The sequence below is a fragment of the Phacochoerus africanus genome, chromosome 13 (genome assembly GCF_016906955.1).
Source record: "Phacochoerus africanus isolate WHEZ1 chromosome 13, ROS_Pafr_v1, whole genome shotgun sequence".
Lineage (NCBI taxonomy): Eukaryota > Metazoa > Chordata > Mammalia > Artiodactyla > Suidae > Phacochoerus > Phacochoerus africanus.
In genome coordinates this window covers 21648005-21791536 of record NC_062556.1, presented here as the reverse complement: position 1 = coordinate 21791536, position 143532 = coordinate 21648005, and the positions used below count along the sequence as shown (strand labels likewise).

Sequence of the window (143532 nt, the reverse complement as noted above, 5' to 3'; positions counted from 1 at the left end):
TCAAGTCAGAGACACCTTCTCAGGTAACTTCCAGTTATAGGCCTAATTGTGAGGCTACACAGAAGGCAAAGGAGCCGTGGGGTTGTCTTAGGCTGTATGGTCAGGCCAGGTGGGACGGTCCTGGATGCAGTCATCGCCCCATTATTCTGAGAACAGCTCCAATGACACCATCACAGCAACGCCGGGTGGGCTATTCTCCAGAATCGGGCACCGTGGATCCCAGCTTTGGGCTCCACCATCGTGGAAACTCAGATATTTTGCCTCCGAACGTACCGTTCCTACCCTTTCTAGCACGTTCTCCTGTGTCTTATATCAAATATACCAAGAGAGCATTGGCCGGCCAGCCCCCTCCATCCACTGGAGGCGGCCCTATGGGGCAGGTGCTCACACAAGGCCACCTCAGGCTTCTGCCCGGACTGGCAATGGGTCCTGTGGTCTATCAGTGTGACCAGTGTGGAGGATCAAGTTCTAGGTCACCTCAGAAGGGGACTTGGATGATGTAAGCTCCCCAAACTTTATAGACGAGGTAATGAAACAGTGGCTGATCCTGGATCCCTAGTTCTAGGCTATTGGCTGAGCTGTGTCAAGCTGACCTTTCTTTTTCTTTCTCTTTCCTTCTTTTTTTTTTTTTGGTGTGTGTGTGTGTGTGTGTGTGTGTGCTTCTTCTTTTTGTCTTTTTAGAGCCACGCCTGAGGCACATGAAGGTTCTCAGGCTAGGGGTCTAATCGGAGCTGTAGCCGGCTTATGCCAGAACCACAGCAACGCCAGATCCGAGCCACATCTGCGACCTACACCACAACTCATGGCAATGCCAGATCCTTAACCCACTGAGCGAGGCCAGGGATCAAACCTGCAACCTCATGGATCCTAGTCGGATTTGTTTCCACTGTGCCATGACAGGAACTCCTCTTTTTTTTTTTTTTTTGATTGCAGCTGTTTTACTAGTTACAAAGTGTTATCTGCCTTTCTATGTTCATTTATTCAAAGTTAAAGCCCTAAAAATTTTCTGGTTTAACTATCCAGTGTATCAGAAATATAGAATAAATACATAAAACAGCAACAGAAAACCCCTCTACACTTTCATTGCTCTGATGGTATGTATTCCTATTTTGTTTTTTATTTGAAAAAAAAAGAGGCGAAATTTACATAAGATAGATTTAACCAGGGAGTTTCCTGGTGGCCTAGTGATTTGGTCTTGTCACTTTTACCCCTGTGGCCAATGTTCAATCCCTGGTATGGGAACTGAGATCCTGCATTTCTGTGGCTGTGGTGTTGGCTGGCAGCTGTAGCTCCCATTCAACCCCTAGCCTGGGAACTTCCATATGCCACAGATGCAGCCCTAAAAAGAAGAAAAAAAATTCCAGTGAGAAGCTGTTTGAGGATTTATTGTTTAACTGCTTTATGGTGACTTAGCGGCTAAATTCACACACAGAAAAACAAATGATGACCTAACTGAGTCAGGGACAAGGTGCACGCAGTGTGACATGAAATTAGAATCTCTTTGATTCGCTCATCAGGAGAGGAGTTTTCCAGGTCAAGACCACGTGAATTATCGGAAGGCCAGGTCACTATTCACTCTTAACTTTATTTGCAGATCCCTTTTCCTCTGTTGGCCCTGTGACAGGGTCAGCTCGTTGGATCCTCACAGCAGTCGAGGGAGGAGGCAGGGCAGGTGTTGCCGTCTTACAAGAAGAGGCGCCTGGGAGTTCCCGTGGTGGCTCAGCAGAAACGAATCTAAGATCCATGAGAATGCAGATTCAATCCCCGGACTCTCTCAGTGGGTTAAGGATCCAGTGTTGAGCTGGGTAGGTCACAGACGTGGCTCAGATCTGGCGTGGCTGTGGCTGCGGTGTAGGCCGGGGACTACCGCTCCGATTAGACCCCTACCCTGGGAACATCCATATGCTGAGGGTGGGACTGTGAAAAAAAAAAAAAGAGGAGCCTGTGTTCTGAGAGCATTGCCCACAGTCAGGAGGGGCTGCCTGTCTTCCAGCCACTCACGTCCTCTAGCTGTAGACACAGAAAAGGAGGGTCGTGGACACCCCCCTAATTACAGAATAAATCAGAAAGGGTATGATTTCTTGTCTATGCCCATAGCATGTGGAAGTTCCTGAGTCAGGGACGGAACCCGTGCCTCAGCTGTAACCAGGATCACCGAAGTGACAACTCTGGATCCTTAACCTGCTGAGCCACAAAGGAACTCCAGAAAGAGTATGTTGTTGTTTTTTTTTCCTTTTAGGGCCGCACCCACGGCATATGTAAATTCCCAGGCGAGAGGTCCAACTGGAGCTGTAGCTGCCAGCCTACACCACAGCCACAGCAACACCAGATCCGAGCCGCATCTGCCACCTACACCACAGCTCATGGCAACGCCAGATCCCTAAACCCCTGATCGGGACCAGGGTGGAAACCGAACCCTCATGGATACTAGTTGGGTTCATAACCCCCTGAGCCACCACAGGAACTCTCTGGAAAGAGTATGAGTTGATTTGACTTTTATAACCAGTACTTTTCAAACTGGGCACTTTCCACCTAGCGAGCTATGAACCGTGTGAACAACAACAACAAAAATGAAAGGAAACAGAAAAATAAATATCAGAGTGCTTCGAGGTCATAGTGAGTATTCTTTCCTTAAATGTTTGCTTCGGTCATGGTGTGCGTGTGCGTGTGCGTGTGTATGTGTGTGTGTGTACTGGGTCATGATGTAAATCCTGTTTCCTAAGGCAGGTTACGGTTTAACGAGTTTGAGAGCCGGGGACAGAATCAGCCGTGGTCCCCAGGACGATGTCCTGCGTGTGCTCAGGGTCCCGCGCTCTTGATCGGAGGCAAAAGTGGAGTGTGACCATCTGCCCGGAAAGCAAGTTCCAAGAAGGAGAACATGACTCTCGCTGGTTGTACAACTTTGCACCTTGCCGGTGATAAAATCAGTGTCGGTCCTGGCTCGGCTGTCCGTTATTCTGTGAACGTCCTTGAACATTCTAGGGCATCTCCATAGCTGCTGGCCCGCACACGGACCCACCTCCCACCCCGAGGGGCACGCTGCGGGGAGCTCTGGCTAAAATTACACGGCGGAGTCCATCTGTTACCTGCTTTTATACTCTCAGCGTCATGTGTCCCTACAGTTCCCAGACTTTTTTTTTTCCCATGGAAAAAGCCATTTATTCCATCTGTTGGAGATTGTAATTGACCCTTTTATTTTGCCTCTTTTTATTTTTTTTTTTTGGTCTTTTTGTCTTTTTAGGGCTGCACCTGTGGCATATGGACGTTCCCAGGCTAGGGGTCAAATTGGAGCTGTAGCCACCGGCCTACACCACAGCCACAGCAACGCCAGATCTGAGCCGCGTCTGGACCTACACCACAGCTCACAGCAATGCTGGATCCTTAACCCACTGAGCAAGGCCAGGGATCGAACCCGCATCCTTGTGGTTCCTAGTCGGATTTGTTAACCACTGTGCCACCACGGGAACTCCGTTATTTTGCTTCTGATAAACTTAAGTCTGATAGCTTTCTTAGCGTCTACATAAGGTGCCCAGAAAGTTAGAGAATAAAATATTTAGTCAAATGATTGACTTTAAAAATGCAGACAAGGAGTTCCCATCGTAGCTCAGTGGTTAACGAATCTGACTAGGAACCGTGAGGTTGCAGGTTCGATCCCAGGCCTTGCTCAGTGGGTTAAGGATCCAGCGTTGCCGTGAGCTGTGGTGTAGTTCGCAGATGTGGCTCGGATCCTGTGTTGCTGTAGCTCTGGTGTAGGCTGGCGGCAACAGCTCTGATTCGATCCCAAGCCTGGGAACCTCCATATGCCGTGGGAGCAGCCCAAGAAATGGCAAAAAAAAAAGAAAAAAATGCAGACAATTCTAGAGTTCCCCCTGTGGCACAATGGGACATACGGGGTCTTGGGAACACTGGTACACAGGTTCAATCCCTAGCCTGGCATAGTGGGTTAGGATCCGGCATTGCTATAGCTGTGGCTTTGGTTTCAACTGCAGCTCTGATCTGATCACTCGTCTGGGAACTCCATATGCCACGGGGTAGCCAAAAAGAAAAAAACAAAAATTAAAAAATAAAAAATGCAGACAGTTCCAATTAAAGCCTAGATTGATTTTTTTTTTTTGGCATATTGAATTGGCTGGTGTAAAATTAAAAAAAATTTTTTGTTATAGTATCACTGATTTGCAATGTAGGGCCAATTTCTGCTGTATAGGAAAGTGACCTAGTCATACATATAGATACATTCCCTTTCTTTCTTCCATTGTGGTCTATCCCAAGAGACTGGGTGAACTGGCTAGTGTGCGTGCGTGTGTGTGTGTGTGTGTGTGTGTGTGTGTGTATTTTGGCTGCACCCTCGGTACTCAGGAGTTCCAGGGCCAGAGATTGAACCTGAGTCGCAGCAGTGACAAGGCTGGATTCTTAACCAGCTGTGCCACCAGGGAACTCCTGAAAGACTTTAATTTTAGACTCTTAACTAGTTAGCAATATTGGTGTTACCTAAATGTAGTGGGCCTTTTTGTTGTTGTTGTTATTGCTGTTGTCTTTTTTTTTTAGGGTCGCACTGGCAGTATATGGAGGATCCCAGGCTAGGGGTTGAATCGGAGCTGCAGCTGCCGGCCGACACCACAACCACAGCAACGGGGGATCTGAGTCTTGTCTGTGACCTACACCACAGCTCATGGCAATGCTGAATCCTTAACCCACTGAACTGGGCCAGGGATTGAACCCACGTCCTCATGGATACGAGTCAGGTTCTTTAGCCACCAAACCACGACGGGGACTCCAGCCTTTTGTGTATAACGTGATAGAGTCATTTGGAATAATGACAGTCACAATGATGATGATGATAATGGCAGTGGCGATGTTGATTATATGCAGGGCTCTGTGCTCATGATTCATTTTTTAAAATTCTTACAAAAACTCTTTGAACAAAGAATCACACTTTTAGCTCTAAGAGAACTGGGAATTATAAAGAAGATAAAAAATGTTTGAAAATTCTCCCTAGTGGGATGCCAAGTCCTCAAGCTGCATCTTCGTGGCAGGAGAGGAATGAGCCAGGCATGCAGAACCATTTTCACGGAGGGTCTATGCTTTAGTTCTCCCTTCTGCCTGACTGTCCTGCCTGTCACCTCACCGGGTGCGAATAACTGGGGTTTATGGGGAGACTGGGAGAAGCAAAGTTCCATTCCCCAGAGCCCAGGTGTGAACCTGCCTGAGATCCAGGCCTGCAAGGGGGACACAGAGGGCTGGTTGGGAAGGGGGATCGGAGGCAGACCCAGGTAACGTGGCAGAGCGATGTGGCTGGCCGGGCGTCAGCCAGCGCGAATTAGTATCCAATTGCTGCTATAACAAATCACCACCATCGTGGTGCCATAAAACACCAAACATTTATTACCTTTAGTTCTAGAGGTCAGATGTCTGAAATGGAACTCATTAGACAAAAATTAAGGTGTTGGCTGTAGTCCTTCTGGTGGTTCCAGGGGAGGATCCATTTCTTTGACTTTCCCAGCTTCTAGAGGCTGCCCACATTTCTTGGTTTGTGGCTCTTTTCCACCTTCAAAGCCAATAATGGCAGGTCGAGTTCTTCTCACATCAAATCAGTCCGACCTGTGTCCTTGGTCGTATTGTATCTCTGGCTTCTCTGCCTCCCTCTTTCACCCGTGAGGACCCGTGTGATTACGCTGGACCCACTCATCCTCTTGGATAATCCAAGATAACCTCTCCACCTAAAGGTCAGCTGATTAGCGGCCTTAATTCTATCTACAATCTTAATTATCCTTTGCCATGTAACCTAACAGAGTCACAGATTCCAGGAATCAAGACATAGAATTCTTTGGGGCTGTTATTCTGGCTACTTGGATGAAGTAAAATTTGACCCAAGACAGAAAAAAAAAAAAAAAAGAGTGAATATCAGGTTGTGAAAAGAGAGAACAGGACACGTAGTATTTTAAGCAGAGGTGACAATCTTTAGGATGAAGAAGAGCTTGGCATATCTGAGGAACTCATACCAAGCTTGCCTCCAAGGCCGGGGTGAGGATGTGGGGGCTTGTGTTAAGTGCAATGGAAAGATTTTGAAGGCATTTAGGCAGTAGGAGGACTTGATCCAGATGCTCTGCTCTGTGGAGATGGGTGAAGGAGGCAAGAGTGGACCTGAGAGGCTAGTTATTGTCATGTACCTGCCCTTCTGGAAATACATTCCATCAAAGCTGGACAGGGACTTGTTGGGCAGTCACTCAAATCCATTTCCTTTCCCTAGATATACAGTTAAGGCACATTCCCAGCATGGTGGCATCTTAGTGGGACTTTGGGACTAGTTCTTGCTGATGGATTGTGACCGGAGGCAGTAAAGAGCAGGTGGGCTCCCTCCATGCTCTCTCTCTTCCTTCTCTACCAAGATCTTGGCCATGTATGGAGATGGCTGCTTTACGAGCAGGAAGGATCCTGGGTTCCTGAATGACACTGTGGAGCAGAGCCCTTTGGTTATTCTGACTGGAGTGTGTGTGAGAGGAAGCAATATACTTTACTCTGTTAAAGCACTGAGATTTTTTGTTGTTGTCTTTTTAGAGCCATACCCAAGGCATATGGAAGTACTCAGGGTAGAAGTTGAATCAGAGCTATAGCTGCCAGCAATGCCAGTTCCAATGCTTCAATCCAAGCATTGAAGTGAAGTGGCACTTGATCTGAGGCTTGATCAGCATCTCTGAGAAGAGGGAGGCCGTGATGGTAGGAGGAGGGTGGCCATCGTGGCTGGAACTAGAAGCATGATCAGAAACACCCATGGGGAAAGAGTCGTGAAAAGGCTCCAGCCTTGGTGCCCCTCCTACAAGGGCCAAAGTTCTGGAAGGATGTCTCTTCCAGACAATGTGCTTACAGGAAATAGTGCTGTTTGCCACTGGCTGGGGCATAAGTAAGGTTGACAAGAGTAGAAGCAGGGAGGAGTTCCCACTGTGGTGCATGGGAAACAAATCTGATGAGTATCCATGAGGATGAGGGTTCAATCCCTGGCCTCCCTCAGTGGTTTAAAGGATCCAGTGTTGCTGTGAGCTGTGGTGTAGGTTGCAGACATGGCTGGGATCCTGAGTTGCTGTGGCTGTGGGTAGGCCAGCAGCCCCAGATCCAATTCAACACCTAGCCTGGGAACCTCCATATGCCTCAGGCATGGCCCTAAAAAGACAAAGAGTAATAATAATAAGCTGGTTGCTATTAACCTGAGATTTATTTTCACTGTCATCTTGGGAGTCCTTTCTCCACCCTCCTGTGTTGGATCGTCTCTTTCCTGGACCCCATGTTTTCCTTTTTTTTTTTTTGCCTTGGGTTTTTGATACAGGGCAGAGGAAAGGGACATGCTCTCCAGGCTTGACGGCCTCGATTGGATCCAGTCTGTCTCTCACTGGCTGTGTAATCCGGAACAAGTAACTTATTTTCTCTATATTTTCAGTGTCTTTTTTTTTTTTTTTCTTTGCCTTTTCTGGGGCTGCACCTGGGGCATATGGAGGTTCCCAGGCTAGGGGTCTAATCGGAGCTGTAGCTGCCAGCCTACACCACAGCCACAGCAACGCAGGATCTGAGCCACATCTACGACCTACACCACAGCTCACGGCAATGCCGGATCCTCAACCCGCTGAGAAAGGCCAGGGATTGAACCCACAACCTCATGGTTCCTAGTCGGATTCGTTAGTCACTGAGCCATGACGGGAACTCCACCTTATTTTTTCTGTCTTTCGTCTTTTTAGGGCTACACCTGTGGCATATGGAGGTTCCCAGGCTAGGAGTCTAATCAGAGCTGTTGCTGCTGGCCTGCACCACAGCCACAGCAACACCAGCTATGAGCCGCATCTGTGACCCACGCCACAGCTCACGGCACCGCCAGATCCTTAACCATCTGAGCAAGGCCAGGGATTGAACCCACAACCTTATGATTCCTTGTGGGATTTGGGTTTCGGCTATTCCACAACGGGAACTCCTGCTTTACTTTTTAAAAAGCTTATTCCTGGAGTTCCCACTGTGGCACAGTGGGTTAAGAATCTGGCATTGCCACAGCTGCTGCTCAGATTCTATTACTGGTTTGGGAATTTCCAGATGCTGTGAGTGGGGCCGAAAAAAAAAAGTTTATTCCTTAGTGTTGAGGAAACAAATCCTATATTAGATCTTCTGAGAACATATGTATGAGACGCTAGTTCTTTTTTTTTTTTTTTTTTGCCATGTGGAAGTTCCCAGGCCACGTGGAAGTTCGCAAACCCGTGCCCCAGCAGTGACTGTGCCAGATCCTTAATCCACTCAGCCACCAGGGAACTCTATGAGAGGCTAATTTTTTGAGACCTTGCATATATGTAGCTTTTTAATTTTTTGGTTAGATATGATGTTACAGTTTGGCAATGATTTTCTCTTAAGTTTAAGGCATTGCTCCATGGTTTTCTAGATTCTTGTGTTGCGGCTGAGAAGTTTGAAATTATTATTATTTTCAATGCTTTAAATGTAATCCGCTTCTCTCTCTCTTTCTCTAGCTAAATTAGATTCTAAAAGTTAAAACAGAAGAATTCCCGTCATGGCTCAGTGGAAATGAATCTGACTAGCATCCATGAGGACGCAGGTTCGATCCCTGGCCTCTTTTAGTGGGTTAAGGATCCAGTGTGGCTGTGAGCTGTGGTGTAGGTCACAGATGAGGCTTGGATCTGGTGTTGCCGTGGCCATGGTGTAGGCTGGCAGCTGTAGCTCTGATTGGACCCCAAGCCTGGGAACCTCCATATGCCACAGGTGCAGCACTAAAAAGAAAAAAAGAAAAAAGAAAAAATATATGTTAAAACAGGATACAAGCAAATTGGGTTTGTTGGGGGAAAATGACTAGGGATGAAGGTAGAGAAACGAAAATCCAGATGAAAGCCTTAGATTTGAGGTCCCCGTTACATGTCAGGCACAGCTTCTCTGTGAAAAAGGGACATGGGAGTTCCCATTGTGGTGCAGTGGAAATGAATCTGACTAGGAGCCATGAGGTTGTGGGTTCCATCCCTGGCCTTGCTCAGTGGGTTAAGGATCTGGCATTGCCGTGAGTTGTGGTGTAGGTTGCAGAAGCAGCTCGGATCTGCGTTGCTGTGGCTGTGGTGCAGGCTGGTGGCTGCAGCTCGATTTGACCCCTAGCCTGGAAACCTCCATATGCTGTGGATGTGGCCCTAAAAAGCCATATAAATAAGTTAAATAAATAAATAAATGACACATAACAAGTGTAGCTCCCAGGTCCTGGGTCCCAGTCTCATATCACTTCGGGATAATCTCATCGATATCCTGATTTTTTTTTTTTTTTCATTATCCCATTTCTCAGCTGACCTGAGCTAGTGAATCTGTTGTTAGTTGGGTTCATTATTATGAATTTTATTTTTTATTTTTTTGGCTGGGATCAAACCCACACCACAGTAGCAACCTGAGCTGCTGCAGAGAATGCCGGATCCTTAACCCCCTATGCCAGAAAGCTTCTCATTATCATGATTATATAACTCTGAGAAGGTTTAGAATTAAATATAGCAATGGTGAGCTAAATCAAACCCATAGTACTAATATTTTTAGTGCTAACCTTAAAGTGTAAGACAATCTGCGTGTGTCTGTTATTTATGTGCAGTGTCTGTAATAAAAATAGTAACTATACTCTCTAGAGAATCTGACAGATTACCCTGTGATTTCAATTTGAAATATGAAATTGATTTTATACTTATGATTTTAAATCTTTTTTTTTTTTTTTTTTTAATGGCTGTACCTGCGGCATATGGAGGTTCCCAGGCTAGGGGTCGAATCGGAGCTGCAGCAGCCGGCCTACACCACAGCCACAGCAACGTGGGATCTGAGCTGTGTCTGCGACCTACACCACAGCTCACAGTAACGCTGGATCCTTCACCTACAGATCGAGGCCAGGGATCAAACCTGCATCTTCATGGAGACTAAGTCGGGTTCTTAACCTGCTGAACCACAATGGGAATTCCATATAATTATGATTTTAAAGTGAAGGCACAAGATAATTTGGTTGCGTGTAAACTACATTAATTATATTAAGAGAATCATGGTACAAGTCGGTTGCCAGGGGTCTTTGTGAGGGTCTCCTAAGAGTTGCTTCTGCTACCATCAGCCGTGGAGGCTGTGCTCTCCCTCTTGACCAAGTGAGCCCCAGCAGGCTGAGGGTGCAACAGCCAAGGCACAGCTGAGACCAGAATGGAACATTTAAATGCAGTTGCACTCAAGGCTAGAGCAGCGGTCAGCAAACCTCTGCAAATATTTTACTCTTTGCAGCCCAGAAGGCAAAATCAAGGATATTCTGTAGGTACTTACACAACTATTAAAATGTCACCACTAGGAGTTCCCGTTGTGGCTCAGAGGTTAACAAACCCGCCCAGTATCCATGAGGATTCGGGTTCGATCACTGGCCTCGCTCAGTGAGTTAAGGATCTGGCATTGCTGTGAGTTTTGGTGAAGTCACAGATGTGGCTCAGATCCTGGTTGCTGTGGCTGTGGTATAGCCTGGCAGCTGTAGCTTCAATTCGAACCCTAGCCTGGGAACTTCTATATGCGGCAGGTGGAGCCCTAAAAAGAGAAAAAAAAAGTAATAAAAAAAATTTAACTGTAGCAACATTTATTAGCTCTAGGGCTGTACAAACACAGGCAACCGTCGGGATTTGACCCATAGACTATAGCTGGCCATCTCCTAGGTTTAAAAATTAAAAGGATATTAAAAGAATAATAAAAAGAAATAAATGCAGAGAGTAGCATCAAGTTAAACGAGGGAGGTTTCCAAGTAAAACTCACTAGAATCCATGTGGGATGCACTGGGCTCTTATTCCATTTTTCCTACTGGAACATCACTAAGGAGGCTTTGCTTAAATCACAGAACCGATGTTAAGGTGAAGAAGGTGGGTGGACCATTTGGAAAAGTCATTTATCTCTCTGCGGCATCCCCAACGATATAGACTCTTCAAATGTATGTGTATTAATTGACTGCCTAGCAGGTCAGGTGCTGTGCTGGGCATCAGGAATAGGGTGGGGAGCAAGCCTGGGTCCCTGCAACTGAGGAGCTCACTGTCTGTTTGGGAGTCTGACAGGAATCAAGTTAATTCCACTGAACTGCCCTTGACTGTTCTGATAGCAGGATGGTTGTGCCTGGGGGCACCTACTGTGCCTTGTTCTTAGGGATCAGGAGGGACTTCCTGGGGGAAGGAAGTTCAAACTGAGGTCTGAACGATGAGGAATTGGCGAGAGAAAGATCTAGCAGGTGCAACTAAGCGTGTGCCAGTTTCCAGAGGTGAGAAGGGGCGATGGCCCATTCAGGGAGCTCCAGCTCTTGGCTACAACCAAGCATAAAAGGTATGTTCTCAATGGTGCCCCTATAACCAAGAAAAACGCTCCAGGAGCAACATTCCTACAAAACCGGTTTTCGCAAACCTCGGTGCTATTGCCGGTTTGATAATTCTTTGTTGTGGGAGGTCTTTTCTGGGCATTGGAGGATGTTTAGCAGCCTTCCTGGCCACTACCCAATAGAAGCTAGTAGCTGTCACCAGTTGCGACAACCCCAAATGTCTCCAGACATTGCCAAACATCCCCAGGGGAGACAAATCTCCTGGTTGATAGCCTCTGCCATAAGATAGAAGGATGAGCCTTCCCTGGCTCATTCCAAACATACCAGCTGGGAACACCGCCCATCCAGCTGTTCTTGGGAGGCGTGTCCAGGGCTCATTGCTGCTCTGCTTTGCCCAGGGGAGGGGAAGGTGACCAGATGTCTCAGATACCACCTCCTCCCCCAGTCACTGAAGGCCACCCTAAAAAGTGGTCTGATTCAGGCCTTTCATGCTGCCTGGCACCAAGCATCCAGAAAAAGCCCAAGGAACTCCCTCCTGACAAGACGTAGGGCCATATTGCAATGCAGCAACATTGCTCCTGTAGTTTAACGTAGTTGCACACACATTTATTAAATTCTGGCTGATTCCAAAGCGTTTGTTCTCCATCATTACTACACAGTGCAAAGGTAACAACTGCTAAGACGATGAAACGGAAACGAATCTGACTAGTATCTATGAGGATGCAAGTTTGATCCCTGGCCTTGCTCAGTGGGTTGGGGATCTGGCGTTGCTGTGGTATAGGCTAGTGGCTGCAGCTCCGATTCAGTCCCTAGCCTGGGAACTTCCATATGCCATGGGTATGGCTCTAAAAAGACCAAAAAAAAAAAAAAAGAAAGAAAAAAAAGAGAGAGAGAGAAAGAAAACCCAGATGTGGGTGAGGAATGGTTATTCTGCCCGGTTCTTTGAGAGGATAGGCATAGCCCAGCTTACAGATTGTGCGGCTGCTTTGTAACTTGAGGACCTTACTGTTCTAAACAGTGGCATGCTAAAAACGGGCATAAAGGGAATTGTGGCCAAGAGTCCAGCTACTTGTGGAGTTCCCTGGTGGCTCAGTGGGTTAAGGACCTGGTGTTGTCATTGCTGTGCCTTGGGTTGCAGATGTGGCACCAATTTGATCCTCGGCCCTGGAACTTTTGCATGGTGAGTGAGGCCAAAAATAAAGAGTCCAGCTACCTGAGATGGCCAGGCTTTAGAAGGCATGTTGAGAGTCCAATGAACAGATGAGGAAGATGGGGAACTGGATTCCTGTGCCTGGAAGCTCTAAGGACCACCCGGGGAAGGGCTTCCTTGCCAGGGAAAAGGCTTATCCTTGATCTCGAAGACACTGGGGAAGCCAAGGAAGAATTTTAAGCTGAATTTAGAAGGTATTTCTCCAGCATCTTACAACGTGTGTGTTTTGCATACATCGCCTCATTTAACATTCCGTAAGGGAGGTATTGTTTGCAGTTTGCCACTGAGGACTTAGGGATATTAATCAAACTCAGAGAGCTAAATATAGCGGTGGCCAGGACTGAGTAGAACTCAGGTTTTCATTTCTGTATTGCCGTCTGGTGCTTTGACTGTAATCGGATAAAACACGTACACCAAGGACTGGCATAGGGCAGAGTTGAAAGCAAAGAATAGATGAAAAATTAGTTGTGTCTGGCAGGGATTGGCACTGAGTAGTTAGTAGAATTTGGTTTGTTTGTTTCAGTGTGTCCATGACATATGGAAGTTCCGGGGCCAGGGATTAAATCCAAGCCGCTGCTGTAGGCTACACCGGATCCTCTCATCTACTGCTTTGGCCTGGGGATTTATTCCGTACCTCTGCAACTACCCAAGCTGCTGCAGATGGATTCTTAACCCACTGTACCACAGGGGGAACTCCAGTAGCTCTTTCTTTAGACTTACATGTCTTTGTTATTTTTCTTATTTCTGAATGGGTCATGGTGATGTAACCATGTTGCTATTTCCTAGAGCAGTGATTTCCACTGTGGGGATCAAGACCTTCGGGGGAGGGAGTTCCCTGGTGTCGCAGTGTGTTAAGGATCCAGCATCGTCACTGCTGTGGCTCAGGTTGCTGCTGTGGCACAAGTTTGATCTCCAGCCTGGGAACTTCCGCATGTCATGGGTACGGCCAAAAAAAAGAAAAAAAAAAAAAAAGCTTTGGGGGAACCCAAGGTTATTCAGAAAGTCCTAAAGTTCAGGAGTTCCCGTCGTGGCACAGTGGTTAACGAATCTGACTAGGAACCATGAGGTTGCGGGTTCGGTCCCTGCCCTTGCTCAGTGGGTTAACGATCCGGCGTTGCCGTGAGCTGTGGTGTAGGTTGCAGATGCGGCTTGGATTTCTCGTTGCTGTGGCTCTGGCGTAGGCTGGTGGCTACAGCTCCGATTGGACCCCTAGCCTGGGAACCTCCATATGCCGAGGGAATGGCCCAAAGAAATAGCAAAAAAAGACAAAAAAAAAGTCCTAAAGTTCAGTGTGCATTTTCTTTTTCCTTTTTGTCTTTTTAGGGCCACACCCGTGGCATATGGAAGTTCCCAGGCTAATGGAGCTATAGCTGCCTGGCTACACCACAGCCACAGCAACACCAGATCTGAGCCGCATCTGCAACCTACACCACAGTTCGTGGCAACGCCAGATCTAAGCCCACTGAGTGAGGGCAGGGATAGAACCTGCGTCCTCATAAATACTAGTTGGGTTTGTTACCGCTGAACCATGAGGCGAACTCCCAGTGTGCATTTTCTTGTTAGCTGCCGAAAGTACTACCATCCATTTTGTAGGGATGGCAAGGTTTTTAAAAATTTAGTTTTTAGAGGAGTTCCCATCGTGGCGCAGTGGTTAACGAATCCGACTAGGAACCATGAGGTTTTGGGTTCGATCCCTAGCTTCGCTCAGTGGGTTAAGGATCCAGCGTTGCAGTGAGCTGTGGTATACTTTGCAGACTCCGCTCGGATCCCTCGTTGCTGTGGCTCTGGCGTAGGCCAGTGGCTACAGCTCCAATTAGACCCCTAGCCTGGGAATCTCCATAGGCTGCGGGAGCGGCCCTAGAAAAGGCGAAAAGACAAAAAAAAAAATTAGTTTTTAGGGAGTTCCCACTGTGGCTCAGAGGAACCTGAGTAGTATCCATGGAGATGCGGTTTTGACCCCTGGCCTCGCTCACTGGGTTAAGGATCTGGTTGCTGTGAGCTGTGGTGAAGGTGACAGACGAGGCTTGGATCTGGCATTGCTGCAGCTCTGATTGGACCCCTTGCCTGGAAACGTCCATGTGCCTTGGGTGCGGCCCTAAAAAGAAAAAAAAATTAGTTTATATTAGGAAGGGTCTCCTTGCTAAATATAAGTTATGATTTATTTCATGTGTATTACTAAGGATTATGTGTATATGAATAGTGGGGCATAGGGAAATAGTGGAATTTGGTGTTTAAAGAATCTATAGTAAAGAGGTGCTTTACAGTCATGAGTCTGGAAAACTTTTGTGGGGGAATGGCTCGGGTCGTCAGTGTCGGAAAATGAGACACAGGAACACAGGGAGATCTCGACGAAGCTCTTTACTTTTTTTTTTTCTTTTCTATTTCTTTGGGCCATTCCCTCGGCATATGGAGGTTCCCAGGCTAGGGGTCGAATCGGAGCTGTAGCCACCAGCCTATGCCAGAGGCACAGCAACGCAGGATCCAAGCCGCGTCTGCGACCTACACCACAGCTCACGGCAACGCCGGATCGTTAACCCACTGAGCAAGGGCAGGGACCGAACGCGCAACCTCATGGTTCCTAGTCGGATTCGTTAACCACTGCGCCACGATGGGAACTCCAGAGGCTCTTTACTTCTGCAGAAGGGCGCTGCAAGAAGAAAAGACCTTCCCTATTTACCGGTAACGCAGGCGAGGTGCCTGTCCCCTTCCCATTGGTCAGGGCAGGGCGCACACTCTTCTCGATTGGCTCATTTGAAACAAATTATCACTGGGAGAAGAGGGAAAGAGGAGGGGTTCGCAGGAAGGCGGTTCAGCTGAAACCGGAGCAAGACGGAGTAACCGATGTTTCCTTTGATAGGAAAGACGCTATGTTACTTTCCACATCTTTAGGGAGGTGAGCGTTGGGGCAGAAGAAAGTCATGTTTTTATTTCCCTGCCTTAGAATGGAAGGTATTCCATAATTCACCCCCTCCTTTTTTTTTTTTTTTTTTGTCTTTTTAGGGCTGCACATGCGGCATATGGAGGTTCCCAGGCTAGGGGTGGAATCAGAGCTGTAGCCGCCGGCCTACACCTCGGCTGCAGCAACAGGGGATCGGAGCTGCATCTGCGACCTGCACCGCAGCTCACGGCAACAGTGGATACTTAACCCACTGAGAGAGGCCGGGGATGGAACCCGCGTCCTCATGGATACTAGTTAGGTTTCGTTAACCACTGAATCACGACAGGAACTCCCCCCGCCCCCTTGTTTTTACGGCAGGATTCATGGAATACCTTAGATGGGTTTAAACTGTATTAATATCAAAACAGGGAGTGGGCAAAACTCCAGGATCTCACCTAAAGCTAAGGAGGAGAGTAGAAATGGGGTTGTTTCGAGTCAGCCTGGCACCTGAGATAGAGAAACAGGAAAAGGAAATGAGAGAAAGAGCCGGCTCTGGGCCCTGCCTCCTGCATAGACCTGTTACCTCCCTCGGAGCCTGTGTTTCTTCATCTATAATATGCGAATAACACCTTTTTGGCTTGAAAGAACCAATGAATAGAAAGATTCTCAGAGGAGCACTCTGCATCTATAGCTGCAGGTTTTGTACAAACAAAATTGCTTTCTGACCCAGCAATCCCACTTTGGGACTTTAGCCAAACTTCCTCCAATAAAAACAATATATACAGGAGTTCCCACTGTGGCGCAGTGGGTTAATGATCCGGCTTGTTTCTGTGGCATTGCCAGGTTCCATCCCGGCCCAGGAACTTCCATATGATGTGGGTGCAGCAGAAAATGGAAAATAAGATAAAAAAGCAAAGTGACTTAAAAAATATATACGCAAAAGTGTATTCGTTTTCTCACTATTTGTCACAGCAAAAGATTGTACACCAACTAGATGTCACATATATTTGTTTTCAACTGCATAATATAAAGTCACAAATTTAGCTTAAAGCAACAGCCATTCATTACCTCACAGGTCTGTTGATCAGAAGTGTGGCCTGGTGTGGCTGGGTTTTTGCTCTCTCTCTCTTTTTTTTTTCCTTATTTTTTTTACATTTTGGCTGAGTTCTCCACTCAGGGTATCACAAAGCTGAAATCAAGGTGTTGGCTTCTCTTAGCTCATGTCAGGAGAACTACAGAGAATGAGCCGGCTTCAGAGTCATCCTTCTTGTTGGCAGAATTTAATTTCTGAGGCTGCTGTTCCTTGCTGAGTGTCAGCTGGGGGCCGGCCACTCAGCTCCTAGAGGCACCTGAGTCCTTTGTTGTGTGAAGCCTGCATTGTCAAGCCAACACATCAAATCCTTCTTATGCTTTGAAGCTCTGACTTTCCTTCCAGGACCAGCTACAGAAAACTCTCTGCTTTTAAAGGGCTCGTGTGAGTAGGTCAGGCCCACTGGATAATCTCTGCACCATACAGTCACCTGGTTTGGGACTTTAATATGCATGCGAAATCCTTTCACAGCCTTCCCTAGGTAAGGGTTTGATTGAATAACTAGGAGAAGGTGTGTGCCCATCAGGGGCCGAGAATCTTAGGGGCCCTCTTAGAATTCTGGCCCCACTGTTAAGGACCTGGTCTTGCCCTGAGCTGTGGTGTAGGTCATACATGTGGCTCAGAGTCTGCGTTGCTGTGGCTGTGGTGTAGGTTGGCAGCTGTAGCTCCAATTCACCCCTTAGCCTGGGTACATCCAAATGCCGAGGGCGCAGTCCTAAAAAAGACAAAAAGACAAAAAAAAAAACCATCCAGTTTATAGCAATTTTTTTTTCTTTATATGGTGGAACTTGCAGCATATGGAAGTTCCCAGGCTAGGGATAGAATTGGCCTATGCCACAGCCACAGCAACGACAGATCTGAGCCACCAGATATGACCTACACCGCAGCTCATGGCAACGCCGGATCTTTAACCCAATGAGCAAGGCCAGGGATCAAACCCAAGTGCTCATGGATACTAGATGGCTCATTACTAATCTGCTGAGTCACAACGGGAACTCCCAGTTTAAGGCATACCTAAGAAACAGACACAGGCTGACAGCCAGCATGGACTGAGGTCTGCCTACAGCCACGTGAGGGAGCTTGAAAGAGGATATTGGGGGGCCAGCCAAGAGCCAGGCGAGTGAGCTTGGAGGCAGATCCTCCTCCGGTTTGGCCTTGAGAAGATTGTAGCCCAAGTGCCACCCTGCTTGCATTCCTATGAGAGACCTGGAGCTAGAGGTCCCTACCTCAGCCCTTCCTGGATTTCTGATACATAGAAACTGTGAGGTGGAGCTCCCATCACGGCACAGCGGAAACCATGAAGTTTCAGGTTTGATCCCTGGCCTCTCTCAGTGGGTTAAGGATCCAGTGTTGCCGTGTGCTGTGGTGTAGGTCGCAGACGTGGCTCGGATCTGACGTTGCTGTGGCTGTGGTGTAGGCTGGCAGCTACAGCCCTGATTGGACCCCTAGCCTGGGAACCTCCATATGCTGCAAGTGCAGCCCTAACCGCCCCCCCCCCAAGAAAACAAACAACAACAAAAAAGAAACTGCAAGGCAATATATGTTTGTTATTTTAAGCTGCAAAGCATAATTATACAGCAATGGACAACAACAAAAAAAATCTTTTTTGGCTGTGGCATGCAGCAGCTTGATATGGAATCTCAGTTGCCAGAGCAGGGATTGAACCTGGGCTGTAGAGGTGAAGGCTACTTTTCTTTCTAAAAAGTGGAACGTCAGTCTAATCATGAGGAAACAATTCTATAATCCATACTAATACAGCCTACAATTGGCCTGGACTTTTCAAATATGTTGAAAGTTATTTTAAAAAGTGAGAGTACTAGTACAAGGGTAGTAGACTGAAGGAGTTTGTATAGAAAAGCATGAAATAAAATGCTTCCAAACCTGGGTAGATTTCAAACTAAAAAAAAAAAAAGTGTGTGTGGTGTTTATGAGCTTTAGGGACAACAAAGACAATTTGGATGGACAGTATATTTGGATGATTTGAATGAAATTACATATATATATATATATATGTATTTTCTTTTTTAAACAGCCGAACCTGTGGCATGTGGAGGTTCTCCAGCTAGGAGCCGAATCCCAGCCACAGCTGCTACCCACACTACCCAAGTCGCTGCAGTCAGATTTTTTTTTTTTTTTTAATGGAAGTTCCCAGGCTAGGGGCTGAATTGGAGCTACAGCTGCCCGCTACCACCTATACCACAGCTCACCCCAACGCTGGACCTTAACCCTCTGAGGGAGGCCAGGGATCCAACCCTCGTCCTCATGGATACTAGTTGGATTTGTTTCCTCTGCGCCATAAAGGGAACTCCGGCAGTTGGATTCTTAACCCACCGCACCACAGCGGGAACTCCCAAAATGATATTAAATTTCTTGCATGTCATAATGGTGAGGTATTTAAGGGTGAAGCGATGTTGTTTGCAATTTCCAGTGGTTCAGGGGTCGTGGGAGTGGGGGGAAACGTATACAGGGAGAGAAATGAAATTGCAAATATTGTGAAATGTTAACATTTAATTTAGTGCAGGGTATACTGCTCAAGTCTTAAGTCGGTTTATAATTTTCAAACTAAAAAGCTGGTTGGTTTTTTTTTTTTTTTTTAAGAGTCCAAGTTTACTTCCTTCTGACTAGAGAGGTTAACATGGACAAGAATCAGCACCCTGACAAGGCTCCTCTTCCGTGGCTGTTAACTTTCTCTTTCACCAAAGAGTCGACGTCTAGGCCATAGTAGGCGTCGCGGAGTCCGGGGCAGCTTCCAGCCCCCGCAGGCCGAGAGCCAGGGTCTTCCTGCCTGGTCCCTTCTGGGCCAGCTCGCCCTCAGCTGCAGGGGGGCGCGACCTGGGCGTGGCCTGTGCCCGGAGCAGCCAATGAGAGGCGAGGCTGCGGGCGGGCCCGTGAGGGGCGGGGCTGGGGCGGGGCGGTGCGTGGGCTCTAGGCCGCCAGCGCCGCTCCGCTGTCTTTTCTCCAGCTCCAGCGCAGCAACCGGCCCTGGCTGCGGATTTTTCTGGGCGGGAGGCGGTGCAAGGCCGCCGCGGCCGCCGGGTAAGTGCCAGACCTGCGGGCCGCGGCCGCGCTGACTGCCCCGCGCCTGCTCCCGGTCGCCCCTCCTCCGGCCCGCCTCCCATTGCCCAGGGGCGCCCAGAGCTCCTGGCGCGGAACTCCCGGCCCCAACGCGGTGGCGCTTCTTCTCTGGCCCGCCGCGGCCCGGGGCTAAGGCTGGTGTTGGGGCCGCGGTTCCAGAGAGCTCCGGCGCTGCCGGGCGAGTCCAGGGACTCGCCTCTGCTTTCCGGTTCGCGTGCGGGGCCGGCTTGGTGGGGCGCGAGGTTCCGGGGTGCGCCCCGCTCCTCCAGCTGCAAACCCTGCGGTCGGGTCGGTTCCGCAGGAGCGCCGGCTCCTGGCCCTCTTCACTCGGCGGCGTGGGGCGTGATTTCTCTTCTAGCGTCTCCGAGATCGAGTGTGAGGCCAGCCTAGCAGGTCGGCATGTGCGACCTTTCTGCCGAGGTGCGTTTCACCTGTGTCTGCATCTCCCACCTGCAGTTCATTCAGAGTGTGCAGTCCTGGCACCCGCTAGCTGCGTACTTGAGCCAGGGCTCTCTTGTACTTTGAATTACTCCCGGCACGCGCCAGGCCAGTTGGGCTCAGGTTTGCAAGGACGAGTCAAATTCATTCGCTCGGAAAGTTAATGTAGCTTTGGGTTTTAGTGTAATTCCAAGAGTAAGTAATTTTGTGTAAAGCAATTACAAGTGACCCTGATTATTTCTGCGCAAGGATAGCAGAGCTGTGGAACTGCCCGGCAAGAGTCTAGATTCGTCTCCTCCTTTAGCAAGAGAAGTTGAAAGGTGCGAATTCTGCCCTTGGCTTTGCTGCTGCCAAGCCTTGTGACCCTGGGCTCAATCAATTCATGTGAAGTAAGACAGATTTCTTAGATTCCTTTTAAATCCCACGTTTCATTAGTCTGATGAGCTTATTTTGCATCCTGTACCTTTAAAAAGAATGGGGAATAAGAAAAAATCCATGAAAGGCAGCCCTGCCGGGAGCAATGATTTATGAGCGCACGCACAGAAGTTTAGAAACTAGATTGTGGTTTAAGACTGCTGACTGAAAAGGAGCACAGTAAAATCGGAAAAACGTATGTAGAATTAACTATATAAGAGAAACTTGGAAAGCTTTAAGAAATTCCAGGAGCAGTTACTGTATTTAATTACCTCTCTTTGCAGGTGTATAGATGAGGTAGGGAGAAAATAAATGCTAAGGGAAAATGTAGTAGAAAGGATGCATAACTTAGCATATATCTTAAGTGTAGGGAGAATCCTTTGGAATTCTTAATTTGTATGGGCATTTCTGTTCAGGAAACACTTTTTTTCCCTTTTGTTAAATAGATAAGCGTTTTTTGTCTATCTCTCTCGGGAAAATCCTGCATTTATTCTGAATATGTTGATTTCCTTCCCTCCTACCCTCTGCTTTTAATTTTATTATTCTTTTTTGCATATATATATATATGTATACTTTTTTTCTTTTTAGGGCCAAACCCGAGGCATATGAACGTTCCCATGCTAGGGGTGTAATTGGAGCTGCAGCTGCTGGCCTACACCACAGCCCCAACAACGTGGGATCCTTAATCCTCTGAGCAAGGCCAGGGATTGACCCTGTGTCCTCAGGGATACTAGTCAGGCTCACTACCGATGAGCCACAACAGGAGCTTCCCCCGCCAATATTTTTAACCGTCTTTGGAAGATAGTATTTGACTTTGTAGAACATAGGTGAGGACAGGGGATCAGCTCCCTCAGGAAGAGCTTCGTGTGAGCACTTGAGAGCCGTGTGACTAAGCAAAGCCACTTTCCTCAATTGCGAAATGTGAATTAATGACACCTATTCATCAGGTTGTGGCAATTCAATAAAATCCTTTATGTGGAAAACAGCAATTCCCGGCACATCAGTTACTCAGTCATGACCACCGTTGTGAGTGTTGTGTTCACAGTGCAGCACAGAGAGGGGGGTCGCTGGGGTTCAGCCTGGCTGGAGGTGGTGGAGAGCAAAGTGGCAATCGATCCTCAGCCGCTTCTGTGCCAGACGCTGAAAGTTTCACAAGTTGTGTACCTTTCCCTGAATCGGGCTGAGCTACGGCTCCAACACTCGCGATTGCTGACAACACATCCGTCTCCCTGCCTGTCCTGGTCTTTCGGTCTTGGCACTTGAGCTGAGTTGGGATTTTTCCCAAATGCGGAGCTAGGAAGTCAAGGAATGTGTGTGAGGAGCACCACTCCAAAGAGAGCTCCAAAGCCAAGAAATGGTTTCGTTTACTGCACGGAGATGTCCCAGCTTGCTGCAGGCAGTCCGGCTTCCTGGACATCCGGTCTCCTGCTCCTGTGTTAAGCAGAACCTTTTTTTGTTTGCATGTTCGACCAGGCACTGAAGCTCTCCTGTTGTTATTTAAACATTGTTCTTTCTTTGACTCAGCCAGTGGGAGCCTTAGTCTTAAGGGCTCAGGAATCTGGGCTTGGCATTCCAAAAGGAAAAGAAAAGAGCCCCACAGTTATTTTTTGCCCACTTCCTAGCTAACTTTTAACCATTGCACTTGAATGGGAAGTCCTTTCTTACTGTTGAACCTAGAGTACCGGAGTGGACCCTCCTTTGTGGAAGATGCGCTATCGACGGAGTACGTCTAAATAGAGACTGTGGGTCTGCGCTCCAGCCCACGAGCTTTGAAGCCCTGGGAGGCAATTCCGCAAGGGGTTGAGCTCTCCCTGAGTGTTTGCACATGAGTGTAACTCACAACCTCTGGGTTTTCATATTATCATTAACCCAAAACCTAATATTAAAACCAAAACCGAAGGGAAAAAGGTAACTGAATCTCATTAAAACTAAACTAGCGAAACAAAAGCATTGGCAGGAAACTGGAAAGTTACTGGATGGCATGAAGTCATAGGACAATATAGCCGTCAAAAGATGTTTCGTTTGTTTTGTATTTTTTTGGAGTTCCTTGGTGGCTTAGTGGATCAAGGACCTGACCTTGTCACTGCTTTGGCTCTGGTTACGGCTGTGGTGCGGGTTCAGTCTCTGTTCCAGGAACTCGCAAATGCTGTGGGCACAGCCAAGAGAAAAAAAGTTTCATTTTTAAATTCGGGATCAGAGTCGTAATCCCATTTCCCACAAATTTTTGCTGATACTTCGGAGGATATCCGTTGTGTGCGTGTGTGTATTTTGTATATATACATGTGTATTTTACTGCAGAAAAGGCTCACTACTAAGTGTATCAAAAGAAAAATCGACCGTAATGTCAGCACTGAGAATCAACTACCTAAAACAGGGATTTAAGTGATAACTATTTCAAAGCACAGTTGGCAGTCATTTATTTGACTCACTGATTTTCAGTAACAGCCCAGATGCTTGGGAGGTTACTGAGATCCTCTTTCAGTTGGTGGGACCCTGGTGCTTTTAAGAAGCCCCTCAGCCAAGCTAAGAACCATGAATAAGGCATCCTGTATCCTACCCAGGCGCTTGATGCCTGTATCCCAGCCAAGGAGGGGGAGTGGAGAGCAGCTGCTTAATAGTTTGCTTTTGGGGTGATGAAATACTTAGGACTGCACAGAGGTGGCAGTTGTACAACCTTGTGAAGGTACTAAGTGGCGCTGAATTATTTGCCAAAATGGTTTAGTTCGTAGTATGTGATTTTTTACCTCAATAAAAAAACTCTGGGACTTCCCGTCGTGGCGCAGTGGTTAACGAATCCGACTAGGAACCATGAGGTTGTGGGTTCCATCCCTGGCCTTGCTCGGTGGGTTAAGGAACCGGCATTGCCGTGAGCTGTGGTGTAGGTCACAGATGTGGCTTGGATCCTGAGTTGCTGTGGCTGTGGTGTAGTCCAGTGGCTACAGCTCCGATCAAACCCCTAGCCTGGGAACCTCCATATGCGGCCCTAGAAAAGACAAAAACAAAAAACAAAACTCTGGAAAAGAAATATGAATACTGTCTGTATATTATGTATTGGAAACATTAATTATCATTGTTTAGACTGACTACTTTCTGAATACTTATTTTTCTATTAAATTGAGCACATTTTTACTCTTTATAAGATTTATCAGTAGGACCTTTTTGAAGCTGCTTACTCATGTTTTCTCCTTAATTAAAATGCCATCAATCCTTTTCGATTGTGTGCAGCCTCAGCTGGTGGCAGAAAGAACACTAAACTTGGGATCAGAACATTTGGGGGTTGGAGGTCCAGTCCAGTTCTGCCTCATCAGCCAAGTGGCCTTGGACAACTGACCTTCCTAAAACAGAGCTTCCAAGTCTTTTCTGTTCTCCTATCTCAGACTTGCTGGGGTGGGGGGAGGGGATCCACAAAAATCATTTATTTATTTAAATTGGGGGGGGGGGGGTGCGGGCAGCAAATGGAGTTCCAGGCCAGGGATCCGATCTGAGTCGAAGTTGTGACCTAAGCTGCAGCTATGACAATGCTGGATCCTTAACCCACGGTGCTGGGCTGGGGTTCGAACCTGTGTCCCAGTGCTTCCAAGATACCAGAGATCCTGTTGTGCCACAGCGGGAACTCCACAGAAATCACTTATATTGAACACTTTTGTAATGGCCAGTTACAGTACTTCTGCATGCTCTTGTTATGTATAGTTATTGTTTTGGTTTTTAACTTGGATGCGGTAACTTATTGTTTTGGTTTTTAACTTGGATGTGGTAACTTATTGTTTTGGTTTTTAACTTGGATGCGGTAACTTATTGTTTTGGTTTTTAACTTGGATGCGGTAACTTATTGTTTTGGTTTTTAACTTGGATGCGGTAACTTATTGTTTTGGTTTTTAACTTGGATGCAGCAAAATCTAAGAGAGTTGAGGACAGTAAATGAATGATTGGATAGATATTAATGTGTTCTCACAGTATAGCTTATAGAGTTAATCTGTGTTACTTATTATTTTACTTGTGAATTTAGTAAGGCTAAGAATTAGTTAAGTACAGACATTAAACTTTTTCAAGGATGATAGACGTGTTTGGGGCAGCAGGCTTGTTCTTTGGCCCTGAAATACATAAAAAGTTCCCTGCATAGGGAGCCTTCTACCTTAGTCATCTGTAACCTCTCTGAATTTGGTTAATGTCCATAAGCACAAAACAGATATCTCTGTGTCTATTAGGGATCCTTTGGGTTCCTGTATTTTCTCTCGATTTAAGCAGCCCCTTGGCCATGTTGGGAACTGACATTCTTGGCAGTGGTGACTGCGGTAGGTCTTTCCTGGGGAATAGAGACTTGGAAAAACTGCAAAATGAAAAACGAAATGTCCCAAATATGCCAAATGAAAACACTGGGGATTTTGTTTGCCAATAATGACTCTAGTAAATTAGAATTTTATTTTATTATTTTTTTGTCTTTTCTAGGGCCACAGCTGCAGCACATGGAGGTTCCCAGGCTAGGGGTCTAATCAGAGCTGTAGCTGCCAGCCTACGCCACAGCCACAGCAACGCCAGGTCCTTAACCTACTGAGCGAGGCCAGGGATCGAACCCACAATCTCATGGTTCCTATTTGGATTCGTTAACTACTGAGCCATGACGGGAACTCCTAGAATTTTATTTTAAACTGACAAGAATTAAGAGTCCATAGCATATACACAAAAGCGTGCTAATTTTCGCGTGTCTCCTCTTAATGGCACAAGGCTGGATTTGCCAACTGGAATTGCATAGAACTGCAGGACATGGAGTTACTTGGTTCCCAGGACATGGGAACCTGAGGATGCAGGTTCCCTCAGTGGGTTAAGGATCCAGCATTGCTGTGGCTGTGGTGCAGGCCAGCAGCTGTAGCTCCGATTGGACTCCTAGCCTGGGATCTTCCATATGCCGCAGGTATGGCCCTAAAAAGAAAACAAAAATTATTAAGTGAGAAAGAACAGATTCAAGATCACATGGACCCCCCCCAGAAAATCGCCACGCGCCCCTTGTGCGGCACTAACCGCACCCACTCATGTCAAGATTATCAGTATGTTGGATTATTTCAGGCCTGGGTGAGAACGGAGGCAACTGATAAGTGAGAATAGTAGCTGCTGACTTGGGCTTGAGGAGATGGGGTGCTTTGCTGTATCGGGGGCGGGGGTGGGGGTGGGGGGCTCACGTTGGGCACTGCTGGGGGCTGTTCAGTGGTACCATCCAGGAACACTGTCGAAGGGAAACACGAGTTTAAAGAAGACACTGCCTGCGTGAGAAGTTGCAGCCATTGACACGGCTTCCTTTTGTGTCCAGGGCGAACCCTGTTGTTGGAGGCTATGTGTCTCTGAACCAGAGGAGGAGGGACGGCGGCGAGCATGTCGGCCCTGAACTGGAAGCCCTTCGTCTACGGGGGCCTGGCCTCCATCACGGCGGAGTGCGGTGAGGGGCTTCAACTTCTGGTCGTGACAGCCCCGTTTCCTGTATCAGGCCACTTGGGGCGTGCGTGCCGTTCGAGCACAGCCCGTGAGAATGTCCACAACCATCTCAGCATCCACAATTTCTGTCTTTGCGGGGGGGTGCTTTTAAGACAAAGTAGTGACTCTGGCTGCTTATTGGCAGTTTGGGGTCAAAGTTCAGCAGGGAGAAAGTTGAACCTGTTGCTCAAGGGGAAGTTTTGTGAATCATTGCTGGCTGACACCTGTCCCCACTTCCCTTGTCCTTTTCCCTGCCTTGCCGCTCTTAGCTCACGTGGCTGTGAAGAGGTTTAAGGGCCCAAGGCCGTCCTGTACCCGCCAAAGGCCCGTTATCAGCTCCATCCTGTTCTCATCGTGCGCACCATCTGTATCCTGTTTTTCGACTTCCTCATCAGCCCGGTTCCACGTGATCCTCTTGGTTCTTCTGTTTATTCACTGAATCATTTGTACAATTCTTTTTTTTTTTTTTTTTGGTCGTTTTAGGGATGCACCTGCGGCACATGGAGGTTCCCAGGCTAGGGGTCTAGTCGGAGCCCTGGCTGCTGGCCTACACCACAGCCACAGCAACGCGGGATCTGAGCCGCGTCTCTGCGACCTACACCACAGCTCACGGCGGCACCGGATCCTTAACCCACTGAGTGAGGCCAGGATGGAACCTGCAACCTCATGGTTCCTAGTTGGATTCATTAACTACTGAGCCACGACAGGAACGCCTCTCATTCTTTTTTAATAAGAAAAAGACTGAGTTCTCTTGTGGCACAGCAGGTTAAGGATCTGTTGTTGTCACTGAAGCGGGCTGGGGTCACTGCTGTGGCCTGGGTCAGTCCCTGGCCTGGGAATTAAAAATGCCAAAGGTATGGCCAACAATAACCAAAAAAGATGAAACAATATTTGCTTTTTCCTTCTTCCTTCCTCCCCCCCTCCTATCTTTCTTCCCTTTTTCTTTTTCATTTGCACCCTCCACATATGGAAGTTTCCGGGCCAGGGATCTGAGCCACATTGGTGACCACCAGGTCCTTAGCCCGCCATGCCACAGCAGGAACTCATTTGCCCCTTCTTCATTCTGTGTCTTAGTTTACCCTATAGTTGGGCTACTTCTTCAGTAATGTATCGCTGTGTATGTTTGATCTAGTGGGATTTCTTTCTGTTAAGTGAAATATTTCCTTCTTCTAAATTTTAAGGTACATTTCCAATTGACTTGACCAAGACACGGCTCCAGATTCAAGGCCAGAAGAATGATGCAAACTTTAAAGAAATTAGATATCGAGGAATGTTGCATGCGTTAGTGAGGATAGGCAGGGAAGAAGGCCTGAAAGCACTGTATTCAGGGTAAGTAGACCGTCACGTGTTGTATTTCACTGGTGACTTTTCTCTCTCTCTCTTTTTTTTTTTGGTCTTTTTTAGGGCCGCACCCATGGCATATGGAGGTTCCCAGGCTAGGGGTCCAATTGGAGCTGTAGCCGCTGGCCTACGCCAGAGCCAAAGCAACATAAGATCTGAGCCGCATCTGTGACCTACACCACAGCTCACAGCAACGCCGGATCCTTAACCCACTGAGCAAGACCAGGGATCGAACCCGCAACCTCATGGTTCCTAGTTGGATTCATTAACCACTGAGCCATGATGGAAACTCCCAGTGAGCCACTATTTTAAATATGAGAAATTGAATGTGAAAACCTGGGATTCCAGGAGTTCCCACTGTGGCATAGTGGGTGAAGAATCCAACTGCAATGGCTCAGGTGGCTGAGTTGGAACGAGTTTGATCTCCAGCCTGGCGAGGTGAGTGAAAGGATTCAGTGTTGCTGTGGCTGTGGTGTAGCCTGAAAGTTTTGGCTTGGATTCAGTCCCTGGCCTGGGAACCTCCATATGCCACAAGTGCAAATGTAAAAAAAACCAAAACCCCCAAAACAAAACCTGAGATTCCTTCTCAAGAAAACCAACATCTGGCCCCCTCCCCCCACACTTTTTTTTGTCTTTTCTGGTGCTACACCTGCAGCACATGGAGGTTCCCAGGCTAGGGGTCGAATCGGAGCTGTAGCTGCTGGCCTACTCGACAGCCACAGCAATGCGGGATCACGTCACAGCTCATGTCAACACCAGATCCTTAACCCACTGAGCAAGACCGGGGATTGAACCCGAAACCTCATGGTTCCTAGTCGAATTCATTAACCACTGAGCTACGACGGGAACTCTTGGGCTCACGTTTGCTACGATAATAGTAAGTATTAAGGACGCCTTCTCTGGTTTAGCAAACCTCTGGCACCCCTGCAGTGTGCAGTCGCAGCAGCTGCATCATGACCTCCCAGCATCCCCCCAGTGGCCATAAGTGCAGGAGGTGCTGCAGCTGTGACGACAGACGCCCCTGAAGGGTTATGATACTGGGACTGACCTGGTCAGATTTCCAGGTAGAAGTACCTGCCTGCCCTGGGGAGGAGGAGTTAGAGAGCATGACAGTGGGAGCAGGGTGATGCACAGGAGGCAGAGACAAGGACTTGACCTGAGCTCTGGTCTTGGGGATGGAAAGATGACAGGCCAGAAGGCTGTCTAGGGCAGTAGATCGCCTTTGTGACCCCATACACGAGGGGCGGCAGGAAGGAGGAGATGAGCTAATGTCACTTTCTGGTTCTGGCCAGTGTGCAGTTGGAGGCTCCGTCCTCCAGGCTAGGAGAGAGAAGAGGAGAGCGGATTGGCTGGAGACGGAGGATTGTTAGTTCGGCGTGAGACTGGTGAACTGATCTGGTGGTTGGTGTAGGACGTGTGAGTTGAGGGCTCTGGGAAGCAGCTGGAAATGAATCTTGGATCCAAGCAGCTGGGAAACAGGGATTGAGGGATCATCAGGTTTTAAACACTTGAAGCCATGCGAGGAGACGAGCTCATCTAGGGAGTGCGTGGAGCAAGGAGAAACGGAAGGAAGGACAGAATCCCTCCCTGGACGCCGAGAGGACAGAGGTAGCATGTGCAGAGAGAGAAAAGGAATGGGAGGGAGTTCTTATTGTGGCTCAGCTGCTTAAGAACCGGACTACGGAGCTCCTGCTGTGGCGCAATGGAATCAGCAGTGTCTTGGGAGCACCGGGATGCAGGTTTGATCCCCAGCCCAGCACAGTGGGTTAGGGATCCGGCGTTGCTGGAGCTCTGCCTTAGTTCACAGCTGTGGCTCAGATCAGATCCCTGGCCTGGCAGCTCCATATGCCACGGTGCTGCCCAAAAAATAAATCTGCCTAGTATCCATGGGGATGTGAGTTCGATCCCTGGCCTCCCTCAGTGGGTTAGGGATCTGCTATTGCCATAAGCTATGGCATAGGTTGCAGAAGCAGCTCAGATCCTGTGGGGGGAGTATTGATAGAGAGGGTGGCAGGAAGCTGGAGTGCAAGTGTAGCTAGGCTGGCAGCTGCAGCTCTGATTCGACCCTAGCCTGGGAGCTAAAAAGACTAAAAAATGGGAGAAGCAGCTCAGGGAGGAGACAGCTGGATGCAGGACAAAGGATGGACAGTAGCAAATACTGCAGAGAAAGAGAGGCTTTATAAGATGCTGATTGAGGCGTTCCCATCGTGGCACAGCAGAAACAAATCCAACCAGGAACCATGAGATTGCAGGTTCGATTCATGGCCTCGATCAGTGGGTTAAGGATCTGGCGTTGCCATGAGCTGTGGTGTAGGTCGCAGATGTGGCTCAGATCCTGTGTTGCTGTGACTATAGTGTAGGCTGGCAGCTTCAACTCTGATTAGATCCCTAGCCTGGGAACCTCCATATGCCACGGGTGCGGCCCTGAAAAGACAAAACAACAGCAATGAAAAATGCCTATTGAAAGGCATCATTTAGGGAGCTCCCGGTGGTCTAGCAGTTAAGGATTTGATGCTGTCACTGCTGGGGCTTGGGTTCAGTCCCAGGCCCCGGAACTTCTACATGCTGTGGATGAGGTCAAAAAAAAAAAATAATAATTAATTTATCAACAAAGGTGTCACCTGGGCTTCTTTTGGTGGGAAGAGTATTGATGGAGAGGGTGGCGGGAAGCCGGAGTGCAGTTCGAAAAGGGGCAAGGGAGTGGACCCAAGAGGGAGGGAGTGTGAGTGCCTAGGGTGGTTCTGGGGTTGGGGAGGGTCCCTGCTGGAGAGGAAATAACTGGAAAGGGGACCCCAAGTAAGTTAGAGATGAGCTCCAGAGCAACGCTGGGGGAGTAGAGGAGTGATCCGTGCCTGCAGAGTCTGAATTTCACCAGGCTCTTCGTCCTGGTCATGATGGTTAAATACGGCTCCAAGTTCACTTACGTTTTCGTGGAGGATAAATATGAGGGGCTGAGCTTCTACTTAGGGAACTAATAACTTGCACACATTTAACTGAAGCCACCTGTCTTTTTGTTGGATTTTGAACTTTAAGAGCTCTGTTTAGTGTAGTTTGATTGTGGAAGGCAGGTACAGGACTGCGTCTCTTGTGTGGGTTTTCAAGTGATTTTTTAGAATTGTTTTGTCCCTCTGTACCTCGGTTTGGCAGGATTGCCCCTGCGATGCTACGCCAGGCTTCCTATGGCACCATCAAGATAGGCACCTACCAGAGCCTTAAGCGGTTATTTGTCGAGCGCCCAGAAGGTGAGTGGGGCATTCTTTTTCCATTTGTGGACGGGTGGGTTGTTTGTCTTTTTTTTTTTTTTTTGGGTTTTTAGGGCTGCACCCAAGGCATATGGAGGTTCCCAGGCTAGGAGTTGAATTGGAGCTACAGCTGCCGGCCTACACCACAGACACAGCAATGCCAGATCCTTAACCCACTGAGCGGGGCCAGGGATGGAACCTGCATCCTCATGGTTCCTAGTCAGATTCATTTCCACTGATCCATGACGGGAACGTCCACATTCTCTTTTCAGTATCAAGAAATGTTGCTGAGCAAAATCCCTAATCCATTTTATTTATTTATTTATTTTTTTGTCTTTTTGCTATTTCTTTGGGCCGCTCCCGAGGCATATGGAGGTTCCCAGGCTAGGGGTCAAATCGGAGCTGTGGCCACTGGCCTACGCCAGAGCCACAGCAACGAGGGATCTGAGCCGCGTCTGCAACCTACACCACAGCTCACAGCAACGCCGGATCCTTAACCCACTGAGCAAGGGCAGGGATTGAACCCGCAACCTAATGGTTCCTAGTCGGATTCGTTAACCACTGCACCACGACCGGAACTCCCCCTAATCCATTTTAAATTACTTGATTCATAAAGCATACATTGCAATGCATTATTCTCTTAAGGGAGCAAGTGGTGTGGAAGTGCATTATACCTGAATATGCGTTACTCCCGTGAAGAAGCGTTTGTACCTGTGAAAAAGTCCAATGACATGTCTTTGTTTGCAGATGAGACCCTTCTGATAAATGTGGTCTGTGGAATTCTCTCTGGAGTCATATCCTCAAGCATTGCTAATCCAACTGACGTTTTGAAAGTAAGCAGTGCTATCTATGTCTTACAGAACCCTCTGCATTTTCTTTCTTTCTATCTCTTTTTTTTGGGGGGGGGGCTTTTTAGGGCCACACTCTCAGCATGTGGAGGTTCCCAGGCTAGGGGTCGAATCAGAGGTGTAGTTGCTGGCCTATGCCACAGCCACACCAACACAGGATCTGAGCTGTGTCTTCGATCTACACCATAGCTCACAGCAATGCTGGATCCTTAACCCACTGAACCAGGCCAGGGATTGAACCTGCGTCCTCATGGATACTAGTCAGGTTTGTTAAATGCTGAGCCATGACGGGAACTCCAGATGGCTGAGCTTTGGGGACATATGAGGCTAAGTGCCATAAACCAGTCACAAAAAGGCACAAACACAGCATGATTCCACCTACATGAGGTGTCTAGAGCAGTCAAATTGGTAAAACAGAAAGTAGCAGGGTGGTTGTCAGGGGCTGAGGGAGGCGGGGTGGGGGAGCAGAATTATTATTTACTGGGTAGAGTTTCGGTTTTGCAAGATGAAAGGTTCTGGAGATGGGCTCCACAGCAATGTGAATGCACTAAACACTACTGAACTGCACACTGAGAAATGGTTAGGATGGTGAGCTTTACGTTCAATGTGTTTTGGTTTTTCTTTTTCTTTTTTATCCTTTTCAGGGCTTCACCCGCAAGCATATGGAAGTTCCCAGGCCGGGGCTGAGTTGGAGCTGTAGCCGCCGGCCTGCAGCGCAGCCACAGCACCTCGGGATCTGAGCCATGTCTGTGACCTACACCACAGCTCACGGCAACGCTGGATCCTTAACCCACTGACCGAGGCCAGGGTTGAACCTGCAACCTCATGGAAACTAGTGGGGTTCGTTACTACTGAGCCATGACGGGAGAACTCCCTGAACATTATTTTTATGTTGGAATCCTGGTCATGTGAGGTCCATGGCTGTTGTGAAGTTGATTTGTAAGTTCAAGTTAACAGAATGTGACGGGTGTCACATGGCTGTGCTGTGGCCAGCACGTCTGCATACCTTTTGCTTTGGCTGTTGGAGATAATAGTGGCTCAGGGTAACTAATCTGAGACATGCCTGGTGCTGCCAAGTACCCTGGATACTCAGTAATTACGTTAAAGCTTTAGAATGAGCCGTCATGTGCTCCTTCCTCCTTAAGTTACCTGGAGGGAAATAGGCTGTTTTCTTTCCTCTTTCAAAAGACTAGTTAAAAAATAATAATTTCTCTTTGGCACTTAATGAGCAACTACAGGTAAGACTCTGGACTCTACGAGATGCTTTGTATTGATTCCAAAGTGCCTGAGAACCAACCCTTAGGCATTTTTAGTCTACTGAGGACGTTTTAAACTAGCATTATAGTAATATTAATACTTATGATTTTTTTCTTTTAATGGTCACTAAACAACAGATGGAACGATTTTTTTTTTTTAAGCTTTTTAGGGCCGCAGCTGTGGCATATGGAAGTTCCCAGGCCAGGGGTCGAATTGAAGCTACTACACCTGCCCGCCTACACCACATTTGCAGCAACAAGGGATCCAAGCCATGTCTGCGACCTACACCACAGCTCACAGCAATGCTGGATCCTTAACCCACTGGGCAGGGCCAGGGATCGAACCCGAATCTTCATCTACTAGTCAGATTGGTTACCTCTGAGCCACAATGGAAACTCCAAGATTGAATGATTTTTTAAAAATCAGCATTGTAAGGACTTCCTGCCATAGTGCAGTGGGTAAAGAATCTGACTGGGTTCTATGGATTGCTAGGATTGCTAGGGGGTGCGGGTTCGATCCCTAGCCCAGTGCAGTGGGTTCAAGGATCCAGCATTGAGGATTCAATCCATGGCCCAGGAACTTCCATATGCTGTGGGTGCGGCCATAAAAAAAAAAAGCAAGTCAATAAAAGATATATATATATAATCCTTGAATATATAATTTATTAAAAAACCTTCATTGTAAGTCAACTCTACTCCAATAAAATTAAAAAAAATATACATTTGGGAAGACATGCTAGTTGTCTTCTCATGTTGGTCTTTAAAATCATGTCTAGATACGGATGCAAGCACAAAACAGCACCCTTCAAGGAGGAATGATCGGCAACTTCATTAACATTTACCAGCAAGAGGGCACGAGAGGACTGTGGAAGGTAAGCCTGCAAAACGGGGCCAACTGACTTCGTTCTCCCCCCCCTTTTTTGGAATGTCTCTCCTGTTTCCATCGTTTTATTTAGTCCAAATGGCCTAACAGAATAAGGGCAGCTGACTCTGCCCTTGAAGGTCTCTTCCTCCTTCATTTCCTTCATCTCTAAAATGGAAATCAGGACCAGGCCCTGATTTTAAATAAGCTTTTGAGTAACTCCTACATAAAAGTACTGCGAAGACTGGTGCTTCTTCGATTTTGTTTTTTGTTTGTTTTTTTACCTGTGCCTTTGGAATGTAGAAGATCCCAGGTCAGGGATCGAACCTGTGCCACAGCTGTGGTCCAAGCCACAGCAGTGACAATACTGGATCCTTAACCACTAGACCATAAGGGAACTCCAGATTTTGTCTTTTTTTTTTTTTTTTTTTTTTTTTTTATGGAGAATGGGTTTCGAGGTTACAGTGACATTGGATCTTTTGACTGTATGGTTTCATGGCACTTTTTTTTTTTTTTTTCATCTTTTGAGGGCTGTACCTGTGGCATATAGAAGTTCCCAGGCTAGGGGTTAAATTGGAGCTGCAGCTGCCAGCTTACACCACAGCCACAGCAATGCCAGATCTGAGCTGCGTCTGCAGCCTACATCCCAGCTCACGGCAATGCCGGATCCTTAACCCACTGAGCAAGGCTGGGGATCAGACCTGTATCCTTATGCATACTCGTAAAGTTCATTACTGCTGAGCCACAACGGGAGCTCTGGTTTCATGGCTCTCAAGTCAAGGCTATTCCTAGGTATAGAATAGCGCAGGGATGAAATGCCACTTCCTATTATTCTAAGGACTGTCAGTTCATAGAATCCGCGCTAAGGATTATCCAGTCTGATCCTCTCAGCACCTGTAAGGAAACCCGAGGCTGTGAGAGGTGACCTGTCCTGGTCAAGGTCGTACAGTTGGTGCCAGAATCAGAATTAGACTCGGGAGCTCCTGACTTCTTACATCTCAGTCTTTCTCCTCTGTTGCTCTGCATGTCTCCCTACCGGAAGGAAAACAGAAAGTTTGCAGAGCAGAGGTGTCTGAATGGTTGTGACCAATGTTTCTCCCCAGGGCGTGTCCCTTACTGCCCAGAGGGCCGCTATTGTCGTCGGCGTGGAGCTGCCAGTCTACGATCTCACCAAGAAGCATCTGATTCTCTCGGGCCTGATGGGAGACACTGTGTATACACATTTCCTGTACGTTTGCGGATTGTTATGTGTTTTATTTTAATTAATTTATTTAGGGCCTCACCTGCAGCATACGGAAGTTCCCAGGCGAGGGGTCAAATTGGAGCCACAGCTGCCGGCCTACACCACAGCTCACGGCAACACCGGATCCTGAACCCACTGAGCAAGGCCAGGGATTAAACCCGAATCCTCGTGAATACTAGCAGGGTTCATTCGTTACCACTGAGCCATGACGGAAACTCCCATTTGTGGATTTCTAAAAAATTAATATTTTAGGTATGCATGAGGTGAGGGTGGAAATTGACTACACATTATAGACATTTTAAAGAGTTTATTTTTTAATTTTTTATTGTATTGTATTATTATCATTATTATTATTTTGTCTTTTTAGTGCTGTGCTTGCAACATATGGAGGTTCCCAGGCTAGGGAATTGGAGCTGTAGCCATCGGCCTACACCACAGCCACAGCAACGCCAGATCCAAGCTGCATCTGCAACCTACACCGCAGCTCACGGCAACACCATATTCTTAACCTACTGAGCAAGGCCAGGGATGGAACCTGCAACCTCATGGTTCCTAGTCAGATTCGTTTCTGCTGCACCACGACAGGAACTCCTGGAGTATTTATTGTAAATATGTTATATTCTCATATTTGAGAAGTCACGATACAGAAGTAAACCGGGAAAAAGGGTAAGTCCTTATTCCTTTCCATAGGTAGCCGTTGTTAAGAGTGTAATATGTACCTTCCAGATGTTTCCTTTGCATATGCAAATATATCTGCACAGGTATAGTCCACGTGCATTATTACACAACTATGATTGTGCTTGGCATTCTTTTACTTTTTACTTTTATTATTTTTACTTTTTCAGCTTTTTAATTTTTTTGTTCTTTTATTTTTTCTTTTTGTCTTTTTGCCATTTCTTGGGCTGCTCCTGCGGCATATGGAGGTTCCCAGGCTAGGGGTCTAGTTGGAGCTGTAGCCACCGGTCTATGCCAGGGCCACAGCAACGTGGGATCCGAGCTGCGTCTGCGACCTATACCTCAGCTCATGGCAACGCCGGATCCTTAACCCATGGAGCGAGGCCAGGGATCGAACCTGCAACCTTGTGGTTCCTAGTCAGATTCGTTAACCACTGCGCCACGACGGGAACTCTGTTACCTGTCACTTTAACCTAGTTTGGGAGGAGGCTGTTTGCTGCCTTTGATGGTGGGGGCTGCAGCTCAGGGGCGTTACACTCTTGGTTTTTCTAATGATGTTGTCTTCGTAGCTCAAGCTTCACCTGTGGGCTGGCCGGGGCCCTGGCCTCAAACCCCGTCGATGTTGTAAGGACACGCATGATGAATCAGAGGGTCCTTCGTGACGGCAGATGCCCTGGCTACAAAGGTACCTTGGATTGCTTGTTGCAGGTGAGCGGGGATGTCCGCTGTACTGTTGTGGCTCATTAGCTTCCGTGTTGCCCTCCGAAGAGTCTCTCACCATGATTTAAAAGCACATGGGTTTGGAGTTTCCTAGCTGCACAGGGGGTTAAGGATCCAGTGTTATCACTGATGTGGCCCCGGTTCGACCCTTGGCCCAGGAACTTCCGCATGCTGCAGGTGCGGCCACAAACAAACAAACAAACACAAGAGTTGAGAGCAAGATAAACTGGTAACTGTCACTTATAATCTTATGAATTTGGTCAAGGTACAGACTGCACCTCAGTTTCCTCATAAGTGGAATGGGACAATAACAGCACCTACATTATAGGATTATTGTAAAAATCATTGAGATGATACCTACAAAAATAGTGACCATAGTATCTGGAATAACGTTAAGTGGAAACATATGCATCGTATAAATAAGTATAAACATTTATAGTTACAATCAAGACTTGTTAGTATCATAATAATAAGGGGCACTGTGGTGAAATAAGCAAATTTTTTTTTTTACTTCAGCATTTGAGGAGATTGCTTCAATCAGTGAAACTCCTCATCAAATATGTATATGTATTTATATGTATTTTATTTGTATCTATTTAACCAAAGAAGTAACTAAATCTTGAGAGCTAATATAACTAAGACAAGTGATACTCCGAAGCTTCCTGATGGTAGAGTTTCTGCTGCACAAGGGGCATTTGTAAATACAAAATCTAGATGAATCGCTAGAAGTGGAAGTTCATTTTCCTTGTCCCTCGGCTCTGTTGTGAAGGGTGAGAAAAGAGTCATGTTTTCTGTGATCACAGTAGAACTATGTCTCCTTCCAGAAAATATCACCTGCCTGTTGAGTCCAGCTGGAGTGAATATCCTTCCTTCTGACATCTCACAAAGGAACACATGAATCTTAGCATAATGCATAATTCACAGTGTGGATAATTGGGCCTGCTGTTCACGCATGGGTGGAAGTTTGCTGGTTGGCCAGCAGCCAAAATGAGGGACCACTTTTGTGGTCGCTGTTTGTCCAGTATGAGGCTGGTACATCGCTAGGCTTCAAATACTGCTTGGGAGTTCCCATTGTGGCTCAGTGGTTAACAAACCCAACTAGGATTCATGAGGATGCGGGTTCGATCCCTGGCCTCGATCCATAGGTTAAGGATCCAGCATTGCTGTGAGCTGTGGTGTAGGTCATAGACACAGCTCGAATCCTGCATTGCTGTGGCTCTGGTTGTAGGCTGGCAGCTACAGCTCTGATTCGACCCCTAGCCTGGGAACCTCCATATGCAGCAAGTGTGTCCCCAGAAAGACAAAAAAATTAAAAAATTAGAAAATACTGCTTGAATGAAGCAGAGATGCTTAATGTTATCCATCCAACAGCATGAAATAGTGGTACTCTGAATTATGTCTTTACTTCCGTTGCCTTTTTTTTTTTTTTTTTAACCTGTTGTGCGTGCACATGGCAAGGAGACCTAAGACTCTTTAAACCTCACTTCTTATTCATCCAACTACTATCTGCTTTGGGTGTGGGTGGTTTGGCACAGGGCCTTAGTTTCTACCTACGCAGAAGCCCTTAAAGAACAGAAAGGGGCAAAGGGTGATGATTTCTTAGTCTTCCAAACAGACTGTTATTTTTAAGAAAAATAGATCAGTTGAGTCTGGCTCCTAATTATTAATGCAAAAAAAATTATTAATGCATATTTGACATAATTAGAAAGTGAGAAATTAACTTTGTTCCCCCCTCTCTTGTAACAGACATGGAAGAATGAAGGTTTTTTTGCTCTATATAAAGGGTTTTGGCCAAATTGGTTGAGACTTGGTCCTTGGAATATTATTGTATCCTTTTCAGTTGCAGTAAATCTGGAAAAAGATAGAGTTAAAAGAATGTTGTTTATGTAAACTGTCATGTTATTAATTGTAATTTAGAAGTAAAGGAGCTCCCACTGTGGTGCAACGGGATCGGGGCATCTTAGGAGCCCTAGGACGTGGGTTTGATCTCAGGCCAGCCACTGTGGGTTAAAGATCTGGCGTGGCTGCGGCTGCATTCTGATCAAATCTCAGATCTGACCCCTGGCCCGGGAGCTCCATATGCTGCGGGGCAGCCAAAAAAAAAAGGAGGTTCTTCTTCTTTTGAGTTGATCTGGTTCAAGAAATAACGATTCAGTTTCTTTTCCAGAAGATTTGCTAGGCATTATGAATACTAATTTAATGATGGTATTATTGAAAGACAATATCAATGGACATTTTATTTAGACTCTGTTCTAGGAGCCTTTTTTTTTGTCTTTTAGGGCCGCACCCCTGGCATATGGAGGTTCCCAGGCTAGGTGTCCAATTGGAGCTCCAGCTGCCAGCCTATACCACAGCCACAGCAACGTCAGATCTGAGTCGCATCTGTGACCTACACCACAGCTCACGGCAATGCCAGATCCTGAACCCACTGAGCGAGGCCAGGGAGCAAACCCACGTCCTCATGGATGCTAGTTGGGTTCCTCAACCACTGAGCCACAATGGAACTCCTCTTTAAGGAGCTTGAGAGTATTTATGGTTTCAGGGAGATACAGGAATTGATTTTTTTTTTTTTTTTTAAATCCCCAGCCACCTTGGGAAGGATGTGGTTTGGTAGCAGTGTTCTAGAATGATTATTTAAGAGGGTGCCTGGAGTGCCCATCGTGGCCCAGTGGTAACAAACGAGGTAATGAACCTGACTGGGATCCATGAGGATGCGGGTTCGATCCCTGGCTCTGCTCAGTGGGTTAAGGATCCAGTATTGGTATGAGCTGCGGTGTACCCATTCACGGCTTGGAACCCATGCTGCTGCGGCTGTGGTGTAGACTGGCAGCAACAGGTCATTCGACCCCTAGTCCAGGAACTTGCATATGCCCACAGTGCGGCCCTAAAAAACAAGAGAGAAAAAAAAGGCTTTGGGGCTGATGCAGGGGATTTGTATTTCTCAGCTGTGGTCCGCTGAACTTGGAAGGCCAACGGGGGCACCTCTTGGGGTGGCCAAGGATGGAGCCCCGCATGTCGAATCATGTCCACAGCGTGTGGTCTGCGCAGATGTATTTGTTAGGGGGTGTGCTCTTTGTGGGTCTGTTTTGATGCATCAGGGTTTTCAGCCTTAACCCATCCCTGCAGTTCTTTGTGACGTACGAGCAGTTGAAGAAACTGGATTTGTGACAAGTCAAAACTGCATGAGACATCCCTCTGAAAATGCTCACTTGCGAAATAGCAAAGCGTCTTGTTTCCCACTGCTTCCCCCTGCTCAGCCCCTCCCAGGTTGTGAGGTGTGAGCAACAGGTGAAGACGGGGTTAGCTGGGATTGTGGTGTCCTGGCTTTCGACACGCCGCACCAAACGTTGAACAGCATAAACTGTCACCTCCAGACCCCCGACCTTACCATTCAAGTGCCCTTTGACATCGAAGATGATGCGAGATGCATGTCTCCTGGTTGAGAAAACTTGCATGAAGATCAGCACCCGTGGACCCTCTTCTTCAGGGGAAAGCAGCTCCTGAGCATCTGAGCTCGCGGCTCAAGAGGCTCTTCAGAACCATGGATAGCGCCTCCAAGAGGGCGTTTTTGCTCCTCAACTTCTTGGCTTTGTGTCCACTGGAGAAGTTTCACACACGGCGGGAGACCTGGACTTTTCAACCCCGGGGTTTTGCACTGTTTTATAATTTCCTATTTTTGGCAGGCTCTCTCACTTCTAGTAAGTGATTTTTTTTTAAGCCTTTGATGACGGGACCTTGGTGAGGCATTGTTACAGAGTGTTACTATCGAAACCCGTGATGTGGGTAACGTTGGCTCTGAAGGTGGGAGAGTCTGTGTTGGTGGGAGCTGTTTGGAAGCTACTTGGATTCCGTCTGAGGTCATGTTTGTGATCTGTGATTTCTGGCCAAGGTTTTATTTCCCCAATCTGTAAAATGGGTGTAATAACATCTATTGATGTTGAAGGTTAGGCGAAGATAACAGTAGCTGCTTGTATACTTGTATGTGAGCTCGTGCGCTTGACTTGTAGGATAAGTGTGTTTACATCATGCTGTCCTGTAGTCACAACCCCAGAACACGTGATCGGTGGCTGTAGAAGAGGGTCGTTTTATCTTGGGCTCCTCCTGAGCGAGGTCCTTGGTTAAGAGCCTGGAGAAAGAAAGAGGTTAAGACTTTATTACATTGCCCTTAGCAAAATGTTGCAGGTGAATCAAAAAAAGAGTTGATTTCCTCCCCCCCAGATTTCTCACTTTTTATTTACTTTGGTTCTGGTCGCTTTTATTAAAATATTTCCTGTCTTGGACTTGCTCCTCAGTTCGGATGGAAACTACTTGCTTGAAATTTGAGCAGCGGTTGTTTGGTGCACCTCTTTATCTGGATGGATAAGAAGTATATGACATCTTCTTATTTTCTTCTTAAAACAGAATATCATTCTTCTTTCTCGTTTTCATCTTCCTCTTTTCAAGATAAAAAGTGACTCTTTGAGAGCCCCACGACCTTATGCTTCTGGAAGACACCCCCAGGAAAGGGAATAGCTTTACTGTTTACTTGAGTACCTTCGGTTCTACCCGTCGAGAGTCACATTAAATACACACTCAGGAGTTCCCGTCGTGGTGCAGTGGTTAATGAATCTGACTAGGAACCATGAGGTTGCGGGTTCGATCCCTGGCCTTGTTCAGTGGGTTAAGGATCTGGTGTCGCCGTGAGCTGTGGTGTAGGTTGCAGACGTGGCTCGGATCCTGCATTGCTGTGGCTCTGGCTTAGGTTATAGCTCCGATTCGACCCCTAACCTGGGAACCTCCATATGCCGTGGGAGTGGCCCAAGAAATGGCAAAAGAAGACAAAAAAAAAATACTCAGAGGAGCTCCGGGACAGATATTTCTGCAGTTATGCAGATTCCCAGCTGGCCCCTGAGCTGCATCCACCCTTGAAACAGAGGGTGAACACCCTTGAAACGCAGGGTTTTTCTTTCTTTGGGGAGGGGGGACTGGGCAATTTTCCTCCTTGTCACTTTCCCTTTGCCTCTTTTTTTTTTTTTTCGGCCTCAGTGTGCTGTGGCTTGATGTGGGATCTCCGTTCCCAGGCTAGGGATTGATCCCTGGCCACAGCCATGAAAATGCTGAATCCTAACTGCGCAACAACCAAGAAGCCCCCCCCCCCCACCTTGCCTTCTTTATTCATGTTGACTTTGAGGAAGATTGTGCGAAGCAGAATTTTAGCTCCAAGACTAAGAGCCAAGACAAGAAACGAAGCGGGTGAAAAGGCCAGGTAGGCGGTGATGACCTCCCGACTCAGGTGGGCATTGAGATCTGAGCAGCTGTGGACGTGATGCTGGAGAGGTGAGCCCGTCCAGCCCTCGCCCCTGTCCTGAACCATTTCTTGAGACTTGTTTTCTTCTTACCAGAACATTCCACGGATGCAGTAAGGGCTTTGTGTAGAAAGGCTTTCACTTTTGAGATCCTTGAGTTTAAGGGATGACTTTTTACGAGCCACTCTTTTTCTTTTTTAGTGTAGAAAACGTTCTAAGTATACATATAATTCCTAAAACCGCAGAAGCAGGTTCATTTGGAAAACCATGTTAAGGTTGGAATGTCACACGATACTCATTTCATCAATTTATTCAAATTACGTACAAGTTCATACCAGGATGAAAAGAAAGTCAGACCTCACTGCAAAAGTTCAGCATGTTTTTAAGACAAAAAAGAGCAGTATTCAGCACAGATTTATTAAATACCTTATAGAGCAGAGTCTGCCTGTTTAGTTTTTTTCTGCTCTCTGAAAGAGTAAATGCAGTTGTTGAAGCTTCTGACCAAGAATGAACTTGAGGAACTGAGCCCACGTTTCTAGGGCTGTGATGATAGGTACCCCCGCCCCTTTGGGTACTGCTCCACGTGGCAAAGAGATTTAGCTTTTCTAACCAAAGTGAAGAAAGTGGATTTCTTTGGTTTGTTTTTGGATTTGTGTAACCATTGATGCTAAGTGTTGCTAATTGTGATACCAAAAAAAAAAAAAAAAGACTTCCATTAGCCATATTTATTCTTGTTTTAGAAATAGTGTATATTATATTGGCGTTCCCGTCGTGGCGCAGTGGAAACAAATCCAACTAGGAACCATGAGGTTGCAGGTTCGATCCCTGGCCTCACTCAGTGGGTTAAGGATCCAGTGTTACTGTGAGCTGTGGTGTAGGTCGCAGACGAGGCTCAGATCTGATGTGGCTGTGGCTGTGGTATAGGCCATCGGCTGCAGCTCCAATTTGACCCCTAGCCTGGGAACCTCCTTATGCTGCGGGTGTGGCCCTAAAAGACAAAGACAAAAAAAAAAAAGAAATAGTGTATATTATATGAAGATTGTAAAAGTTTTCATAAGTCTTTATATTTCTATTTTTGCCATTTCTTGGGCCGCTCCTGCGGCATATGGAGATTCCCAGGCTAGGGGTCCAATCGGAGCTGTAGCCGCCGGCCTACGCCAGAGCCACAGCAACGCGGGATCCGAGCTGCGTCTGCGGCCTACACCACAGCTCACGGCAACGCCGGATCGTTAACCCACTGAGCAAGGGCAGGGACCGAACCCGCAACCTCATGGTTCCTAGTCGGATTCGTTAACCACTGCGCCACGACGGGAACTCCAAGTCTTTATATTTCTGAGCTCTTTATTTAAACATCATTGGAATATGTGGCACAAACCTGATTTCACTATTTAATAAACTGGAGTAATATATACTAATAAAGATGATCTGTGGTTATTTCAGATAAACAGAAACCTGTAAACAAAGACAAGCTCTACAGCGCCCAGAAGGCTGGCATGGAAATAGCAGTTGGTGAAAGTGGATACAGACATTTCTCTCTGCTTAGAGGAGCGGTTGGGATCAGCTTACTAAATGCCTGGAGACCTGTGGGGGCCTCCCATTCTATGAAACACTCTGCAGCTCAGGAAACGCCCATGAATTCTGTGTGTGGGCTCCCTTGGCAGGGTCCTTTGGAGATTTGGAGCACTGGTGTCATCAGGGCCTGAAACTTGGAAGCTCCCTCAGGCCTTCCAGCCTCTGGGGTTAGAGGTGGGAGCTGAGATCCTTGGTTAATGTGGGCCAGGCAGGTATAAAACAACCAGTGGATGATGAAATGCAAACCTGGCTTTTTTTTTTTTTTTTTTGTCTTTTTAGGGCCACACCTGTGGTATATGGAGGTTCCCAGGTTAGGGGTCAAATTGGAGCTCCAGCTGCCAGCCTACACCACAGCTCATGGCAATGCCGGATCAAGGCCAGGGATCAAACCTACTTTCTCATGGATGCTAGTCAGGCTCATGAATGCTGAACCACAATGGGAACTCCTCTTAGGTGCCTGTCTTAACATCTGAATGAAACACAGTGGTGGAGTTCCCGTCGTAGCAGTTAAGGAACCTGAGTAGCACTCATGAGGACACAGGTTTGATGCCTGGCCTCGCTCCGTGGGTTAAGGATCCGGTGTTGCTGTGGTTATGGTGTAGGCCGGCGGCTGCAGCTCTGATTGGACTCCAAGCCTGGGAATCTCCATATGCCGCAGGTGTGGCCCTAAAAAGAAAAAAAAGCAACAAAGTGGTTTACTGAAGAAGTGGAATTGGGAGTTTCCTTATGGCGCAGCAGCTCAGGTATCCAGCCTTGGCACTGCAGCAGCTCGGGTTACTGCTGAGACATGGGTTTGATCCCTGGCCTGCGAACTTCCACATACCTCGGGTAAGGCCAAAAGAAAAAAGAAAAAATGGAATTAAGAAAATGAAGGAGACTTTTGGTCTTGCTTTCTGGTACGTCAGGGATCAGATGAGACACGCCTAACATGACTGAGTTCACGGGAAGGTCAGTGAGAGCAGCTGGCTGCTGCTGGGGAGCCTTGAATGCCTGGGGATTCAGCTCACTAGGGGCACCTGTTAGACACAGTGGGCATGAGATCCAGGCTACTTATTTTTAAGTGGACAGCTGAGAAAATCTGACAGGGTAAGTTTTTGGTAGATTACAAGTAGATCCATCCTGATGCAAAGTGTGGGGATATAAGACAAAAGCAGTGGGTACATCTGTGTCTTGAAAGCTTGGTGCCAATAATGGAACCAAGAACAAGAAACTGGAAATACCTACGTCTGTGTGACCCTTGCTGAAAGTAATAATCTATACACGAATTTAGCACGAGGCTCATGAGAAGGAGTTCAGTCTCAGCCTGCTGAGCTAGAAAGATGTCCACGATGTGGTATCACAAAGGAAAAAGTTAAGATGCTCGACTCTTCTCTTAGCAAATAAAGCATCAGACTGACCTGAGTAAGGAAAGGGTGTAGGGCTCTCCATAGAAACAGACCAGTGGGATGTGTGTGTGCACATGATTTATTTTAAGGAGTCGGCTCTTGGCATTGTGGGAGGTTGGCAAGTCTGCCATCTGTAGGGCAAGAGGGCAGGCCAGCACGTTGGAGACTCAGAGGCAGGATTTCTCCCTTCCTTCCTTTCTCTCTCTTCCTTCTTTCTTTCTTTGTTTTTTTGCTTTTTAGGCCCACACCCATGGCATCTGGAGGTTCCCAGGCTAGGGACCAAATCAGACCTACAGCTGCCAGCCTACCCCACAGCCACAGCAATGCAGCATCCGAACCACAACTGCAGCCTACATCACACTTATGGCAACGCTGGATCCTTAACCCACTGAGCAAGGCCAGGGATCAAAACCTGCAACCTCATGGTTCCTCGTTGGATTTGTTTCCCCTTTGCCACGATGGGAATTCCTCCTTTTTTTTTTTTTTTTAATGATTTTTATATTTTCCGTTATAGTTGGTCTATAGCATTTTGTCAATGTCTACTGTACAGCAGAGAGACTCAGGCACAAGCACACAGACACACACACACACACATATATATATATATATATACATTCTTTTTCTCACATTCTCCTCCATCATGTTCCATCACAAGGGACTAGATACAGTTCCCTGTGCTGTACAGCAGGACCTCATTGCTTAGCCACTCCAAAGGCAATAGTTTGCAACTAGCAGGGTTTCTGTTACAGTCTTGAGTCAGAATTCTTTTCTGGGAATCCTCAGTTTTTCCCTCCTAAGGCCTTTATTTTATTTTATTTTTTGTCTTTTTAGGGCCACACCTGAGACACATGGAGGTTCCCAGGTTAGGGATCACATTGAAGCTGTAACCGCTGGCCTACGCCACAGCTCACGGCAACACCGGATCCTTAACCCACGGAGCGAGGCCAGGTTTTGAACCTATGTCCTCATGGTTACTAGTCAGATCCATTGACTGAGCCACGACGGGAACTCCTCCTAAGGCCTTTAACTAGGGAATGAGGCCCACCCATAGTATGGGATATAATTTGTAGTTGTTTTTGTATTTCTTTTTAAAAATGTTTAATTTTTAAAGTTATAGTTGATTTACAATATGCTAAGTTTTGCTGTACAGCAAAGTGACTCAGTTATACATATATATATATACATGTATATACACGTATATATGTATGTATATACTTAACATTCTTTTTTTTAATCTTTTATTTATGTGTATATTTCTACTATACAGCATGGATCTTTCTTATATCCTTTTCCATTATGGTTTATCCCGGGAGATGAGATATCCTCCCCTGTGCTATACAGTAGGACCTTATTGTAAATGTAGTAGTTTGCATCTACTAACCCCAGGTTCCCATTCCATCCCTCTCCTTCCCCTCCTCCCCCCTGGCAACGACTAGATGTCTGTGCATCTGTTTCTGTTTTGTAGAGAGGTTCATTTGTGCTGTATTTTAGGTTCTACCTACTAGGGATAATCACGGTATTTGTCTTTCTCTTTCTGACTTCACTCAGTATGATAATTCCTAGTTGGATCCATGTTGCTCTAGATGGCATTTCATTCTTTTTTACAGCTGAGTCATATTCTGCTGTATGCATGTACCACATCTTAATCCGTTTATTGATGGGCATTTAGGTTGTTTCTAAGTCTTGGCTGTTGTGATAGTGCTGCTTCATTGAACATAAGGGTGCATGTATGTTTTTGAATTGTTTCATCCGGGTATATACCCAGAAATGGGATTGCTGGATCATATGGTAATTCAATTTTTATTTTTCTGAGGAATATCCCTATTTTTTCCTGGAGTGGCTGCACCAACTTACATTCCCATCAACAGTGCAGGAGGGTTCCCTTTTCATGATGTGTAATTTTTTTTTTTTTAGGGCCACACCCATGGCATATGGAGGTTCCCAGACTAGGGGTCGAATTGGAGCTGCAGCTGCCGGCCTACAGCACAGCCACAATAACACTAGATCTGAGCCATGTCTGGGACCTACACCACAGTTCATGGCAATGTCGGATCCATAACACACTCAGTGAGGCCAGGGATTGAACCCACATCCTCACGGGTCCTAGTCGGGATCGTTAACACTGAGCCACGAAGGGAGCTCCATGAAGTGTAACCTAAAGGTCAGCTGATTGTAGATGTTATTCACGTCATGCCTACAAATACCTTCAGAGCAGCATCTAGACTAGTGTTTGCCATGCAACTGGGCACCATGGCCTGGCCAAAGAGATGCAAAATTTAACCACCATAGGGTCGAAAATGATTAATTAATATCTTCTTTTTTTTTTTTGTCTTTTGTCTTCTAAGACCGCACCCATAGCATATGAAGGTTCCCAGGTTAGGGGTCCAATGGGAACTGTAGCCACTGGCCTACAGCAGAGCCACAGCAACAAAGGATCCCAGCCATGTCTGCGACCTACACCACAGCCCACAGCAATGCTGGATCCTTAACCCACGGAGCGAGTCCAGGGATTGGACCTGCAGCCTCATGGATGCCAGTCGGGTTCGCTAACCGCTGAGCCACGGTGGGAACTCCAATATTTTCTTTATTTATAATTGTATTGTTTGGTTTGAAAACTGATATTGTGTCCTTTAAAACAACATCTTAAAAACAAAAAGGACTAGCTTGAAATACAGATGTCCAAGTTAGTGAAAATAAATAAGGGAAAATGTGAGTTATGCTATATGTAGCATTCTATTTATATTTTAACTATTTTATGTTGCTGAAAGTACACTAGATGTCTGTCAGATATAACGTTGAGCTGAAAGGTTAAGTGAGAAACTTTTGCTGGTTATTTCGGTTTTTAACTACTTGTTATTCAATGAATGTAATACTTTATAATTAATTTTTTTTTTCTTTGGACAATGGAGGGGAATCTCTAGAAAAATGTATCCTGGGGGCTACATACTTAAGCCCCCTAAACCCCTGGCCTATTTTATGAAATTTTTAGTCTCCTCTGACATACTCATTTTCAAACTAGGGTTCCTTGCATTGGATGGTGCAGTGACAACTCTGCTTTCTCCTGAGAGGTTTTGCCTATCAATTATAACCTTGCAAATAGATTTTGTTCTTTTTTTTTTTTTCTTTGCTTTTTAGGACTGTACCCGAGGCATATGGAGGGTCCCAGGCTAAGTGTTGAATTGGAGCTGGGGCTGCTGGCCTACGCCACAGCCACAGCCACGCCAGATCTGAGCCGCGTCTGCAACCTACACCCCAGCTCACAGCAACACCATTCTTAACACACTGAGCGAGGCCAGGGATCGAACCCGAGTCCTCACGGATGCTAGTCGGGTTCGCTAACCGACCAACCATGACGGGAACTCCTCACCCAGTTTCTCTTACTGACACTCAAAGAAATCAAAATCTCTGTCAACTAGTGTTCAGTTCAGGCTGGAATTCTTTGTTTCTTTTGTCTTTTTAGGGCCACAACCTTGGCATGTGGAAGTTGCCAGGCAAGGGGTTGAATCGGAGCTACAGCTGCCGGCCTACACCAGAGCCACAGCAACACGGGATCCGAGCCGAGTCTGCGACCTACAGCACAGCTCACGGCAACACCAGATCCTTAACCCTCTGACCAAGGCCACGGATTGAATCTGCATCCTCATGGATACTAGTTGGGTTCGTTACCACAGAGCCACAACAGAAACTCCCTTTTTTTTTTTTTTAAAGGTAAAATATACATTTAAAAAATGTACTGTTTTAACAGTTTTTAAGTGTACAGTTTCTGTGGCATTAAATCCATTCACACTGTGCCACCCTCACCACCATTTCTATTTTGTCTTGTGGAACTGAATTCTAAACCCATTAAAGAAATCCCTTCAGAGTTCCTGTTGTGACTCAGTGGATTAAAAATTTAAGTAGCATCCATGAGCATGTGTGTTTGATCCCTGGCCTCGCTCAGTGGGCTAAGGATGCAGCACTGCTGTGAGCTGTGGTGTAGGTCACAGATGCAGCTTGGATCCCGTGTTGCTGTGGCTGCGGTGTAGGCCAGCGGCTACAGCTCCAATTAGACCCCTAGCCTGGGAACCTCCATATGTCTCGGGAAGTGGCCCTAGAAAAGACAAAAAAGCAAAAAAAAAAAAAAAAAAAAACCCAACCAAACAAAACCCTGTTTTCTCCCTTGCCCCGAGCCCTGCCAACTGCCATCCTACTTTCGGTCTCTTGGATGCCTTTAAGGTTCGCCCATGTTGCAGCACCTGGCAGAATTTCCTTCCTTTTTCAGGCTGAGCCCTGGCTCCGTTACACGTAGATACCACAGCGTATCTGTGCATCTGTCAGAGGACAGTGGGGCTGTCTGCACGTTTTAGCCATTGTCAGTGATGCTGCTATAAATTCGAATGTATACACACCTCCCTGCGTTTCTGCTTTCCGTCTTCTTGATTATCTGCCCCGAAGTGGAATTGCTGGATCACATGGTTCTTCTATTTTTAATCTTCGGAGGAACTGCACCCTGTTTTCCACAGCGGCTGTGCTGTTTTACATTCTCACTAGCGGTGCCCAAGGGTTATGATTGCTCCACAGCCTCGCCAACAATTCATGTTTTCTATTTTTGTGGTAGTAGCCAGCCTCGTGGCTGTGAGGGGATAGATATCTCATTGTAGTTTGGATTTGCCTTTCCCCACAAAGTAGTGGTGTGGAATATCTTCTCCTGTTCTTTTTGGCTATTTGTAGATCTTCTTTGGGAAAATACCTGTTCAAGTTCTTTTCCTGTTTTTGAATTGGGTCGTTTGGTTCTTTTGTTGTTGTTTCAGCAGTTCTCTCGGCATTCTGGATGGTAATCTGTTAGGAGATGTATGATTTGCACATATCTCTTCCTAGTCTGTGGATTGCCTTTTTATACTCTTTAAAAATTTTTTTATTATAGTTGATTTATAATGTTCTGTCGTTTTCTGCCATATAGCAAAGTGACCCAGTTTTATATACATATAAACACACACACATTCTTTTTCTGCATTATCCTCCATCATGTTCCATCACAAATGATCCTTGGGGGAGTTCCCGTCATGGTTCAGTGATGAATGAACCCGACTAGTGTACATGAGGATGTGGGTTCGATCCTTGGCCTTGCTCAGAGGTTAAGGATCCAGTGTTGTCCTGAGCTGTGGTGTAGGTGGTAGACGTGGCTGCGTTGCTGTGGCTATGGTGTAGGCCAGCAGCTGCAGCTCTAATTTGACTCCCTAGCCTAGGAACTTCCATATGCCGAAAGTGGGGCCCTAAAAAGACCAGAAAAAGAAAAAAAAAGATAAGAGTTCCTTGGGCTATATAGCAGACTCTCATTGCTTATCCATTCCAAATGCAATAGTTTGCATCTCCTAGCCCCAAACTCCCAGTCCCTCCCACTTCCTCCCCCTCTCTCTTGGCAACCACAAGTCCGTTCTCCATGTCCATGAGTTTTGTGTATCTTAGATAGGTTCATTTGTACCATATATTGGATTCCAGATATGTGATATCATATGGTATTTGTCTTTCTCTTTTACTTAGTATGAGAATATCTAGTTCCTTTGCTTAGTATGAGAATCTCTAGTTCCATCTATGTTGCTGAGAATGACATTATTTTGTTCTTTTTAATGGCTGAGTAGTATTCCATTGTGTATATGTACCACTGTCAATGGACATTTGGGTTGTTTCCATGTCTTGGCTATTGTGAATAGTGTAGCAGTGAACATAGGGGTGCTTGTGTCTTTTTCAGTGAATGTTTTAGATATATGCCTAGGAGTGGGATTGCTGGATCATGTGGTAGTTCTGTATTTAGTTTTCTGAGGTACCTCCATCCTGTTATCCATAGTGGTTTTGTCAATGTACGGTTCCACCAACCAATTCCAACAACATATAAAAAAGATTGTACACTATGGCCTTTTTACTCTTTGATAGTATCTTTTGATGCACAAATTTTTAAAACTAAAAAAAAATTGGAGTGCCTGCTGTGGTGTAGTGGATTAAGAATCTGACGGCAGCATCTCGGGTCACTGCAGAGGCACTGGTTTGATGCCTCGCCCAGTGCAGTGGGTTAAAGGAACTGGCATTGCTGCAGCTGCAGCATAGGTTGCACCTTTGGCTTGGATTCAATCCCTGGCCCAGAAGTTTTATGGTGGGTGTGGTCATAAAATTTTTAAAAAATAGTAAATTTTTCATGAAGTCTGGTTGTCTTTTTTCTTTTTTTTTTTCCTTCCTTTTTGGCCTCATCTGTAGTATGTAGAAATTCCTGGGCCAAGGGTCAGACAGCAGTGACAGCACCAGATCTTTAACCTGTTGACCCACAAGAGAATTACAACTTTGTCTTTTGTTACCTGTGCCTTTGATATCATATGCAAGAAATCGGTACCAAATTCAATATTGCAAACTTTTTATTGTATGTTTTTCTTCTAAGAGATCTTTTTGGTATTTTATTTTACTTAAAAAATATTTAGGGAGTTCTCGTTGTGGCTCAGCTGTAACGAACCCGACTGGTATCCACAAAGATGCGGGTTCAATCCCTGGCCTCGCTCAGTGGGTTAAGGATCTAGCATTGCCTTGTAGGTGTAGATCGCAGATGAGGCTTGGATCTGGTGTTGCTGTGGCTGTGGTGTAGACCAGCAGCTACATATCTGATTCGACCTCTAGCCTGGGAACTTCCATGTGCTGCAGATGTGGCCCTAAAATATATATATATATATATTTACATCGGAGTATAGTTGATTTCCACTGTTGTGTTATTTTCTTTTTTTTTGTCTTTTTGCCATTTCTTGGGCCGCTCCCGCTGCATATGGAGGTTCCCAGGCTAGGGGTCTAATCGGAGCTTTAGCCCCGGCCTACGCCAGAGCCACAGCAACACGGGATCTGAGCTGCGTCTGCGACCTACACCACAGCTCACGGCATCGCCGGATCCTTAACCCACTGAGCAAGGGCAGGGATCGAACCTGCAACCTCATGGTTCCTAGTCAGATTCGTTAACCACTGCGCCACGACGGGAACTCCTATTGTGTTATTTTCTGATATACAGCAAAGTGATTCAGTTATACATATATCCATTCTTTTACTGATTCTTTTCTCATGTAGGTTATTACAGAATATTGAGTAGAGTTCCCTTGTGCTATACAGTAGGTCATTGCTGATCTTCTAAGAGTTTCACTGCTTTAGATCTTATATTTGGGTCCTAGGTCCATTTTGAGATAATTTTTTATATGATATTAGATTAAGGTCCACCTTCTTTTTTTTTTTTTTTTTGCATCTGGGTATCCAGTTTCCTCAGCATCATTTGTTGAAATGACTGTCCTTTCTCCATTGAATGGTCTTGCCACCCTTGTCAAAAATCATTTGTCCATATCTGTGAGGGTTTATTTCTGGGCTCCCTATTTTATAGTTCTATCTGTCTGTCTTTATGCCAGTATCACGCTGTTTTGATTACTGTAGGTTTTTTTGTTTTGTTCTGTTTTGTCTTTTCTAGGGCCGCACCTGCAGCATATGGAGGTTCCCAGGCTAGGGGTCAAATCGGAGCTGTAGCCGCCGGCCTACGCCACAGCCACAGCAACGCCACATCCGAGCCGCATCTGCAACCTACAGCACAGCTCACGGCACCGCCAGATCCTTAACCCACTGAGCGAGGCCAGGGATCGACCCGCAACCTCATGGATCCTAGTTGGATTCGTTAACCACTGAGACATGATGGGAACTCCTGATTACTGTGGGTTTGTAATAAGATTTGAAATCAGGAAGTGTGAATCTGCAGCTTTTTTTCTTTTTCAAGTTTTTTGGCTATTTGGGGGTCCCTTGAGACTCCATATGATTTTTTAAGATGAGTTTTTCTGATTCTGCAAAACCCGTCATTGGGATTTTAATAGAAATTGCATTGACTCTGTAGATTTCTTTGGGGTAGTATCAACATTTTATTAGTGAGTGTTCTAGCGGTTCTTGTGGCTCAGTGGAAACAAATCTGGCTAGCATCCATGAGGATGCAGGTTCGTGCCATGGCCCCTCTCAGTGAGTTAAGGATCCAGTGTTGCCATGAGCTGTGGTGTAGTTTGCAGACGGGGGTAGGATCTAGCGTTGCTGTGGCTGGGAACCTCCATATGCTGCAGGTACGGCCCTAAAAAGACCAAAAAAAGTATGGACATTCCCGTTGTGGCGTAGCAGAAAAGAATCTGACCAGGAATGACGAGGTTGTGGATTCGATCCCTGGCCTCGCTCAGTGGGTTAAGGATCCGGCATTGCCCTCAGCTGTGGTGTAGGTCGCAGAGGAGCTCGGATGTGGCATTGCTGTGGCTATGATGTAGGCCAGCAGCTACAGCTCCAATTAGACCCCTAGCCTGGGAACCTCCATATGCCACGGGTGCGGACCTAAAAGGACAAAAAGACAAACAAAAAATTAAAAATAAATAAAGGGGTTCCCTGCTGGATCAGCAGGTTAAGGATCCAGCATTGTCACTGCTCTGGTGCAGGATTCCTGGCCTGGGAATGTCTATTAAAAAAAAAAAAAGTTTCAATCCATGAACATGGCATGTATTTCCATTTATTTATTTAGTTTTTCATCTTTTTAGGGCCATACCCATGGCATGTGGAAGCTCCCAGGCTGGGGGTCAAACAGAGATGAAGCACCAGCCTACACCACAGCCACAGCAACACCGGATCCAAGCCACATTTGTGATCTACACCAGAGCTCACGGCAATGCTAGATCCTTAACCCACTGAGCGAGGTCAGGGATCGAACCCACATCCTCATGGATATTAGCTGGATTCATTTCTGCTGTGCTCCGATGGAACTCCCATGATATGCGAACATTTTAAATTGTTATATCTTCTTGCTGTTCAGAATCTTTTATTCATATTATATATGGTCCTTTTGCCTCATAGCCTTTTGATATATCGGTGTTGTCTAATATTAGTATAGGGCCACCTGCTCCCTTTTGGTTACTATTGGCATAGAATGTCTTTTCCCATCCTTTATCTTTCAACCCATTTGTCTTTGGATCTCAAGTGCGTCTCTTATAGACAGCATATGTTTGGCTCTTGTGTTTTTACCAATCTGCTTTTTTAAAAACATCTGTCTTTTGATTGGTGAGTTAAATTCACCTATGCTAAAGTAATTTCGAAAAGGAGTGACTTCTGTCCTTGCGCTATTTGTTTTCTTTCTTTTTTTTGTCTTTTTTGCCATTTCTTGGGCCGCTCCTGTGGCATATGGAAGTTCCCAGGCTCGGGGTCTAATCGAAGCTGTGGCTGCCAGCTTATGCCACAGCCACAGTAACGCGGGATCCAAGCCACGTCTGCAACCTACACCACAGCTCACGGCAACGCCGGATCCTTAAAACACTGAGCAAGGCCAGGGATCGAACCCACAACCTCATGGTTCCTAGTCGGATTCGTTCACCACTGCGCCACGACGGGAACTCCCACTATTCGTTTTCTATATGCCTTATCGCTTTTTGTCTCCTTTCCTGTCTTTCTACCTTCTTTTATGTTTGGTACCTTTTTTTGTAGTGATAAATTTTAATTTTTTTCTCATTTCCTTTTGTGTATATTCTATAGCAATTTTTCTCTGTGGTTACCGTGGGGATTATATTTGACATCCTAAAATTAAAGCTTTCTGAATTTATATTAGCTTAATTTCAATAACACACAAAACTGCTCTTTACAGCTCTGCTTCCAACCCTTTTGGTTGTTAATGTCACAAAATTACATCTTTTATACATTATGTGCTTCCAAACGCAAACTAGTAATTCCTTTAAATGCATTAAGAAACAAGCTTTGGAGTTACAAACAACAGTAACACTAGTTTTATACTAATATAAATTTTTTAGATTTTTTTCTTTTAATGTATTATCTCTTAAGTCATGTAGAAAATAAAAATTGCAGTTATAGACCATTGTTACAATAACACTAGACTTCATAATTGCCTAGATTTACCTTTATTGAGATCTTTACTTTTCCATATGGGTTTGAGTTGATGTCTAGTGTGCTTTCCTTCAACCTTGTGGCCTCCTTTGAGCATTTCTTACAGGGCAGGACTAGTGGTCATGAGCTCCTTTAGCTTTTGTTTATCTGGGAATGTCTTCTCCCTCACTTTTGACAGATACAGGATTTTGGGTTGACAGCTTTTTTCTTTCAGCACTTTGGATATATCAGCCCAGTATTTCTGGCCTCCAAAGCTTCTGATGAGAAATTTGCTAATATTCTTATAGAAAGAAGATCTTTTAATTTGATGATAGTGTTCTTGCTGCTTTCAAGATTCTCTTCGGAAAGTTTGATTTTACAATGTGTCTCAGCATAGGTCTCTTTGAGTTCATCTTATCTGGAGTTTGTTGAGCTTCTTGGATGATTATATTCATGTCTTTCATCAAATTTGGGCCATTTTCATCCATTGTTTCTTTTTCTTTCCCCCTTTTATTGGCTTCACCTATGGTACACAAACGTTCCCAAGTCAGAGATGGAACCTGAGCCCAATCAGTGACAGCACCAGATCCTATTTTTTTTTTTTTTTTTTGGTTTTTATGGCTGCACCCATAGCACTTGGAGCTTCCCAGGCTAGGGGTCTAGTTGGAGCGACAGCTGCTGGCCTATGCCACAGCCACAGCCACAGCCACAGCAAGGCCAGATCTGAGCTGTGTTTGCAAACTACACCACAGCTCATGGCAACGCTGGATCCTTAACCCACTGCGTGAGGCCAGGGGTCAAACCTGCCACCTCATGGTTCCTAATCAGATTCATTTCCACTGTGCCATGATGGGAACTCCAACACCAGATCCTTAACCACCAGGCCACCAAGGAACTCTCCTCCCCCCTTTTTTAAAAAAATATTTCTTTAGATATTATCTCAGCCTTGTTTCTCCTTCTGGGACTTGCACATGTATACGTTGGTCTGCTTAGTGGTGTTCCACAGTTTCCTTAGGCTCTGTTCACGTTTTTTTTCCTAATCATCTTTCTTTCTGTTCTTCAAACATGATAATTTTTGTTGTCCTGTCTTCACATTTGCTGATTTCCTTCTTCTACCAGATTGTATTTGCCCTTGAATCCCTCTCATGGAGTTTTTATTGCAGTTATTGTACTTTTCAGCTTAAAATATTCTTTTTCATCTTTTTTTTTTTCTTTTTTTTGTCTTTTTGCTATTTCTTGGGCCACTCCCGCAGCATATGGAGGTTCCCAGGCTAGGGATCTAATTGGAGCTGTAGCCACTAGCCTACGCCAGAGCCACAGCAACGCGGGATCCGAGCCACGTCTGCGACCTACACTACAGCTCACGGCAACGCCGGCCGGATCGTTAACCCACTGAGCAAGGGCAGGGATTGAACCCGCAACCTCATGGTTCCTAGTCAGATTCATTAACCACTGCGCCACGACGGGAACTCCCCTCTTTTTCATTTCTTTTTAGGTTTTGTATCTCCTTATTGATATTTCCATTTTGTTCACACATCATTTTCTTGATTTTCTACGCATTTTCCTTCAGGTCTTTGAGCGTTGTTAGGATAGTTATTTTAAAGTCTTTGTCCAGTAGATCTGCCATTAGGTATTTTTTTAAAGACTATTTCTATTGATTTATGTTTTAATTTGAAGGGACCACACTTTTCTGTTTCTTTGTTTGCCTTGTGACTTTTTCTTGAACACTGGACATTTTAATCTAACATTGTGGCAGTTCTATAAATCAAGAGTCTCCCTCTTCCCCAGGATTTTTGTTTTTGTGATTGTTGCAGGCTGTTTCTGAGCAAAGGGTAGCCTGAGGTATAAACTTAAGGTCTTCTCAGATTTCTTCTGAGCTTTATCCTGGGCATATGCAGACACTTTCTAATTTTCCCTGTATGTGTAGTTGTTTTTCAGTGTCCCACTCTTTAATTTTCTCTCTCTTTTTTTTTTTTTTTTGTTTTTTAGGGCCACACATGCAGCATATGGAAGTTCCCAGGCTAGGGGTTGAATTGGAGCTACAGCCACTGACCTATGCCACAGCCACAGCAATGGCAATGCGGGATCTGAGCCCTCGTTGCAACCTATACTACAGCTCACAGCAACGCCGGATCTTTAACCCGCTGAGCGAGGCCAGGGATCAAACCTGCAACTTCATGGTTCCTAGTCAAATTCGTTTCCGCTGTGTCACGACATGACGGGAACTCTGGGCTAAGTTTTCTTCTTCCTCTGTCAACCAGAGGACACCTATGCTGCCATAGGTGTGGTTTGAGGGAAAGGTGGAAATGCAGCAGAATTACCGGCTGTGGAGACAGTCACACATACTCATGCCTTAAGGAGTGGCTTGTGATTTTTTTTTTCTTTTTATGGCTGCACCTGTGGCATATGGAAGTTCCTGGACCAGGGGTCAAATTAGAGCTGCAGCTGCCAGCCTACACCACAGCCACAGCAACACTGTATCTGAGTCACGTCTATGACCTCAGTGCTGGATCCTTTAAGCCACTCAGAGAGGCCAGAGATCAAACCTACATCCTCACGGAGACAACACTGGGTCTTTAACCTGCTGAGCCACCACAGAAACTCAGGAATGGCTGATGTTTGAGGCTGTCTGTCTATATATATCACATGACTGACTTCCTTTTTTTTTCCCTTTCCACTTCTCCCTTTTTTGTCTTTTATCCCTTTCTCTTCAGTTTAATGGAGCTCCAGCGGGGAGCTCAGGTAGATGGAAGAGTTCAACAGTGCATATTCTCACCAAATCGCATGCATCCTCTGGTTTAAGTCTTGCAACATTTCATCACACCTGTGGTAATTCATCTCCCAGACAGAGAAACTGAGGCTCAGAAATGCTAAGGTCACATGGCCAGTAGGTGGCAGAGCCAAGATGGGCAACCATTTCTGACTCCAAAAACCAGGACCTCAGCCACACATGATACTGTTCTGATTTGAAGGGTGGATGCCTGGACACTGAACTTTATCAGTGCTATTAACCATTGGTATCTGAGTCCCGCAAACTCTCTTACCAACCGTTAGGTGGGTCCCCAAAGCCTTGTGGTCCGTGTGCACACAATCCCAGGGTATCCGACCCTGACCTCCACTGCCCTGCATTTCTGGAACACAGGACAACTGGACACACTGTAGGGATCTTTCCATCTTTGCATGACTGACTTCCTTCTGCCGCCAGACACTGACCCCTCTCTGTCTATTTTACTTCAAGTAAACCTCAAGCCCTGTCTTGGTTATTATTATTATTATTATTTTTGTCTTTTTGCCATTTCTTGGGCTGCATCTGCAGCATATGGAGGTTCCCAGGCTAGGGGTCGAGTTGGAGCTGTAGCCACCGGCCTACACCACAACCACAGCAACACAGGATCCGAGCCGCATATGCAACCTATACCATAGCTCACGGCCATGCCGGATCATTAACCCACTGAGCAAGGCCAGGGATCGAACCCGCAACCTCATGGTTCCTAGTCGGATTCGTTAACCATTGAGCCACGACGGAAACTCCTTGGTTATCTTCTTAATGACTCTTCTGTCTGTCCTCCTTTCTCCATCTCACTGACAGCCCTGAGTCCAGGCCTTCTTGATGCTGAAAGAGCCTCCATTCTGTCCCCCCTCCAGTCTGGCCTCCTGTCAGCACACAGGTCATCCTGTCTAGGACCTTTCTGCAGCCAATCTGGCCACATCCTCATGACCCATCCTCCTCAGCTTAGAGGCCAGACCCCTGAGCCGGGTACCCAGGGGGTTCCTGGTTTCACCCCTCCTCACTTCTTGGGCTTCATCTTATCTCTTTTCCACCTTCAATGCCAAATTGCATCCGTATGGTAAACATTTGGGGAGTTCCTGTCGTGGCTTAGTGGTTAACGAATCCAACTAGGAACCATGAGGATGCAGGTTCGATCCCTGGCCTTGCTCAGCGGGTTAAGGCTCCGGCGTTGCCATGAGCTGTGGTGTAGGTTACAGATGCAGGTTGGATCTGGCATTGCTGTGGCTGTGGTGTAGGCTGGCAGCTGCATCTCCCATTCAACACCTAGTCTGGGAACCTCCATATGCTGCGGGTCTGGCCTTAAGATGACAAAAAAAAATTTTTTTTTTTACTTGCTAAAAATGTTCTATATTCTCTCTTCTAGGCCTTAGCTCGTGTCGTTTCCCTTTGGCTTGAAAGAGTTTCTCCTTCTCTCTTTATTTCTCTTCAGATGCCAATTCATTCAAAATACATTTATTGAGCATCTACTGTATGCCAAACACTGCGCTTTGAGGTTCCTTCCTCCAGGACATCTGATCCACTCTTGATCTTCTAAGAATGGATTAGATGCTTCTCTTCTGTGCTTTCTGTAATATCATCCTATGCTTATTCCAGTGACACTGCATCTTCTATTGTAATCTACTTTTCAGTATTTGTCTTCTTGTCTTACTAGGTTGTAAGCTTTTTGTAAAGTTAAGAAAATATTTTTTTCTTTTTTAGGGTCACACCTGTGGCATATGGAAGCTCCTGGGCTAGGGGTTGAATCCGAGCTGCAGCTGCAGACCTGCGCCACAGCTTGTGGGAACACTAGATCCTTAACCTACTGAGCAAGGCCAGGGATCAAACCTGTATCCTCACAGAGGCCATGCTGGGCCCTTAACCTGCTGAGCCACAATGGGAACTCCTAGAAATGTTCTCATTTAATACTGAATACTCAGACCAGCACACGACATGGCACATAGTTTTTCTCTTTTTATTGTACTTTTTAGAAACTGAATGATGATTGACACTGTTGTGTTAGTTTCAAGTGTACAGCAAAGTGATTCAGTTCTATGGTACCCACTACAGTATTGATAAGTTGATGAGCTAATGAATACATGGGTATTTGGTTATGCTTGGAGATCCTGAATGCTATGCAATACATACACACCCACTGCACAACAAAAATATATAGGAATAATTAATATATATACACACTGTAAATAACACATAGCATTTAAAAATATATGAAAAATAGAAAATATAAGCAATGCTTAAACAATTAAAAATGACTAGGCATTCCTGTTGTGGCTCAGCAGAAACAAATCTGACTAGTGTCCATGAGGACGCAGGTTCAATCCCCAGCCTTGCTCCGTGGGTTAAGGATCCAGCATTGCCATGAGCTGTGGTGTAGGTCACAGACGCAGCTGAGAGCCTGTGTTGCTGTGGCTGTGGTGTAGGCCAGCAGCGACAGCTCCGATTTGACCCTTAGCCTGGGAACCTCTGTACACCGTGGGTGTGGCCCTAAAAAGCAAAAAATAAAGTTGAAATCTTGACAGGTGGTTATGCCTTTCTTCAAAATATGCCTTGATTCTAAATATTGATTCTAAATTCTAAACTAGGAGACTATTCGTCTGACTTCCTCTGTTACTATGAAATAAAGCCTAAACTACCATTTAAATAAATTGTTGAGATTTCAGGTGATGTATACAATTCACTGATGTCTGAATGAGAAACTGATACAGTGAAGAAGCAAGAAAGTAATTTGAAAAGGGAAACAGATCTTCAAACATTTGATGAAGCTATAAAAACCAACACCAAGAGAGGTGGTTCTGATACTAGGCATAGGATCGTCCATGAAGAAATTCAGCAATTCCAAATTAACATGCTCTGATACCAAGATAGTAACTAAGACAGTATGTTAGTGGTACAGAAACAGACATAAGGGAGTTCCCGTCGTGGTGCAGTGGAAACAATCCGACTAGGAACCATGAGGTTGCGGGTTCGATCCCTGGCCTCGATCAGTGGGTTAAGGCTCTGGCGTTGCCATGAGCTGTGGTGTAGGTTGCAGACATGGCTCAGATCCCATGTGGCTGTGGCTGTGGTGTAGGCTTGCAGCTACAGCTCTGAATGGACCCCTAGCCTGGGAACCTCCATATGCCTCGGGCGTGGCCCTGAAAAGACAAAACAAAACAAACAAAAACCAGACATACAGACAATGGAACAGAATAGAGAACCCAGAAATAAACCCAGACACCTATGGTTAATTAATCTTCGACAAAGGAAGCAAGATATAAAATGGGAAAAAGTCTCTTGAGCAAGTGGTGTTGGCAAAACTGGATAGCTGCATGTAAATCAATGAATCTGGAACATCCCTCACACCATGCCCCAAAAAATAAATAAAAAATAAAAATGGCTTAAAGACTTAAACATAAGACCAGACACCATAAAACTCCTAGAAGAGAACATAGGCAAAACATTTGCTGACATCAACTATACAAATGTTTTCCTAGGTCAGTCTAAGGCAATAGAAATAATGACAAAAAATAAACCAAATTAACATACTCTGAAAATTGAAGGAGTTGCAGACATGCAGGGGGCATAAGGATGTTTTCTTTTGGTGATTTCATTTTGTGACTTCATGCTAGATGATGCAGTAAAATAGAGTGTGATCTGATTTCTTCCCCTTCGATGCCTGATAGTGTTTTGGCACTAGATCTACTCCTGCCTTTAAGGTAGAACAGAACGTACCGAAGCTTCCCAGCTTTTCCTCTTGGAGGCATCCCTTCAAGCCTGTAATGCTCACCTTTAGGACTCATGCTTGCTAAAATGCCCCATGACAACAAAGTCCTAATGGGTTTAAATGTCTGTCTTCATGTCTCTCTCTTCCGTAACAGTACTGTAGAGGAGAAAGAGCCGGTCTTGTCAGGAATCCTGGTGATGACAGGTCTGCCTTTTTTTTTTTTTTTTTGGCTTTTAAGGCTGCACCTGAGGCATATGGAGGTTCCCAGGCTAGGGGTAGAATCAGAGCTACAGCAACTGGCCTACACCACAGCCACAGCAATGCCAGATCCAAGCTGTGTCTTCAGACTACACCACAGCTTATGGCAATACCAGATCCTTAACCCACCGAGCGAGGCCAGGGATCGAACCCTGGTTCCCATGGAGGCTAGTCTCATTTGTTACCATGGAGCCATGATGGGAACTCCAGGACTGCCCTTTATTAACCAGTATCCTGAACAGGTGCCAAACCTCCCTAGGATTCAGTTTTTCATTCATTAGATGAAGATAATAGTCATGATTTTCACCAGCTTCCTCCTTGGTTTAAAGTGAGGAGCAGAGGAGACCTACTGTGGACTCTGACATGAGCATCAGCAGCGTCTTGTGCAGTGCTCAGATTTCAGTCACTGAGTGGGGCCGACCAGGGTGAGACTGAAGTACCCACTGGAAGGAGGTCTTGGGATCTCTGTCTCCACCTCCTCTGCTTTCTCTTCCCATCACTGCCTCTTGTCCCTTAGGTATCTTCCCGTTTCCAGGGGTCTATTCTAAGACATTAGCGGCTAAAAAGGCTTAAGCAGCAAAGATATGGCTCTGGAACGTGGAGTTTCAGACATTTATAACAGGTGATGGGGAAGTTCACCTCTATCTATGCCTTTAGGGCAGCAGGTATTTCTTTTTTTTTTCTTTTTTTGCTATTTCTTGGGCTGCTCCCGCGGCATATGGAGGTTCCCAGGCTAGGGGTTGAATCGGAGCTGCAGCCACCCGCGCCACAGCAACGCTGGATCCGAGCCGCGTCTGCAACCTACACCACAGCTCACGGCAACGCCAGGTCTTTAACCCACTGAGCAAGGGCAGGGACCGAACCCGCAACCTCATGGTTCCTAGTCGGATTCATTAACCACTGCGCCACGACGGGAACTCCTAGGGCAGCAGCTCTTTCTTTCTTTTCTTTCTTTCCTTCTTTCCTTCTTTCTCCTTTTTGGCTGTGCCCATGGCATGTGGAAGTTCCTAGGTCAGGGATTGAACCCGCGCCACAGCAGCAACCCAAGTTGCAGCAGAGACAATTCTGACCCACTGAGCCACAAGGGAACCCCCAGCAAGAATTCCTTTTTTTTTTTCTTTTATTTCTTTTTTTAGGGCCTCGCCTGCGGCATATGAATATTCCCAGGCTAGAGGTCAAATAAGAGCTGCAGCTACCAGCCACAGCCACAGCCACAGCCACTCGGGGTCCGAGCTGTGTCTGCAACCTACACAGCTCATAGCAACGAGGGATCCTTAACTCACTGAACAGGGCCAGGGATCATCACCGCTGAGCCACGACAGGAACTCCCCAGCAGGAATTTCTTAAACCAGAGCCTGTGAATAATTTTTTAAATGTGTTTTCATTTCATATACTTAAAATATATATGTGTAAATATATATATGTATATATATATTTCCAGAATCATCAGTGTGAATTGTACCACATCCGAGGCATGCAAAAGTTCCTGGATCAGGAACTGAACCTGAGCCACAGCAGTGATAACGCCGAGTCCTTAGCTACTAGGCTACCAGGGAACTCCCAACGTGAGTGTTTTATAGCTTAGAATTGCCATATGCTTCCTTCTTCCCTGCCCTTCTAATAGCTGCATTTGTGACCCACACCACAGCCCATGGCAACTCGGGATACTTAACCCACTGAGCAAGGCCGGGGATTGAACCCGCGTCCTCATGGATTCTAGTCTGGTTGAGCCAACACAGGAGCTCCAAACCTTTGAGGTTTTGTGTGTTTTCATAAATTAAGTTTCTAACAGCAGAATCATTGGATGTTGGAGAAGTTGTGGAAATTGTTAATATATTAATACGGAAATCAGCATATACACACTCAAGCCAGGCAATCAGGCTGTGAGCAGAGAGCAGTATTAGATCCCAGAACGAAAGCAAACTGTTGCCCGCAGGGTTACTAAGCACAGTTGTTAAAAAGAACACGTAACAATAAAGTTATTTATTTTGAGGAGGAGACTTCCGGTAGGGGCATTTCTTTTTCCGCCAGGGCCTATGTTCGTCATCTTCTCAGTTTACATTCCAACCGGAAATACTTCTACCCCGTGTAAAGCCACGTCGGTCCTGGTCTCAGTCCCGCCCACGCAGAGGGGGGAAGCGCTTCCGGGGTCAGGGGTGTTCTGGCTTGCCCCGCCCCGGCGCCGGTGCCCTGCTGGAAGGCCTGGCTCTCCCGGAAGTGGCCCGGGCCTCTCTCTGTTGGGGTCCCCACCTCCCTGCTGCTGCTGCGGGCCGCAGGGGGGGCAGCTATGGCGGAGGCGGCGCTGCTGCTGCTGCCAGAGGCGGCAGCGGAGCGGGATGCACGGGAGAAGCTGGCCCTCTGGGATGGAAGACTGGACACTACGGCGCCGCTGACGGACCGGCAGACAGACTCTGTGCTGGAGCTGAAGGCGGCGGCCGAGGACCTGCCTGTGCCGACCGAGGTGAGGTGACGGTCTGGAGCTGGCTGCTCTGCTCCTCTGGCGCGCCGGTGGACCCCGGCCTTGCAGACCCCGGCCTTGAGACCCCTGTCCAGGGTCTCTCCTCTCCTCCCGGGTCACGGTGGCAGCTCTGGTGGGAGAGGCCCCTTCACCTTCCTGGGCTGTCAGGCCTCGTGCCGCTCTGGACTGCCGACTCTCCCCTCTGGCGCGGAGACGGCTGTGGGGGGTGTCCAGTGGCTAGTGGCGCTGGACGTGGGACAGTTGGCCCCGAACCTTGCCCTGGCTTCTTGCCCCCGGTGTCCCTGGTGTCAGCGAGACATGGTCCTGCTGCCCACCGCCTCTCGGAAGGAGAAGGCGCTGAACCCCAAGTGCTTTGCTTCAGGACAGACTCCTGTGGGTATTCATTTAACCACCTTAATGAATAGCCTAGCGTCCTTTTTCCGTAGGGGTACTTGGGGAGACCAAAGTTGATCCCTGGTGAGTTTCATTCATCGCACACTGAGCGGTGAGCTCTCGATCAAGTACAGGTTATGGGAGAGCCGATTTATATTTGACTTAGAGCAAAGCAATAAAAAATTTTCTTTGAAAGTTGGGTCAGTACATTATTAGATAATGCTAGTTTTTATGTTAACTTTTAAAATTCTGGTTACCTTTGAGATCTTATGTATTATCACTGCTTGTGGAATTCAGTTCAGTTAGTTAGTAATAGCAAGTAGTACGTTTTATGAATTGTCAGTTTCTTGAAAAACTTTTTCTTATTTTGAGGACCGGGTTTAGGGAGATTATTTTATTAGCCACTGGTGGTTACTTTGGATGTTGGAAGCATTCTTTTTATACAATTTGGAATTGTGACCAAAGGCAGATTGAATAGAGACTTTAACTTTTTTTTTCCTGCCCTGGCACTCTAGAGATTAAGAACTTTCGTTTGAAAGTTCTTGCCACTTTCTCTGTTGCATGCTCTGCCGTAAAATGCAGGTGTTCTTTTCTTGGGTTTCTCTGTCCACCTCAGGGATTTTATGGTAGAAGTGGGTTTGAAATAAATGAGGAAGCAGGTGGAAATTTGCTTTGGTGTGGCTATCACAGTCTTTTATGCCCTGGGTAATGGAAGTTGTTTGCTCTGTAAATATTCCAGTCTGTTTGTAATTGATTTGGTCTATCACCAAAGCAGGATGCTTGGACATCACAGCACCTGTGGCAAACATATTCCATGAGAAAAATAACCCGATTTTTTTTTTTAATTGTTTGGGGTCATAAACTGTCATTCTTATCCAGCAGGAAGGAAAGAATTGGAAGTGAAGTAACTGGAATCTCTTCATTTTCACCCCATTATTTGATTCTTATGCCATATCATACCTACCTAGCTTTTTGTGGTCATTTAACATGTACGATGTGCCCACCCTGGGCTAGGAATCGAGACTAGAAAGATAAGAAAAATGAGATCCCTAGCCTCATGGAGCTGGCATAATTATGGTGATTATGAGCCTGTAAAAAAGCACAAAGACGGTAAGTTCAGACTATGGTCCATGCTATAAGGAAAATAAGATAGGATGTTGTGGCACCAAGGAATGAAGTGTGTCCTTTTAGATAAGGAGGGAAGAGGCTTCTGAGAAGTATCTGCCTAAGGTGAGAACTCATGATGGAAAACAAGAAGCCAGCCTTGCAAAGGCTAGAGAAATAACCAGCTGGAGGAGAAAGCAGTGCAGAGTCCTGGGTAGGGAATGATCTTGGCAAGTCAGCGAGGGTCTTCTGGTACATGCAGCCTTGGTATTGGATTCCTGTGAGAACAGAACCCTTGGAATTCCCGTCGTGGCGCAGTGGTTAACGAATCTGACTAGGAACCATGAGGTTGCAGGTTCAATCCCTGCCCTTGCTCAGTGGGTTAAGGATCCGGCGTTGCTGTGAGCTGTGGTGTAGGTTGCAGACGCGGCTCGGATCCAGCGTTGTTGTGGCTCTGGCGTAGGCTGGCAGCTACAGCTCCGATTCGACCCCTAGCCTGGGAACCTCCATATGCCGTGGGAGCGGCCCAAGAAATAGCAAAAAGACAAAAAAAAGAAAGAAAAAAGAATGGAACCCTGGCCTGTTGTTTACCCATCCTGGCATTTTTGTGGGGAAGTTCTCATTGCTTTCCAGCTTTCTGGAGCCTTCTTTTCCCCGTTTATGTCTGGTGGGAAGACTTTGGAGTCGAGTTTTATTTTCCTCCTACCACTCTTGGCACGAGAAAGAATGCGTCAATTTTCATTTTGTTCAACCGGTGTATCTCTAAAGGATTTTCTGTAGTGTTTCACAATTTTCAGGAGATATATTACTTCCTGAATGACTGGAACTGGGCAGGTTAGTTAAATAATAAGAAGGAGCTAACTCTAAGCAAATACCATGAAGCTGGTTGTTTGTTTTGTTTTGTTTTTTGTATTTTTAGGGCCGCCCCTTCGGCATATGAAAGTTCCCAGCCTAGGGGTCGAATGGGAGCTGTAGCTGCCAGCCTGTGCCACAGCCACAGCAACATGGGATCTGAGCCACATCTGTGACCAACGCTACCGGATCTTTAACACACTGAGCGAGGCCAGGGCTTGAACTCCTGTCCTCATGGATACTAGTTGGGTTTGTTACCACTGAGTTACAGTGGGAACTCCCCTTGAAGCTGTTAATAGCTTTCTTTTTCATGAAGGAGAACTAGTCCTATCTTGGAAAGAAATTATACGTCTTTATTTGGTGTTAGGTAAGAGAATTTGCAGTAGAATATTAGGTAAAAAAACAGGGCACGTATTTTTTTGTTTCTTTTTCTTTTTTTTTTAATAGTAGTGAGGGCCTTTTTCTCTCTGCTGAATTTAGTAGTACTTAATAAAATGCTGAGCAAATTTACCCTGAAATTTATGTGTAATTTACCGATACAGTTGTTTTCCTAAAGGCTATATGGCCTTAGACATATTTCTCTGAGCCTCTTCTTCTTTTTTTTTGTCTTTTTGCCTTTTCTAGGGCTGCTTCTGCAGCATATGGAGGTTCCCAGGCTAGGGGTCTAATTGGAGCTGTACCCACCGGCCTACACCACAGCCACAGCAACACCAGATCCGAGCCGAGCCGCATCTGCAACCTACACCACAGCTCACAGTGACGCCGGATCCTTAACCCACTGAGCAAGGCCAGGGTTCGAACCCACAACCTCATGGTTCCTGGTCGGATTCGTTAACCACTGAGCCACGACAAAAACTCCCTGAGCCTGTTTTCTTCTTTATAAAATGGGGATTATAATAGTACTTGCCTCACAGTGACTTGTGAGAATTCAGTCATGTATGTGAGGTGCACACAGCCAGCATTGCGTTATTGGTGGTGCTCTTCTCCCCAGCTGATCAGCGCCTTAAAAGGGCACATTAGAACCTTATGATCTTAAGCTGGTGTAGGTGTCACTCAGACCAAAGGTGAAAAAGAAGTGGTTCGGTGTCTTGAGAGGAGGTTCTGAGACTCCACCTGTACCTCTTCAGTGATTTGCGTCAAACACAGACGGTAATGTCAGGTTTCATTTAGGGACTGAATGAATTAGATTGATTACAAAAATGATTTTCGCCAACCCAGAACGGTGCAAGAAAGTCAAGCTTGGGAGAGGAAGGTATATTTGCTTGTTTTTTTCCCCAGACCTGCTCAGCTGGTCAGGCAAGGCTTGATAGTTTATCATAATTAGTTTAATGTGTTAGTGTCTCCGTTCGTGTCACCTGTATAGTAGTAGCTCTCCAGAACGACAATCAGGAACCCAGCCTGTGCGCTTCTCTCTCTGGTGGTAAATGTCTGCTCCATCTGGAAGCCTGGGGAGTGTGAGCGAGACACAGGTGTTCGGTCCTCTCCTCTTCTTCAGGCGTGAAAGAGGGGTCACAACAGGAAGGTTTGTGACACCCCCACACCCTTCCTGATTGGCCATTCTGTTCCAGGTGCTTTCAGAAAAGAAGTCGGCTGGGCAGATGTACCGCATCAGGGCATCTTCTCATAAGCTCTTAAAAGGCAGCTTGTTTTGTTATTTTAAAAATTGATTCTTAGAAGTGGTGGCCGAGTTCCCGTCGTGGTGTAGTGGTTAACGAATCTGACTAAGAACCATGAGGTTTCGGGTTCAGTCCCTGCCCTTGCTCAGTGGGTTGACGATCCGGAGCGTTGCCCTGAGCTGTGGTGTAGGTTGCAGACGCGGCTCGGATCCAGCATTGCTGTGGCTGTGGTGTAGGCCAGCAGCTGCAGCTCTGATTCCACCCCTAGCCTGGGAACCTCCCTGTGCCGCAGGAGCGGCCCAAGAAATAGCAAAAAGACCAAAAAAAAAAAAAAAAAAAAGTGGTGGCAGGGTGGCTTCTCTCTTGCTTGGTTTGAGAGAAAATGATTTTGTATTAGAACACAACAACAGGAACAAGTAGCCTCTTTCTGCTTCTAATATTTAAAAGTCCTGGTGATTGGGCAGTAGTCATTTGTGCATGAAGTAATCAAATAGGATGCTTTTTCATACATGAGCATATGTTTATTTACAACCTCTAGGTTACAGATTATGTCTGGAATATCTATAGTACCTTCTCAAGTAGCCAGTTTTCATATGAGTTTATTTTCTAAAATATATTAGAAGATATTTGTTCAAAATGACAGACTGAGCACACCACCCCTGGATCCTTTTGACAACACGATAGTAAATGTGTGGCACACCCAAAACAAAGATGGTGCCAATAAATCTGCAGTTTTACTAATTTATGAAAGTCAGGAAACATGTCCTGTCATTTTAAAAATGAATCTAAAGACTTAATAACAGAACAAGCTGTAAATATACACATTTTATTTTATTTTGGCAGTGTCCACTGCATGCAGAAGTTCCTGGCCCGGGGATTTAACCCGATCCACAGCAGTGCCAAGGCTCCATCCTTAACCTGCTAGGCCACCAGAAAACTCTAATATTACAGATTTTGACATTTTAGAAAAGAGATGGTATAGGTGATGGAATTTGAGAGTAAATGTAGAAGGAAATGTGAGCGTCCTCATTTCTTCATTTTTCATGGAGAGGAGTCAGTAGATGGGACCTTAAATTGATGAATTAAAACACAGTGCTCTGAATCGGTGTTTTAGAGTTAACAGAGGAACCCACGACAATGTTGAAAGCAGAGTAGTTACAAGTGGAGATTGGAAAAGGAGGCTACGTTTCATTTTAACTCTTCTGATGATTTGGAATAGAAAATACATTCATGTGTCTTGAATAATTTCTGTAAAAGAGAATTGATAAAAGTTGCAAACTATCTCTTTGGTTCCTTCTTTGAAAGGTCTTTATTTTGTCCTCAGATTTCTTAGACATAATTCTCAAATTGTAAACATTTGACTTAGCAATTCCTTTTTTTTTTTTTTTTGTCTTTCTGTCTTTTCTTGAGCCGCTCCTGCGGCATATGGAGGTTCCCAGGCTAGGGGTCTAATCGGGGCTGTAGCCACCAGCCTACACCACAGCCACAGCATCGTGGGATCTGAGCCAAATCTTTGACCTACACCACAGCTCACTGTCCCCCTGGACATTTAAAATAATGGCCCTTTAGAATTTAACGGCAGAGAGTTAGAATCTAAAGAAAATAAATTCTTAGAGTCTAAGAAAATAGAGTCTTAGACTCTAAGAAAATTAATTCCATCTTTTCCTGGAGTTCCCCTCATGGCGCAGTGGAAACGAATCCGACTAGGAACCATGAGGTTTCAAGTTAGATCCTTGGCCTCGCTTAGTGGGTTAAGGATCGGCGTTGCAGTGAACTGTGGCGGCCCTAAAAAGACAAAAAAAAAAAAATGCTGCATATCAAATGAAAAAACTATGGTGCATGTAGTATACTGTCATTTGGGTTAAAAAAAGGTGCGCTTCTGTTGTATATGCATAGACTGTCTTAGGAAAGCTTCATGCCAAAGTAGTTCACAGTGAGAGCCCCTGAGGAGGGAGCTGGCTGGCTGGGGAACGGGTCCATGGGAAGAAGACTTTTCACTGCATATCTGTTGAGTTTGTGCCATGTGAATTTTTACCTGTTCAAATAGGTAGGTTTTAAAAGACTGCTATATTTATTACAAACAATTGTGGGAAATGATTTTTTAATCTGGAATTTGTTATATATTATGAAGTAGTACAGAATTATATGTTGAAAGACCTCATGAACTCTGACAGGAGAATGGGATTGTTACATACTTTTTCATTTTGCAAAACTGTAAGTATGTGCTGTCACAACTGTGGTTTTGACAGTGATCCACATCACTTTTTTTGTTTTCCTTAGAGCTGCACCCAAGGCATAGGGAGGTTCCCACGCTAGAGGTTGAATCAGAGCTGCGGCTGCCAGCCTGCGCCACAGCCACAGCCATGCCAGATCCGAGCCACATCTGCAACCTTCATTCCATGGCTCACGGCAACACCGGATCCTTCACCCACTGAGCAAGGCCAGGGATCTAACCTACATCCTCGTGGATGCTAGTCAGATTTCTTTCCACTGAGCCACAATGGGAACTCCTGATCTATGTTACTTTTAAAGATACATTTATAACCAGGAGTTGCTACTGTGACTCAGTATGTTAAGAATCTGACTAATGTCCATGAGGATTTGGGTTCAGTCCCTGGCCTCCAGCCTCACTCAGTGGGTTAAGGATCCAGCCTTGTCACAAGCTGCAGTGTAGGTCACAGATGCGGCTCCAATCAGATGTTGCTGTCGCTCTGGCTGTGGTGTAGGCCTGCAGCTACAGCTCAGATTCACCTGCGGCATATGGAAGTTCCTAGGCTAGGGGTCGAATCAGAGCTACAGCTGAGGGCCTACGCGGCAGCCACAACAACGCAGAATCCTTGACCCACTGAGGGAGGACAGGGATTGAAATCGAATCCTCCTGGATACTAGTTGGGTTCATTTCCATTGAGCCACAACGGAAACTGTGGGTCTTCAGTATTTTGATTGCCTAAGGTTTATAAGTTATTTCTTTAATTAGTCACAGTATACCTTTAAATGTTATATTACTTAGTGTATAAGAGTCTTACAACAGTATGCTCCCAATTCTTCCTTTCTCTCTCTGTGCTATTGTTGTCATGCATTTTACTTTTACATATACTGTAAACTTGTCATACATTGCTACTCTTTTCGCTTTCGACATTTATCTTTAAAAATTTTTTTGTTATAGTTGATTTACAATATTCTGTCAATTTCTGCTTTATAGCAAAGTGACCCAGTTTTATATATATATATAGATAGATATATATATACATACACAGATATACGTGTATATATATATATGTTCTTTTTCTCATATTCCATCATGTTCTATCACAAGTGTAGACATTTATCTTTGAGTGATTAAAAATGAGAAAAATTATCATACTTACCTTTATTTTAAGCATTTTTAGAGCGTTTCAGTTTTTTTGGAGGGGTTGATGGGATAGATCTACCTTTTCATCTGCTGTTGTATTTCATATGTCTGAAGAGGCTTCTTTAACATGTCTTGTAATACAGGTCTGCTGGAAATGCGTTTTCTCAACTTTGTTTAAACTTTGTCAAACTTTGTTTAAACTCTTTGCTTAAAAAAAATTCTCACTAGATAAGAATTCTTGATGGACAGTTTTTTTTCCTTTCATTACTTAAAAGATGTTGGTCTCTTGTCTCCTGATTTGCGTAATTTCAGATAAGTCTGCTGTAATTCTTATTTTTATTCCTCTGTATATGATGTATCTTTTTTACCTCTGACTACCTTAAGGTTTTCTCTTTGACTTTGATTTTCAGATTTTGAATATGATGTGTCTAGGTGTGTATGTGTGTGTGTGGGGGGTATATACTCTGATAGGGATTTTCTAAGCTCCTCAGAAGTGTAGTTTGGTGTCTTTCATTATTTTTGGAAGATCCTCAATTTCTTTAAATAATTCTTCTCCTCTGTTCTCTTCTTATTTTGAGATTCAAGATTACGCATATATTGGATCATTTGATATCTTCCCACAGTTCTTGGATATTGTGTTTACTTCTTATTTTCCCACTCTGTTTCTTCTTTATGTTTAATTTGGGTTGATTTCTATTGACCTGTCTTCAAGTTCACTGATTCTTTCCTTAGCTATGTTACGTGTACTGATGAGTCCATTGCAGGTGTTCCTCATCTCTGTTGCAGTGATGGTTATTTCTAGCATTTCTATTTGACATATATGGTTTTCATTTTTCTGCAAATTCTGCATCTTTTCATTCATTTTATTTATATTTTATATCAGAGCCTATGACATATTAGCCACAGTTATTTTACATTTCTTATTTGACAGTTCCAATATCCAGATCATAAGTCTGGCACCATTGAGTGCTTCGCCTCTTGACAGTGAGTTTTTTTTCTTAATTATTCCTTTTCTTTTTCATGTAATTTTTGGTTGAATACTGGACATTGTTTGCAGGACATGTAAGAATGAGGAAAATAGTATGAATGCTGGAAATGAGTACGCGTCTTCCGTTAGGTTGTTAGTGTATGGGGTTGGGTCAGTCTAGTGAGAATTGAGCTAGGTTTGGGTTTTGTTATTCTGGTTACTACTGGCTTCCAATTTCTCGACTGATACTTTTTGCCTTGTGTTGGGGCTGGATTGCTGCAGGGTTTTCTGAACCTTCCTCCTCAACCCTCAGCTTTTGGTGTGCTGTGTGCCTGAGTCTCAGACGGTGTCTGTGCCTTTGTCCCTCTCATAAGAGTGCATTGCAGGTGCTTTATGACCTGGTGGTGGTAGGTGGTAGTTTTTTGTCAATCCAATTCCTGTCTCAGTCTTAGGCAGGACCTTTGCTCCTGGGCCTCGGGGGTGAAGTTTCTTCCTGATTCTGCTCTCCTTTGGCAGGAGGAGACTTCTGATATTCTGGGTCTTGGGTTGTTTCTTGCCTTCCCTCCATGGGTAATGGTTGTTTCCTTTTCCCTTTCCCCGGCTGTAGTGTGTCTTCCTCTTTACCCTAGGGTTGCTAAGGTTTACTGCCCCTTTCTCAGTGTCTTAAATTTTTTGTTCCCCTGGGGAGAAGGGTCTGGATGGGGCTCTGTGCCCCCTTTCCACAGCCCTCCTCTCTTCTAGGCCTGCCCCACCCGCCCTTATTCTTTCTAATGAGTACCTGGCGGAGGTCTCTGAAGATTCTCTGAGTGGATGCAAACGCCCCTGGTGTCTGTGGCTTCCAGGGATTCTGTGTTCACTCACCTTCTAGCACTGAGCAATTTGTAAGAAATGTTAGCCTATTTCTTACCTACTTGTATGGCATTTGTCACTTCTCTTTCTGTGGTATGCCATGGTGAGCCCTTGCTCTCACTCTGTCTCTGCCTGGAGGCACCTGTCTTTTTCTAGATTTTAAGTTACGTGGTTACTCTGAGTTTTCTGATGGATCCAAGAATATGATTTTCTGGATTATTTGTCTTTTTCTTATTATTAGATGCAAGCAACACTCTGTCTAGCATTCTTTTTTTTTTTTTTTTTTTTTTAAAGCTTGGGCTCATCCTAGAATTCTTTATTTTAGCCTAGCTTCTGTGTGCTTTCTGGTATAGTTTTCAAATATGTGCCTGATCTGTGTCTTCCTCACTTTTCTTCCTTAGGTGTCCTGTAAACAGTGCTGATAGAATTACGTATTTGAATTTTGCCATGATCTGTTCATATATAACTAAAGTTTACTACCAATAAACTGTGATTTTGTAAAGGTAGCTTACAGACTATTCTGTTCTCAAGAAGCAATATAGATTCTGTTTTATAACTTTACTTACTCTGACAAGGAAACTCTCTTACACTGTTGGTGGGAATGTAAATTGGTGCAGCCACTATGGAGAACAGTATGGAGGTTCCTTAAAAAACTAAAATTAGAGTTACCGTGTGATCTTGCATTCCACTCCTGGATGTATATCTGGAGAAAACACTAATTCAAAAAGATACATGCACCCCCGTGTTCATAGCAGCATCATTTATAATAAATAAGAAATGTCCATTGGCAGATGAATGGATAAAGAAGCCGTCACACACCACACAGGAATATTACTTAGCCGTCAGAAGAATGAAATGATGCCATCTGCAGCAACATGGCTGGACTTAGAGATTATCATGCTAAGTGAAGTAAGTCAGACATAGACAAGTACTGTATGATATCACTTATATGTGGAATAAAAAATAAATGATATAGCGAGTTCCCACTGTGGCTCAGTGGTAACCCAACTAGTATCCATGAGGATGTGGGTTGGATCCCTGGCCCCTCTCAGTGGGTTGAGTATCTGGTGTTGCCATGAGCTGTGGTGTAGGTCTCAGATGCAGTTTGGATCCTGAGTTGTTGTGGCTGTGTTGCAGGCCAGCAGCTGCGGCTCCAATTCAACCCCTAGCCTGGGAAACTCCATATGGGGTCCGTGGGGCCCTAAAAAGACCAAAAAAAAAAAAAAAGATACAAATGAACTTATTTACCAAGCTGACTCACAGACATAGAAAACGAATTTATGGTTACCAGAGGGGAAAAGGGGGAGGGAGAAATAAGGAGTTTGGAATTAACAAATACAAACTACCATATATAAAATAAACAGCAAGGCCTACAGTATAGCACAGGGAAGTGTATTTAATATCTTGTAACTTAGAAAAGAATCTGAAATATATATTTATATATGTATATATAAATTTGATTTATTTGTGTATATTTAAATATATATTTCAGATTCTTTTCTGAAGTACAAATACAACTATATATATGTATATTTGTATGTACAACTGAATCACTTTGCTATACACCAAAAACTAGTACATTGTAAATCACCTGTAATAAATCCATCATGGTAATTGCAAATCAACTATCCTTTAATTAAATTTCAGAAACAAACTTATGTACTGTTATGCTGCTAATAAATAATAATAATGATAATATGGTAAACAGCAGTAGCTCAAATTTATATTGTGATTACTATTTGGCAGGCATTATGCAGAATACATGTAGCATTGTCTCCGCTGTCCCTGTCCCTCTCGCTCCCCACAGGGACAGCTCGTTGTTGGTAATCAGTGGTTGCACAGCGCACGAGCAGGTGGACTTAGCTCTGCTCAGCTCCCTCTGTCCTCAGAACCTCTAGTGGCAGCACACAGTGACACTCTAGACTCAAGATAGGTTCTCACTAGATTTCAGAAACTTAATTCTTACTGCCCAGCAGTCTTTTTATACTCAGGGATTGAGTCACCATTCCGGAAGAAATTAAATGAACAAGTGAGGCCCTTAACAAGACATACTTGCGTCCAACCAGGGCCCTCTTAGCTCTTGAGTCAGACTCATTTGTGGGGAGAAAGCAGATCAAAGACCTTTCTGAACAATTTTTTTTCGCTCTGCAGCTTCCCAGTGGTCCAAGAAGCCTGTTTTCCCACATATGTGTTTCCTTCTTTTCACAATGGCATCATGACACAGATAATGTCATTCCTATTTTACAGAGAAGAAACGGATACTTAGAAGCATTAAGTAATTTGCCTGTTGTATCAGAGCTTCTAAGTGAGCCGAAGCAGGGTTCCAGACAGGCCAACTGTCACATGCCCAAAGGTACAGCCCCACTCGAACCCAGGTACAAAACCCCCTATGTGTAAAGGGTTGTATTTTTAAATTAATGATGGTGCAGTTTTGCATCTAGCTTATTTTACGTTAGCTTTGAAGAGAAAAATACTGTCATCAGTTGAAATTTCTGTATCTAAAAAAATAGGAGGCAATTTTCCAAGGCCTTGGGTTCAGGTCTTATAATGCTTGAGTTTAGATGTCATGCCCTAAGCGCTGAAAACCGGGATTGAAATGAAACAGGCCCTTTTACCTTCTCTAGCATTTACACTCCTTTTCTTTTAGGTCTAAAAACAGTTTATCTGTGTGACTCCAGGTAAATTAACATATGGACTCTCTTTGGTAGTGGAGACTAGAAAATATTGTAGACCTGATGGCATCGAAGTGAGGCTCCTCTGAAACTGATGGGAAACTCTGAAATTCTTTCTGTTTAGGTGTTTCAGAATTTGTCAGCAGTGAGATGTGGGTATAGAAATAGTAGGAGGTACAGTTGTTGGTAGTTAATTCTTTGGTGCAATTTCTTTCTTTTTTTGGCTGCAGCGTACAGTGGCTTGATGTGGGATCTCAGTTCCCAAACGAGGGATTGAACCTGAGTCCTAACCACTCGATCACCAGTGTACTCTCTACGCTCTGTTTTCTGTTGGTTGGTATTAACGAGGTCAGGCCTTTGTGTCGATACTGGAGGCAGCCAGCTACTTTCATTAGCATGCAGGCTTTGCCTTCCTGGAACAAGCGGTTCCAGTAAGGAAATGTGTGTGGATTAGTACAAGTCTACCACCGGTTTCTGAAAGGTAACTCAAAAACCATACTTTACTAATGGTGGGATATTGGTATCATGTTTACATTTTGTTTTGTTTTGTTTTGTTTATTGCCTTTTTAGGGCTGCACCTGTGGCACACGGAAGTTCCCAGGCTAGGCCAGCCTACACCACAACTACGGCATCACCAGATCTGAGACAAATCTGTGACTTTGTGTCACAGCTTGCGGCAGCACCAGATTCTTAACCCACTGAGCCAGGCCAGGGATTGAACCCATGTCCTCATGGATACTAGTCAGGTTCTTAACCTACAGAGCCACAATGGGAACTCCCAGGTGTCATGTGTACATTTTGAGGCTAGCACTGAATATAGAGAGAGCCTAATTATGAGTATTAGTGTGGTATGGCACTTATTAACCTCAGATAATTTAATAGAAGACATTGCTTTCTCTTTCAAAAGACCCAAGATGGAATCCTAATGTTCAGTTAAGTTCAGAAAATTTTCAAGTTATTTGAATATCTTTGTGGCTCTTTTTTTTTTCAAGCTCCCAATTGAGGACTTGTGCAGTTTAACAACCCACTCGCTGCCCATTGCACAGACTTCAGTAGTGCCCGAATCTACGGAAGACATTCTCTTGAAGGGATTTGCCTCCTTAGAAATGAAAGATGAAAGAATCGAAACTGCACAGCAGGTGAGTAGCAGTGTTATTTCTAAGGATGTTTGATTGTTTTAAATGTCTCAAGACAGGGCTAATAAAAAAGATCCTAATTAAAAGTTCTGAACGATGGAAGCTGTGGTTAAAATACAATCTTTCTAGAATGTTCTTTTCTTTTCTTGCAGGAGAAGGAAGGTTATATTACTTGTGGCAAGTAAGGAGTACACTGGGGATCTTTCCCAAAGCAGTGTCTCTTTCTGGAACATTCTTATTTTTTATTTATTTTTTTAGGGCCGCACTCCAGGCTAGCAGTCAAATTGGAGCTATAGCTGCTGGCCTACATTACAGCCACAACATGGGATCCGAGCCTCGTTTATGACCTACACCACAGGTCACGGTAATGCCGGATCCTTAACCCACTGAGTGAGGTCAGGTCGAACCCGAGTCCTTATGGATACTGGTCAGGTATGTTCCTGTTGAGCCACAACAGGAACGCCTCCTTAAGTGTTTTAATTGAACCTATTGCCCAATTTTATTTGCAGAACAGATAAAAATATGATATTCCAAACTGGATGTTGATATATTTATTAAGGTTTTAGTATTTTAGGCCCTTTTGACCTCCTCCCAGAGTATGTCTGTGTTAACATGTCCCTCAGCACAGATGTGCTTGAGCACATGCACACACGCAAAACCACCCCCCCAACGCTCATAGTTATTTTTTAGCAATTTAGTATGTGTAATCTTCTCTTGGTTTTTGTTTATTCCCCGTTGTAAACTTAAATATGCAGTAGTTTCTTCGGCTTTTCCTCTTTCTCCTTTTTTTCTGTCCTGGTAAGAATCCAAGCTGAGCCATTTACCAAGTGAAACATTAGGCAGATGTGCTGAATTGCACAGAGCGTGAGTTGAGAGTGGCTGTGCTGCAAAGTGATGAAGAGTTAGGCCGCCCTGGATCTGCAGGTCACTCCCATCACTTACCATCTCTGTGAACTTAGGCAAATTACTTATCTTCTCAGGTCTTTAGTGTCCTTATGTGTAAAACAAGAAACATTATGTCCTTATTTCATAGGACTTTTGTGAGAATTAAATTCGATAATAAGTGTAAATGCTGTACGTGACAGGCACACAGTGTTCAGAAAACGAAAGCCAAAGTACTTGGCGAGTGTAATATCTTGAGAAAATAAAGCATACCTTTGACTTTGACTCCCACTTGAGAATTATGGATGATAATCTTGTATCATGTCTGTGAATTTATTTAAGCTATTGGAAAAAAACCCTCCTGGATTAAATTTACACTTGCACACCTCTCTTTATTTTATTTTTTATTTTTATTTTTGCTTTTTAGGGCCACACTCGAGGCATATGGAGGTTCCCAGGCTAGGGGTCCAATTGGAGCTGCAGCTGCCGGCCTACACCACAGCCACAGCAACACAGGATCTGAGCCGTGTCTGCAACCTACACCACAGCTCACAGCAAGGCTGGATCCTTCACCCACTGAGCGAGGCAAAGGAGCGAACCCTCAACCTCGTGTTCCTAGTCGAATTCGTTTCTGCTGCGCCACAATGGGAACTCCACACCTCTCATTAAATTAAAACTAATATATTGAGTTATAGTTAACATGCAGTAAATGATCTCATTTCAAGTGTACGACTTGATAGTAGACCCAGAGTTCAAACACACATTTACTTGATGGAAAAGTCCATGTTTGTTCTTATTTATTTATTTATTTATATTTATTTATTTATTTATTTTTCATTTGAGGGCTACACCCTTGGCATATGGAAGTTCCCAGGCCAGGGGCTGAAACCCTGCAGCAGCACTGGATCTTTTAACCCACTTCTCTGGGCTGGAGATCAAGCCCATGTCTCCACAGCAACTTGAGCTGCTGCAGTTGGATTTTTTTTTCCTGCAGCACGTGAAAGTTCCTGGGCTAGGGATCAAATTGGAGCTACAGCTGCTGGCCTACGCCACAGCCACGGCAACACCAGATCTGAGCTGCATCTGCAACCAACGCTGCAGCTTACAGCAATGCCGGATCCTTAACCCTCTGAGCGAGGCCAGAGATGGAACCTACATTCTCACAGAGACAGCGTTGGGTCTTTAACCCGCTGAGCCACAGCAGGAACTCCTGCAGTTGGATTCTTAACCCACTGTACCTTGATGGCAACTCCAAAGAGTCCATGTTTTTACATCACTCTTTTATATTATTTCTGAGCTTATATTCTCATAATTATTATTAGATAACCTTAATATTAATAATTACCCAAAGCCCTGTGTTATCTACTCAAATTCGGCAAACTAGAAAGTAGGCATTAGCCTCTTGGGAAGAACTACTTATTTCTACCCATTGTCTTATTAGTACTCTTCCTTATTTGACTCTGGAAATGGCCAGTGTTTTTAATATACTTTGCTTTTCCTAGCATGTGGACACTTACCATGCAATTAAATTATCATCTCCTGGCTTAAAACTGTTAATGTCTGAGCCCCAAACAATAAGACTTATTCGTTTTTACCCTTTTGACTTACTTTTAGCTTACAACCACTTTATATTTTGTCTCTTTTAGTTTTGTTGACATTATACTCTGTTTTTCCAGTTTTTCTCATGGTTTGCAAAGCTACAAACTCAGATGGATCAGGATGAAGAAAGTAAATATAGGTATGTGGCTCTTCTATTTGTTGGCTATGCTGATTTTTAGATCATCTGAAGGCTGTCCTAATCTGTGTCTTTAAACAAAATTAAGGTACAAAGAAGACTTTAAACAGCAACATTTTAAGAATACCTAAAAGGATTTGGGTCAGCTGGCATTGGAAGCTGTTTGATTAAAAGTTACTTTGTAATTAATAGATTTTTTGTCTTTTTGCCATTTTCTTGGGCTGCTCCCGCAGCATGTGGAGGTTCCCAGGCTAGGGGTCAAATCAGAGCCCTAGCTGCTGGCCTACACCATAACCACAGCAACAGCAGTACCAGATCCAAGCTGCATCTGTGGTGTACACCACAGCTCAGAGCAACACCAGATCTTTAACCCACTGAATGAGGCCAGGGATTGAACCTGTGTCCTCTTGGATGCTAGTCAGTTCGTTTCCACTGAGCCACGATGGGAACTTCATGTTGCTTTTCTTTAGAGGGAGAGACTCAAGAGCCTTTAGGGATGGCCGGCTAGGCTGGGTGTTGACCGTATGTTTTGTTTGTGTATATTGATGAGACTGGGGAAGTGACTGTATGGTTTCTAGCTGATCTGGAGACTGTGGGTTGAACATTTACATCATTTAACATTGATTAGGTGACTGCTATTGCTAGACATTGTGTTAGGCTCCTTTTTTTTTTTTTTTGTATTTTTTTTAAGGCCTCATCCTTGACACATGGAGGTTCCTAGGCTACGGGTCTAATCAGAGCTACAGCTGCCGGCCTACCCCACAACCACAGCCACGCCAGATCCAAGCCTCATCCGCGACCTACACACAGCTCATGGCAACACCAGATCCTTAACCCACTGAGCGAGGCCAGGGATCGAACCCTCAACCTCATGGTTCCTAGTCAGATTTGTTTCCGCTGCGCCACAACGGGAACTCCTGTGTTAGGCTCTTTGATGTATGCTCTTCATAGCAACTCTATAAGGAAAGATATTATTCCCATTTTACAAGTGAGTAAACTGAGGCCTGGAAATGTTAAGTACTTGCCTGATGTCATGGAGACTTGGGCAGAGCTGGGACTTGGACTCAGGTCTTCCAACGCCAAGTCCAAAATTCTTTCTGTGACATCACATCATCTCTAGAAAGCAGAAGTGACCTGAAGTTGGACCCACCTGATGCCTTGAGATGGCCCTGGTGTCTCAGACTTTGAAAGTTGAGCCCTTGATTTATTGCTCTGCATGTGGAAAGATAGGTTATGGCTTTAAGGTTGATTCCTTTTGTTGCCCATAGTTTGAGTGATTTTCCTTCTTAAGTTTTGAAATAGTTTGTGACGTGTTTTTTGGTACATTTCTGAATATAATACACTTTTGTGAATAGGTCAGACTTTTCTTCTGAAATTCAGACATTTGGGGAAAATTGAGATTTTGTTGCTATTGTCTATGCTTATTGGGGGAAAATATTATTGCCAATCCCCTTTTGGTTCTGTTTTCTAGACAGATGAGGGATTACTTGTCTGGGTTTCAGGAGCAGTGTGATGCTATATTGAATGACGTCAACAGTGCTCTTCAGCATCTGGAATCATTGCAGAAACAGTATCTTTTTGTGTCCAATAAGACAGGAGCCCTCCACGAAGCCTGTGAACAGCTGCTGAAAGAACAGGTAATTGGGAGTTGAAGAGAGAAACACTGATTATATTTAATATTTTATTTTTAAATAGATGAATACAGTTTAATTCTAATTTCCTTAATTTCTCCAAGTGTATTTTGAACACTGCTCTCTATGAGGCCCTGTGCTAAGCACGCAAACTCTTACTTTGACAGCCAGCTTTAAGCTTGTGTGAGCGAGGGCAAGTTCAGGCTTTCCCGCTTTGAGCTGTTAGGCCTCAGTACAGTTTCAAGGGTGAAGACAGTATATTTGTCTGCTCTGCCTGCTCTTTATTATGGATGCTTTTCAAACAAGGCATAGTGATTGTAGTAATGGTGGGGTTTATGAAAAGATGAACTGATCTAGGTTACACTTAAACTTGGGTCTTAAAGACAGAATATTTAAGTTCCTGCATCTCAGAGTTTTCTCTGTGTGCATTTTGTGTGTTTTATAAAAAGCCATCATTTGTTATTTTAGTGAAAAGATCATATGTAATTTACTGTAATAATCATTGCTTATTTTAATCCATGATTGCGGAAATCTTTGAGCATTGTTCTAAAATTGTATGTCTGATATAAACCTGTATGTCTAACATAAATCTTTTCAGTGTAATTTTCAGACTGAAGTGTTGATTCATATGTTCTCACAATAACTGATCTTTCTCTTTTAAAAAATGCAAGTCCGAACTTGTTGAGCTGGCTGAAAACATTCAACAAAAGCTTTCCTATTTTAATGAATTGGAAACTATTAACACAGTAAGCATTGTTTTTTTATTTTTTTATAAAATTAGTGACTTTATTTTATATTTCCTTTTCTGAGTCTAATCTTTAAACTTATAAATAGGCCTGAGCGATATTTTTACTTAATAGTTTGCTTATTGTTAAGATATTCCTGTTTGTGGCTGATGGACATACCATTACCAGTTTATATTTTTTTCATATATGATTTAAATAATAGTTGTTAAATTATATTATTGTTCTTGAAATCTCTTGGTTGGTTAACTCTTATGGTATCTTATTTGTAAGCTGTGAAGTTTGTAAGAAGAAATATTCTGTTTTAAATTTTGTTGTGGTTGTGCTTCTATAATGGTAATCAAAACATATTTTAAACAAATCTCTAGTTTGAGGAAGAGTATTATGCGCTTAATGCTTTCTTGTATCCCATAGTAATAGTGTATATTATATTTCTTGAAGTTCCCATCATGGCTCAGTGGTAACGAACCCAACTAGTGTCCTTGAGGATGCAGGTTCAACCCCTGGCCTCGCTCAGTGGATTAAGGATCTGGTGTTGCTGTGAGCTGTGGTATAGGTCACAGATGTGGCTTGGATATGTTGTTGCTGTCGCTTGGTGTATACCGGCAGCTGCAGCTCCAGTTTGACCCCTAGCCTGGGAACTTCCAAATGCTGCATGTGTGGCCCTAAAAAGATATACACACATACAAATATATGTATATATATATGTGTATATATATACACACACAAATATATACATATATTTATACACACATATATATACATATATAAATACACACACACACATATATACATATATATAGTAAATATAGAGAAATATATATATGTTTATGTGTCTGGCTTGTAAATTAATCATAATAACTGCATATAAATCATGTTATTATAATTATTAATCTTAATGTTTGAAATCAACTGTCTTTCAATTAAAAAATCTTAAGAGCGAGATATAAAACCAGTAGCCAGTTAACAATGCAATGCAATGGGTAATAGTTCATTGCCAAACTATTTATATATCAAGATAAGAAATAATTGGGTGATTTTACTTATATACATTATAAAGTTTTGTATGTTTTAATATTTTTATATAATTTAATCTATTAAATATTAAATGTTTATATTATATTACCTATATTACACTTTTATGATTTGTATATGATTACTTATATTTTACCTATATATATTATGTTTTCCTTTCATAGTATGACTCCTAAACATAATGACCGCTAGTTAATCTTTTAACTCTGAGAAAATTGCCAGTATTCGAAAGTGGAAAATTTATGTTGTAAAGTACTAGAAAATGGAAGATCTAGGTACTTGATGTATTATTTTAAGATAACAGTCTACAGTGGAGTATATAATGTTTGTTAATTCTGGGAGTTCCCATTGTGGCACAGCAGAAGTGAACCCCGCTAGGATCCATGAGGGTGCAAGTTCCATCCCTGGCCTCGCTCAGTGGGTGGGGGATCCCATGTTGCTGTGGCTGTGGTGTAGGCCAGCCGCTGTAACCACGATTTGACCCCTAGCCTGGGAACTTCCACATGCCGCAGGTTCGGCCCTAAAAAGCTAAAATAAATAAATTAATTAATTAAAATGTTTGCTAATTCATGAAGAGCCCAGTTGAAGCTCATTAGGAATAAACCGAATTCAATCCATATTCTTTTTAATTTGTCCTTTATGTATTGTACACATGAGCTATGTTCGAGGATATTTGGTAACTCTTAATGTGTAAATTTTTCTTTCCCTTAAAGAAATTGAATTCTCCCACATTGTCTGTGAATAGTGAAGGATTTATACCTATGCTGGCCAAGTTAGATGATTGTATAACATACATATCATCTCATGTAAGTCACGGTATTTCTGTGTGTCAACATTCCTATTGCATAACTTGTGTTCTTTTTTTTTTTTTTTCTTTTTCTATTGTATAACTTCTTATGCAGTAAAGTAATTATTTCTTCCGAAGGGAAATAGATGCTTGCAACATACTTGAAGAAAAACTGTAGTAAATTCTTAGTCATCAAGTAGTCATTTAAAAAGTACTTTCAACTGCTGTGGTAACCCCTGGAATAGAAAAAAGGTCTGGCCATGGCTTTATCACATATAAAAGGACAAGTGAGTTTTAGACTATCGACTTCCCGTTTTGCTAGGTACTTCTTTGGAAACAAAAAGTATTACTTAGGGGGAAACAAAGGGACAAGCCCTTTGATTTCATCATCATCTCTTTCTGTCCTTCAAGGATTTATAGCTGTGTTTATTTCACCCGACTCCTCTTCTTTCCCTGGTTGGGCCTCACATATTAACCTTGAAGTCTCTGGAACACTGAAAATATATTTTGCTAAAAACTGCAAATATTTATTGAGCCCCTGCTCTGTGCCAGGCACAGGGGATTTGGCTGTGACTGAGACAGTCATAGTATTTGTCTTCAGGGAGCTTACAATCTATATAAAACCTTTTTTTTTTTTTTTTCACTTTATGTATAGCTTTACATAAGGATAGGTTTTATTAAAAGTTTGCCTTGTTAATGTTTGTTTCATCTTTGTAAATCTTCCCCTTTACTTTTCAGCCAAATTTTAAAGATTATCCTATATATTTACTGAAGTTTAAGCAATGCCTTTCTAAAGCTTTGCAACTCATGAAGACATACACTGTGAATACACTACAGAACCTCACAAATCAATTATTAAAAAGGGTGAGTTAACTGGTGAAATGTGTTTTGTTTTTGTTTTGACTCATTTATATGTAACTTCAACTTTTTTTAACCTTTTGTTAAATGAGAATATGCATTGCAGTTTTATTCATAATAGGAAAAAAATGGCCATACTGTATATGTCCGTTACAATCTTATTTTCAAAGAATATATAACTGTGTGAGAAATATTTAGTACTATATGAAAAATACTAAGATTCAACTATTTCTTTTCCCATCTTTTTAAAGAAAATAATGGGAGGAGGAGTTCCCTGGGAGCTCAGTGGGTTAAGGATCTGGTGTTTTCACTGCTGTGGCTTTGATTGCTGCTGTGGCGTGGGTTCAGTCCCTGGCTCAGGAACTTCCACATGGCCAAAAAAGGAAAGAAGGAAGGAAGGGGAAAGGGAAGGAAAGGAAGGAAGAAAGAAAGAAAGAAAATATTGGAAGGAAAATCACCAAAATAACAAAAGTGATTCATGGTAGAATTACATATGATGGATAATTTGAAATTTTTTCTCTACAGAGGATGAATAATTTAATTTTCTGTATTTCGCATGTGTATTTTTATTGAACACCTCCTAAATGCTTGGCATTGTGCTGTACAATAGCGAAAGGAACTAGCAAGGTCCCTGCCCTCATGGAGCTTACATTTAGCAGAAATAGTCAGTAGAGAGGGAAACAGATAAATCAATCAATCACAGATTGTAGTAGATGCTAGGTGGAAAACAAGCAGAGTGTAAAGGTTAGAAATAAAGAGTAGAGATAGCTGGGGGAGTTCCTGTCGTGGCGTAGTGGTTAATGAATCCGACTAGGAAGCATGAGGTTGTGGGTTCAATCCCTGGCCTTGCTCAGTGGGTTAAGGATCTGGTGTTGCCATGAGCTGTGGTGTAGGTCGCAGACGCGGCTTGGATCCTGCGTTGCTCTGGCTCTGGCTCTGGCTCTGGCATAGGCTGGCAGCTACAGCTCCAATTAGACCCCTAGCCTGGGAACCTCCATATGCCGCGGGAGCGGCCCAAGAAATGGCAAAAAGATAAAAAAAAAAAAAGAGTAGAGATAGCTGGGATGGTCATTGAGCATATTTATTTCCTAAGAAAATAATACTATGAAAACAATGCATTTTATTTTTCAAGCTTATATTTTTAAATTTTATTTATTTATTTAGTCTTTTTAGGGCTGCACCTGCATCATATGGAGGTTCCTAGGCTAGGGGTTGAATCAGAGCTTCAACTACCAGCCTACACCACAACCACAGCAATGCGGGATCTGAGCCACATCTGCAACCTACATCGCAGCTCACGGCAATGCCGAATTCTTAACCCACTGAATGAGGCCAGGGATCAAACCCGCAACCTCACGGTTCCTCGTCGGATTCGTTTCCACTGCCCCACAACAGGAACTCCTGACTTGGCATATTTTTTGAAGGAAGCATCCGAGCCTTGTCTGCGACCTACACCACAGCTCATGGCAACACCAGATCCTAGCTGCATCTTTGATGTACACTGCAGCTCATGGCAATGCCAGACCCTTAACCCACTGAGCGAGGCCAGGAATCGAACCTGTGTCCTCATGGATACTAGTCAGATTCGTTTACTCTGAGCCATGATGAGAACTCCCTTATTATTTTTTTTTAATTTAGGTTTTTTTGTTGTTTGTTTTTTTTAAGGCTGCACCCAATGGCACACGGAGGTTCCCAGGCTAAGGGTCAAGTCAGAGCCTCACTTGCCGGCCTACACGACAGCCACCCCAGCGTGGGATCCGAGCTGTGTCTGTGACCTACACCAAAGCTCACGGCAATGCCCGGATCCTTAACTCAGTGAGCGAGGCCAGTAATTGAACCTGCATCCTCATGGATACTAGTCAGGTTCGTTAAGTGCTGAGCCACAACGGGAACTCCCTCAAGCTTATTTTTTAGAGAATATGAAGTATCTTCTTGAGCTTTCCGTTCAAAGCCACTGCTTTTTGGATCACATTTTATTTTTTTACCTTGCTCTTAGCTGATATAACAGCCTATATAATTTTTCTGTTTTGCAAAATTTTTAGCAAGTTTGGGAAACCTAATAAGTACTTGTGCCTATTACATGTGAGTGCCTTATAGCTGAGCTGTGTAAAATCTTTGTGAGTATATGTTATCGCCATTTTATGGATGCACTGAATTTCAGAGAGGCCAAGTAATTTGGCCAAATGTCCGACACTCCGTGACTGCATAGCAATATGAATTAAGTCTTTTTACCACCGCAATTCATGTAACATAGGATAGATTTTAATTATAAAGAGAAGAGAGATGACAGTTTCACATAATCATTTCTCATTTGTAGCAATAATATATTTAATTTTTCTTTAGATTCTTCTCTGTAAGCTTTTGGTTGGTATATAGGCCAGTCAGTAGCTGTATGAAATGATTTGCGTCATATTTTCTGAATAATTATGGGTTTGCTCATTATCTTCCTTTCCCCCTCCTCCCCCACGTTTCTTTAGGATCCTTCATCCGTACCGAATGCAGACAATGCCTTCACACTATTTTATGTGAAATTTCGAGCTGCTGCCCCCAAAGTCAGAGTAAGTCTATTGACAGGAATAGGATATTGCTGTGAAGTGTATTTAGCCTCCCTCCCCTTTTGAAGTGGGTTAGGTCCTTTGCTTATACCAGGAGCCTGAACATGAATGAAAGGCAGCCCTTCCACATTGCCGCATGTATGTTGTGTGTTTTTATTTTTATTTATTTATTTTTTTGTCTTTTAGCTATTGCTTGGGCCGCTCCCGCGGCATATGGAGGTTCCCAGGCTAGGGGTCTAATCGGAGGTGTAGCCGCTGGCCTACGCCAGAGCCACAGCAACGTGGGATCCGAGCCGCGTCTGCAACCTACACCACAGCTCACGGCAACGCCGGATTCTTAACCCACTGAGCAAGGGCAGGGACCGAACTCGCAACCTCATGGTTCCTAGTCGGATTCGTTAACTATTGCGCCATGACGGGAACTCCTGTTGTGTGTTTTTGGAGCACAGACCAAGAAACGCCTAGCTCCTCCTCTGAGGCTTGGGGAAAGTTTCCAGATGAAGGTGATGTTTGAGCTTAAAACGCTTGGATTTTTAGTGGACTTGAGGGGATTGATGAGGGTATTTTATGCAGAGAGAAGAGCATGTGTAGGACGGTTGTGGGGACCTAAAAAGCATGTATTTTGGGCGACCCTCATGTAGGTTGCTGTGACTGGAATACGGGGCTCTAGTAGGCTGTGATGGGGAAGAAGAAAGGAAGCTTGGCAGAGGCCCTCTCTCAAGGGCTGCTGCATGTCCTGCTCACTCAGGAAAGGTAGAGGACTGCTTCAGTATTTTATTTATTTCTTTGTTTTTCTTTTTTAGGGCCACACCCGCGGCATATGGAGGTTCCCAGGCAAGGGATTGAATCAGAGCTGCAGCCACCGGCCTACACCACAGCCACAGCAACGCCAGATCCGAGCCTCGTCTGCGACCTACACCACAGCTCACGGCAACCCCGGATCTTTAACCCACTGAGCAAGGCCAGGGATCAAATCTGTGTTCTCATGGATACTAGTCAGATTCATTTCCAATGAGCCATGATGGGAACTCCATTGCAGTATTTTAAACAGGAAAGTGAGTTACTCAGATTTTCCATTTCATAAGACCAAGGATATAGTATAAAGAATGGATTATGGTGAAGAGAGATTTGACAAATGGAGGCCTGATTAACCGGGAAGAGTCTTCAGTGCTTCAGTAGAAGTAGGGGTTGGCTTCAGGCATTGGGGTGTATTCCGTGAGCTCGGGAGTGTGTACCGTAATCACCTTCCCTAGTGCAGTGTGCGATCCCTAAAGGAGAGTACAGAATGTTTTGTCTTGATTAGTGAAGGCTGCACAGAGTTGATACGTGGGTTATGTATTGAAATAGTTAACACATCCCAGGTAAAGTTGACTAGACCTGGTACATGGATCTTTTTTTTTTTTTTCCCCCAGTCATTATGAAGTTGCCAGAAAGAATAGTCTGCTTTTGCTGACTCTGACCTCACTCTCTTCCTTGTTTCCTTCTTCAAAGTTCGTGGAAAGGAGTTTTTGATTTTTGAAACAGGGACTTGGTCTTATTTAGAGAGGACGCAGTGGTTAGTTGATGTTTTGAGGTTTAGATTATGCCTGGTTACTTCTGCTTAATAGTCAAATAGCAGTGATAAAAATTTGATTAGAAAAGAAGTGGTGTAGGAGTTCCCATTGTGGCTCTGGGTAACAAACCCGACTAGGATCCATGAGGATTCGGGTTCGATCCCTGGCCTCACTTAGTGGGTTAAGGATCCGGCATTGCCGTGAGCTGTGGTGTAGGTCACAGACGTGGCTCGGAGCTGATGTGGCTGTGGCTGTGGCTGTGGTGCAGGCTGGCAGCTGCAACTCTGATTTGACCCCTAGCCTGGGACCTTCCAAATGCCATGGGTGTGGCCCTAAAAAGACTAAAAAAAAAAAAAAGATTGGTGTATATTAGAGGGCTCAATGGTGGGTGCATACAAAATGATTATGTAGTTATCAGTGGTTTTCCTGCGTACCATTAGTAAGCAGCTAGAATATATGATGGAGTCCCATTTATATTAGTGGCAGAAATCATAAAATACTCATTTAGAAACAACCTTACTGGAAATATAAGGATGAAGAAAATAAAATCAGAAAGAAAATCATAAAAGATTCAGTAAGGGGTAAGCCTGGCATGTTCCTGGTTGAGGACACTTAATTTTTCAAACATCAGTTTCTCATGTGTAATTTATTGGTTAATGTAATCATGGAAAAATTCCAATGAATTTCTTTTTGGATGATTTTAAAATTCATCTAGTACCGTAAATAAGCAAGAGAAATTTGAAAAATTTAGTGATAATGATTCAAGAATACACTGATGAATCATTGGAATGGAAAATTCTGTAACTTTGAATGTAAAGAAACTTCTCAAATCTGAGAGGAGGGGCTAGAATTTTCTACATTCTATTGGGAAGATTTGGTGAGTACTTCTGGGGTAAAAAAAGTAAAGTCTTCACTTTGTAACATTGTCAGAATACTTGGCTGCAGCGGCCGAGGCTCACATTCAATCCCTGGGCTGTGGGTGCAAACTTAAAAAAAAAAAAAAAATTACCAGAACACATTTTAAGTGAACTAAAGAGTAAAACACAAAAATGATAAGCAGACCAAAAAAAAATGAATAAGTAAAAAAAACCCAAATCAAACCAAAAAAGTTGAAGAAGTTAGGAAAAAAGTAATAGATTGAGGATGTGAAATTTAAATTTTCTGAATTTTAGGTAGCAAAAGAAAAGGCAGAAATTGGGGAGAATGTTTGCAGTGGATAAGTAAGAAGTTTAACATTTTTAATATATTGAAAGAACTTAGAAGTCAGTAAGAAGGGTGAACATCTCAGCAGAAACGAATCTTACTAGTAACCATGAGGACACAGGTTCAACCCCTGGCCTCTCTCAATGGGTTAAGGATGTGGCGTTGCCGTGAGCTGTGGTGTAAGTCGCAGACGAGGCTTGGATCTGGCATGGCTGTGGCTGTGGCGAAGGCCAGCGACTACGGCTCTAATTTAACCCCTAGCCTGGGAACTTCCATATTCTGCAGGTGTAGCCTTAAAAAGACAAAAAAAAAAAAAAAAAAAAAAAGGCGGCCCCAGATTGCAGTTCTCCGTAGTGAATTAAGGATCTGATGTTGTCACTGCAGCAGTTTGGGTCACTGCTGTGGCATGGGTTCAGTCCCTGGCCCAGGAATTTCTGCATGCTATAGGCACATCCAAAAACAAAACCAAAAACAGATTATTCATGGAAAATACAAATAGTTAATAAATATGAGTGCATGTTCAGCTTTAGTGGAGGATATGCTCAATTTAAGGTTAGGTGGCATTTTTTGGTCGTTAGAAATGGACAAATTTTTTAAGGTATAATAGTGCTTTTGAGGATTTGGTGAGATAGGCAGTACTTCTGATAGGGATGTAAATGAATTCCTTTCTCAAAAACCTCTAAATATATTCCTCTTTTGTCCCAGTGTTGGGTCCCCCTGGCTGGGAAGTGTGGGTACAGTTATTATATCAGCTTAAAGAGTGGAAGTGGAGTCCGTGAAGTAAACTAGGTCTCCTGGGCTCAAATAGCCACTGCCGGCCGGCCCTTAGACTCGCCAGGCCCAGAGCTCTAAGCCCCTGGGCTGTTATTCTTAGGAAGTAACTTCTATGTCTGGCAGGAGAGGAATGGTTGAGTAATGGCACATTTTCCCAGTAGGATATTATGTAGTCATTTAAAATGATGTTTTAAATAATATTTGTAATGAATCATTGAGTGTTTACTAGGTACCAGGCACTAGTCTAAGGGTTTCTATACCTTTTTATTTGATGATGAGAATTATTTAATGTAAGAGAATGTTTTGAACTGTTTGTTGGTTTTCATTTTTAGCCACCCTGGGCATATGGAGCTCCTGGGCCAGAGATCAGATCTGAGCCACAGTCGCAACCTAAGGGGCAACTGCAGCAATGCTGGATCCTTAACCTGCTGTGCCGGGCCGGGTCCCAACCTTCCCAAGATGCCACCAATTCCGTTGCACCCCAGTGGGAGCTCCTGAACAGTTAATTTTTCAAAAGCAGATTATAAAGCTGAATATATAGTGTAATTCTAGTTTTGTTCAAAGAGAAAAATATAGTGAACATGTGCATTCAAAAATTGAAAATATTTTAAAATATTAACTGTGATTACTCTTTGGTATTGTAGGTGGTTTTTATGTTTCAACTTTCTTGTATTTATAGATTTTCTAGCACAGGCATGTGTTACTGTTAAAATCAGAAAGTAATTAAAAGTACAACTGAAACAGATGGAGTTAATGGATTTTTCTTTATTCCACAGACTCTCATTGAACAAATAGAACAACGATCTGAAAAAATACCTGAGTGAGTACCCACAAGTTGTTCCGTTTCCAAATTACTTTCCCTTGAAGTGCTATTTTTTCAACTCTGTTCTGTCCTTAGTATTTTCTGAGCAATTACTGTGCATTATACAAGCTTTTTCTCATAACACACAACTCATATTGGGGAACAAGATCATAGACCTGACCTGGCAAGTTTACAGGGCATCCTTTTTGCATAGCAAGATTTCCTTCTCATTTAGGTAGATGTAAGATCACTCTTCTTAGAAGATAAACCTTTCTTTAAAAGGTAAATGTTACGGTAGTTCGTTACAGTTTGTTTTTTCTTTATATGCATGACTCTTTCTAGTATTTAATGTGGGCATGTGAGAGGTGACCCTATAGCTTTAGAGGTTTGGCAACTCTTTTGGGATTTAGGATTGAATTAATTTATGTATCTGAAATCAGAAGTTTATATTCCAATTTCATTTGCTTTTCACCAGATACCAGCAACTGCTTAATGACATCCACCAGTGTTACCTTGATCAGCGGGAGCTCCTCTTGGGTCCTAGTATTACTTGCACTGTAACAGAGTTAACCAGCCAGAATAATAGAGATCACTGTGCCTTGGTAAGATTCTCCTTGCTCGGGTTTAATGTTAAACTTTCTTCTGAGCTGTTTTGATACCCTAGAAACTATACTTGAGTAAATAAGTTGGCCCCCATATCCACAAATTTACAAAAATTTTCTTTCAGTTATGACAAATCTAGTTTAGTAATTAGCATTCAGCTTGGCAATTTTTTTTTTTTTTGGTCTTTTTTTTTTTTAGGGCTGCACCTATGGCATATGGAGGTTCCCAGGCTAGGGGTCTAATCAGAGCTACAGCTGCTGGCCTACACCACAGCCACAGCAATGCCCGATCTCAGCTGTATCTGTGACCTACACCACAGCTCACGGCAACGCCGGATCCTTAACCCACCAAGCGAGGCCAGGGATTGAACCCTCAACCTCATGGTTCCCAGTCGGATTTGTTTCTGTTGTGCCACAATGGGAACTCCCAGCTTGGCAAAATATTTTTGTTTAGGTCTATATATTGAGGTTTGAAGATTCACCAAATAAGTATTGTTTCTTTCTCTCTCTCTCTTTTTTTTTTTTTCCTCTTTTTACGGCCGCACCCGAGGCACCTGAAGGTTCCTAGGCTAGGGGTTGAATCAGAGCTGTAGCTGCCAGCCTATACCACAGCCACAGCAATGCAAGATCTGAGCTGCGTCTGTGACCTACACCACAGCTTATGGCAACACCGGATGCTTAACCCACTGATCGAGGCCAGGGATCGAACCTGTGTTTTTTTTTTCTTTTTTGATCTGTGGCCACACTTGTGGCCTATGGAAGTTCCCAGGCTAGGGGTCTACACCACCCCCACAGCAACACCAGATCCGAGACATGTCTGCCATATATTCCTCAGCCCATGGCAACAACAGATGGTTAATCCACTGAGCGAGGCCAGGGATCGAATCAGTATCCTCATAGATAGTAGCTGGGTTCTTAACCCACTGTGGGAACTCCTTGTTTCTTGAAAGATGATATTTCAAAGTGTGTGGATCTATATTGACAATTTAATCTAAGCGTTTGCTGCAGAAGTGCTTTTTTGCTTAGTGTGATTTTATTTATTTATTTTATTTTAATTTTTTTTTGTCTTTTTGATATTTCTTGGGCCACTCCTGCGGCATATGGAGGTTCCCAGGCTAGGGGTTGAATCGGAGCTGTAGCTGCCAGCCTACACCAGAGCCACAGCAACGTGGGATCCGAGCCGCGTCTGCAACCTACACCACAGCTCACAGCAATGCTGGATCGATAACCAACCCACTGAGCAAGGCCAGGGATCGAACCCGCAACCTCGTGGTTCCTAGCCGGATTCGTTAACCACTGCGCCACGACAGGAACTCCTTAGTGTGATTTTAATTCAGACTAGAAAAATATATAAGGATTCTTTTTTTGAATACCCCCTTTTCAGCTAGAAGAGTAATTAGTTTTCACTGTCAAAAGCTTAGAAAGCAGAGAGAAGAAAATAAAAATTGTTCATATTCCCATTATGCAGTAAACCATTGAAAACCATTTTCTGTTCTTTGGGAAGTTGTTTTATGAGTTATATAGGCATAATCTCTTTGTAAATAAAATGCTTTATTCACAAACACTGGAGTCATTGTTCTTCTTTAACTGTAGGTGATATGTGTTTGTTTCCCACAGATTCGCAGTGGCTGTGCCTTTATGGTTCATGTCTGCCAGGATGAGCATCAACTTTACAATGAATTTTTCACAAAACCAACATCAAAATTAGAGTAGGTGGTACATGGGATCTAACTCATGTTTTTTAAGATTTAATTTGCTAATGGCCCTAATAGCTTGTTATATATAGTGAGTATTCTAAAATTAACTGTGGAGTGTTTTCATTTCTGTGGATGTGTGAGTAGAATACTGTATGGGACGGTGATTATTTTGAAATAAATGTGCCACTTAAAGGCCAACATGCCTTCATGTTGTTTCTAATGTAATAATGGAGATAATAAGTTATGATAGTAAGAATCCTGTATAGGGAACTATCTTGGTATCTAGATCTCTTTATCTCTAATAAGTATATTAATTCCTTCCAGTTAAAAAATTCTGTGCCTCTAACTAGTGCAAGACACTTAACACAGATACTGTTTAATACCCTTTTTCTTGTTGTTCTCTAAGTGCCTTTCAGACTGACTGTTAGTCAATTTTGGTTTCTTCATTTTGAGCTAGGTTTGTTTGTTTGTTTTTTTGGTCTTTTAGGGCCACGCTGGTGGCATGTGGAGGTCCCCAGGCTGGGGGTTGAATCAGAGCTGCAGTTGCTCGCCTACACCACAGCCACAGCAACTCGGGATCTGAGCCTTACCTGCGACCTACACCACAGCTCACTGCAATGCCAGATCCTTAACCCACTGAGTGAGGCCAGGGATCGAACCTGCGTACTCATGGATGCTAGCCAGGTTCGTTAACCACTGAGTCACAACAGGAACTCCTCGTTTCTTCATTTTGGTGATTTTGACTCATTAAAATTCAAAGATTATGACTTGTATGGGGAAAAGACAAATGTATCTTACAGTTTTGATGAACTGCTGTGTATGGAAGAGTACTACTGACAATATGAAGAGCATAGATAGCTTAACTTTTTTCTTTTCAAATGTTTAAAATTGTCCAAACACTTAGTGTATGTACAGAGTACTTTGAATTTTATTTAACCTGTAAGTATTTAAGAATTTTGGGGAGAGGGAGGGAGTGGCATGGACTGGGGATTTGGAGTTAGTAGATGTAAACTTTTACATTCAGGATGGATAGGCAATGAGGTTCTGCTGTGCAGCACAGGAAACTATCCAACTGCTTGTGATGGAACACGATAGAAGATAATATGAGAAGAAGAATGTGTACATACGTATAACTGGGTCACTTTGCTGTACAGCAGAAATTGTTTTTGTTTTTTGTGGGGGTTTTTTTTGTCTTTTTTCTTGCCTTTTCTAGGGCCGCTCCTTCAGCATATGGAGATTCCCAGGCTAGGGGTCCTGTCAGAGCTGTAGCCACCGGACTATGTCAGAGCCACAGTAACATGAGATCCAAGCCTCATCTGCGACCTACACCACAGCTCACGGCAACGCCGGATCCTTAACCCACTGAGCAAGGCCAGGGATCGAACCTGCAACCTCATGGTTACTAGTCGGATTCGTTAACCACTGAGCCACGACGGGAACTCCTACAGCAGAAATTATTGATAGAACGTAAATCAACTAGAATAAAACAATTATAGAAAAAAAAGGATTTTGAACTTATCTTTCCTGGGGAAAAATGTCACCATTTGATCCACAGTGGTATAGGCTATAAAAGGAAAATTAAGTCTACTGGAAATTTTTTTATTGTTTTTGAGAGGATGTAAACAAAATTATTGCTAACATAAGTAAAAGTTGCAATAAATTGACATTTGGTTGGGGCCAGCTAACTTGAGTTGACTGCTGAGGATGCTTATTGATTCTCAGCTTGGTTGCTGCCTCTAGCAAAAACAGTTCATAGAATTCCCTTTAGCGTTTTACTTCTCAGTGTGTAATATTCCCACATACTTTTTTCCAGTAGATTTTTATTATTCTTATTGGCTGGAAGTAATCAAAGTTGATTTCTAAACTATTAGAAAATACTGCAAAGACTACTACTGATAACTGTGTTTTATTCTCTCATTTCAGTGAACTTTTGGAGAAACTGTGTATGTCATTGTATGATGTCTTCAGGCCGCTCATCATTCATGTTATTCACTTAGAAACTCTATCGGAACTTTGCGGGATTCTGAAAAATGAGGTGCTTGAAGATCACGTACAGAACAATGGTAAATGATATGTAGAAATCATCATTTCCAAGGTCTTTTTAATTATACCTGTGGCTCAGAGAATTGGAAAGAGATTAGTCCTTTGTCCCCAGCATCCCTGTATAACTCTAATATTTTTGAAATAGGTTGATGCCTTCTCTCTTGTTGAATCAAGATGGACTTTATTTTGTGACTAAATAATAATGGGGAAAAAATTTTAAATACACAAAATTAGTAATAATTATAGTTGCTGTTTTTTCCTGGCATCTGAAATCCAGAGAAAACTGATCAGCAGTTTTGGGTTGGAGATTTCTAGACACTGTTGCTAGAATACATAAAATAGTTGACTATATTACATAGTTTTAGTTAAAAAAATGGGAATTATTATTTTCATTAATATACCCACACTAATAATGCATCTTTTTTGAAATTACAAATGAAAAAAAAAGAAATTCTCTAGGGTGGCTCTATTTTACTCAACCAGTATATTCTTTAACATTTAATTTCCTTGTCATAGAAAATAGGATTTTTCCTAGTGATACTTAAGAACCTTTACAAAATACCCTTCATGTAAATCATTTTCTTGGCAGGAATTATTGTCCTTACTTTGACTTTCTTTAAGAGACACTATAGGTGTGTTACTCTTCCAGAGTTTCTTATTCTCTTGCATTAGGTTCATTCTAAGATGTGCATTTTCTCACATTTTATGCTTGCTAATTAAAGATGATTTTTAAATTTAACATAAATATATGAGTGAGTAATGTCTTTAGCCCCCAAGTCCTTGGAAAGTTGTCACTGAATTATGGGTGTATCTTTTTTTTTTTTTTTTTTTTTGCTTTTTAGGGCCGCATCTGTGGCATATGGAGGTTCCCAGGCTAGGGGTTGAATCAGAGCTACAGCTGCCAGCCTACAACACAAACACAGCAACGCCAGATCTGAGCCAAGTCTGCGACCTACACCGTAGCTCACAGCAACGCTGGATCCTTAACCTACTGAGCAAGGCAAGGGATCGAACTCTCAACCTCATGGTTCCTAGTCAGATTCGTTTCTGTTGCGCCACGACGGGAACTCCAAATTATGGGTGTATCTTAACATTGATGGCAGCTTAGAAATGAGGAAATTCTCTACAAACTTCTATCTCATTTTTTAAATTTATTTTTCTTTGTTAACAAGTCACTTAATATCTGTGGAACTCAATTTATTTGTAAAACAGGGATAATAACCAGTTAATAAGCTGCTTTTGCTATCAGGAGTTGTCTGAAGCTATATAACTTGAAACCTGAGTTTTAAAGTGCCTTGTAGTTTTTGTTATTCATATTAAAAATAAAAATTATTACACAGAGTCCCAGGAAGAAGACGTAAGGGAAAACTGGAGGAAGTCGAAAGACCTTTATTACATTTTTCTGAGGCCATTGAGTCTTAACAAAATAGAATACAGTCAGATGTGCTTCGTACTAGTAATAGATGACAATATGGTAATACTTTTTCATGTTTAAAGGAAGTATTTTCTAAATCTAAAGGAACGGGTGATTGCAGGTTTTTTTTTTTTTTTTTTTAATCAGCTGAGCAGCTTGGGGCATTTGCAGCTGGAGTGAAGCAGATGTTGGAAGATGTACAAGAGCGACTTGTCTACCGAACCCACATCTACATTCAGACAGACATCACGGGCTACAAACCCGCTCCTGGGGATCTGGCCTATCCTGATAAGTTAGTCATGATGGAGGTAGGGGCTTCTTACTGGATCTTTCCCCTGCCCTCACACAACTTTGGATATTTTATACTGGCGAAAATAGCATTTTTCTTTTCTTTTTTTTCTTTTTTTTTTTTTGTCTTTTGCTGTTGTTATTGTTGTTGCTATTTCTTGGGCCGCTCCCGCGGCATATGGAGGTTCCCAGGCTAGGGGTTGAATCCGAGCTGTAGCCACCGGCCTACGCCAGAGCCACAGCAACTCGGGATCTGAGCCGCGTCTGCAACCTACGCCACAGCTCACGGCAACGCCGGATCGTTAACCCACTGAGCAAGGGCAGGGACCGAACCCGCAACCTCATGGTTCCTAGTCGGATTTGTTAACCACTGCGCCACGACGGGAACTCCGCATTTTTCTTTTTAATTTTCATTCAAGATGCAAAGGCAAGATGAACTTGCCATGACATCATAAGAAATAACATTAAAAAACATTGAACAGAAATAATTCATTACATTGTCCTTTTAAGTTGTCTGTATTTATTTATTTATTTATTTTTGGCTTTTTAGGACCAGAGGTTCCCAGGCTAGGGGTCGAATTGGAGCTGTAGCTGTCAGCCTACACCATAGCCACAGCAACATCAGATCTGAGCCGTGCCTTTGACCTACACCACAGCTCACGGCAATCCTTAACCCACTGAGTGAGGCCAGGGATCGAACCTGTGTGCATGCTAGTCAGATTTGTTTCCACTGAACCATGACAGGAACTCCTATTTTTTGTTTTGTTTTTGTTTTTGCTTTTTAGGGCCACACCTGCAGCACATGGAGGTTCCCAGGCTAGGGGTCCAGTCACAGCTACACCACAGCCAAAGCATCACCAGATCCTTAACCCCCTGATCGAGGCCAGGGACGGAACCTGCAACCTTATGGTTCCTGGTCGGATTCATTTCTGCCGTGCCATGACAGGAACTCCTAAGTTGGTTTTTATAAATATTTGGTTCAGTTTAATTCGAAGTAGTCCCACTTATTTATTTTGATAAGGGCACTTTTATCTTTTTTTTTCTTTTTTTTTTGTCTTTTTGCCTTTTCTAGGGCTGCTTCCTGCAGCATATGGAGATTCCCAGGCTAGGGGTTGAATCGGAGCTGTAGCCACCGGCCTACGCCAGAGCCACAGCAACTCGGGATCTGAGCCACGTCTGCAACCTACACCACAGCTCACGGCAACGCCAGATCTTTAACCTACTGAGCAAGGCCCGGGATCGAACCGGCAACCTCATGGTTCCTAGTCGGATTCGTTAACCACTGCGCCACGACAGGAACTCCAAGGCACTTTTATCTTTAACATAATCATAATATAGTTATCACATTTAAAAAATGTTTATAGTTCCTTAATATCATCAGATAGTCAATTGAATCTAGAATTTCTTCAGATTCATTAGTTAACATTTTGTCACATTTACTTTGTGTGTGTGTGTGTTTATGTTTTATTTCTGAACCATTTGAAAGTACGTTACAGATGTCATGATATGTCACTCCTAGTTACTTCAGCTCTTATTCTCCTAAGAATAAAAATGTTCTCCATGTAACCATATTGCCATTTTTTCATATATGAAAAATATCAATTCAGCATTATTTATATACAGTTCATATTCAAATTCCCTAGGTGCCTTTCTTTTTTCTTCTTCTTTTTTTTTTATGGCTGCACCTTTGGCATACGAAAGTTCCTGGGTCGCATCAGAGCTGCAGCTGCCACCTATGCCCCAGCCACAGCAACGTGGCATTAGAGCCGTGTCTGTGACCTACACCACAGCTCACAGCAATGCCGGATCCTTATCCCACTGAGCGAGGGCAGGGATCAAACCTGCATCCTCATGGTTACTAGGTGGTTTTGTTACCTAGCTTAGGTAGTGCTGTCAGGTTTCTCCACGGGGAAGTTCCTCTTTTCCCCCTTTTCCATACTCTCCTCTCTGGAAAGGAGTCCTCTGTGCAGCCGGTACATAAAGAGTGGGGGAGTTATGCTACTTCCTTGAGAACGAAGTATCTACATAAATTAAGCTTCTCTCTGAGCCTTATATATTTAGCCCTCAGCAGAAACCTTGTAATGGTCCTGAAATTAGTTATTCAGAAAAGGCTATGTACGTGTTTATGAGAATAGAGACACTGTACCAGCTTAATGCTTTCAGTCCCACGTATTGCTTTGGCATAGTTCTCTTAGTCCATTTATTCATTAATTAATGTATGTTTACCTTACCTTATAGAAAGAATGTGTTTATATTGCTGAACATAGCCAAAAACTATACTTTAATATTACTTCTGATTTCTTTATACAGCAAATTGCCCAGAGTTTAAAAGATGAGCAAAAGAAGTTACCTTTAGAAGCTTTGTTTTCAGATGTTCGGTTAGAAGAAGCAGAACCTCGTAATAGTCTAACAAAATCTGGTATGTTACAGCATTTTTTTGTTTGTTTTGTCTTTTTAGGGCTGCACCCGTGGCACATGGAGGTTCCCAGGCTAGGGGTCGAATCAGAGCTGTAGCTGCCAGCCTACACCACAGCCACAGTCATGTCAGATCCCAGGCACCTCTTCGACCTACACCACAGCTCATGCCAGTGCCAGATCCTTAGCCCAACTGAGCAAGGCCACGGATCGAGCCTCTGTCCTCATGGATACTAGTTAGATTCCTTTCCACTGAGCCACGACAGGAACTCCTGGTATGTTACAGCATTTTAGCTCCCAACTTTTATTCATTCATTTAATTAACGTTTTTTGAAGATTGGCATGTCTCAGGCATGAAAAACAGCTTGTGTCTTTGAGGAGCCCACACTTCAGTGGGGGGAGATTGGCAAGCCACGGGTGTAATTCAGGGGTGACACGTGTGCACAGGGCCCTCTTGGACCATGGACGAAGGGCGTCACAACTGTAAAGGCAGCTGAGCTTTGCGTGCAGGAAGGCAGGTTCAGTGAGAGGTATGGAGTCTGAAAGCTGTGGTGTGATGACTATGAGAGAGCCGGCTGAAATAGGGTTGTTTGAGATAGAATACCGTGGAGGAAGGCATAGAGGAGTGGGGGACCATGGTTGCTTTGGGGAAGTCAGGTGGTTTGGGGTGTTTGGGCACAGGTTATTTGTAGGAAAAGAACAGGTAGAACAGGCCTGACTGTGATAGGTGTCAAGGGTAACTCTTAGGGACTTCGATATTCTAGCTAATTGTACCATCAGATTTGCATGTTGCAAATGGATTGAGTGCCTGGGACTGGGATAAAAAAATTGACGGAAGTGTATAGGATGGCTTGGACTAGGATGCATGTTATATAAGGAGCAAAACTGTTCAAGAAGCACCCTGGAAACCTCATGCATTATCTGGACAGCAAGCTAGGTGAGAAGTTGGGCATCCCTCTCCTCACCCTCAGTTGTAAGGGTGACGCCAAAACTCCACTCCCCATGGGACTGACCGGGAGTCGGTGGTAATCCAACTCCATGAGCTTTAAAGAGCCCAGGCACCCCCACATCTCCAGGCTCGTGCATCGTCAGGTTATTCTGAGTCAGCTCCATATGGTTTATACCCCAATTCCAGAGGGCCAGCCAGCCTCGGTGGTCCCCATCTGATAAAGCCGCTTTATCATGCTTGCCCTAGAGCAAGAGAAACACACAGGGAGTTGAAGTTTCCTCCTCTGAAATAGAACCCATGCCGTGACCTATATACATCTTAGTTCAACTCCGAGTTAAGGCCTCTTAAACCCTGGCCTTGTACGTTTCCCCTTTCCTTAGTAAAGCTTCTTTCTTTAACCCGTGGCTAGCATTCCATTGAGGTATTGTTGGTAGAACAGTAGGGACTGGTTAGGAGGTGGTTGTGTTTTTCTATTTGAAAGATAGATGTGGTTTGAACCAGTGCGTTGTTGGGGGCGGGGGAAGGAGAGAAGTGTGTCGATGAGGGGTATGGTTAGGTGTTTGAATCCATAGAGTTTGAGAACACCCTGGATGTGGGGTTAAAGGAGATCGAGTAAGGTCCACGTGCGACAGCGGAGAGGTGGGCATTAAATGGATCTGGAGTTAACGCTGTCCAGCGTGGTGGCCATCGGGCATGTGAAATGTGGCTACTCCGAATGCGCTGTGAGTGTACATACCTACCAGATTTCAAAGACTTCATATGAAATAAAGAATGGAAATTATCTTATTAGTAATTTTTATATTGATCATATGTTAAAGTAATGATGTTTTGTCTCTATTGGCTTAATAAAATATATTAAAATTAATTTCACTGAGTTTTTAAAGAAAATTTTTTTTTGCCTTTTTTAATGTGGCATGTTTTTGTTTGTTTGTTTGTTTTGCTTTTTAGGGCCACGCTCATGGGATATGGACGTTCCCAGGCTAGAGGTTGAATTGGAGCTGCAGCTGCCGGCCTGTGCCACAGCCACAGCAATGTAGGATCCAAGCCACATATGCAGCCTACACCACAGCTCACAGCAGCACGGGATCCTTAACCCACTGAGCAAAGCCAGGGATCGAACCCGCACCCTCATGGTTCCTAGTTGGATTCGTTTCCGCTGCACCACAACGGGAACTCCTAATGTGGCGTTTTTAATGTCTCACATTGATGATTCACATACTCCTCCTTTTGGAGAGCACTGCTCTTGGGCCATAGAGAGGAGGACTGGTTTAGAGAGAAGGACTGAGGAGTAGTTGACACTCTGGGCTTGTATAAGGTCACCCAGGACAGAGAGTTAGAGGGACAGTGGCGGAAGTCCGGGGAGAGCATCTGAGCAGATGCAGGTCGAGGCAGAGGAGAGGAGCCCTTTCTGACCTGTGGAGGGGAGGGACACAGCTCTGGCTACCTGGACGCTGGACGCACTACGGAGGCCTCTTAAGTGGCGCATGGAAGGCAGGCCGTTGGGCCAGCCAGCTTTGGTTGATCTTCCTGTTTAACTTTGTTTTCTCGTCCCTCCCTGCCTGCCCCCCCCCCCCTTGTTGCCACTTGACTGCATCTGGCTCTGTCTCCCTTTTCTTGGCCGCACTGTATTCTACAGTGTGTGTGTACTGCTCAGGCAGTCTATAAAGATGATTGATCACAGTTTAGCGAAAGCAGCTTGGGCCGAGTGTGTGAGGCTGGCGTGTACCCACGTGTGCATTCATGTGCGCTCTCCCTCCGTGTGCGAAACCTCACTGATTGCAGTTGCCTCGGGCGTTCTCGATTCAAGACGAGGCTGGAGAAAACGGATGCCTCCAGCCAGTGAGAGCTAACGAGAACCAACAGGCTATCACTGCTGTGCAAATGGACAGACCTCTACCTGTGTGACGTCCTCTTTTCCATTTGGGCTTTTAGGTTCAACCGACTCTCTCAATCCTAGACCACAGACCACAATTTCTCCAGCAGATCTTCATGGCATGTGGTATCCTACAGTTCGACGAACTCTCGTCTGTCTCTCCAAATTGTACAGATGCATAGATGTACGTGTGTAAATTCTTGTATCTTTACCATAAATTGCTTGCTCTTTCATTTACAATATTTTTTAAATTCAAATTTTATTTTAGATCTTGGTAGTGTATTCTGTTTGGTACTAGACTAGAATAGTAAGATTTTAAGATACAGAGATAATTTTAAGATCAATCTAATCAATCTAATTTACAGATTTTTTTTTTTGGTCTTTCTAGGTCCGTACATATGACACATGAAAGTTCCCAGGCTAGGGGTTGAATTGGAGCTGCAGCCGCCGGCCTGCACCACAGCTCATGGCAACACCAGATCCTTAACCCACTGAGCGAGGCCAGGGATCAAACCCGCATCCTCGTGATTACTAGGCAGATTCATTTCCTCTGTGCCATGGTGGGAACTCCTGATTTACAGATGCTCAGCCTGAGCATTCTCTAGACCCTCAGAAGCCTTTAACAGGCCCTGTAGAGTCTGAACACCTTGACGTTGTGGGTGAAATTTTGTCTGTATGTTTATATTTGTGTCTTCTGAGGAAAAGAGCTATATAGCTTTTATTGCTTCTTATAGGGTCTGTGACTGTAAGAGTAATTCAGCTGCCTTAGGTTAGTGATAAAGAAAAAGAGACGCAGGAAGGTTAAATCATATGTCCAATGTCACAGAGCTATAATATTTAGTACCAAATACAACTATTTATACATTTAGTACCAAATACAACTATTTTAGTTTTTGCACTCAATTTTAAATCAGCTTCCTTAATAAGTAGCAGTCAGATTACATGTGTGTGTAACTGTGGACTGATGTTATTAGCTGAAATTGGCAGCACACTTTTAGGTTTTTTTAGCCCCAGCTTATACTGTGCATTTATTTTTGGTGACATTTATTTTAAGCATTCCATTTTAGTGATATGAATATCAATCCCTGAAAGATCAGATTAGTCTATAATTATTTACTGTCATAACAATTTTATTTTTTATTTTTATTATTTTTTGGAGGGAGCAAAGAAGAAAAAAATAGCTTTATTGCTTTGCCAGGCAAAGGAGGGTCAAAGCAGGCCAGTGCTCGAAGACTCTGCCCCCCTTAGGAGAGATTGGGAGGTGGTTTTACAGTTTGGGGAGTCAAAAATGGGGCCGCAGATAAGGATCAGGGCAGAGGTCAAGCTTGCATTGTTTTCAAAGCTGGAGTTCAGTGGTCTGGTGTTCTTTTGAGGTTCAGGTCTTTATGCTCCACGCTGAAGCACCTCGGTGAGACAGAGTGAGAGGCATGAAATAGATTTATTAAGATGGGCTGCTTGTGAGAGATGCAAGTGGGCAAGCAGAGTTTCTGCCTGTTATAGTGATTTTAATTCACTCATTGTTAAAAATTAATTTGATTATTGGGAGTTCCCTGGTCATCTAGTGGTTAAGGATCTGGCATTATCACTGTTGTGGCTCAAGTCACTGCTGTGGCAAGGATTTGATCCCTGGTTCGAGAACTTCTTCTTGCCATGGGCATGGCCGTGAAAAAAAATTCATTTGATTATTACAACCAAAACAGCACATACAGAGAGAAGTGATTAAATACAACAGTTGTGTAATTAATTGTCCAGATGCCACTATTTATTTATTTACTTATTATTTATTTATTTTTGTCTCTTTATCTTTTTCTAGGGCCGCTCCCGTGGCATATGCAGGGTCCCAGGCTAGGGGTCTAATTGGAGCTATAGCCGCTGGCCTACCTGTAGCTACCGGCCTATGCCAGAGCCACAGCAACTCGGGATCCGAGCTGCGTCTGCGACCTACACCACAGCTCATGGCAACGCCGGATCCTTAACCTACTGAGCGAGGCCAGGTATCAAACCCACAACCTCATGGTTCCTACTCGGATTCGTTAACTGCTGAGCCACAACGGGAACTCCTCCACTATTTTTTAAAGAATACGGAGTTCCCACTGTGGCTCAGCAGTAACAAACCCAACTAGTATCCATGAGGATGTGGGTTCAATCCCTGGCCTCGCTCAGTGGATTAAGTGTTGCCAGTTGTGGTATAGCCTGCAGCTGCAGCTTCAATTCAACCCCTAGCCCCCGAACTTCCATATGCCATAGATGCGGCCTTAAAAAGGACACACACAAAAAAGAAAAGAATATAGTTCAGAAGAGTATCCATGTATCCTGTCCCTCTGTGGAGATGCTTTGCAGCTCAGATTCCTAGGGCCTGAGCAGGGTTGCACAGTTGTCTCATTGGTTCACTAGAGTGCACACTACCTGGTGTCTGTTTTATATATTTTTTTTATTTAGGCCACACCCGCAGCATATGGAAATTCTCAGGCCAAAGATCAAATCTGAGCCGCAGCTGCGACCTGTACCACAGCTAAGGCAGTGTCAGGCCCCTAACCCACGGTGCCGGGCTAGGGATCAAACCTGGGCCTCAGCAGTAACCCAAGCTGCTGCAGACAGTGCTGGATCCTTAGCCTGCTGCACCACAGTGGGAACTCCTTGGTGTCTATTTTAAACTGCATCTGGAGTTTGTGCTTGGAGATTTTTTTTTTTTTTTAACACATGGTATCTATTTATTTTTAAATGTTTCGAGAGGTGCAGATTAGAAAACTACGTGCTAGTCTAGAAAGGTTGCCTGGGAATAGGAAACTCCAAGGGGAATATTGCTGGTAATAAACTAATCCATCAGTTGAGGGCAAGCAAGCGTTATTGTTTGCTGTACTCAGAGCCAGTCATTTTCCTTTTTTTCTGTTTTGTGAAGCTCTACAGTGATGTTTCTCTCTTATTCCACCAGAGGGCAGTGTTCCAAGGATTATCACAGGAGGCCTTGTCTGCCTGCATTCAGTCCTTACTTGGAGCATCAGAGTCTATCAGCAAAAACAAGGTTTGATGAAGTGTTAGGTGAAATCTTGTCACCTACAATAATATTGTGGAATGCAGCAGTAATTTATAGGCACAGAAATTTAAAGCCGGTAGAATTGGCCGTAGAATTTAAGATGACTTAATTTTGAGGCCCTTTGAGAGAAGTTAGTATTCCATTTTAGTGCTAAATAGAGACTGTGCTGTGTAGCCCAGTGCCAGCTTTGGTACAGTACCAAAAATGATACTTAGGTTATAAATTCTGTGGGATAAGGTTTTCTTGTTAGAGCCTCAGCAGCTGGGAAGGTAGTGGAGCACTGTTTATCATCATCCCTGCAGAGACGATGTCTTCAGTAGCTGAATGGCCTCACTTGGAGGAAATCAGCCGTGGTGGAAGGCAGGCCCTTCTGGCTCGTGGGTTGTGTGACTAGAAGTAGTTGCCGTGATGTTTTAATCAAGACGACGTCTGGGGCTGAAGGCTGCTGGCATGTGCTTCTCCCGTGGACCCTGAGATCTTTTTTGAGGAGGTCCAGCAGCGTTCAGCGTGTTACTCTGCTTAAGTCCCCACTTAAGATACCTGTCACCTCCTGGGAGGACGCTGTGGAGACTGTTTCCAGCCAGAATTTCTGAAGCTGCTGGGAGTTTTCAAACTTGGGGGCCTTTCTGGACTTCCAGATTTACGAGCTTGGTTTCTAACCTCAAGGTTTTAGATAAATAAAAAAACAAACCAACACTCCTCACAGAAGAATTTTAGGATTCGATTGCCAGGGGGGAAAAGAAGGCTCTACCGTTGTTTGTGACCATGGTGTCCTTCCAGTCATGGAACTGAGTTGAAATGAAATTTTGATACGGGGATGAGAAGCGGAAGGAAAGTTAGTTATATACAGACCCTCTTCTGAAATGAGAGCTGTGATTATTCACTATTTTGAGCTTTGAGAGTAAGTTTGAGTCACAGGACTCTTGTGGATGAGTCCTGAGAGGGTGACAGGAAGTGCAGTGACTCCGGGGTGTAGTCGTCTGTGCTCTGCTGCTGGCGGGATAATCCAAAATGGTACCCCCACATTGTCTCACACTTGGAGGCTCCTTTTGTACTTTTGTATAAAGATGAGTATATCTCATCTTCCGGATATTGAAAGCACTTTGACCGAACAGTGAAAGCCGTGTTACTGAGAGAAGCCAGAAGGTGGGAGGGAGCAGAGTCGTGCTCTTTGGGGGACTTGTCTCTGCTCCCTGCTCTGTGCTCATGTTGGGCCACCTCATCTTGTCTGTTTCTGCAGACAAGGGACTTGACCTCCCTTTCTGAATGTGTTGCTTTATAACCTTTTGTTTGATTTACTCTCCTGGGTTTCCTAAGGGGAGCAGGTGACAGAGTTAGCAAGAGTTGGAAGCAAGATGGTTCTAGATAATTGTAACGTGGGAATATGGGGAGAGTTCCTTGCACAGCAGAGGCGTATCCGTTGAGGCCAGAGACCTCGTAGGTGAATGTTGATTAATATGTGTGTTTTACGTACTCCTGTTTTTATTTAATCTACGTTAATAATCCATTTTCCTGTCTTACAATTCAGACTCAGATTGATGGACAGCTTTTCTTAATAAAGCACCTTTTGATTCTTCGTGAACAAATCGCTCCATTTCACACTGAATTCACCATTAAGGAAATTTCCCTGGACCTCAAGAAAACTAGAGGTACTTCATTGTCCTGGCTGGCACAGTTGGCTGTGTTTGCGCTGCCCAAATGTGTCAGCACAGGTTATAGGTTTATTTTATGTTCATCTGCAATTTGTTTTGCATGCTGTGCTTGCTAAGCATGTTACTTACTTGTTCATACTAAGCTGAGCTGTTAACATCCTAATTCCATCTAACTTGCTGTATTTTCTTTATGAAGGGAACTGTATCTGAGCATTTCAGCTTATAATACAGTATCTCTTAGACTTTGCACATATTACTATAACCAGTTAAAAAATGAAAAATCAGCATAATACTGCTTAAGAGTATCAGCTAATTGGAATGATTTTCAACATTGAGTTGAGTTTTTCAGTTCATGGAAACTCAGAAAGCCAGCTGAATAAGATGGGAGCCATGCTTATCTAAGAAAGAGTCAGGTTCTGTTCCTAGCCCCTCATTTCCTGGCTCTTGTGAAATTTGATAGGTGTTTTAGCCTCCCTGCCCCAGGTAAAATGAGCAGAATCCACTTGTCATGATGCCTTCACCAGGTTATCAAGAGCATTAAGAATGAAAATAAACCAGAATATATATTAAGGCGCTTTTGTAAGCTCAAGGTGCTTAAATAACCTTACCGTTGTGTTGCTGCTAAATCAGCTGGTTGTTAAGTAATCATGGAGGCAGGGTCTCTGAGTTGGTCATAGACATTGAATCATCTTGGGAAAAATGCTTCATCCATCCTAATGATTTGTTTCTGACGGAATGAACAAGTGCTGATTTCTAAAAAATCACAGTAGTTGTAGTCTGAGATGTTGATCTGAGCCGTTAAGGATATACTATAAATATCCCTTTCCCTTAATTACTTATGGATTTATCTAAACTTATCTTTTCTTAACCACTTTCAAGAGAATTAAGCTCCTAACGCCTCGAGTCATCCATTTATGAAATGAATGAATTTCTCTCTTATGTATTGGGCGAATTAAGAAAATCATTGTCACTCAGGTTCTTTTCTCTACTCTATGGTTTAGAGGAACTCCAAATATAGGATTTCCAAGGGGAGCAGGTTGTTACTTTCCTAGTGACGATGCTAATAAAATAGTGGGCTTGATTTAACCCACCTAAGAGCCAACGTGGTTTCATCGTGAGACATGCTAACTAAAACAGTTTATTCTTTTTCTTTTCCTAACGCACTGTCCTTTTCACCACAGAGAATACCTTTCAGTTCTTGTGGAATTGGGGTAGTAAGCCTGTTTGTTATTCATATACTTTAAAGTTTTTTTAGCAGTAGCCAGATCTCCCAGCTTTTTCGCCTTCATGGAATGCGTATATTTGTAAGCGCTTACTTTCAGGGGAGGCTTCCGTCACCCAGCCGTTTTGGTTGGTTTCCTGCTTTCCTTGCAGTGTGAGGTGTGACAATAGTGCCCTAACCTTGAGGAATGCCAGGCGCTGATGGTCCTTACTTTAAGTAATAGGAAGAAGCAGGGCTGATGCAGTTTCCTTCATTTTTTTTTCTTTTCTTTTTTTGGTCTTTTTAGGGCCGCTCCTTCGGCATATGGAGTTCCCAGGCTAGGGGTCAAATCAGAGCTACAGCTGCCAGACTGCGCCACATCCACAGCAATGTGGGATCTGAGCTGTGTCTGCGACCTACACCACAGCTCATGGTAACACTGGATCCTTAATCCACTGAGCAAGGCCAGGGATCGAACTCATAGCCTCATGAATACTAGTTGGGTTCTTTACCACTGAGCCACAACTGGAACGCCTTCATTTTTTTTCTAGTTCATACTTTGTTGTTGCTTCATTCTACTGTAGATCCACTGAGATGTGAGAAGATGAAAAACTCTAAAATTTTGGCAAATTTTGGTTTAAAGTATCTTTTCCCCCAAACATTGTGAAAGTTATGTAATCCTACCAAACAATCACCTACACTTTTTCAGGTGTCTTGTAGAAAAGATAGAAGAAACAAAGAGCCATTTACTAAAATGTTACTTCGAATACTGAATCTCAGAGAGACTTTTTTTTTTTCCCCTCCCCTGTAGGATCAGGGTCAAGGCAGGAAGCACCCTGTGGTGTGTACTTGTAAAACCAGGGTTGGAAGCATTTCATGCTTTGCTTTTTCCACCCCGGCGAAGCAAAACAAGGAAATGATCTTTTCCGACTGTTGCTTCGTAATATTTGCTGTCTTTCCTTTAAGCCTCTAACCTCTCCTGACTAACGTTATGTCTTATTGCATTTGAACATGGATGAGACCTGTCCATACCCCGCATAGATTCTAGTTAGTCTGGAGGTGAAGGGGTGAATATGTCCTTTTGGTGTTTTCTTCCTGGCTGACACCTGAGTTTATTCTCTCTGCTTCAAGTGAATAAATTTCCGTGCCAGCCAGATCTTAAACAAAAGAAGCTGGGTAAGTATATGAATCTTTAAAAAAAAAACAAAACCAAAACCGACTTAGCATCGGGAAAGTAAAGCAGTGACGGTTTTAAGGCATCGGTTACCATTTGATCCTTTTTTTTGGTAAGCGAAGGGTTGAGATTCATGGTCATTTTGCAGTTCTGACTTCTGCCACGCCATCAGGATGGGCTCCGCAGCCATCGTTGTGGTCCTCACCGCCTCAGGGGGACGAGGGGGTGGAAATGGAACCGCTCTTGCTCCGGGGATAGTGAAGCGCTAGTGGATGTTTACACACTGAAAGAGTAACTCGGCTTTTCTCTTGCACCTGTACATGTTCACCGGATGAGTCATTTTGTTTCACAGATGCAGCATTTAAAATCCTGAATCCTATGACTGTTCCAAGATTTTTTAGGCTGAATAGCAACAATGCCTTGATAGAGTTCTTGTTGGAGGTGAGAAGGAGTCTGTTTCCTTGGTGGTGGGAGATAAACGACATTCTTTGAACACGGCTGGTCATCTCTCGGCCCATAAAGACAGGAGGAAATTGTCATCCTCTTTTTAAGGGTACTCCCGAGATACGAGAGCATTATCTCGACTCTAAGAAAGACGTGGACCGTCACCTGAAGGCAGCCTGCGAGCAGTTTATCCAGCAACAGTCCAAACTGTTTGTAGAGCCGCTGGAGGAGTTCCTGACAAAGGTACGGAGACGCTGGCGCCTGTCGGGTAAAGTCGTTCCGAGTCCTCCCCGGCCTTCGCTTTGAATGACCCTCTTGGGGAAACTGTGACAGACGGAGCTCGTAAGCCCCCGTCTTGCCGAGTCTGTCTCAGAAGCCCCCGTGTCTCCCATCGTGGACGCTTCCTGGCTGCACTTCGAGGGGCGCTTGCAGAGTCTGCCCATTTTCAGAGAAAGTGTGCAAATACCGCAGAACGAGTCGTCGCAGACCTCTGGTTGGCTCTGTTTCCTTTACCCGCAGTGTAGCTAAGGATCTGCATGTGGTCTGGGACTCGCTTTTCCTGGATGGGACCCGCATGGCAGTCGTCCCCGTCCTGTCTGTTGGTCAGGACGTCCCGGTAGTTAAATGAGGATTTATTTTCCTCTTCGTTTTGCCGTTTCTCCCTTTGGTTTAAAGACTTGAAAACTGAAGATTTTATATTATTGTATTGTTAATCACCAGGTATATGGGTTTATAATAATCTCTCTCTCCGTCTCCTCCCTAAAATCCATCAACTGACAAATGCCAGCAATGAAAAAGTCAGATCATGGCTATTTTGACTTTCCTGTGTCAGTGTAATCTTTTTTTTTTTTTTTTTTTTGAACATAAGTATCTGTTCCTAAGGATTTACCTCATAAAGATGTTTAAAAAGTTGGAGTTCCCATTGTGGTGTGGTGCAGCGGAAAAGAATCTGACTAGGAATGATGAGGTTCGATCCCTGGCCTCACTCAGTGGGTTAAGGCTCTGGCGTTGCCATGAGCTGTGGTGTAGGTCGCAGATGTGGCTCAGATCCTGTGTTGCTGTGGCTGTGGCTGGCAACTGTAGCTCCAATTTTACCCCTAGCCCAGGAACCTCCATATCTCGCGGGTGCAGCCCTGAAAAAGCAAAAAAAAAAAAAAAAGGTTTAAAAAGTCTTGAAATTAATTTTCATTTATTTATTTATTTATTTATTTTATTTTCCCACTGTACAGCAAGGGGATCAAGTTATCCTTACATGTATATATTACAATTACATTTTTTCCCCCACCCTTTGTTTTGTTGCAACATGAGTATCTAGACTAATTTTCATTTATTAAGTCTCTACTCTCTGTCCACATTAAAGCACATTGATACTGGGTGGGTGCAGCCCTGAAAAAGCAAATTAAAAAAAAAAAAAAAGGTTTAAGAAGGCTTGAAATTAATTTTCATTTATTAAGTCTCTACTGTCTGTCCACATAAAGCACATTAAAGCACATTGATACTGGTGGGAAATACTGTGGATGAATACTTTGCAGTAACAGAGCAGCAGAATGAATCTTCTGATGTAAGCAAGTTGGTTATAACAAAATCTAGGGTTAAAGGACTTTTCTAGAAAAGTATAATTTTCCTAGAAGTCCAGGGGATAAAAATTCACTGACGGCAGTTGTCCAAGTTGACCTTAGTATGAGTTTGGTAAATCTTGGTCATTTTGGAAGATTCTGGACACGATAAACATTTTTTAAAAATTAGAGATTTATGTAGAAAAAAGCTCTTCCAAGTCTGAATCATGGAATGGCTCTCCACGGACAGCCCACACATCTGCAGCGGGGACCCCTTCACCTCTGTGTATACTCCCCTCTCCGTGGAGCTGGTGAGGGGGAGGCCCTGCGCCTGCTCATCTCTGGGGAGCAGCCTTCCCCACGCCGCCGCCACTCACACCATCCACGGCTGCCTCATTTCTCCTGTTGCAGCCCTCGTCCCTCACTGCCCCTCACTGTTGATTTAGTATTTAGTAGGTAGTACAGTTTAGAGGGCCTGGCCCCCCTTTTATGTTATCTTCTTCCCCGTTCAGGTTTCTCCCCTGTCCTGCTGGCACAGAGCGAGTCCCAGGTAAAGATACGCACGTTACGCACACAGGTATCCTGAGCTCTGGAGTTCGTATCGACAGGACATCATTTTAGACACGACTTCTCAGAATTTGTGGACCAAACATTTTTCCACTTTCTGCCTGCTCAGTGTTACTGGTATTCTGAGGAGCAGAGACCGAGTAAATGCTGTTAAAACTTTAAAGTGGTTTTCTTTAATCACCGTTTCTTTAAAATGATTTTCTGCAAGTTCAGAATCTTATACCCCTTTATTATAGTTGGCATTTTAAGGCAGCCAGTTCTTGCACCTCGATAAATGATTGCCAGGAGAAGAGCATCTGCAGGTGCAGAAAGGGAACAGTATGCCGTCTTTCTCTGTGGGGAGGGGCACTCCAGTGGTGTGTGGAAGTTCCTAGGCCAGGGATCAAACCTGTGCCACATCAGTAGTCAGAGCCACAGCAGTGACAACACCAGGTCCTTAACTGCTAGGCCCCCAGGGAGCTCTGGTACTTCATCTTTCATTTGGCCGTCTGCTTGTATGTGTCAGTATTTACTGATTGGATGTAAGCCTAATCTACAGTGTGTCCTCAGCTTGTTTCTAAGTTCGGACTGATTTTAAAATGTTTTGTATAATAGAACACACTGTGAGCGCCTGAAGAGAACATTCTTAGGTTGTCAGATTTCTTTTTGAGCCCAAAGACTCGAGGTGTGAATCTGATCCCCTTTCTCCTGTTGGTGAAATTGGCTTTTTTGTTTATGTAGCTCCTTCCCTGGGCTCTTTGTGTTGAGATGCTTTGTCTTCATTATTTCTCACTGCATCTCTGGTACCTAGAGTAAGTAAAGCCTATTCCTTTCACAGACTGAGAAACTAAAGTTTTGCGGAAGGACCCATTATACATGAAATGAACATTTCTACAATATCTTAATCTGTTTGGTATAAACACCCTTCATGGTTTTTTTGGTATAGTTAATGAAATTTCTTAAGAACAATAAAGTAAGTTCTACAAGAACTATTGCCTTATTTCCTGCTCCTTTTCTCTCAGTGTTTGAGTGGCCCTACCGAGTGTAATACTTGTTCTCTAACGGTTGGGGGGGTTAGAGGTTCATATGAAAACATTTGGCTCAGATCTTTTCTTTTCTTTTCTTTTCTTTTCTTTCTTTTTCTTTTTTTGACCTCCCACAGGGTATGGAGTTCCTGGGCCAGGGATCAGATCTGAGCCACCAGATCCTTGAACCCACTATGCCGTGCTGGGGCTTGAACATGCATCCTGGTGTTGCAAAGATGCCACAGATTCCTGCACCACAGTGGGAACTCCTGAGTCTGATTTTTTCTAAAACTAAAAAATGGTCCATACTTTTTTATTGTTGTAGACTTTTATCATACTGAATATTGCCTGAAACAAACTCTTAGGCAGGGCTTGGTGTAGTCATGGGTGTAGTAGGAAGAGTATAACATTTCGGGCCTGGAAGGCTGAGCCCTGGACCGCCTTCTGCACCTCCTGACTCAGGTGGGGGCAGTCACTTCACTTCTCCAAGCCTCACTTTTCTAGGCTCTTCCATGGAGAGAGTGCTGCTTCCCTTCTCCCTGCTTGGGGTTGTTATGAGGACTCACAGATGGCCATTATCAAAAAGTGCTTTCTGAGTGCTGCAGAGATGTTATTCTGTTTATTTACTTATTACTTTTTAGGGCCACACCCATGGCTAGGTGTGGAATTGGAGCTGCAGCTGCTGGCCTCGGCCACAGTCACAGCAACAACAGATCAGAGCCATGTCTGCGACCTCCACCACAACTCACAGCAATGCCAGATCCTTAACCCACTGAGCGAGGCCAGGGATTGAACCTTTGTCCTCATGGATACTAGTTGGGTTTGTTACCGCTGAGCCAGGACGAGAACTCCCCTAAAGTTTATTCTTTAGGTTCCCTCTGAAGTGTTATTAATTTTCTCAGTAACACCATAAATTAAATTTTTTTTCTTGACATCGTGTGTAATAAAATTTTACATGTAAACTCAATTTCTGTTCTCAAGGAATTATAATGGGAAATCAAGATGGAAAATGCGTGAACATTAAGGTGTGTATAGCAGTGTCATTATGAGACTATGTGTCTTTATCCTGTAGGGTTTTAAAAAAGGTAGGGCCGAAGGTGCGGTTGTGACTCAGCGGGTTAAGAACCCATCATCGTGTCCATGAGGATGTGGGTTCGATCCCTGACCTCACTCAGTGGGTCGAGGATCCAGTGTTGCTACAAGCTGCAGTGTCAGTTGCAGATGCGACACAGATCCCACGTTGCTGTGGCTGTGGTGTAGCTCTGCAGCTGCTGCTCCGACTCGACCCCTAGCCTGGGAACTTCCATGTGCTTACAGGTGCAGCCCCAAAAAGAAAAAAAATGGTACGGCTAATTGAGGAAACCTTTTGAAGAAAATGCTCCTTGAGGTTTAACTTAAAGATAAGCATATTATCTAGATAGTAAGTAGAGATGAATATTCAAGTTTGTATTTGCTTTTAATATAAAAATACCTACATATAGCATATGTCATTATGAAATTGATTAAATTCTGGAACAATCAGTAGAATAACAGGCAGTCATTACCATTTAAAAAAATGTCTTTATAGTTGATTTGCAATGTTCTGTCAATTTCTGCTGTATAGCCAAGTGACCCAGTTATACACATATAAACATTCTTTTCTCATATTATCTTCTATTATGTTCTATCACAAGTGATGAGATAGAGTTCCCTGTACACAGCACAGTCATTACTATTAAAGCATAACTGTTGGATACAGAAAAATGTCCAGGATTTAGATTTAAGTGAAGAAAAAAGTTTTAAGAGTACTGTATTCCTACTTTTGTAAATGTAGACACAGTGTGTTCGTATATTTACTTTGGAAAATATTTGAGATAATATGCACTAAACATTATCTAATCTATAGTCATTTGTGTGACTCCCTTTTAAAAGCTGCATATCACAGTTAAAAAAAAAGACATGGAGAAGTTCCTGTCGTGGCACAGCGAAACGAATCCTGCTAGGAACCATGAGGTTGCGGGTTCGATCCCGGGCCTTGCTCAGTGGGTTCGGGATCCGGTGTTGCCATGAGCTGTGGTGTAGGTTGCAGACGCTGCTTGGGTCCCGAGTTGCTGTGGCTCTGGCGTAGGCTGGTGGCTACAGCCCCAATTAGACCCCCTAGCCTGGGAACCTCCATATGCCAAGGGTGCGGCCCTAAAAAGCCAAAAAAAAAAAAAAAAAAGACATGGAGAGGAATTAAGTGACAGTGGAAAGGGGTGATTTTATGCACATAGCAACACGAGCAGAGGCCTAGAAATGGCCCAGGAATATGAATTGTTAGAAATAGAGGGTTAGAGAGGCCTGGGTTAACATTATATCCTGTCTATGCCCTTTCTCTGCCTGAATGTTTCTCTGGCCGCCTTCTTAATGAGAAATCTGAAGAGTTGGTGCTCAAGTTTTTCTGATGAGACTGTCTAGTGAGGCCAAAGTTACAGCCTGGACCTTTGGTGCCGAGCAGTCTATTAAAAAAATGTTTTATGCAGTTTCTGTCCTTCACTCTCCTCAACTACACCGTAGCCCCACTGAAATCCTCCATCTGAAGAACATTCTTGTCCAAGAAGGTGAATACACTTCCTTGGTTTTGCTTCTCTGCACTGATGCAGAGGAATGAAAAGAGAGGTGAATAGAGGGCAGACATCCAGTTCTGTGCCTGTCACACTGTTGGTTAAATGTGCCTTCGATGCTATCGGAAAGTCTTTTTTTTTTTTTTTTAAACAACACTCTCTCTGCCTGTGATGGAGAAAAGGACCCTCTGGTTATATAAAGGAATTTTTGTCCAGCTGTTGTGACATTTTTCTAATAACATACAATAATAATTTAATGTTAATCTAACGGTCCACTTAAAGAGAGGCCTGTTTTGTGTTGACATTTCTCTAGGTCTTCATTCTTATCTTCCTACCCTGAAATCCCTGGCATGTTCAGGACATTGGTGTCTTGGGGTTTTTGTGTGTTTGTGTGGGGGTTTTGTGTGTTTGTTTGTTTGTTTGTGAAACAGCATATGCCTTGAAATCACAAAAGTTTTGCTAAAATATTGTATCGTTTGTAAAGAGCTATGAGACATGATGCATTTTCTTTTAGGGCTGCACATTTGATTGTCGTTACGCTTTCACAGGTTCAAGTAGTGTATCTTTGGAGAGCAGTACTAGTTTAATTTGTCATCCGTGAAATGAAACTTTTTTCTTTTTGTCTTCTCTACTAGGTTTCGGCATTAAAAGCAATGGCCAGTCAGGGAGGACCCAAGTACACGCTCTGTCAGCAGCCTTGGGCACAACCAGGTATCCACATTTTACTATCTAGGATTTCTTTTTTAAGTTGTCAGTTAATTTGCATTTATATAGTCCTGCTCAGCAGCTTGGAGTTGGTTTCCTGCTCCTGCTGTGGTTTGGGTTAATGCAAGATCGAGTTTGGAGCTGACAAGGTCTTAATTGAGCCAACGCCACTTGCATTTCTACAAGCATTCCAAGGAAGGGAGAATTAAAACACACACACACACACACACATACATGTACATACTCACGCAGTTAAAAATGAAATATGACTTAGATGGAAACACTTTGCAACTTTGAATGTGCTGGTTTCTGTACACCTGCTTTGCATTGTCTTGGAACTTTGATGAAAATACTGTTTGATAGTCTGAAATTAATTAGAGAATGCTCCTGTTTTCAACTTGTATGTGAAAAAAGTTGGACATTATTACATTTTATGCAAGTTACATCCTCTTGAAGTTTTAGAGTGTTTGAAAAAAATTTTAAAAATCTGTCATTTGGGAGTTGGCAGGCAATATCGTTGATTGGCAGAAACGCTTAAGATGTTTCTAATCTTAACTCTTTCCTAAATGTAATTTTTTTTTTTATGCTGGAAGGTTTTTTTTTTTCCCCCTTTCCTTCTCTAGCATTACACATTAGACATTGAAAATCACAACTAGCTTTGTGGGTTATTTTTTTGTCCATTTTGTGACATTTTAAATTACCATTAAACCAGAATCAGTCGTCTTGTTAGCTTGGTATTTCTGGCCACTCCCTGGCCCGTGCTGTGATAGGGATCCTTTGAAATGAAGAAGGGCAAGATGGTGGAAAAATCAGCATTTTAATTATGGTGAGCTGAGTTCAGGTTGGTAGGGAAGTTTTTTTGCTCATAGTGAGAGAGAGCCAAAGAATGAGTCTGGCTTAGCATCCATAAAGAATTGACTGTCTCCAGGCACCTAAGCTGGAATTGGGTTTTTAACATGATTGCTTTTCCGTGCGTAGTGGAAGAATGGATGTCTGTCAGGTATTTATTTCTTTGGGGAAAAAGAATTGAGGCCATTCTGAAATTTTCAGTCATTATTATTAATGCCTCTGGTTAATTTGAAGTTGAAGTAGAACAGAGGTTGGAAGAGCAGCTCGGTATCTCTTAGGAAGATTTCTAAGTACAGGCAGAGAATCATCACTTGTCTTTGGATGGAAGGCAGGATTTTTTTTTTTTTTTGGTCTTTTCTTTTTAGGGCTGCACCTGCAGCATATGAAGGCTCCCAGGCTAGGTGTCCAATCGGAGCTACAGCTGCCACAGCAATGCCAGATCTGAGCCGCGTCTGCAGCCTACACCACAGCTCACGGCAATGCCGGAACCTCATGGTTCCTAGTCGGATTCGTTTCCGCTGCACCACGATGGGAACTCCGGAAGGCAGGATTGTATTCCACAAATTTATGAACTGTGATGGTGTGAGTATGTTGGCATTGATTCGCTTTCTTGCAAATAAACTTTGTGACATGCTTTAGGCCTTGTGTTTACTCTGGTGGAGACAGTGAGTGTTATACTGTCTTTATTATTTTAAACCTCTGTGCTGTGTATGAGATCGAAATCCTTGCCACCTTACTAAAAAGACAGAGCATGCTCGGTGCAGTACATTCTCGCAAGAGGCAGAAAACCATTGTCTTTTCCTGACAATACTGGACACTCTAACCATAGTCAGCCTGGTGGTAACCACTTGTTGTGGCCCCGCAGAGTCAGGAGCAGGCCCGTGTGCCTGTAACTCAGCACCAATTCCTAGAAGGAATTTTGATCATCTTTGAATTAATCGGGTTTTTGGCTCAAGATTTCGGTCACATGCAGAGCTTATTTAGAAGTAGGAGCTGATTTTGTTTTGAACATGAATATAAATGAAACTCTTGGGTGCCGTAAATCTTTCTTAAATAGGTAGAAACCACTAAATTGGCACAGGCACAGTTAGTGCAGCTAAACCCAGGGGTTTGATGCATAATTAATATATCTTCTTTCCCCTTTGGAAAGATTCTCTTTCGCTCAAAATAGGGGCTGTCGTTTTCTCAGGTGGATTCCTAGCAGAACTGCCCATGTCACATGTACTGAGCTCTTAAGCATCACTAGCGCTGTCGTTAGTGAGGCAGGGGTAGATGAAAGGAAAGTGACTGGATGGGGGGGGGACTGGATGCAGTGGGGCTTGCTGTTTTGTCATTTAATTAACCTATTTTGTTTCTTTGTCATGTAAACCACTTTGTAAGGCATCCTGGCCAGTGTAGCGGTGACACTTCAGTTGACCTAGTTGTAGCTTTCATCCCGTTCAGCCACAGGGAGCTATGGAGTTGCTTTTTCTTGACCTGTAATATGAGAAGCCTACACTTAAATGTCAGAGATTTGGGGGGGTTTTGGGGTGGGAACACCAAGAATAGTCTAGGAACTTGTCTTGGGCCCCTGGAAACGTAGGGTTACCTGTTCATGCAGACTTGATCATGTCTTGGGGTCGTTTCTTGATAAACTCAGGCGGTTGAGTTATAATTAGGATGCCAGTGTGTTAATTGACTCTGGGAAATATGCCTTTTTAAGAACTAGGATACTTTATTTACCCGGCTCCACAGACAACTTGTGATCATCGAGGGCTCTGAAGACTGACCAGTGATTCTTGGAGTGTGTTAGTGATAATAGGACCAGATGATAGCACCTTTGGGATTAATTGTCTTTAGGAGCTTTCATCTGTTTATGAAAAGTAAGCAATTCCTGGATTTTTTGTTCTTTCTTCCTGAGAGCATTGGCTCTTCCTTACCAGCTCCTCTGCAGCCCTTCTCAGGCAAAGGCGTTTTTTAACACGGTATAAAATTTGGCCGTGGAAAAGTATACCATGAGAAGCAATTCTGTCCTCTGCGCCCAAAGTAGTTCTCTCAAAGGTACCCCTGTTGCTGCCGAAACTCGGCCTCTGTCTACTGGTGCCAAATGGAAACACAGAGTTTTGGGTGAAGGAGGAAAAGCGCTTTTATTGCTTCTCCAGACAAAGGAGGTCACAGCAGGCTAATGCCTTTAAAGACTGTGCCCTCCACTGGCAAGAATTGAAGAGCATTTTTAATAGGAAAATGGAAAGGAACAGGTTTCCAGATAGGAATCAGGATTGGGACAAACGTGAGTTCTTCTTTCTTTGGGGGCATCTTGGTCATCCAGGCTGGAGTCAGGAGCTCTCCGTACGGTCATGATGGTGGCCTTCGGGGTTAGTGCCTAGAATCACAGCACTTGGGAAAAGGGTGTCTTGATCAGCGATGAGAGCAGACTAGGAAAGCTCCTGAAAAACATCCTGTGCTAATAACCTGCAACCCGCAGGCACTCGTACTTGTGCTCAGAGTGCCTACTCTTTAGCTGACGGGTAACCGTGTTTAGGGTGCAGTTAAGCCAGGGAGAAGGACAAGGAAGGACTCTAAGCTGTTCAGTTTTAAAGTATTCATTCCAGAAAGAAGCATAAGGAATGCAGCTTTTCTCTTAGGTGTACGAGATGCCTGCACCGTTATGTGTATCCTTTGAGAAGCAGCCAGGCTCCTGCCCCACAGCTGTGCTGTTGTTTCTTGGCTGTTCCTCCCCTGAGTGCGTCCCTTTCCTTCCCTCATTAACAACTGTCTGAACCTACCCCTTGGAACTCAGGGAAGGCTATGGGGGCTGAATGAGGCCCATTTCCTAAGAAATGGGAACGCAGAAAGGCTTTTGTGCCCAGGAGCCCCACAGGGTCCTGCTCGGTTACACTATTAACAGCGGCTTTCCTCAAATTGTGTGTGTACTAGCATATATCGACTTGAAATATGGTCCACAAATAAGATTATACTGTTGTTACCTGAAAAATTGGGTTTGCCTCTTGGTGACCGTTGAGCCAAAAGACACAGCCAAAGATCAGGAGAAGGAAAGATTTATTAGGTCTTTTCCAAAGCAGTGTCTCCCAGAACAGCAAAAGTGGGGAAGTTTTAAGCTAAGGGTACATGTATTCATGAAGGGGCTTGAGCAGAGGAGAATTCAGCATTGAGCGGGGGCAGAGGTCATCAGAGTCCAAGCTTTTCAGTTGACCGAAGCCCCAAGCGTCCTCTTCATCATCCCATCCACTGCCTGGGTGGGTGCAGCCTTAGTTCCCGCAGAACTCGAAGAGGGTACCAGATGGTTCTCTGCATCCCCTGATCCAGTTTTATCGCTGAACTATTGTTTCTTGGCTGCTTTTCCTTTGTTCTGCATTCCCTCACTTAAGATGATTAATTACTGAGACCTGTTCAGGGGCGAGCATTGTGGCCAGGCTTAGATCACAAACTGGCTTCTGCCAAAAATGGCTTCTCTTGTGTCAAGAAAGCCTTGCATGATTCTTTTTCTCCAGGGACCTCTCACCCTGTTTGCTTACAAGATATCTTTTTTTTTTTTTTAAACATAGTTATTCTGTATTTTGGAGCCCTTTCTATACTGGTATATCCAGCTTTACTCATTCTATTTAATAGATGCATAGGATACGTCACTATAGAACAGTTTCTTTAATAATTCTTTTAATAGATATTTAAATCATTTTGGCTTTTGTTTTTCCATACACTTTAATAAACACACATATCTTGGTATTTTGTGAGATGTCCGTAGGGTAAATTGCTCGCAGTGGAAATGTTAAGTGGAAGAGTGTACTTTCGGTTTTGCTAGGCGTTGCCTGCTAGCCCTGCCGAGAGGTCGGACCTGTCTGTACTCCCATTAACAGTGGATGAGGGGGCCTGTTTCCCTGCACGCCTGCCAAATGTAGCCATTCAGCCTTCATAATTTTTACCAGTCTGAAATATTTCAGTTGTTTAATATGTATTTCTTTAATTATGAGTGATGTTGAGCATCTTTGAAATTATTAATCACTCTTTTCCTTTATAGCTGTCTAAGTAATTTTCTCTTTTAAATATTTCACACAGATTACTATTCTTTCCTGTCTTTTTGTTTGTTTGTTTGTTTAGGGCTGCATCCGTGGCATATGGAGGTTCCCAGGCTGCGGGTCCAATCAGAGCTGTAGCCGCCAGCCTGCACCACAGCCACTCGGGATCCGAGCCGCATCTTGCCACCTACACGACAGCTCACGGCAACGCCAAATCCTTAACCCACTGAGCGAGGCCACGGATTGAACCCTTGTCCTCATGGATGCTGGTCGGGTTCGTTAACCTCTGAGCCACGACGGAAACTCCAGATTACTTTTCTTTTCCATTTGTCCTTCTTTTCAGACACAACACCTGGGCTACTAATTATTTCAGTTACAGTTTTCTGGGATTCTCTTCCCTTTCTGATAATACAGTATAAAAATGTAATGAATGGATTTTTATTTCCCATTGAATATGTATGGATATTTTCTGAATGACCTCATAAGACAGAGAGGATCTCTTACCGTGAGTCACTTCTGCAAAGGAATAAGCTCTTTCATTATGAAGTAATTCTTGCTGGTGTCTCTCTGCAAATGACTTTTTATTTTACTTTACCTCCTATCTCCAAATTCCAAAGCACATGTTACAGCTCCTGTGAATGTCCTGAGCCATGCTGGGGATTTCTTTTGCTCTTTAGCCCTTAGAATTTGAATTTTGTATGTAGTAGATACTTAATGAATGTTTTATAGGGTTTGTGATTAAACTTGATAAATAAGAAAAGTGAAAGAAATTCTTTGGGGAAATAAAGAGTCTTTTCTCCTGTTCTTTTTCTCTCCTTTTATTCCCCTCTGAATTAAAATGGAAATGTTTCCTCTCTTTTTATTTGTGTTACTAAGGAGGCTAATTTCTTTCCAGCAAAGGTCAGTGACCTTGTGGCAAGTGCCTACAAGACAATAAAAGCGAAGTTGCCCCTGACCTTGAGAAGCATGTCACTGTACCTATCCAATAAAGATACGGAGTTCATCTTGTTTAAACCTGTTAGGGTGAGTATTCCGATCACCTATTTGAATATTGGCCAGTCTCTTCAAGTGTTCTCGCCTTGTCCATCATTTTCCTCTTCAAGTAAACATTTTGAAATGTTGGACTACTATTCTAGTGCAGTTGATAAAAATGACTGTGATTCTTTGTATTTTTTTTCTTACTAGGGCCATACCTGAGGCATATGGAGGTTCCCAGGCTGGGGGGCGAATTGGAGCTGCAGCTTCCGGCCTACGCCACAGCCACACCAACACAGGCTCTGAGCGGCGTCTGCGACCTACACCATATCTCACAGCAACGCTGGATCCTTAATCCACTGAGCAAGGCCAGGGATCGAACCCCAGTCCTCATGGATACAAGTCAGGCTCTTAACCCGATGAGCCACAATGGGAGCTTCTCACTGTGGTTCTTGAAAGACGTAACAAAGCCTGCATCTGATTATTACGCCTCCCCCCATTTTATTTTAATTTCCTTCTTACCTATGGCACAAAGGTAGATATTAGTAAATAATAAATAAATAAGTAATCAGACCCTCACACGAGATGGGGCCCAGTACTTGAGGGAACAGCATTCCAGGAATTACAGCCTGTTTTACTGGTGAGCGGTGCAAATAAATGGCTTGTAGTAGCCACTGAGGGATGAAATGTCAGAGCAAATGTAGTGCTCAGCTTCCCGCTCTGTGTTGAGCTCGCATCTTCACCCAAGGCGTTCGTTGAATTTTAAAGCACATTTTATGTGATGGGAACTTTATTATCTTTTGTGTAAGAAATTGCTGCTGAAGACGCTCATTCTCTGGGGGGGACAAGGTTTGCTAGAGTTTAGTTTTTCCAGCAAGTTTTATCTGATGAGTCATAGCTCGTGAAATAGTAAGTGTAAATTATATGTCTTTGGTAATTGCGTGGAAGATACATTTCCTCCACTTGTTTTAGCAAATAGAAGATTTCGCTATCTTAGTGCTTCGTGTTTAATGCAGTCGAGTATGTTTTCAGTGACTCATGCAATATGATGGCCTGTCCTTCTTTCTAAGAATAATATTCAGCAAGTCTTCCAGAAGTTCCATGCGTTGTTAAAGGAGGAGTTCAGCCCTGAAGATGCCCAGATCATTGCGTGTCCTTCTATGGAGCAGGTAATCCGTGTCTGAAGACCCTTGTAACTTTCATAACCTTTTAGCTCTTTCGCTTGAGTAGAGAATGTCTTTGAGTAACCATGTTTTAGTTGTAAGTTTAAAAATTGTGCCCTGTCTTATTCGGATGAGCAGGAGTTCCCGCTTTGAGTTGCTCTCACCGATATCTGCTGATGGCTTTAGACTTTTCATTTGCTTTTTAAGGTTTCCTGATATTGAAGGTTGCTGTGTTAAAGATGAATAAACGATTTGTGAAAGATTCAAGGAGTGGTGTTAGATGGCTGAATAACTTTGCCACATGCACAGGAGGTCCGTGTTTCAGATGAAAAAAAAAGTTATTTAAGGATTAGAACAGACATTACAAGTGTTCCTCTTTCCTCTCTTCTCTAAATTAAGAAAACTGAAGACAGAGTCTGCGTTTATTATCCTTTTATTCAGTTCTCTCAGCAAGCCTTTATTGGGTAGGTGGAGGCTGGTGCTCTGGCGGGCGTCGTGTTTCTGGTTTGAAGCTTCGTTTAGGGCTGTGGTAGGACTAGAGCGTGAGGGGAGGTCGGTCAGGTTGGTGAGAGCCCGACTGGAGGGGGTGCAGCTGCGGGGAGGGTGGTCTTTCGACGTGAGTTTTATCACATGGGGAGAGAAAAGATGGGGTGGTAGCTGGCGGAGGAATGGGGTTGTTTTTTAATCGAGACAACTTATATACTGTAAAACCCACCCTTTAAAGTGGTCCACTCAGTGGTTTTTAGTATATTCATTAAGTCGTGCAACCAGCACCACTCTCTAATTCTGGAGCGTTTTCATCCTCCCTCAAAAAAACCCCTACCTGTGAGCAGGTTCTTCATTCCCCCTCTTCTGCCGACCTGCTCTTGTCTCTGGATTTGCCTGTTCTGGACAACGCGTTAAATGGAGTCGTTCCACGCATGGCCGTCCGTGACTGGCCTCTTTGTCTTACTTAGCGTGATGCTTTCAAGGCCCTTCCACGTTGTAGCTTGTGTGTATGAGACTTCATTCCTTCCCACGGCTGGATGAATTTCCTTGCATGGCTCTAAGGGTCATATTTTAACAAGATAAGATATCTCAGAGACTTCCTGATGTGGCGCAGCAGAAATGAATCCGACTAGTAGTCATGAGGATGAGGGTTCGATCCCTGGCCTCGCTCAGTGGGTTAAGGATCTGGTGTTGCCGAGAGCCGTGCTGTAGGTCTCAGACACGGCTCGGATCTGGCGTGGCTGTGGCTGTGGTGTAGGCCGGCGGTTATAGCTCCAATTCGACCCCTAGCGTGGGAATCTCCATGTGCCACAGGTGTGGTCCTAAAAAGACAAAAAAAGAGAAGTGACTGAAGTGATTGCATGGAATGAAGCAGAATTCCTGCCGGAGTCTTATTAGAACAGAGCGGTAGTGCTCTGAGAGCTCCAGGAATGCAGGGCCGGGTGATGGCCGGGGGCTCGCAGATGGAGGCGTGAAGCGTGGCCTGGGCTGAGACCATGAAAACCAGAGCTGGGGAGGGTGCCCGGAGAGGGAAGAAGAAGGATCTGGAAATGACAGTGAGGAACAGAGCAGACTCCGATCCCACCTCCGGCTAGTGGTTCCAGGCATGTGCAAAAGAAACCCCTGTTGTTTTGAGAAGGCTGCAGGGCAGGCTTGTGGGGGGTGGGCCATGAGGTTGGAAAAGAGCCTCGAGGTGGAGGAATGACTCGGGAGGCCTGGGCTTCCTGTGATGGGTGATGCAGACACAGGTAACCGTGGTAGAGGCCTAGACGAGCACCTGACAGGGGGGTGTCTGGCTGAGGGCATGCAGAGCTCCCGGGCTCCCACTTTTCTCCTGCCGGTGAGACGTGTGTGTTAGTGTGTGCCTGTGTCTGGAAAAGTGTTATAATAACCACCCACGCTGTGCACTGCTCGGTTGCTTTGCTCCTCTTCTCTCTTCTGCCGATGAACCACTAAATTATTTTCATGCCGTACCAGTGGGTGAAAGCAGTAGACACATAGTGTGAAAACCGCTGACAGAGACCATCATCCTCACTGTCTTTGATCCGCTTTCAGAACTAACCCACTAACATTTTCTGGGTAATAGTAACAGCTGATTAAATGCTGACTCCCGATTGAGTCACTTGGACAAAGGCTCACAGAGCAGGAACCAGAACCTCGGACCCCGATTCCACGGAGTATTCCTGGAGGGCACTCCTCTGGTTCACTGTCACTTTCTCTGCCCGTGTAAGTTTCCCTGGAAATTTGACAGCTGTGACACATCTTCTTAAGCTCCCACATATGACGACACAAGTTTTTTTTGATAACTTTGTTTTGTTTTAATTTCCGCTTTAGAGAAAAAATTCCAAGGATGGCAATAAGGGACTTCACCCAGTTGTCTGCACTCTGCCCCAGTGCTTTATCATCGCTGCTTCTCCCTCCTGCCCTCCCCTCTTCTTCTCCGTCCTTTGAGGGGCAGTTGGGAGACACTGGAGCCTTTTCTCAGAAAGCACGTTTCCTTAGAGCAAGGAATCCGCCTTCCCGCCGCCCCCATCCATCCCGCCGCCTAACCCCCAGCCCACATTCTCGCTCCCTCAGTCGCCCCGCTAGTGGCCTTTCGAGAGACTTTTCTTGTCCTGCTGGTGGCCTTTTGAGAGACTTTTTCCCGGTCCAGGGTTCGGTCCAGGGGTTGCTGTCAGGCGTCACATCCTTGAGTGTCTTCTGACCTGGAGCAGCTCCATAGGCTTTTTGGGCTTTCTTGGCCTTGGCAGGCTAGTTCTTTTGCAGAATGTTCCTCAGTTGGGGGTCATTTCAGTGTTTCCGCGTGATTCGATTCAGGTTGTGTACTTTTGGCAGGAAAGACGCAGAGCTGGTTTTGTGTCCTCTCACTGGGAGGGCAGATTTACAGGCGAGGTTCGGGGTGGGGGGGGGATGATGTGGATTAGCAAAGCCCCGCTGTGCAGAAGGACACAGCGCAGGCTCGTGCAGCCCCGAGTCTCCGCAGGGCCTGGGTGACAGATGAGCAGAGTGCAGTCTGTCGTCTCCTCCCGTCGCAATGGCCATTTCTCTGCTTTTCCCAGGCTGGCTCCGTGTGTCGCCCTCCTCTGCAGAGTGGGAGGGGGCCTCCTGGGTCGGAGTTAGTGCCTGAGCCTGTCCTTGTGCAGTGAAGAGTCATGTAAAGAATTCAGCTCTCCCCAGACCACGCTCTGCATCGAAAAAGGGGGATTGATTATTTAGGTCCAGTTCTGTCCCCTGTCAGCGTGGGCCTGCGGTTTTTCCTGCCTCCCTCGCTGGAGTCTGAGTGGGTTGAGAGCCCAGGATCGGCGATGGCACCGCTCTCCCCAGGGGCCCTCATAATGCGCAGAGCCCAGGGGCCGCCTCAGAGTCTGGTCTACGCTGCGGGTCCAGTTTATCCCTTACAGCTGGGCTTGAGGTAGGCGACAAGTGGGCCCCTGGGCGGAGAACAGCCGGGACTTGTTAGGCTGAGTAAACTGGGCCTTGTTTCTCTTTGACACCTCAAGGAGAAAATTCGTTGAAGGAGCTGAGCTCAGCTGGAGTAGAGAGAGGAAATTGTTACAGCCGGGGAAGGAGGAGGCATAGGCTGGAGCCCTGAGGTTGCAAGTGGAGTTTGTTGACCAGCGGAGGGGTCGGGAGCTCTGAGCAGGCGAGACTCGGACTCCCCCACCGCAGGGAGTGCTTGGTTGTTTTTTATAGACAGGGGTCACTTTGCTGAGCCCTGTGGTCTGTGGCCTTGGGGCTCTTTGTCTTTGGGAACCCAGCCGTCACATGGGCCCGTTAGATAAAAAGGAATCTGTGTCCTTTTAGGCCTTGTTTCATTTTCCACCTAAGAAAGATGACCATTCAGTCACTCCTGGGGTCGAGGAGACCCTCCCAATTAGACCCTAGCGTCAGAAAGGGAGGGGCGGCAGGCCACAACAAGTCCTGATACCATCCCGGCACCCTTTGCTCTGGGATCCATCTTTGCCAAAAGATGCACACACATATTGGGGAGGGTCCTGTGTCCAGTCAGGTGTGAGAATTCAGACAAGATAAGTGGCTAAAGGGAAACGAAGACCCGGAAGAACAGTCCTGCACAAGAGGTTTAAATCAGCTCTCTGGCTGGCTCCTCATTGCGGGGGATGCCCCGCACTCCTCTGTAGGAGGTGTGTTACTTCTTTGCTTCTGACTTAGATAAACTCCTTCTCTGTGTGCTCGCCCACATGTTGTATCGTGACTCTAACAGTAAACTTTATGCCTGCTTTTATAATCTTTGCCTCCTTGAAACCTTTTGGCTTTCAGCGGGGGCAAGAATCAGGGCTGTTCTCCTCCCAGCCTCTAGCCAGTCTAGTGGCCGGGTTTCCTCGTTTTCATCCAGGCTGCCCGGGTTCCGTTCCTGAGCCGAGAATTAAGATCTCGCTCCAAGCCCTCACTCACTGCTGTCTGTGCGAGATCAGTCTCTTACAAATCGTAGACTTTCCTCTCCTTCTGTTTTTGAAGATCTCAGCAGCCTTTCTTGAGTGTGGTATTCCAGAGCAGAACTAACGTGGCCTCTCTCTTCGCCTTTCAGCTGAACCTCCTACTGTCAGTTTCTAAATAACCAGCCGTGGGGGCGCGCGTGGAAAAGGCCTGTGCAGCCTGCAGGGCACCGGACAAGTGTACAGGGCTGACTCGAGAACCACACGGCGGCTGCTCCGTGCTGACCGCAGACTGGAGTGGAAGCCAAGTGAGAAACGATTGGGGTTTCCCTTTTAAGAAACATCCAAATGCCGAAGATTAATCTGCGAGCGCTGATAACCGCCTCATTTAAATGGTCACGAGCAGTGTAAGTTTTTAAGAGGAAGCTATGGTGGGCACGCCGGGTGAAATGGTTCTTAGCAAAAAAATGTGCAATGAAAATAGGTTACAATAAATAGTGCAAAAAACTTTACAGAAAAACAGCTCGTTAGAAAGCTTCTGAGTATGGTTCGTTAAAGCGTGAAACACTGCAGTCCTCTTAACCACGGAGCATTCCGCAGTGACCGGTTCTTTTGACTTCCGGAAACATTCTTCCTCCACCCTCTTTAATGTGACGTGTCTCCTGTCACTTTGAAGCTTAGTTTGGAGTAGATTGGATGCTTCTGAGAACACCTTCTGCTTTCCGGGGAGTTGAGGGTGTTCTCTTTCTGTGTGTTCGATGTGAGTAGCTTCGGGCTGCCAGGACCGCGGGGCAGGTCCCGGGATCTGTCGGGGGCGGATGGCTTAGGCGCAGAGCGTTCAGTGGCAGGTGGGGAGCTGCAGCCTCCGGGTGGCGGATACGTGCCCTGTCCTTCAGGAGAATCTGGGGGGTACCGTTTGTGAGGCGGGGGTACCACTTCAGGCGCCTCAGTCTGGCCCAGAAAGGAGGCAGGAAGCCTGATGAGCTGTGAGTCCCAGGCATGAAAGCGAGGGCTCCCAGCTCCCTGCCCACCGCCTTCGCTCTCCTGGTGCTTTGAAAAGCGCACCCTTTCATGTCCTGCGCATTCGCCGGGGCGCTGCCTCGGGGCTCCCCAGCCCCGCCACGGCAGCGGGACACGTTTCCCAACAAAGACAAGCGAGGCGCGGACCTCCCATCCCTTAACGTTGGCCACACGGTTGCAGGGACCGCCCAGTACATTAGACGCATCCCCGAGCTCTGCAGATGCCTGCGTCCCGACTGCACTGGCTTTGTCTTCGATGTTAGAGTAAATGGCACCTGCTTTTTGGTTCACAAGGAATTTCGAGTTATTCAGACACTAGTTTAGAGATGGAACCCTGGCCGACAAGGGCCCTGGGATGTAGCCAGCAGACCCCATTCTGCGTGACTGGCGTTTCGACACCCTCCACGTGTACATAGGTTCCATATCGTCACGTCGGTCATTTTCAACAGGTCACTTGTTTTTCAGCTCCGTTTAACTTGGTGATGGATGTTGCTCACTAGAGCTTAAGAGTCTCTATTTCGGGGGAGGTGGAAGGTAAAGAGGGTCCATGTTCATTCTTGGAGAGGAAATGAATGAATTAGGAACGTTATATCTACTTCCACTTACTATTTTAAATATACGTTTAACGAAATAAACTGTAAGATACTCGCTTTTGTATATTCTGTGTACATTTGATTTTTAAATAGCCTTTCCAAAGAAATGAGGGCATGATTATTGTATAATACTGTGACAGATTTAATTTGATGTACAGAGCAGAGTGTGTTCTTAAAGATAAAAATATTTCACAGCACTCGTTCTTGTGCTTTGAATCTTTTATTTCCGAAACACTCAAACACCTTACAAAAGTACTGAGTAGATAGTAGTGATCCAATTTGTTTGCTAAATGATTGTTTAAATCTGTACAGTTTCAAGTGTTTACTTATACAAAGAGTGTACATACTTTCAAATAATTAATTTAAAATGCTTTATATTATTTGGCTAGAAATTGCTGTTTTTAATAAATGTGAATTTTTTTAAAAATAAAGATTTTTGCTTCCTACTTTGTCCTCATGGGTCTGTGTGTGGTTTTTTTTTTTTTTTTTGCCTTTTAGGGCTGCACCTGCAGCATACGAAGTTCCCTGGTTAGGGGGTCCAGTTGGAGCTGCTGCTGCTGGCCTACACCGCAGCCACAGCAACACCCGCTCCGAGTCATGTCTGCAACCTACACCACAGCTCACAGCAACACCGATCCTTAACCCACTGAGCGAGGCCAGGGATCACTCGATACTAGTCTGGTTCTTAACCCCCTGAGCCTCAATGGGAACTCCCTAAAATTTTTTTTTTAATTGAAACTTTTACTTCAGTAACTTGTAGATTCACATGCAGCTGTGAGAGAGAATGCAGAGAGATGCCTTGTACCTTTACGTGATTTCCCCCACTGGTTTCATCTCACAAGACGTGACGTTATCCCGGGCAGGCTGCTGACATTGGAAGCTCCACCAGCGTCACTCCCATTGCCCCAGTTTTGCTGGTACTGTGTGGATTCTTTTGGCAGGATGATTATTGTGGAAAGACTTTTTCTTAGCATCTTAATGCTTCATTAGTTGAAAGGTAATTTTTCTTTGTTTGCCAAATTGCCAATTTCCTGAGGACTATTAGCGCAAATGGTTATGTTGAATTTTAGTATTACTGAAGTCAGAACAAAAACAAATTTGTAGGTGTTCCCGTCGTGGCTCAGTGGTTAAGGAGTATCCATGAGGATGCGGGTTTGATCCTGGGCCTCGCTCAGTGGGTTGAGGATCCGGTGTTGCCGTGAGCTGCGGTGTGTGTGGGTCGAAGATGTGGCGTTGCTGTGGCTGTGGTGTAGGCCAGCAGCTGTGGCTCCGATTCGACCCCTAGCCTGGAAACCTCCATATGCTGAGGATGCAGCCCTAAAAAGACAAAATTTGTATTTTTACAGCCCCATATCTTGAAATTGGTAGAAGCAACTAGAACTGCTTCATGGTCTCACAGTGCCCAGGCCAGCTTCCCACCACGCGTAGGTATCCAGTCCAAAGTGTGGATGGTGACGAGGTCGCAGAACCCAGCTGTACCCATGGCGACCGAGTCCCTAGCACTTGCTCTCCCCTCACCTGGCTTGGTTTTTTTCATACCAGCAAGTGATGTATTTTGCTTATTCGGCTTTTGTCTGTCTTCCCCAGTCCAGATCGTAAGCCGCCTTGTTTTATTGACAGCTCTATTCCTAGTGCCTAGAACAGAGCCTGCAGTAGACGCTCAGTAAGTATCTGTTGAAAGAATCCACTCGGGCCCAAGTCACGTACCTTCCCTCCCCCATCCCATCCCCGCCTCGGCCCGCCACCGCCCCTCTGCCCCACACAGCTCTTCATTTCCCCTCCTGTTTCCAGTGCCTCCGGCCTCGGTCAAGACCCTCATTTTCTTTTTCTCTTTTCTGTGTTTTTAGGGCCGCATGTGCGGCATATGGAAGTTCCCAGGGTAGGAGTTGAATTGGAGCTGCAGCTGCCAGCCTACACCACAGCCACAGCAACGTGGGATCCAAGCCATGTCTTTGACCTACACTGCAGCTTGAGGCGATACTGGATCCTTAACCCACTGAGCGAGGCCAGGGATCGAACCCACATCCTCATGGGTACTAGTCAGATTCGTTTCTGCTGAGCCACGTCGGGAACTCCTTTTTTGTTGTTTTTGGGGTTCTTTTGTGTTGTGGTTTGAATTGTGTCTCCCCCACATTTATCTGTTGAGGGTCTGATCCCCAGTAGCTCGGATTGGGAGTTTTTTTGGAAAATAGGGTTGTTGCTGATGTAAGTGGTTAAGGTAAGGCCATACTAGAGTTGGGTGGGCCCCTCATCCAGTATGATCGGTGTCTGTCTGTCCATGAAGAGGGGAAATCCGGAGTTCCCGTTGTGGCTCAGTGAGTTAAGAACACAACACAGTGTCCATGAGAGTTCAGGTTTGATCCCTAGTCCAGCGTTGCTGCGGCTGTGGTGTAGGCTGGCAGCTGAAGCTCTGATTCAACCCCTAGCCTGGGAACTTCATATGTCACAGGTGCAGCTCTCAAAAGAAAACAACACACACACACAAAAACAAACAAAAAAAGGGGGATGGGGGATCTGAGAGACATGCACACAGGGAGAATGCCACTTGAAAACTGAAGTAATGCCACCGAAGACAAAGGGACTATTAGAAGCTAGGAGAGGGGCCTGGACCACATCTTTCCCTAGTCCCTTCTGGCTTCCAGAACTGTGAGATGATAAATTTCTGCTGTTTAAGCTGCCCAGTGTGTGGTCCTCTGTTACAGCAGCTTTGGCAAACTCCTGTACAGGGCAGGGGCTGGATTTTTATAGCGTCTGGTCATCTGGCTACGACGTCCTTTTCAGTCTGTGAGGTGACTCACTTCCTTCTGAAATAATACCCAGCTATTTGGCTATTCCGTCAGGCTCTGGATACACTGGCGCAGAGCTGCAGCTACAAGAGAGGCTGGAAATGCACTCAATCTGTGTGAAATATCATGTCTATATACATGTTGGCAACAAAATGTATTTATTTTTAGCCGCATCCGTGGCATGTGGAGTTCCCAGGCCAGGGCTCAAACCCACACCACAGCAGCAACCCAGGCTGCTGAGGTGACAACATGGGATTCTTAACCCACTGAGCCACCAGGGAGCTCCAGCAGTAATGTGGTGGTTTTTTTTTTTTTTTTTTTTTGTCTTTTCTAGGGCTACTCCCTTGGCGTATGGAGATTCCCAGGCTAGGGGTCTCATCGGAGCCGTAGCCACTGGCCTACGCCACAGCCACAGCCACGCAGGATCCAAGTGGAGTCTGTGACCTACACCACAGCCCAGGGCAATGCTGGATCCTTAACCCATTGAGCGAGGCCAGGGATCAAACCTGCAACCTCCTGGTTTCTAGTCGGATTCATTTCCACTGAGCCACGACAGAACTCCAGCAACGTGTTTTAAAACAAGGGGCTGGCCAAACACAAGGCTACTATCGACAACCTCTGCATTAAGGGGATGAGCTGTGTTTGCAGGTTTTGTGGAAGGAAGACCAGGCAGAGGAACTGGCTGGTGAGTGAAGGGCTTCCACCTGTGAAGCACGGGCTGCGAGCTTCGCCCACGCCATCTGCTTCTCCCCACGCTAACCCTGGGAGGCGTGTTCAGGGTTGCCCTCCTGTTCCCAGACGAGGAAGCCGAGTCCCAGAGGGGCTCACCGCCTTGGCCAAGGTCGCACAGCTGGCAGCTGGTGGTGCCGAGACCCCCACTAGGCCCATCTGCCTCCAGGGCCCGTCGGAAAAACGAGGGGACGGGATGCAAGCTTGCCACGATTTCTTTGCGGCTGAGACGCGACCTCCGGGCTTCCGTCTCTAGCGCCTGGTAAGCGAGGGGGCCCCTGCAGGGAGGTGCATTCTCATAAGCTCCTGATATGTCAAGGTTGGCCTGTGTTTGTTTCCCCAGCGCTCCTGTGCAGCATTCAGGGCTCAGTTTGAGCTGATGATGCTACCTGCCAGCAAGGCGTGACCGTCACATAGGGGGAGTGACCGAGTGACACCTGCCACTGGCAGCCTTCCCACCCTGGTCCCACCAGCCTTGCAGTGGTCGGGGTTTGGGGTGAGGACAGGACTGTGGCTTGGCGGTGGTGGTGGGCAGTGTGAGGTTGGCAGGAGAGCAGGCCCCGCAGGGGACGCTCAGGTGTCTGCCTGTAGCAGGAAAGGGCTAATTGCCAAGCTGAGTCCGGGAGAAGGGTTTCCTACCCTCTTGGGGTTCAGGCCACAGTTGAGGCCATCCTGGGATGTTCACATGTCCCAGGGATATAGAAAAGTCTAGGGGGCCACCCAGCTCCTGAGCCCCCTTGTTCTGGAAACTACTTCCTGTCCCCATGCTTGGCATTGGCTGGGAGCTACGTTTACAAGATATAACCCCACCGCCACCCCCTTACCACACTGGGTTCCACCAGAGTGGCCTCCTGATCAAGCCAGGCCAGTCAGAGACCACTGGGATCTTGCCAGGAAGGTCAGGAGACAAAGCCATGTGACCTGAGACGCATAGAAAATAGGTCTTTGGCATGAGAGTGTCGCAGAGCTGAGAGTGGAAGGCCCCGGCTTCTGGAGGCCTCCCACAATCCAGTCCTTTCTCAGACCCACTGCGTCTTCCAAACGGATTTATGCCACTCCTATTTTTTTTTTGTCTTTTTGCCTTTTCTAGGGCTGCACCCTCGGCATATGGAGGTTCCCAGGCTAGGGGTCGAATTGGAGCTATAGCTACTGGCCTACACCACAGCCACAGCAATGCCGCATCCTTAACCCACTGAGCAAGGCCAGGGATCAAACCTAAAACCTCATGGTTCCCAGCTGGATTCGTTAACCACTGAGCCGCGACAGGAACTCCTATGCGTCTCCCATTTTGCTTTATCTATTCGAACGGGTCACTCTTACCAGTGACCAAAAGGGCCCAGCTGTTGAAGGAGGTTTAAGTGTGGGTCTTTTCTCGGGCTCCTGGTTTGGGGGACTGGCAGCAGCCTGGTGCTGCTTTGCTAAGTGGGCTTCCCTCTGCCTTGGGAGTGGTGGAAGTGGGGGTGTTTGCGAGGCTACTATTTATTTTTCTTTTTTCTTTTTTTTTTTGGCTTTTTATGGCTGCACCTGTAGCATATGGAGCTTCCCAGGCTAGGGGGTCAAATCAGAGCTGCAGCTACCAGCCTACGCCACAGCCATAGCCACTCAGGATTCGAGCCTCATCTGCAGCCCACACCACAGCTCATGGCAACTCCGGATCCTTAACCTACTGAGTGAGGCCAGGGATTGAACCCACAGCCTCAAGGATACTAGTTGAGTTTGCAACTCGCTGAGCCGTGACGGGAAGTCCAAGGCTACTATTTGTAGACCCATTTCACAGATGAGGAAACAGAGGTAGAAAGCTCCTGGTCCAAGGTCACACAGCCAACAGCGGGCGGAGCTAGGCTTTGAGACAGTGTGTCCCGAGTCCACCCGGGTAGAGGAAAGCCGTATAGGAACTTCTGCATTCAAGTGACCAGGGGAAGCGGGACAGGTGTTGGCATGTATTGTGTACTGAAAGGGCAGGGCGGGGGATGGGCTTTTCCGCGCCCAGCCAGATCCTGTCAGCCCCTCCGCCCCCAAAAAGCTTTTTTTTTTTTTCCAAATCAAGTGCTGATTAGGTCCTCAATTGGAAACCAACTCTCACAAGACCTGAACTAGGGGTTTAGGGGTTTGGAGTTTTCTTCAGAGCCTCCGGCACCTTTCAGCACAGGCCGAAGCAGCTCTGGGACAGTTTGCTGACTGCCCGAGATGGGGAGATGAGACTTTCCCCGCTGGCCCACGCTGTCTTGTTGGCAAGCCCTTGGTGGCCTCTAGGAAGCGTTCCAAATCAGCGACAGGCAGGACGTTCAGGATCCTACTGATTTTCCCCAGGAGGGTCTGGATCTTCCGAGCCGTTGAGTGCAGTTCCACTTCCAGGACTGTTTTCTTCTGCATCTCATGCAGCACCTCCGGGACAATGAACTGTGGGCATTCCCAGAGGGCTCAGTGAGGATTCATGCTCCTCGGGCACCGTGCCCCCCGCCCTGATGCCAGGGTGAGGCCCCTCCCCGCAGCGGCCAGGACCGAGCCTTCCCTGGAAATGTCACTCTCCGGGCAAGGCGGTGGCGCTGCTTCCCCGAGACTCTCTCTTGGGCTGTGCCTGTGGCCACGCGGGCTTCAGTGATGGGCTGAAGCCACGCTCAACTTGACCCCAAAGCAAAGGGAGGCCAGGTGCTGGGCCCGAGGGTGCCCCGCCTCCCTGGGGGGCTTCGGGCTTTTCCCCACGGAGACTGCACGGGACCCGGATCGCAGTGTCGGCCTATGAGCCCCGTGTCCATCCCAAGCTCCCTTGGAGCGGGTCTGGGTCTTGCTGGAAGGAGGAGGCCGGCTTCCTCAGCTCCGAGTCTCTGGGTGTTTGGAGGTTCAGTGGGTGCCTTTGTATACGGTCAAGCATCGGGGTCTGTGGCGGTGGCCTCGTCTCCCAGGGGCTGCCGTGATGCAGAACACGGCCTGGAGCCCCGGGCACGGAGCAGTCCCAGCCAGCAGCAGCCTGTTGTGGATGGAGGTGGCCCCCCGCCTGGCAGAGGATGTGGGAGGTGAGACCTTACCTTGTACTTGGTGCCCAGGTTTAAGCAGATGCACCTCTTTTCGTGGACGAAGCAGAAGATGAGCTTGTCCTGGCTTTCTATGTGTACCTCGATGTACCGGTTGATCTTCAAGGAGATGGGCTGGACGGGGGGCGCGTGGACATGGAGGTTCAGATCCCACCAGTTCCAGGCCTTCTGGTGCTTGTCTTTGGCGAAGTAGTAGCCCAGGTTTTGGCTCAGGCTCAACCTAGACCAAGAGGGCATCAGGCAGCCATGGGCCTGCCCCGCCCCTCCCTCCTGCCCTGGCTCTTTCCTCCTTGACTCACGCCCGAGGCCTTGGGGGGTGGGAGACGTGGCATCAAGGAGGGGAACCCAAACCAGGCGCAGCCTGCCAGCCTCGGCCGTTACAGTCTCTCATGCCCCTGGCCCCTCGCACCCATTGCTCCTTTCAGTCCCTGGCTTTCACAGCTCTTTGCTGTGCTATCCTGTTCCCTCTGCCTGGAGAGGTGGATTCTAACCCTTTAAATGGCTCCCAGCTGGAGTTCCCATTGTGGCTCAGTGGTTAACGAAGCCGACTAGGAACCATGAGGACGCGGGTTCAATCTTTGGCCTTGCTCAGTGGATTAGGATCTGGCATTGCTGTGAGCTGTAGTGTAGGTTGCAGACGCAGCTCTGATCCTGCATTGCTGTGGCTGTGGTGTAGGCCAGCAGCTCCAGCTCCGATTAGACCCCTAGATTGGGAACCTCCGTATGCTGCAGGTGTGGCCCTAAAAGACAAAAAAAAAAAAAAAAAGGCTCCTTGCAGAATTCTTCCATTAGGCCCTCCCTACTTCCCAGGGTTAGGGGTTGCCCCAGCCTGTGGGTACCCGGTGCTGGGCTAAGGCCCCTTCAGGAAATTGGGGTCTAAAACACCCAGAAATGGTGTGAACCAAAGGCTACTCTTCAGAGAGTGTAAGGACCCCAAAATGTGGAGCTAGGGGGCCCCTACCAGGGACCCTGAGTTCAGGCAGGCAGGGGGCCCTTGCTGTGTGGGGCCCTGAACCGTGGAAGGAGGCCCCCGCTGCAGCTTCTCGAGTCTGGGCCTGGAGGGTGTGGGCGATGTTGGGGTTTAATTTCCACACACCCAGCAAACTCCAACCATACCTCTGCCTTCCCCGGGGAAATGGAAATCAGCAAGTGATCCAAAAGGAGTTCCCGTTGTGGTCCCGTGGATTAAGAACCCAGTGTTGTTTCCGTGAGGATGCAGGTTCGATCCCTGGCCTGGTCCTGTGGGTTAAGGATCTGGTGCAGGCATTTTGGACCTGGCCCGGAGCTGTGGCCCTGGGGTAGGCTGACAGCTGCAGCTGCCATTCGACCCCTAGCCTGGGAACCTCCATATGCCCCGGGAGCGGCCCTAGAAAAGGCAAAAAGACCAAAAAAAAAAAAAAAAAAATTCAAGAAATATTCAGTCCTCGAAGCAGTTTGGCTCTCAATCCGTCCCAGGGCCCGTGGTGCAAAGGATGGAACCCAGGCCCCGCGGAGGGATTCCCAGCAGTGATGAGGTTCGCGGGCCCGGCGCAGCAGCTCTACGTTCCAGCCGACTTGGTTCCCCAGATTCTCACTCCCAGGGACGATGGGCCTGCAGTTCTGATCCGTCAGGGCCCAAGTTCTGCGGCAGGAGCACGGTTTTCTCTGGTTTCGCTGCTCGAGGGGAGGGGCCCGCTTGGGGCCGGGATGTTTGTGGTGTGCTGGGGGTGCGGGGTGGCTACACCGGGACAGAGTATCCAGCGCCTGAAATGCCATCCATGGGGCCACTTTCCTTTGGTTTAGGTCCCATGAGACGAGAGCACCACTGAGATGAAATGCAGATGCCTTGGGAGGAAGCAGCACAGAAAGGCCTGACCTCGAACAAAGTGCCTGCAGCTGAGCGTGGAGGGGCCACCGTGAGCAGGTGAGCACGCGGGCGCCAGGCCCCTGGGCAGAGGGGCTGAGCCTGCCTGGGGCACAGGTGGGCATGAAAGCTCTTTCCTGCTCCCACTCGGCCTGCTCATCCAGCACCAAGAAGGAACGGCAAGAAAACGCAGTGTCACCATTGCAGGTGCTCTCCTGCTGGCGGAGCTGGCAGGCAAGGTGGGCGGGCAACAGGGGAGGCCCTGGAGGCCTGGGCCTTGGCCTGTGGCCCTAATGGGCAGGATGCCACCCAGGCCCTTTGCTAAGCTGAGCGAGGCCCATCTGAGCAGAAATGATTGGCTTTCAGCGCCCACAGCCTCCTAATTTTAAGTTGCCCATTTTCCCCATGGAGGAGAAGCCCAGGGTTAGAAAAGAAAGTATGAAAAGAAAAAAAAAAAAGCCCACAAAAACCCCAAAAACCCCAAACAAAATGGGAGCTCCCGCTTTGGCTCAGTAGTAACAAATCTGACTTGTATCCATGAAGACTTGGGTTTGATCCCTGACCCCCCCCCCTCAGTGGGTGAAGGATCTGGTGTTGCTGTGGCTGTGGCGCAGGCCAGCAGCTGTAGCTCTGATTTGACTCCTAGCCTGGGAACTTACATATGCTGTGGGTGTGGCCCTAAAAAGCAAAAAAAAAAAAAAAAAATTAAAAAAGGAAAGTATGTTCCCCATTGTTGAGAATCCAGGAGATGTGAAGTGGTCAACAGGGTTCCAGAAAAACTTGCAAGGCAAGAAGACAGCAGGTCCCAAAGAGAGAGACAGGAGATGAGAAGTTAGGGGCTCCTGGGCCATGAGGGGCTATGAGGCTAGTGCTTGCAGCCTGGAAGCCGAGCTGCTGGGGGGAAGAGATTGAACCATTGGTCACTGCTGTTCCCCTGGAAAGGACCACTGGGTCATTTCTTAATGGAGCTGAGCCTTTCCCGGAGCCCCAGCAAGAGGCTGGGGTGTCAGCCATCACTCCTAACCCGTATCCAAGGGGAAGACTGGGGGCGGCTCCCTGTGGATTTTGACGAGGAGACGGGATGAGTTCCCTCAGAGTCCCCTGTCTTTTATCTTATGGCCCTGAGTAGGTGCCATAGCCCTGGGAGACAGGGCAGGGGTGGGCACACCAGCCTGGGCTCAGGACCTGGGGAGCTTTTTTTAGAGCCACACCTGAGCATATGGAAGTTCCCAGGCTAGGGGTCCAATCGGAGCTGCACCTGCCGACCTACACCACATCCACAGCAATGCAGGATCCAAGCCGCATCTGCGAGCTACACCACAGTTCGTGACAATGCCAGATCCTTAACCCATTGAGTGAGGCCAGGGATCGAACCCGTGGGCAGGACGTCCTGGATTCATGGATACTAGCTGGATTTGTTTCCACTGAGCCTCCGCAGGAACTCCTGGGGAGCTTTTAAAGAATGCAGATCTCCAGGCTCCACCCCAGACCTACGGAATCAGAATCCCAAGGTCAATGTCAGGGAGCAGCCATTCCCAGCTCTGAGCACCAGCCTCCCCCTTGGCTTTGATGTGCTGGGGTAAAGTGTGGTTTCTCTCTAAGTCCTTATTTGATCATTTTAAGTGATGCTTTATTTCAGGCTGAGTCAAAAGTTCATTAAACTAACTGCCTGTGATGTTACATATGGCTCAGGGCAAAGGGTTTATCATGTCCTCTGAGCCTAAGTTTCCTCATCAAGAAAATGAAGCTAGATTTTCCCAAAGTCTTTTCCGGCCCTAAATTGTGTCATTAAGGTGACGAGGCCCTACTATATACAGCAGAGGCCATTTGAGATAATTGAGTTTTTGCTCCCACTTCCTGGTGCTTCTTATATCCATACTTCTCTCTTTTAGACATCAATTTCTTTCTTAAAAAAATTTTGTTATTAACATGTTGATTTACAATATTGTGTTAATTTCAAGTATAGAGCAAAATCAGTTAATATATATTTCAGATTCTTTTTCGTTATAGGTTATTACAAGGTATCGAATATAGTTACCTATGCTATATCATAAATCTTTGTTGTTTGTTTTATATGTGGTGGTGCATAATCTGTTAACACAATACTCCCTCATTTGTCTCTCTCCCCCCGTTTTCCCAAACCGTGCATTTGTTTTTCGTGTCTGAGTCTGTTTTTGTTTTGTAAATAAATTCATTGGTATCATTTTTTAGATCCCCTATATAAGTGATATCATACAATATTTGTCTTTCTCTGTGTGACTTCATTCAGTATGATAATCCCTGGGTCCATCCATGTTGCTACAGATGCCATTATTTCGTTCTTTTTTATGGCTGAGTAATATTCTATTGTGTGTATATGTGTATATTTATATAGACATACACATCTATACATATCTTTACTCATTCATCTGTTGACGGACACCTAGGGTTGCTTCCATGTCTTGCCTATTATAAATAGTGCTGCTCTGAACATTGGGGCGCATGTATCATTTTGAATAAGAGTTTTTGTCTTTTCCAGATATATGCCCAAGAGTGGGATTGGTGGGTCCTAGGGTAGCTCTGTTTTTAGTCTTTAAAGGAATTTCCATGTTGTTTTCCATGGTGGCTGCACCAATTTACATTCCTCCTGACAGGTTCCCTTTTCTCTGCACCCTCTCCAGCATTTATTATTTGTAGACTTTTTAATGACAGCCATTCGGACTGGTGTGAGGTGATACTTCAATGTAGTTCTTGAAGTGATTTGCATTTCTCTAATAATTAGTATGTTAAGTATCTTTTCATGTGCTTATTGACCAACTGTGTGGCTTCTTTGGGGAAATGTCTACTAAGATCTTCTGCCCTTTTTTGATTGGGTGGGTTGTTTTGTTTTTGTTTTGATATTGAGTTGTATGAACTGTTTATATATTTTGGAAATTAAGTCCTTGTTGGTTTCTTCCCTTGCAACTATTTCCTCCCTGTTTGTAGGTTGTCCTTTTGTTTTGTTGATGGTTTCCTTTGCTGTGCAAAAGCTTATAATTTGATTAGGTCCCATATCTGTTTATTCTTGCTTTTATTTCTTTTGCCTTGGGAGGCCGATCTAAGAAAATATTGCTGGAATTCCCTGGTGGTGCAGTGGGTTAAGGATCCAGCATTGTCACTGCTGTGGTATAGGTTCAATCCCTGACCCAGGAACTTTGGCATTCCACAGCCATGGCCAAAAAAAGAAAAAAAAAAAAAAAACTACTGCTATGATTTATGTCAGAGAATATTTTGCCTATGTTCCCTTCTAGGAGTTTTGCAGTGTCGTGCCATATATTTCAGTCTTTAAACCATTTCGAGCTTATTTTTTTGTGTGTCATGAGAGGGTGTGTTCTAACTTAATTGATTGACCTGCGACTGTCCAGCTTTCTCAACATGACTTGCTGAAGAGACTTAGATTTCTCTATTGTGTCAAAACACAGGATTTCTCTATTGTGTATTCTCACCTCCTTTGTCAAAGATTAATTGACCATGGGTGTGTGGGTTTATTTCTGGGCCCTCTGTTCTGTTCCACTGATCTATACATCTGTTTTTGTGTCAATACTACGCTGTTTTGTTGACTGTGGCTTTGTAGTCTTGCGGGCATTAAATTTTACACAAAGAGCCTTCCAGGAAGGGCAGATACCTCTGAGAACAGAGTAGTCAACTGGGAAATGGTGCTGAAAAAAACCTCATAGCAGAGAAAAGTATTCGTAAAAACCAGGAACCGGAGAGTGAAAATTGGGTTTTTGGGGAATTTAAAAAAAGTCTGGCTTTGCCTATCAAGAAGAAAGTATAAAGGTGGATCATTTCCCACTCCATGGCTACTTTTTTTTTTTTTTGGTCTTTTTAGGGCCGCACCTGTGGTATATGGAGGTTCCCAGGCTAGGGGTCCAATTGGAGCTGTAGTCGCCGGCCTACACCACAGCCACAGTAACTCGGGATTCGAGCCTCATCTTCTACCTACACTGCAGCTCAGGGCAATGCTGGATTCTTAACCCACTGAGCGATGCCTGGGATCGAACCCGAGTCCTCATGGATACTAGTAGGGTTTGTTACTGCTGAGCCCCAGTGGGAACTCCCAAGACAGAGTTCTTATACCAGAAAGATGGAGAAAAATTCTGAGGAGTTCCCACCATGGCTCTGATTCACCCCCTAGCCTGGGGACCTCCATATGCTGTGGGTGTGTCCCCCAAAAGACAAAACATTTTTAAAAAAGCAAAATTCTGAAGTGACTGAATTACCTTAAATTGGTAAGATGAAGCTTCCCACCATAACCAGAAATAGGAACACAACAACTAAGTTAGTTACAATGAAATATCTAGAAGTTACGTTTGTAAAATACAACGCACACACCCCTAAAAGCACTCGCCATACCCTCCTCTCCCAGGCACCTGGAACAGAGGGGCACTGGGTCCTTCTAAGGAAATTCTCATGAGGTTTGATTCTTAAGTGACTCACAGATGAAATCGATAGGGACCCACCTCACTCCAGCTTTGAGTCTGTGGTTGCTAGTTCCTGGTGGGGAAGTGATGGTGCAAAAAAATGGTAAGGCCAGGGGCCTGTCTCACTGGCCCCGTCATACCCGTCCCTTCACGTGTGGGTGAGAGAGACAGGGACATAAGAGAAAGACAGAGACACATAAGAGAGAGACAGAGGCAGAGAGAGATGAGAGAGACAGAGAGACAGAAAGGCAGATAGAGGCAGAGACAGAGACACAAGAGAGAGACAGAGAGATGAGAGAGAGAGACAGATATAGACAGAGACAGCGAGACAGAAAGACAGGAAGAGACAGACACAGACACAGAGAGACACAGAGACAGAAAGGCAGAGAGACAGAGACACATAAGAGAGAGACAGAGAGGCAGAGAAAGATGAGAGAGAGAGAGAGACAGAAAGGCAGATAGGCAGAGACAGAGACAGGAGAGACAGAGAGAGACGAGAGAGAGAGAGGCAGATATAGACAGAGACAGCGAGACAGAAAGACAGAGAGGAAGAGACAGAGAGACAGAGACATATGAGAAAGAGAGACATAGAGACAGAGAGGAAGAGAGACAGAGACAGACAGAGACACAGACAGAAAGGCAGAGAGACAGAGACACATAAGAGAGAGACAGAGAGGCAGAGAAAGATGAGAGAGACAGAAAGGCAGATAGAGGCAGAGACAGAGACACAAGAGAGAGACAGAGAGAGACGAGAGAGAGAGACAGATATAGACAGAGACAGAGACAGAGACATGAGAAAGACAGAGAGACATAGAGACAGAGAGAGAGGAAGAGGCAGAGAGACAGACACAGAGACAGAGACAGAAAGGCCGAGAGACAGACACATAAGAGAAGCAGGGAGAGATAAGAAAGACAGAGACAGAAAGGAAGATAGAGGCAGAGACAGAGAGAGACACAGAGACAGAGAGAGACAGAGAGGCTTACCCACCGAGAGGATGGCTGTGCAGCCTGGGAATCAAAACCTCAGCCCCACTGCCTCTGCACAGGGAGCCGTGTTCGTGACTCGGCCCCCCCCCCCCCCCCCCCCCCGCTTACCAGACACCTCCCTTTTCATCATAGAAGGTGGCGTGGCCGGAGTTGTTGACAAGGGCCCGGATACACGTCTTTCTACTGTCTTCCAGGATGATGTACGTGAACTTGCCCTCTTTCATACTGAGGATGAGCACAGCCAGGTGTCCTGAAGGGTAACTGGGAGACGGTTAAGGCACCAACAGTCTCTTGGGAGCCCGGCGAAGGCAGAGCCCTGCAGAGGATGCGGGCTTCAGTAAAAGCCATGCCCCGGCCCCAAATCAGAGACTTTTTGGTATCAAATGTGTCAACTGGAGTGTCCCTGTGGGCCAGTGGATACTGTATCTGGCCTGATCCATCAGGAAAGAGAATTTGGAAGACAGTCTCATTGGGGTAGAGAATTAATTTTCCATCACCTTGAGGTACCTGGGAAGAAGAGAAAAGCCTGTGAAAAGGGCCCAGGGGCTGACGGGCCCAAATCAGAGCAGGTGTTGTCACTAGAGGGCTTGGGCTCAGTCTCCTTATCTCT

At 45.1% G+C, this 143532-nt stretch overlaps 2 protein-coding genes across 3 annotated transcripts; both read left to right on the top strand.

The window, feature by feature from the left end:
- Positions 1-19447: 19447 nt before the first annotated feature.
- Positions 19448-40401, top strand: SLC25A30 (solute carrier family 25 member 30). Of its 2 annotated transcripts, none has more exons than XM_047756020.1 (10): positions 19448-19537; positions 25731-25856; positions 27073-27220; positions 30380-30474; positions 31222-31307; positions 33355-33450; positions 34544-34668; positions 35928-36066; positions 37825-37905; positions 39205-40401. In XM_047756020.1, the coding sequence occupies exons 2-10, from the start codon at positions 25793-25795 to the stop codon at positions 39244-39246; spliced, it is 876 nt and encodes a 291-aa protein (XP_047611976.1). In that variant the 5' UTR covers positions 19448-19537; positions 25731-25792; the 3' UTR covers positions 39247-40401. The 2 variants fall into 2 exon arrangements, with proteins under 2 accessions (XP_047611976.1, XP_047611978.1); XM_047756022.1 differs by lacking the exon at positions 19448-19537 and adding an exon at positions 19926-19996.
- Positions 40402-63103: 22702 nt separating this feature from the next.
- Positions 63104-129549, top strand: COG3 (component of oligomeric golgi complex 3). The gene is made up of 23 exons (XM_047755707.1): positions 63104-63412; positions 76207-76353; positions 78909-78970; positions 80439-80604; positions 81270-81344; positions 83090-83182; positions 83902-84027; positions 86499-86579; positions 90883-90926; positions 91384-91510; positions 93128-93219; positions 95131-95270; positions 96812-96972; positions 99263-99371; positions 102249-102373; positions 105122-105211; positions 106752-106872; positions 109603-109691; positions 109803-109937; positions 116039-116114; positions 121866-121993; positions 123016-123114; positions 127643-129549. The coding sequence occupies exons 1-23, from the start codon at positions 63239-63241 to the stop codon at positions 127670-127672; spliced, it is 2490 nt and encodes an 829-aa protein (XP_047611663.1). The 5' UTR covers positions 63104-63238; the 3' UTR covers positions 127673-129549.
- Positions 129550-143532: the final 13983 nt, after the last annotated feature.

What these genes read in the sequence shown, in the direction of transcription:
- SLC25A30 (XM_047756020.1), top strand. Translation starts at nt 25,793, where the DNA reads ATGTCGGCCCTGAACTGGAAGCCCTTCGTCTACGGGGGCCTGGCCTCC. An exon ending in CTGAAAGCACTGTATTCAGG is followed by an intron (nt 27,221 to 30,379) that starts GTAAGTAGACCG and finishes TCGGTTTGGCAG; the next exon opens with GATTGCCCCTGCGATGCTAC. An exon ending in ATTTGTCGAGCGCCCAGAAG is followed by an intron (nt 30,475 to 31,221) that starts GTGAGTGGGGCA and finishes CTTTGTTTGCAG; the next exon opens with ATGAGACCCTTCTGATAAAT.
- COG3 (XM_047755707.1), top strand. Translation starts at nt 63,239, where the DNA reads ATGGCGGAGGCGGCGCTGCTGCTGCTGCCAGAGGCGGCAGCGGAGCGG. An exon ending in AAACCAACATCAAAATTAGA is followed by an intron (nt 93,220 to 95,130) that starts GTAGGTGGTACA and finishes CTCTCATTTCAG; the next exon opens with TGAACTTTTGGAGAAACTGT. An exon ending in GCAGCCTTGGGCACAACCAG is followed by an intron (nt 116,115 to 121,865) that starts GTATCCACATTT and finishes ATTTCTTTCCAG; the next exon opens with CAAAGGTCAGTGACCTTGTG.